The following is a 144,179-nucleotide window of genomic DNA, read 5'->3' as shown; positions in this document are numbered from 1 at the left end:
CTATGAGGGGCCCAGTGCCAGTACCGACACCCACGAGTGGGCCCCCCTTGCTTGGGCAGGGCCCCAGCATTTGCAATCTTTACCTCTCCCTGCTCCTCCGCTGTGTAGTCTGGGCCGTCAAATCCATACTGTGCCTGACACCGTCTGAGCCTGCCTCCTGAGACATATATTTTGAATGTGTACGCTATCCATACATGTTATCTGGGGAAACGGTACCCTTTCTAACCTTTGTGCAATCACGTGCAATCCATACTGGGCCTAACACCGTCTGAGCCTGCCTCCTGAGACATATATTTTGAATGTGTACGCTATCCATACATGTTATCTGGGGATACGGTACCCTTTCTCACCTTTGTGCAATCACTTGCAAGCCATACTGGGCCTAACACCGTCTGAGCCTGCCTCCTGAGACATATATTTTGAATGTGTACGCTATCCATACATGTTATCCGGGGAAACGGTACCCTTTCTAACCTTTGTGCAATCACGTGCAATCCATACTGGGCCTAACACCGTCTGAGCCTGCCTCCTGAGACATATATTTTGAATGTGTACGCTATCCATACATGTTATCCGGGGATACGGTACCCTTTCTAACCTTTGTGCAATCACGTGCAATCCATACTGGGCCTAACACCGTCTGAGCCTGCCTCCTGAGACATATATTTTGAATGTGTACGCTATCCATACATGTTATCCGGGGATACGTTACCCTTTCTAACCTTTGTGCAATCACGTGCAATCCATACTGGGCCTAACACCGTCTGAGCCTGCCTCCTGAGACATATATTTTGAATGTGTACGCTATCCATACATGTTATCCGGGGATACGGTACCCTTTCTAACCTTTGTGCAATCACGTGCAATCCATACTGGGCCTAACACCGTCTGAGCCTGCCTCCTGAGACATATATTTTGAATGTGTACGCTATCCATACATGTTATCCGGGGATACGGTACCCTTTCTAACCTTTGTGCAATCACGTGCAATCCATACTGGGCCTAACACCGTCTGAGCCTGCCTCCTGAGACATATATTTTGAATGTGTATGCTATCCATACATGTTATCTGGGGATACGGTACCCTTTCTCACCTTTGTGCAATCACTTGCAAGCCATACTGGGCCTAACACCGTCTGAGCCTGCCTCCTGAGACATATATTTTGAATGTGTACGCTATCCATACATGTTATCCGGGGAAACGGTACCCTTTCTAACCTTTGTGCAATCACGTGCAATCCATACTGGGCCTAACACCGTCTGAGCCTGCCTCCTGAGACATATATTTTGAATGTGTACGCTATCCATACATGTTATCCGGGGATACGGTACCCTTTCTAACCTTTGTGCAATCACGTGCAATCCATACTGGGCCTAACACCGTCTGAGCCTGCCTCCTGAGACATATATTTTGAATGTGTACGCTATCCATACATGTTATCTGGGGATACGGTACCCTTTCTCACCTTTGTGCAATCACGTGTAATCCATACTGGGCGTGAGAACGGCTGGCGAGCTGTTAAGCAAGCTACAGCACCTGTGGTTTGCACACGTAAGTTTTTCATTTTTTCAGGAATGACGGTTAGGCCTAATTCCGGAACTGCGGTTGACCTGCACTTACTGGGAAATCATTGTTCGCAGGTAATAATTGTAATCAGTGATCCCCATCACTAACGTTGTTCAGCGGGTTATCTGCACCTGTAAGCGACAAACGCTGGCCTTTTCAGTGTAGCGCACATGCAGCCACGGACATGTAAGGGCATGACACACCAGTTATTGGCCAATCTCATGTGCCAGAGCCTCACGTGTCCCTCTAGTAAGCCGGACTCGGACCGTGGGGCATGATGGAGTCTCGTTTGTTAACGGAATTAAGCTTGCAATGTGTGCATCTGTTCTGTAGCTGGCATGGTTGAGGTTTCCCAGGTGGAGTCGAATTTAACCGTAGGCTCCACTCCTGGTGGTGCCCTTCTGGACATTCCTTTAAGGTTCAGCTTTGCAACCATACTGCCCACGTAAAACAAACACTTTGCCTTCATGAACGCTGTTTGGAGGGTTATGACTCGTGGGAATAACGCCGCCCAATCAGTTAACCTGCTAGAGAGATCCTTCGTTGCTCCAAAGCATGACATCACACTCCCTAGGAAGAAGGTAATGCCACTGTGGCGACCGTACTCCTGGGGGCGACACAAGTGCACTGATGCCCAGCCACTGCTCGATGAATCTGCTGGTACATTGACCCAGACCACTACATTCCCCTCGCACGCTACACGACCTGAATCTGACCCTGATGAAACTCAGGTTACCCTTCCCATATACAGTTCCATCTTACACGGTGACAAAGAGGAAGCTGCAGATGAAAGTGCAGGTTCGGCCCACCCGCCATCAGACACACCACCGTACTATCAGGGGCCCTGTGCCAGTGCCGTCGCCAACGAGTGGGCCCCCCCTGCTTGCTCAGGATCACAGCACTTGCAAAGTTGAAACACTGTGCAGTGAGATGGAAGATGGGGACGACGAGGAATCCAGACAAGTACAGGGATTCCCTAGCGAGGAGACTTATTTGATTGTTTTCAATGTTGGGACAGCAATTTTTGGGGAGCACTATACTCTGGAGAATGATAGATGGGGCCCACCATACACTGGAACATTCCAAAGGTGGACATCAGACACTGGAGCAGCATTTACAGGGCCCATTATACACTAGAGCATTAGAAATGGGGCCCATTATGTTTGGAGCATTATTTGGGCCCATAAGACAGTGGAGCTTCATCCATGGGGACCAACATATACTGTAGCATTATGTGGAGCTCATCATATACTGTTTCAAACATTATATGGGACCAATGATTCTGTATGGAGAAATAGATGGGCCTCGTCATGAGATGTAAAAAGTGAGGTATTTTTCATTGTACTATACCGCTATTTCTCTGCCGTATCGGAGCATGATGAGTTGTGGTATGTGTTAAAGGGGCGCTCTTTCGCCCAGGGCACATGAAAACCTGCAGCCAGCCCTCCCCCCCCACAACTTTAGCCAAATAACCCCCATTTTTCTGTGCGTAACTTGTATTATGAAGTTAATTAAGGTTGACAAGCTTAAGTAAGAAGAATTGATGCTTTTGGCATTCAAATGGGCACTGTAGGTGTGTTTCCTGTCCTCCTCTCACTGCCGACTTTTATTCCCCATTACTTACATTGGGTTTCGTGTTTCGGGACGACCCCGACTTTTCCCTATAATCGGACGATCTTGCTCGACCCGACTTTTGGAAAAGTCGGGTTTCACGAAACGAAACGCGACCCTAAAAAACCAAAAGTCGCTCAACTCTAGTGAACAGGTGTGTACTAAGACTAGCCATATCCATATACAACCCACAAATGAAGTAGCACTCTGTAGCACTAAAGTCATGGTAAGGTGATTCTCGTTGCTGGGACCTGCCTAATGTGAATCCTCTCTTACACTAAAGTCTACATCTCTATGGGAAAGTAGGATCCAGCTGTAATTACTGTAAAAATACCTGAGGGTGAAGGGTGGAGTGCTCAGTCAGAGAGCCAATGTACACAAATATCAAAAGACTGTCTATCACTTCCAAAACAGAAATCAGATGTGAACAAGTGGTTACTAAGAGTAGCCATCTCCAAAAACAACCAACAAATGAAGTAGCACTCTGTAGTGCTATAGCACGCAAACATGAAATATAAAACTTAAATTGCATAATTAAGAATTAGGGCCCTGCTTGCAAGCTTATAATCTAAAAGGAAATAAGGGGTCACAATAGGTGAAAAGTACTTGTTATTTCATGTCCAGTCATTATAATAAATAGGGTTTTTCATATAAAGCTGCATGATCCAGTCATCGGCCAATATTTTTAAGTGCAGTTATCAAGTGCAGTTATCATGTGCATAGAGGGTGTGGAGACTGATGAATAGGAGGGATCAGATTCTGAAAGAAAATTAGAAGGAGGGAACAGGGGAGAGTTTGGTTAGTGAGATGAGGTGATAGACTTGTTTAAAGAGATGTGTTTTTAAAGCACGCTAAAAAATGATTAGGCAAAGTATCATTTGGATCGCCAGGGGTAGTGCATTCCAGAAAACAGGCACAGCAAGAGAGATGTCTTGGAGACAGAGGTGTGCGGTTAGGATTATGGAGGATGTTAGCCTTAGGTAAGAGGCAGAACAGAGGGCATGTGTAGGGTGACAGAGATGAAGGATGTCATATAGCATGGTACAGAACTGTGGAGTGCTTTGTGAGTGAAAGAGATAAGTTTGTATTGTATTCTGTAGTGAATGGGCAATCAATGTAATGACTGGAACAAGGTAGAGGCATTGGTGAAACAGCTGGACAGAAATATGACCCTGGCTGCGGAATTAAGGATGGATTGGAGAGGAGAAAGTTCGGCTAGAGGGAGACTGACCAATAGAGAGTTACAGTAGTCCAGACCAGAATGAATAAAAGCGACAGTAAGGCTACGTTCACACGCAGCGGAACTCTTGCGGAAATTACCGTGAGAATTCCGAATTCCATTCCGTGGGAAAATCGCATTTTCCATTCCCGCAATTTTCCCATGGAAAAACAAGCATTTTGCAAGCGTTATTAGCTTGCAGAATTGCTAGCGTTTTCCAAGCGATCTGTAGCATCGCTTGGAGAACTGATTGACAGGTTGGTCACACTCGTCAAACATAGTGCCTATGCGGCATCAATAGTAAAAGATAGGATGTAAAAAATAATAATAAAAAAATAAATATTGTTATTCTTACCTTCCGGCGTCCCGCACAGCCTTCCCGCCTCTCTCCACGCTCCCGGTCCCAGTAATCTTTTGCGATAATTACTGCGATGAAGTCCGTTCTCGCGGGATCGCGACGTCTCGCGGTCATTCGCAATGACGTCGCGTGAATGACCGCGAGACTTCTCGATCCCGCGAGAACGGACGACATCTCTCATAAAGGATTACTGAGACCGGGAGCGTGGAGAGAGGCGGGAAGGCTGCGCGGGACGTAGGAAGGTGAGAATAACATTATTTTTCATTTTAAATTCTATTTTTTACAGGGATATGGTACCCAAAGCCCTGAGGACAGTCTCCTCTCCTCCGGACCGTGGGTACCATCCACAAATGTTCTGCTTACTTTTTGCATGGTGTGTACAGCCACATTTGGAAAGTAAGCAGAACAATGCATTCCTTTGGGTGCGGGATCGCCGCGATTCCGCTAAATTAATGAGCATGCTCCGTTTTTTATCGCAAAGCGATTCCGCCACGGTAAAACCCGCAGCATTAGCACAGCATTGCAGAATCCCATAGGAATGCATGGGATGCTTATTTTTTGCATTTTCGCGGCAAAATCGCATGGTTAAAACCGCCGCGAAAATGCGAAAATACCGCCACGTGTGAACATAGCCTTAGAGTTTTAGCAGTTTCAAAGATGAGAAAAGGTTGGATTCTTGAAATGGTTTTAAGATGCTGGTGATATGAGCAGGTGAGTGATTGGCTATAGGGAATAAAGAAAAGTTCTGTGTCAAATATAACCCCAAGAGAGCAGACGTGTAGATGGGGGAAACACAAGAAGTTATGTTTTGGAGAGATTCAGTTTCAGATGGATGGAGGACATGATGCTAGAGACAGTGAACACACAATCCTTGGTGTTTTGTATTAGGGTGGGGGTGATGTCAGAGGAAGAAGTGTATACTTTGGTGTCATCAACATAGAGATGATACTGGAACCGAAATCTACTGATTGTCCAGTAGAGGCGGTGTATAGACAGAAGAGGAGAGGGACTATGACTTATCATAAGTAACCCGAATAGTAAGGAGATGAAGAGAGAAGTAAGAGTCTACAAAAGATACAGTGAAGGAGTGGTCAGAGAGGTAGGAGAAGTATAAGCAGAGTGCGATGTCCTTGAGCCCGATAGAGCAGAGCACAGTTAGGAGGAGCTAGAGATCCACAGCGTCAAATGCAGCAGATAGAGCCAGGAGAATCAGCAGGGAGCACTGACCAATCGATTTAGCTGTTACTAGATTTTTAGAGACTTTAGTAAGGGCAATTTCAGTAAAGTGTAATGAGCCAAAAATAGATTGTAGAGGGTCAAGAGAAGAGTGATCTGAGTGATAGCGGATTAGATGGGACTGCACCAAGTGTTCCACAAGTTTAAAAATGAAAGGATGATTAGAGATAGATCAGTAGTTAAAAGTGAAGTTCTGGTCGAGGGATGGTTTTTAAGTAACATCATAACCCCTTATGATGGCATGTTTAAATGACGAGGGAAAAATACCGGAGGAAAGAGAGAAGTTAAATATTGTAGATTGTAACCTGAGAAGAAGTGTATCAGGCTGAAAGATGGCAAGTGAGCTTGAAGTGCGAGATGGAAGGGGATCCAGAAACTGAGGAGATTGGGCAAAAATGTCCTAATGTATATGGTTGATTTTTTCTACAAAATAAGTGTCTAGATCCTCACTGCTGAAGTTGGTGAATCGGGCCTTTGCTTTTAGGGTTCAGGAAGGAGTGTAAGGTTTCAAAAAGTCATTTTGGATTGCTAGCTAGTGAAGTGTTGAAGGTGTTGAAGTATGATTCTTTGGTGAGATGAAGAGCAGAGATATAAGATTTGGGCATGAACTTATAGTGGATGAAATCCTTTGCTAAAAGTGATTTTCTCTACTGACTCTAAGCACACCTTGAGCAAAGCTGAAGAAAACGTGTTTGCCTCCTGTGCCATTGTTGCCGACATCTGTGTTGAGTCTTCCTGTGTGTAGCAGTTGCTGCTTCATCTAGGGCACTCTGCAATGTATTATTGTAGTGTGCAAATGCTGAGGAATCTGGACAGGAATAGAAGAAGATCGGAGCTAAAGATGAGTGTAGAATGTCCATAAGCTGCTGGGTATTAATAGTATGTGCATTCCTGTAAGTATGGTAAGTGGGGGTGTCCTGAGCTAGAAGACAGTTCTTGACAGAGAAAGAAATAAGGTTGTGGTCAGAGAGTGGTAGAGAGGAGTTAGTGAAGTCATGCACTGAGCAGAGCAGGGAGAAGTCCAGTGTATTTCCATCTTCACTCATAAGAAAGTTAATAAACTATGAGAGGCCAAATGAGGAGGTTACAGAAAGAAAGGCGATGAGAGGCAGATTGGGAGAGGGGATCATCAATAGGGATGTAAACTGACAAAGAAGCATGTTTGTTTGAAAATCTGGCATAGCTTACCTGTCTCCTGCCCTGCCCTACTGCCATGTATAACTGCAGTCACACTTTAAAAATATTGCACTTAAAATTATATTGCACACGTGTCGTTCCTAAGCCAGATCTGAATATACAGTAAGAATTTTCTAGGCACTAGGACCAATTGGTCTCACTGAATAATTAAGCAATTAGGACAAGACCAGAGCAAGAAAACCATAAAACATCTTTTAAAAACAAACACAGGAACAATTAGTGAATACTGAGCATGCAAATTTTACACCCTTCAAAGAGGATATTTTGGGGCATTGCCCCTTGTCAGTGCAAAGTATGAGATCTGATTTGCTGGATAAGAGGCTAAGACTGGGATCTAAGGGGGAAGTTTTATCCTAAGGAGAGTGACATGCCAGGTCTGGCATGCCAGTATGAGGAGACTTAAATTCCTTGTATGTTCCTCTGGGAAATTAAATATGCATTGTCTTTTCAGAGAGGAAGAGGACTTGAACTCTAGTGCCACCTATTGGAAGAAGCAATCCTACAAGTCAATATCAACCATTTAACGAGCTTTGCAATATGACTTAGGATAAAAGCCAAATCAGAATCTCAATTTGCAGACACGGTGTTTCGGGATAATGCCCCTCATCAGTAAATAGTGTGAGATCTGGTTTGGCTGGGAGGGAGACTAGGACTGGGATCAAAAGGGTAAGTTATCTTTTTATGGATAGTGACATGCCCGGTCTCGCATGCTAGCATGAGGAGACTTAAACGCTTAGCATGCTTTTCTGGGAAATTAAATAACCAAACTGTCTTTTGAACTCACTCTCCATAAGGAAAAAGGATGTTTAAGTCTCCTCATACTGGCGTGCCAGACTTGACATGTCACTCTCCATTGGGTGAATCCTTACCTCTTATATTACATAAATACCAAGCAAAAATCTTGCAATATAAAGCACAATATTCACACATGACAGATTAAACACACAAGCAGATTAATGGATAAATATCAAGCAAAAATCTTACAATATTACAACATCAAGGATAATGTTCACACTTCACAGATTAATACTCTTCCTTCTAGCCTTGTCCTCTGATACAGTTGACCACTCCCTCCTCTTAGAGATTATCTCTTCCCTCAACTTCAAAGATGTTGCACACTCCTGAATTATTATTATTATTTCATAGAATCGTAGAGTTGGAAGGGACCTCCTGGGCCATCTGGTCCAACCCCCTGCTCATTATTTATTATTATAGTGGCATGTATTCCATGGCGCTTTAGATGTGAAAAGGGTATAAATAATAAAAAAAAGTACAATAATCATGAACAATACTACTCATGGACTCATTCTAGTACTACTTTCTCATCACTGCCCTCTCTCTGTAAGTGTCATCAATAGAGTTGAGCGAAACGGGTTGGTCAAATTAAAAAAACGCCGACTTTAGCTAAAGTCAGGTTTCGCCGATCGAAACCCGACCATAGCGTGAGGTCGGCTATGAGGTCGCCGATCAGAGCGCCAAAGTTGCGTTTCAAATAATGCTTCCAGCACCTTTTCTCAGCCAATGAAGGTGGACGCACACTGAGGGCAACGCGATGACATAGGCAGCGGCAACCACCATCTTAGAGAAGGGCATTGATGTGATTGGCTGGCTTTGTGTGGCGTCACAGTGGGTATAAAAGGCTGTGACTGCCGACCGCCATCTTACTTCAGCCGATCTTAGAATAGGGATGATTCTGAATAAGGGAAAGCGTTAGGCAGGGAAGAAGAAAAAAACTGCTTCTTGATTTTTGCTTTTGTGCAGCAGCGCTGGTGGTGATTAGGCTGCCTTTTAAGGCTACTGCTAGCTGCATTGCTGTGTGCACACTGCTGTTCAAACTGCTTTTTTCAAAGCACTCCAACTTTTATTATTTTGCCCTGGTGAGTTACTGAGCGTTCATTTTTTCACACACCTTATAGTGGTGTACGCTCCTCACACACTACTGTGTACCGGCTGTTATAACAGACAAATAGAAGCTGTCTGGGTGTGACTCTGGAAGAAAAAGCCGAGAAGTTTTTCCATTTTTCCAGTCCTACACCTTAGAGTGCTGTCCGCTTTTCAAACAGTTTCGTATATCTGCTGTTTGATAATGGTCAAAACTAGACAGAGACAGCGTGTGTCAGTCCCTATAAAAATAGACGGAGATTGACAATTTTCCATACAGAAACCGTATAGCGGTGTACGCTCCTCACACACTACCATGTACCGGCTGGTATCACAGACAAATAGAAGCTATCTGGGTGTGACTCTGGAAGAAAAAGCCGAGGAGTTTTTCTGTTTTTCCAGACCTACACCTTAGAGTGCAGTCCACTTTTCAAACAGTTTTGTATATCTGCTGTTTGATCACGGTCAAAACTTGACAGACAGCGTGTGTCAGTTCCCATACAAATAGACAGAGATCGACAATTTTCCATACAGACACCATATAGCATTGTACGCTCCTCACACACTACCATGTACCGGCTGGTATCACGGACAAATAGAAGCTATCTGGGTGTGACTCTGGAAGGAAAAGCTGAGGAGTTTTTCCATTTTTCCAGACCTACACCTTAGAGTGCTGTCCGCTTTTCAAACAGTTTCGTATACCTGCTGTTTGATAACCGTCAAAACTAGACAGAGACAGCGTGTGTCAGTCCCTATACAAATAGACGGAGATTGACAATTTTCCATACAGACACCGTATAGCGGTGTACGCTCCTCACACACTACCATGTACCGGCTGGTATCACAGACAAATAGAAGCTATCTGGGAGTGACTCTGGAAGAAAAAGCCAAGGAGTTTTTCCAGACCTACACCTTTGAGTGCTGTCCGCTTTTCAAACAGTTTCGTATATCTGCTGTTTGATAACGGCCAAAACTAGACAGAGAGAGCGTGTGTCAGTCCCTATACAAATAGATGGAGATTGACAATTTTCCATACCGACACTGTATAGCGGTGTACGCCCCTCACACACTATCGTGTACCGCCTTGTATCACAGACAAATAGGAGCTATCTGTGTGTGACTCTGGAAAAAAAAGCCGAGGAGTTTTCTGTTTTTCCAGACCTACACCTTAGAGTGCTGTCGGCTTTTCAAATAGTTTTGTATATCTGCTGTTTGATGACGGTCAAAACTAGACAGAGACAGACTGTGTCAGTCCCTATACAAATAGACGGAGATTGACAATTTTCCATACAGACACCGTATAGCGATGTACGCTTCTCACACACTACCATGTACCGGCTGGTATCACAGACAAATTGAAGCTATCTGGGTGTGACTCTGGAAGAAAAAGTCAAGGAGTTTTTCTGTTTTTCCAGACCTACTCCTTAGAGTGCTGTCCTCTTTTCAAATAGTTTCATATATCTGCTGTTTGATAATGGTCAAAACTAGACAGAGACAGCGTGTGTCAGTCCCTATACAAATAGACGGAGATTGACAATTTTCCATACAGAAACCATATAGCGGTGTACGCTCCTCACACACTACCGTGTACCGGCTGGTAGCATGGACAAATAGAAGCTATCTGGGTGTGACACCGGAAGAAAAAGCAGAAGAGTTTTCCATTTTTCCAGACCTACACCTTAGAGTGCTGTCCGCTTTTCAAACAGTTTTGTATATCTGCTGTTTGATGACGGTCAAAACTAGACAGAGACAGCGTGTGTCAGTCCCTATACAAATAGATGGAGATTGACAATTTTCCATACAGACATCGTATAGCGGTGTACGCTCCTCACACACTACCGTGTACCGGCTGGTAGCATGGACAAATAGAAGCTATCTGGGTGTGACACCGGAAGAAAAAGCAGAAGAGTTTTCCATTTTTCCAGACCTACACCTTAGAGTGCTGTCCGCTTTTCAAACAGTTTCGTATATCTGCTGTTTGATGACGGTCAAAACTAGACAGAGACAGCGTGTGTCAGTCCCTATACAAATAGATGGAGATTGACAATTTTCCATACAGACATCGTATAGCGGTGTACGCTCCTCACACACTACCGTGTACCGGCTGGTAGCACGGACAAATAGAAGCTATCTGGGTGTGACACTGGAAGAAAAAGCAGAGGAGTTTTCCATTTTTCCAGACCTACACCTTAGAGTGCTGTCCGCTTTTCAAACAGTTTCGTATATCTGCTGTTTGATGACGGTCAAAACTAGACAGAGACAGACTGTGTCTGTCCCTATACAAATAGACGGAGAGTGACAATTTTCCATACAGACATCGTATAGCGGTGTGCGCTCCTCACACACAACCATGTACCGGCTGGTATCACAGACAAATTGAAGCTATATGGGTGTGACTCTGGAGGAAAAAGTCGAGGAGTTTTTCTGTTATTCCAGACCTACACCTTAGAACGCTGTCCGCTTTTCAAACAGTTTCGTACATTTGCTGTTTGATAATGGTCAAAACTAGACAGAGACAGCGTGTGTCAGTCCCTGTACAAATAGACGGAGATTGACAATTTTCCATACTGACACCGTATAGCGGTGTACGCTCCTCACACACTACCATGTACCAGCTGGTTTCACAGACAAATAGAGGCTATCTGGGTGTGACTCCGGAGGAAAAAAGTCGAGGAGTTTTTCCATTTTTCCAGACCTACACCTTAGAGTGCTGTCCGCTGTTCAAACAGTTTCATATATCTGCTGTTTAATAATGGTCAAAACTAGACAGAGACAGCTTGTGTCAGTCCCTGTACAAATAGACGGAGATTGACAATTTTCCATACAGACACCATATAGCGGTGTACGCTCCTCACACACTACCGTGTACCGGCTGGTATCACGGACAAGTAGAAGCTATCTGGAAGTGACTCTGGAAGAAGAAGCCGAGAAGTTTTTCCATTTTTCCAGACCTACACCTTAAAGTACTGTCCGCTTTTCAAACAGTTTCGTATATTTGCTGTCTGATAACGGTCAAAACTAGACAGAGACAGCGTGTGTCAGTCCCTATACAAATAGACGGAGATTAACAATTTTCCATACAGACACCGTATAAAGGTGTACGCTCCTCACACACTACCATGTACAGGCTGGTAGCACGGACAAATAGAAGCTATCTGGGTGTGACACCGGAAGAAAAAGCAGAGGAGTTTTCCATTTTTCCAGACCTACACCTTAGAGTGCTGTCCGCTTTTCAAACAGTTTTGTATATCTGCTGTTTGATGACAGTCAAAACTAGACAGAGACAGCGTGTGTCAGTCCCTATACAAATAGATGGAGTTTGACAATTTTCCATACAGACATCGTATAGCGGTGTACGCTCCTCACACACTACCGTGTACCGGCTGGTAGCATGGACAAATAGAAGCTATCTGGGTGTGACACCGGAAGAAAAAGCAGAAGAGTTTTCCATTTTTCCAGACCTACACCTTAGAGTGCTGTCCGCTTTTCAAACAGTTTCGTATATCTGCTGTTTGATGACGGTCAAAACTAGACAGAGACAGCGTGTGTCAGTCCCTATATAAATAGATGGAGATTGACAATTTTCCATACAGACATCGTATAGCGGTGTACGCTCCTCACACACTACCGTGTACCGGCTGGTAGCACGGACAAATAGAAGCTATCTGGGTGTGACACCGGAAGAAAAAGCAGAGGAGTTTTCCATTTTTCCAGACCTACACCTTAGAGTGCTGTCCGCTTTTCAAACAGTTTCGTATATCTGCTGTTTGATGACGGTCAAAACTAGACAGAGACAGACTGTGTCTGTCCCTATACAAATAGACGGAGAGTGACAATTTTCCATACAGACATCGTATAGCGGTGTGCGCTCCTCACACACAACCATGTACCGGCTGGTATCACAGACAAATTGAAGCTATATGGGTGTGACTCTGGAGGAAAAAGTCGAGGAGTTTTTCTGTTATTCCAGACCTACACCTTAGAACGCTGTCCGCTTTTCAAACAGTTTCATACATTTGCTGTTTGATAATGGTCAAAACTAGACAGAGACAGCGTGTGTCAGTCCCTGTACAAATAGACGGAGATTGACAATTTTCCATACTGACACCGTATAGCGGTGTACGCTCCTCACACACTACCATGTACCAGCTGGTTTCACAGACAAATAGAGGCTATCTGGGTGTGACTCCGGAGGAAAAAGTCGAGGAGTTTTTCCATTTTTCCAGACCTACACCTTAGAGTGCTGTCCGCTGTTCAAACAGTTTCATATATCTGCTGTTTAATAATGGTCAAAACTAGACAGAGACAGCTTGTGTCAGTCCCTGTACAAATAGACGGAGATTGACAATTTTCCATACAGACACCTTATAGCGGTGTACGCTCGTCACACACTACCGTGTACCGGCTGGTATCACGGACAAGTAGAAGCTATCTGGGAGTGACTCTGGAAGAAGAAGCCGAGAAGTTTTTCCATTTTTCCAGACCTACACCTTAAAGTACTGTCCGCTTTTCAAACAGTTTCGTATATTTGCTGTCTGATAACGGTCAAAACTAGACAGAGACAGCGTGTGTCAGTCCCTATACAAATAGATGGAGATTAACAATTTTCCATACAGACACCGTATAAAGGTGTACGCTCCTCACACACTACCGTGTACAGGCTGGTAGCACGGACAAATAGAAGCTATCTGGGTGTGACACCGGAAGAAAAAGCAGAGGAGTTTTCCATTTTTCCAGACCTACACCTTAGAGTGCTGTTCATTTTTCAAACAGTTTCGTATATCTGCTGTTTGATGACGGTCAAAACTAGACAGAGACAGACTGTGTCAGTCCCTATACAAATAGATGGAGAGTGACAATTTTCCATACATACACCGTATAGCGGTGTACGCTCCTCACACACTACCATGTACCTGCTGGTATCACAGACAAATTGAAGCTATCTGGGTGTGACTCTGGAATAAAAAGCCAAGGAGTTTTTCCATTTTTCCAGACCTACACCTTAGAGTGCTGTCCACTTTTCAAACAGTTTAGTACATCTGCTGTTTGATCACGGTCAAAACTGGACAGAGACAGCGTGTGTCAGTCCCTATACAAATAGACGGAGATTGACAATTTTCCATACAGACACCGTATAGCGGTGTACGCTCCTCACACACTACCGTGTACCGGCTGGTAGCACGGACAAATAGAAGCTATCTGGGTGTGACACCGGAAGAAAAAGCAGAGGAGTTTTCCATTTTTCCAGACCTACACCTTAGAGTGCTGTCCGCTGTTCAAACAGTTTCATATATCTGCTGTTTAATAATGGTCAAAACTAGACAGGGACAGCTTGTGTCAGTCCCTGTACAAATAGAGGAGATTGACAATTTTCCATACAGACACCGTATAGCGGTGTACGCTCCTCACACACTACCGTGTATCGGCTGGTATCACGGACAAGTAGAAGCTATCTGGGAGTGACTCTGGAAGAAAAAGCCGAGAAGTTTTTCCATTTTTCCAGACCTACACCTTAGAGTACTGTCCGCTTTTCAAACAGTTTCGTATATTTGCTGTCTGATAACGGTCAAAACTAGACAGAGACAGCGTGTGTCAGTCCCTATACAAATGGACGGAGATTGACAATTTTCCATACAGACACCGTATAGCGGTGTACGCTCCTCACACACTACCGTGTACCGGCTGGTAGCACGGACAAATGGAAGCTATCTGGGTGTGACACCGGAAGAAAAAGCAGAGGAGTTTTCCATTTTTCCAGACCTACACCTTAGAGTGCTGTCCGCTTTTCAAACAGTTTCGCATATCTGCTGTTTGATGAAGGTCAAAACTAGACAGAGACAGACTGTGTCAGTCCCTATACAAATAGATGGAGAGTGACAATTTTCCATACAGACACCGTATAGCGGTGTACGCTCCTCACGCACTACCATGTATCGGCTGGTATCACAGAGAAATTGAAGCTATCTGGGTGTGACTCTGGAATAAAAAGTCGAGTCTTTTTTCCGCTTTTCCAGACATACACCTTAGAGTGCGGTCCGCTTTTCAAACAGTTTCATATATCTGCTGTTTGATTGCGGTCAAAACTAGACAGAGACAGCGTGTGTCAGTCCCTGTACAAATAGACGGAGATTGACAATTTTCCATACAGACACCGTATAGCGGTGTACACTCCTCACACACTACCGCGTACCGGCTGGTATCACGGACAAATAGAAGCTATATGGGTGTGACTCTGGAGGAAAAAGTCGAGGAGTTTTTCTGTTATTCCAGACCTACACCTTAGAACGCTGTCCGCTTTTCAAACAGTTTCGTACATTTGCTGTTTGATAATGTTCAAAACTAGACAGAGACAGCGTGTGTCAGTCCCTGTACAAATAGACGGAGATTGACAATTTTCCATACTGACACCGTATAGCGGTGTACGCTCCTCACACACTACCATGTACCAGCTGGTTTCACAGACAAATAGAGGCTATCTGGGTGTGACTCCGGAGGAAAAAGTCGAGGAGTTTTTCCATTTTTCCAGACCTACACCTTAGAGTGCTGTCCGCTGTTCAAACAGTTTCATATATCTGCTGTTTAATAATGGTCAAAACTAGACAGAGACAGCTTGTGTCAGTCCCTGTACAAATAGACGGAGATTGACAATTTTCCATACAGACACCATATAGCGGTGTACGCTCCTCACACACTACCGTGTACCAGCTGGTATCACGGACAAGTAGAAGCTATCTGGGAGTGACTCTGGAAGAAGAAGCCGAGAAGTTTTTCCATTTTTCCAGACCTACACCTTAAAGTACTGTCCGCTTTTCAAACAGTTTCGTATATTTGCTGTCTGATAACGGTCAAAACTAGACAGAGACAGCGTGTGTCAGTCCCTATACAAATAGACGGAGATTAACAATTTTCCATACAGACACCGTATAAAGGTGTACGCTCCTCACACACTACCATGTACAGGCTGGTAGCACGGACAAATAGAAGCTATCTGGGTGTGACACCGGAAGAAAAAGCAGAGGAGTTTTCCATTTTTCCAGACCTACACCTTAGAGTGCTGTCCGCTTTTCAAACAGTTTCGTATATCTGCTGTTTGATGACGGTCAAAACTAGACAGAGACAGCGTGTGTCAGTCCCTATACAAATAGATGGAGTTTGACAATTTTCCATACAGACATCGTATAGCGGTGTACGCTCCTCACACACTACCGTGTACCGGCTGGTAGCATGGACAAATAGAAGCTATCTGGGTGTGACACCGGAAGAAAAAGCAGAAGAGTTTTCCATTTTTCCAGACCTACACCTTAGAGTGCTGTCCGCTTTTCAAACAGTTTCGTATATCTGCTGTTTGATGACGGTCAAAACTAGACAGAGACAGCGTGTGTCAGTCCCTATACAAATAGATGGAGATTGACAATTTTCCATACAGACATCGTATAGCGGTGTACGCTCCTCACACACTACCGTGTACCGGCTGGTAGCACGGACAAATAGAAGCTATCTGGGTGTGACACCGGAAGAAAAAGCAGAGGAGTTTTCCATTTTTCCAGACCTACACCTTAGAGTGCTGTCCGCTTTTCAAACAGTTTCGTATATCTGCTGTTTGATGACGGTCAAAACTAGACAGAGACAGACTGTGTCTGTCCCTATACAAATAGACGGAGAGTGACAATTTTCCATACAGACATCGTATAGCGGTGTGCGCTCCTCACACACAACCATGTACCGGCTGGTATCACAGACAAATTGAAGCTATATGGGTGTGACTCTGGAGGAAAAAGTCGAGGAGTTTTTCTGTTATTCCAGACCTACACCTTAGAACGCTGTCCGCTTTTCAAACAGTTTCGTACATTTGCTGTTTGATAATGGTCAAAACTAGACAGAGACAGCGTGTGTCAGTCCCTGTACAAATAGACGGAGATTGACAATTTTCCATACTGACACCGTATAGCGGTGTACGCTCCTCACACACTACCATGTACCAGCTGGTTTCACAGACAAATAGAGGCTATCTGGGTGTGACTCCGGAGGAAAAAGTCGAGGAGTTTTTCCATTTTTCCAGACCTACACCTTAGAGTGCTGTCCGCTGTTCAAACAGTTTCATATATCTGCTGTTTAATAATGGTCAAAACTAGACAGAGACAGCTTGTGTCAGTCCCTGTACAAATAGACGGAGATTGACAATTTCCATACAGACACCTTATAGCGGTGTACGCTCCTCACACACTACCGTGTACCGGCTGGTATCACGGACAAGTAGAAGCTATCTGGGAGTGACTCTGGAAGAAGAAGCCGAGAAGTTTTTCCATTTTTCCAGACCTACACCTTAAAGTACTGTCCGCTTTTCAAACAGTTTCGTATATTTGCTGTCTGATAACGGTCAAAACTAGACAGAGACAGCGTGTGTCAGTCCCTATACAAATAGACGGAGATTAACAATTTTCCATACAGACACCGTATAAAGGTGTACGCTCCTCACACACTACCGTGTACAGGCTGGTAGCACGGACAAATAGAAGCTATCTGGGTGTGACACCGGAAGAAAAAGCAGAGGAGTTTTCCATTTTTCCAGACCTACACCTTAGAGTGCTGTTCGTTTTTCAAACAGTTTCGTATATCTGCTGTTTGATGACGGTCAAAACTAGACAGAGACAGACTGTGTCAGTCCCTATACAAATAGATGGAGAGTGACAATTTTCCATACATACACCGTATAGCGGTGTACGCTCCTCACACACTACCATGTACCTGCTGGTATCACAGACAAATTGAAGCTATCTGGGTGTGACTCTGGAATAAAAAGCCAAGAAGTTTTTCCATTTTTCCAGACCTACACCTTAGAGTGCTGTCCACTTTTCAAACAGTTTAGTACATCTGCTGTTTGATCACGGTCAAAAGTGGACAGAGACAGCGTGTGTCAGTCCCTATACAAATAGACGGAGATTGACAATTTTCCATACAGACACCGTATAGCGGTGTACGCTCCTCACACACTACCGTGTACCGGCTGGTAGCACGGACAAATAGAAGCTATCTGGGTGTGACACCGGAAGAAAAAGCAGAGGAGTTTTCCATTTTTCCAGACCTACACCTTAGAGTGCTGTCCGCTTTTCAAACAGTTTCATATATCTGCTGTTTAATAATGGCCAAAACTAGACAGGGACAGCTTGTGTCAGTCCCTGTACAAATAGAGGAGATTGACAATTTTCCATTCAGACACCGTATATTGGTGTACGCTCCTCACACACTACCGTGTATCGGCTGGTATCACGGACAAGTAGAAGCTATCTGGGAGTGACTCTGGAAGAAAAAGCCGAGAAGTTTTTCCATTTTTCCAGACCTACACCTTAGAGTACTGTCCGCTTTTCAAACAGTTTCGTATATTTGCTGTCTGATAACGGTCAAAACTAGACAGAGACAGCGTGTGTCAGTCCCTATACAAATGGACGGAGATTGACAATTTTCCATACAGACACCGTATAGCGGTGTACGCTCCTCACACACTACCGTGTACCGGCTGGTAGCACGGACAAATGGAAGCTATCTGGGTGTGACACCGGAAGAAAAAGCAGAGGAGTTTTCCATTTTTCCAGACCTACACCTTAGAGTGCTGTCCGCTTTTCAAACAGTTTCGCATATCTGCTATTTGATGAAGGTCAAAACTAGACAGAGACAGACTGTGTTAGTCCCTATACAAATAGATGGAGAGTGACAATTTTCCATACAGACACCGTATAGCGGTGTACGCTCCTCACGCACTACCATGTATCGGCTGGTATCACAGAGAAATTGAAGCTATCTGGGTGTGACTCTGGAATAAAAAGTCGAGTCTTTTTTCCGCTTTTCCAGACCTACACCTTAGAGTGCTGTCCGCTTTTCAAACAGTTTCATATATCTGCTGTTTGATTGCGGTCAAAACTAGACAGAGACAGCGTGTGTCAGTCCCTGTACAAATAGACGGAGATTGACAATTTTCCATACAGACACCGTATAGCGGTGTACACTCCTCACACACTACCGCGTACCGGCTGGTATCACGGACAAATAGAAGCTATCTGTGTGTGACTCTGGAATAAAAGTCGAGGAGCTTTTCCATTTTTTCAGACCTACACCTTAGGGTGCTGTCCACTTTTCAAACAGTTTCGTATATTTGCTGTTTGATCATGGTCAAAATTAGACAGAGACAGCATGTGTTAGTCCCTGTACAAATAGACGGAGATTGAGAAGTTTCCATACACACATCATATAGAGCTGTCCGATTCTCAAACAGTATTGTATATCTGCCGTTCGCAAACTATACCCCTCAAAGGGTGTAATTAAAATTTTAACCCCCAAAGTGTCCTCAAGAAATAAACTTCCTCCAAAGTTGATCACATTAATAAGAAAAAGACAGTATTTGATGTCCATGATGGTGCTGTTCAGATTATAGACGGAAGTGCAAGAAAAAAAAAGTGTTCAGCTCACCTTTTGTACTTCCATGTTGCTTTCAAGCACAGGCCTCAGCTCTGTCAGGCAGTAGACAAAATATGGAAAAGACGGTCCAGCTCAAAAGGGTAAAATCCAAAACATTTTATTTAGATATCCATAAAATGGGTATGCAAAATACAAAAAAATGATATACCCGACCGAAAGGAAGGTTGAGGAGACACTGTAACAAAAACAAAGAAAAAGATAGGCCATAAAAGGGGGATCACCACAAACCAGGAGATAGCGTTTAGAAGCAAATTTTATTGGACATGAATGCACCAACACACACATTTAAAAAAATTTAAAAGTCATCCATGTGACATAGCTATAACAACCCTAGGCTCATAATACAGCCTGCAACCTATAGCAATACTCCAAAAAAGATTGTGCAAGTGTCAGCCAAATGATCATAAAAACAGCATACCAAATAGTGGTTAACAGTATAAAATGCCCTACCAAGGATACAAAAAACCATATATTATATCTGATCTGAACCTCTGAACCCTGCAAGGCAAAAGTCAGCAAGATGACAAATAATCACAAGAGCCATACACACTAGAAATATATATGAACAGTGACAAAATGGAACAATGAGTCACTGAGATCACAAAGATACATGCAGATGGAGTGCATATGGGTTCAGGAATGAGGTCATGATAGTTAGTTACCACTAGGATAGCTGTTCAGATATACAGGTGTTAGAACCACAGGCTAGAAAAAACACTCATGTTAGATTCCATGAGGGAAATAGTACTACATATAAAGACCCATATGGAGTAGAGCCAAGTGCAATGTATGCCCGACGCGTGTCACCACCCGCAGTGGTGGACGAAGCCTGCTCTGTCCGTCCGTCATGCCAATCATTGTCCGTCTGCCTGGTATTCTGACCCTGCTCTGTTACGATTTACGTCTCTGGTTTGCTGACTCTGTACCTGCTTTGCCTGTGCTGTGTATGACCCTTGGCTTTGTCTTACCTCCCTCCTGAATATCCCTCCTGTACCGCGCTTGCCCGTACTGTGTATGACCTTTGGCTTTGTCTGACCTCCCATCTGTATATCCCTCCTGTACCTCGCTTGCCCGTACTGTGTATGACCTCCGTTTTGCCTGACTCTGAGTTTTCTGTATAGTGTCCTGCCATCTCTGAAAGCAGGACGCTAAGCCCCGCCCCCTTGCAGTCACAGGACCGTAGGTCCTGTGACTGCTTGCTACACTTCAGCGTCCACAGGTCCTGTGCATCTGTACTTTCCGGCCGTACCTGCCCCCGGTCCCCCTACAGTGCGGGTGAGTCCTTGCTCAGCGGAGGCTGTACGCCAGCGCTGTCAGGATCCTGACATTATAAGCGACCTATAACAGTTCATTACCCCCACCCCTGAGAGTAAGGTGTGTGAGTGTGGGAATACAGCTTACATCATGGACCCCATGCAAACATTATCTGACCAGGTTAAAAAACTATCACAGATGTTTCAGAAGCTTAATGTGGAGCAGCGCTCTATGGCCCAAGCCCAGCAGCAGCTGGTTAATACTGTACAGGAGCTCTCGGTCCTGAGATCAGAGACGTGTCACTTACTTCCCCGGAACCTCCGGTTAAACTGCCAGACTCTTTTTCTGGGGACAAAAGGGAGTACAGGGCTTTTAGAGAGGGATGCAAATTGTTCTTTTCCCTGAGACCCCGTTCATCTGGGGGAGAGTTTCAGAGGGTGGGGGTGATTATTTCCCTACTTTGGGGTGCCCCCCAAGCCTGGGCGTTCTCTCTAGCCCCCACAGCCCCAGAACGTATGACTGTGGATGCATTTTTTGAGGCCTTGGGCCGCATTTATGATGAACCAGACAGGGTTCGCTTGGCAGAGGACATGGTGATGAGCACACGTCAGGGTCGGCACTCAGCAGAGTGTCTCTGCTCTGAGTTCGACGGTGGTCAGCAGAAGTCTCCTGGGATGATGCTGCTCTCCGTGGACTATTCCGTAGGGACCTGTCGGAACGCCTTCAGGACGCCCTGGCTCTGCATCCACCTCCTGACAGTTTGGAGGATTCCATGACCCAAGCCGTGCAGATGGATCGCCGGCTCAGAGCCAGAGGGGTTATGCACTCCGAGTTGTCCTTGTTTTCCAGTAGTAAAGAGGTGGAGGCCAGTCCTGTGCCTATGGAAATTGGTGCCACCTCGGTCAGAGAGAAAGAGAGGAAGCGCCGCCGTGAGAAACAACTTTGCTTCTACTGTGGGGAACCAGGACATTGGAGGAGAGATTGTCCAGTATGTCCAATGTCCTCCAAGCCGACGGGAAACTACTAGGTCTGGGTAGTGATCGAGGAGGCTGCCTCTCAGACCTCCAGGTACTTTTTTCCTCATGCCCTAAATTTCTACTTAATGTTGAACAGGTAGTAGACAACCGTCATTTTATTTCTACAGCCTTCGTGGACTGCGGTTCATCACTTAACCTGGTCAGTTCCAGTACCGTCTCCAAGGTCAAGATAGGGACAGTCAGGTTGGAGACCCCTCTGAAAATCGTGGCCATTGACTCTTCCCCTCTCACCCGTTCGGGGATTCATTATGTTACTAACAGTTTTGTTTTGCATGTTGGTTCCTCCCATGTGGTGGAGATTAAATGTTTTGTCATGGACAACCTGCCTGAAGGGCTGGTATTGGGCATGCCATGGCTTCAACGGCACAACCCAGTTATTGATTGGGAGAAAAGAGAAATTGTTAAGTGGGGTCCTAAATGTATTGACTGTACCTATAAACCTGTGTTCTGTGTTACACCTGCAAAACTTGCCTGTGAGTCTTCTGTTTGTCTGGAGGGTATTCCGGAGTGCCTCAAGGACTTCGAGGACATGTTCTCCGAAAGCGAGGCCGAGGCATTACCCCCACATAGGTCATTTGACTGCACTATAGACATAATCCCTGGGGTCAAATTGCCCAAAGCCCGTTTACTTAATTTGTCAGGGCCTGAGTGTCTGGCAATGAAGGAATACATAACGGAAAGTCTCCGAAAAGGGCATATAAGACCCTCAGTTTCTCCAGTAGCAGCAGGGTTTTTCTTTGTTAAAAAGAAAGATGGTGGCCTGCGCCCCTGCCTCGACTTCAGAGAACTCAACAAGATTACTGTCAGGTATACGTACCCCTTACCCCTGATTCCAGATTTGTGTTACCAACTTTCAGGGGCAAAATGGCTTTCCACATTGGATCTTAGAGGGGCTTATAATTTGATAAGAATTAAAGAAGGGGACGAATGGAAAACTGCCTTTCTCACGTCAGAGGGATTGTTTGAAAATTTAGTGATGCCGTTTGGCCTCACTAATGCTCCAGCGGTCTTTCAAAATTTCATTAATGTGGTGTTTGCGGACCTCATCGGCCACTTCGTTGTTATTTACTTGGATGACATTCTGATTTACTGGACTGACAAAGAGTCTCATTTGTTCCATGTCAAAACGGTACTTCAAAGACTCAGGGAAAACCAATTATTTGTTAAACCTGAAAAATGTACTTTTTTTTTGTCCAGGAGCTAACGTTCATAATCTCGCCACAGGGGTTTCGGATGGATCCCAAGAAAGTGCAAGCCATTGTGGAGTGGGTCCAACCTCAGGACTTGAAAGGACTCCAACGCTTCTTGGGATTCGCAAACTATTACCATAGATTTATCAAGGGCTTCTCACAGATTGTGAAACCTTTCACCGATCTCACATGCAAAGGGGCTGATATCAAAAATTGGTCCCCCTCGGCGAAACAGTCCTTTCTGGTTTTAAAAAATTGTTTTATATCTGCTCCAATACTTGTGCAACCAGATCCGTCCTTGCCATTTGTGGTGGAGGTGGATGCCTCTGAGGTAGGGGTAGGGGCTGGGCTGTGTTGTCTCAAGGGCCAGCTACCCTGACTAACCTTAGACCTTGTGCTTATTTTTCCAAAAAGTTTTCTCCGGCAGAAACTGCGATGTTGGGAATAGAAAGCTTCTGCCAATTAAGCTGGCATTTGAAGAATGGAGACATTTTTTGGAAGGGGCAGAACATCTGATTACGGTCATCACTGATCACAAAAATCTGGAATATATCAAAACTGCTAAGAGATTGACCCCCAGACAGGCCCGTTGGTCACTTTTTTTTCCCGATTTCAATTCTCGATTACGTTCCGTCCAGGATCTAAAAATGTGAAAGCAGACGCATTATCATGCAGTTTTGAACCATTGTCTGCCCCTGATCCTCCGTCATCCATTCTTCAACCTGGGGTAGTTTTAGCTGCACTGTCATTGGAACTGGAGTGGGAGATTATGGAGGCTCAATCTTTAGCTCCAAGGTCCAAACCCGCTAGAAAATTGTTTGTCCCGCACCACTTGAGTTCGGATCTCCTGCGAGAGTTCCATGACTCTAAACTGGGTGCTCATCCAGGTATTGCTGCCACAGGTGAGGCGATAAAAAGAGTCTTCTGTTGGCCATGAATGTCGGGGGAGATTAAGAAACATGTCACTGCATGCGGGGTTTGCGCACATTCAAAGAGCTCTCATTGCCGGCCGGGGAATTGGTGCCTTTACCAATTCCAAGAAGGCCTTGGACTCATTTGTCAATGGACTTCATCACTAACCTCCCTCCTTCTCGGGGTAATACGGTAATTTGGGTAATTGTGGGTAGATTCTCTAAGATGGCACATTTTGTACCCATGACTAAATTACTGTCTGCAGAAGTTCTATCTCGACATTTCCTTTCTCAAATTGTTTGCCTCTACTAACATTGTCTCAGACAGGGGGGGCACAATTTGTGGCTAAGTTTTGGCTGGCTTTCTGTAGGAAGTTGGGGATATCTCTATCTTTCTCCTCAGCTTACCACCCAGAGAGCAATGGACAGATGGAACGCACCAATCAGTCATTGGAACAGATCCTCCGGTGTTTAACTTCCTCGTTACAGGACGACTGGTGCGAGGCCTTACCATTGGCGGCGTTCACCTTTAACAGTCGAATAAACCAATCCACGGGTAGGTCACCATTTTTTATTAATTACTCACTTTGGTGAGTTCTCACGGCTGGATTCAAGCTGTCCAGGGGCGGAAGACTCTGTCAGCAGAATAAGTGATTATTGGGCTAAGGGTCGGACGAACATTTCCAGAGCACAAAAGAAATATAAACGTTTTGCTGACAATAAGAGGGATCAGAGTCTGACACTACAGTGTGGGGATAAGGTATGGCTTTCTACGTGAAACATAACCTTAAAATTACCTTCCGCCAAGCTGGGACCTAAATTCATTGGCCTTTATGTAATAACCGAAGTAATCAACCCAGTGGCATATCGTTTACTTCTCCCAGCATCCTTGAAACTTCATAATGTGTTCCATAGGTCTCTACTCAAACCAGTAGGCTCGGTGGGAGAGGAACCTGGTTCCATACCAACTCCAGTGTGGGTAGACGGTCATATGGAGTTCAAAGTGCAAAACATTGTACAGTCTCGGTGGGTACACGGTTCCTTGCAATATCTTGTACATTGGAAATATTGGAAGGGGTACAGTCCGGAGGACCGATCGTGGGTACCAGCCAGGTTAGTGCACGCTGATCGTCTGGTTAGAGCTTACCATGCTCAGTATCTTGTGAGACCTGGGGGTCCGGAGGCCCCCCGTTGAAGGAGGGGTACTGTCATGGTGTGTTTTGAGTTTTGAGTAGGTGGTGCAGGAGTTAACTCTGAGAGCCTCTCTGTGGATCTGGGGAGGGTTTTTATAGCTTCAGGGGAGAGCCGTCCTCTGTCGCTTATACTCCTATCTGAGTGTGCCTGACCCTGCTCTGTCCGTGCGTCATGCCAATCATTGTCCGTCTGCCTTGTATTCTGACCCTGCTCTGTTACAGTTTACGTCACTGGTTTGCTGACTCTGTACCTGCTTTGCCTGTGCTGTGTATGACCCTTGGCTTTGTCTGACCTCCCTCCGGAATATCCCTCCTGTACCGCGATTGCCCGTACTGTGTATGACCTTTGACTTTGTCTGACCTCCCATCTGTATATCCCTCCTGTACCCCACTTGCCCGTACTGTGTATGACCTCCGTTTTGCCTGACTCTGAGTTTTCTGTATAGTGTCCTGCCATCTCTGAAAGCAGGATGCTAAGCCCCGCCCCCTTGCAGTCACATGACCGTAGGTCCTGTGACTGCTTGCTACACTTCAGCGTCCACAGGTCCTGTGCATCTGTACTTTCCGGCCGTACCTGCCCCCAGGCCCCCTACAGTGCGGGTGAGTTCTTCCTGAGCAGAAGCTGTACGTCGGTGCTGTCAGGATCCTGACAGTTACTGCAATTACATTTTGCTCGAATAAGCTCACCAACAGGGATTGATTTAATAGTGTGAACAGGTTGGAAACTATCTGCATGCAGAATGGTGTCTCCTGCAGTTTTTTTTCAATAAGTAGAACTTGCAATAGTACAAGAAGGTATTCCTACCAAACACAGATCCAAAAAGAGACACATTCATGGAGGAAATAGAGAAAACCATCTACGGGACAAATAAACCTTATGGATTCTTCTTCTAGATGCATGTGTTCCCACTGGATTGAATTTAAGGAAAGAACTCATGTTGCATTATTGATTTTCTTTGTTTTATTTGGTGGTTTTAAATGTGCATCACATGTTAATTAGTGCCACCTGTGTGTACTAGTTATATTCTCACACCCCTTCCCTTGGAGCTATACTAAGTTTTAGAACTTTTCGTTCGAAACGCGTACAGTGTCTCCTCAACCTTCCCTCCGGTTTTCCGGTCGGGTATATGCATTTTTTGTATTTTGTATACTCATTTTATGGATATCTAAATAAAATGTTTTGGATTTTACCCTTTTGAGCTGGACTGTCCTTTCCATATTTTGTCTACTGCCTGTACATATTATGCATGAAAAGAATGAAGAATATGGGATCAAAGTGAGTCACCAAACTGTGGTGCGATGGTGAAGAGCAGTAAGGTTGAATGCACGCGTTCCAGTCAAGAAGCCTTTTATCTCTGCAAAGCACCAGAAGGTCTGACTTGAGTTTGGCAAAGAACACAGCCAGTGGAGATAGACAGATTTTTCTGTGTTGTGGTTGGATGAATCCAAGTTCAATCTGTTTGGCAGTGATGACAAGCAATATATATACTTCCCAGTTTGGAAAATGTAATGATGTAAGGTACCAAACACCTACAGTGAAATATAGTGGGGGCAATGTCATGTTTTGGAACTGCTTTTTTTACATGTGCCATTGGCCGTCTGCATAGAATTGGTGGAAATATGAATGCTCCCATGTACAAGGATATACTGGAGAATGTAATGCTGCCACATGGTGGAACCAAAGTAGGCAGGGGCTGGAAATTCAAGCAAAACAATGATAAAAAGCACACATCCAATTTAGTAAAATAACTGGTTATCAAAGAAAAATGTTCTCCTGTTGCAATAACCAAGCCTGATTTAAACCCTATAGAGCATCTTTGGGCTGAGTTAGGGCGATGAGGTGGGGCCTGTACCCATAGTAATGAAGATAAATTGTTTGCAGATTTCCAAATGGAATGGAGCAAGATCTCTCAGGATGTCTAGAATACTCTAGTGGCTTCAATGCTCTGTTGGTGTGCTGCAGTAATTAACGCAAGAGGTTATGCTACAAAATACTAAGGGCCCCGTCACACACAGCGACTCACCAGCGATCCCGACAACGATATCACCTTGTCAGGATCGCTGGTGAGTCGCTATGTGATCGCTGGTGAGCTGTCAAACAAGCAGCTTCACCAGCGATCAGGACCAGTGACACGCGGTTAACAAGCGACGCACGTCGCCTAGTTACCCGCAGCGTATCTTAGTTACCAGCGTGCTGATGCTGGGAACTGGTAACCAAGGTACACATCAGGTTTCTAAGGGGCGCGCAGCACTTAGAAACCCAATGTGTACCTTGGTTACCAGCCCCCTGCATCAGCGCGCTGGTAACTAAGGTACACATCAGGTTTCCACAGCGAGCAGCGATACCCGGCAGGGGGGCCGGTCGCTGGTAAGTGTCACACACAGCGATCTCGCTGGTGAGATCGCTGTTGCGTCACAAAACTTGTGACTCAGCAGCGATCTCGCTAGCGGGATCGCTGTGTGTGACGGGGGCTTAAGTTATGGCATTGTAAACAAAGAATTACTCGCTATGTTGTGAGCAATGAATAGTATAAGCAAAACTTTTGGCAATCAGTTTTCTTTAATTAAATGGCCATACATATATTCAAAAGCATTTTGGTTAAAATTAAGGACTTGCATGATGACAACTTCATGCAATTTCAGTTAATCACCAGGAAAATGGCATCACAGCAACCATTCAGAAGTAATCACACTTTAATAAAGAATGCAATACTTTTGCTCTCTATCGTAGATACTGATACGAGGAAATAAATTCCAGCGTCCGCGAAAAGGTAAAGATATTAAAACATGACTTTTAAAGGTATCTAATATCAAAAACATAAAAAATAAAATATACAGGTCTACGTGTTTCAGTCTCACAAAACCCGTGCGGCACCGCTCATTTTTTTTTATGTTAAATATTTTTAATGTCACTAATAAAAGTCATGTTTTAATATCTTAACCTTTTGCTGATGTTGGAATTTCTTTCCTCGTGCTGTTCCTGCCCAGAAGTTGGTCAGGAGTCTGTGCACCACTTCATTTATAGAGGTAACATCTTTTCCACACTTGGTTAGCTGATCTCCGTTCCCCCTCCCCCTCTCTCAAAAATAGATACTGATGCACCTTTATATGTTATACAACATTACCTAAGTGATCTATACAATCATACATGCTTTTATTCATGTGACCATTTGGACCAATACTATCATAATGAGCATGTATTTGCACATTTGCTTTTTATATATATAACTAGGAATAGGCCCGATGCTATTGCATCGGGAGTGCGGTGAAATGAACATCCGCCGACGGGCGGCTCAGTCAATGAGTGGTACCGCGTGGCTTTGGCGGGGATTTGAATCCCCCGCCCTGCCGGCTGAGCCAATGAGCAGTGCCGCATGGGATCTGAATGCATGCATGGCCCTCTCACCCCCTATCCTGGTAGGCATAGTCCTCTCACCCCCAATCCTGATATGCATGGTCCTCTCACCCCCCAATCCTGATATGCACGGTCCCCTCACCCCCTATCCTGGTGTGCATGCTACCTCTCACCCCCATATCCTGATATGTAGGGTCCTCTCACCCCTATTAAACTGCACACATACAAAAAAAACACATTTATACTCACCTTTCTTCCCTATACTCCAGCGCTGTACCGTTCTGCCGGAGGCAGGGGAGGAGCGCCGGAGTACGCGCATGCCAATACCGCGCTGTCTGGCACCATATTGCTGAAGGCACACTGCAAATGTGTGCTCAGTAAAATGGCGCAGTATAGCGCTATGCGCATGTGCGATTCCAACACCGCACTCCTGCCCTGGTCTCCGGTGATAAGAAAAGTGCAGCGGCAATGTCCCTCCAGGTCAGGTAAGTATGTAAGTAATCCCCTGCCCCGCCGGGCTGAGCCAATGAGCGGTGCCGCACGGGATTTGAATCCCCCATCAAGCCTCAGCCGGCAGGCGGCTCAGCTAATGAGCGGAGTCGCGTGGCTTTGGCTGTGGGATTTGAATCCCGTGTCGCTCATTGGCTGAGGCCAGGGGCACAGCTTGGTGGGGGATTCAAATGCCGCATGGCAATGCTCATTGGCTCAGCCAGCGGGGCGGGGGATATGAATCCCGGCCGCCATATCGGAACACCCATAACTTGGGTGCAGTGGTGTAACTACAAAGTTATGGGCCCCGCTGCGAACTTTCAAATGGGGCCCCCTTGCCAAAATACATGCACATCTCTGCTCTGTCCACTTTGTGCTCGCGTGGCTCCGCTCCATCAACCTCGTGCGCGTGTGGTTCTACTCCGTCCACCTCGTACGTGCATGTTTCCATTCCATTCACCTCGTATGCACGTTGCTCCGCTCCGTCCACCTCGTATGTATGTGTCTCCACTCAGTCCACCTCGCACCCACGCGGCTCCACTCCGTTCACCTTGTACCCACGCAGCTCCGCTCCGTCCACTTCGTACCTACGTGGCTCCGCTCTGTCCAACTCGTACACACGCGGCTCCTCTACGTCCACCTCGTACACATGCGGCTCCGCTCCGTACACTTCATACACATGTGGCTTCTCTCCGTCCACCTCGTACACACGCAGCTCCGCTCCGTACACATCGTACACACACGACTTCTCTCTATACACCACATACACACGCGGCTTTGCTTCATACACACATGGCTCCACTCACCTCGTACACACATGGCTGCGCTCCATACACTTTGTACACACACGACTCCACTCTGTACACCTCATACACACACGGCTCTGCTCCCTACACCTCGTACACACACTGCTCCGCTCCGTACACCTCGTACACATGCTGCTCCACTCCGTACACCTCGCACACACGGCTGCACTCTGCACACCCTGTACACACACGGCTCTGCTCCCTACACCTCGTACACACGCGGCTCCGCTCCGTATACCTCGTACACACACGGCTCCGCTCCGAACATCTTGTGCACACATAGCTCTGCTCCGTACACCTCATACACACGTGGCTGTGCTCCATACACTTCGTACACATGCGACTGTGCTCCGCACACCCCGTACACATGCGGCTCTGCTCCCTACACCTCGTACACATGCGGCTCTGCTCCTTACACCTTGTACACACACAGCTTTGCTAAATCCACCCTGTAAACCCATCCTGACTCCACAGAAAAACTTCCCCTCATCCAGCACCATGACAACCAGCACAGCAAAGTTCTGCACATACCGAGGCCCCGATCATGTGACCCCTGACTCTTCCCCTCCTATGACCTCATTACAGGTCCTGTGGACACAGAGCAGCCTTCGCATCAGGCCAATTGCAGCCTGGCAGCCACAGAGCTGCACAGCCAATTAGCGGCTGCAGTTCCATGATCGGGCCCCTACCACCGCTGCGACCACGGTAGATAGCCCCTGCTTGGGTGTTCCATTATGGCAGTCGGCTCTGTCACAGCTTCCAGACGTGGTGGATTGTGGAGAAGCGACACAGTCGCCGGAAGCTATGACAGAGCCGATTGGCAATTACATAGTAGATAGGATTCATATGACATTCTGCATCTATGCTATTATAACAGGCATTTGTGTGCACATTTGCACTTTACAATGAATGAGGAATATGGTCGTTCAGAGTCCGCCCTACCCAAGGTTCAAAGACACGATCACACACGAAGGTGAAGCATGAATTCGATTTATTGTCAACGCATTCCAAGGTTTCCAAACCTCTTCATCGGGGGAAAACCACAATGTGGTTTATTATTTTTTTATGGTTATATTCTGTATACTTCCTTTTTGCTATATTGCGGATTGATTGTGGGTACCTTGATTTAATTGTCCTTCAATAAAAATGTTTTTTTTGTATCCTGTGATCGTTATCTCGCTTTTCTCTCCTCTTCCGTTGGTTAATATATTCACCAGGGATTATGTTATACTATTAGTCCTTTTGCATACATATATATAGTACTTTATTATTGAGATAATATTACTAATATTACCTTTCGGATATATTTGCATACTATACATGTATTTATTTATTTAGCTTTGTACACATGGTATATTGCTGTCTCTCATTCTGCTTACTTCTTGCATTTTTTGGTTATTCTTTTCTCTTTACCCTGGTCACTGTGCTGATATATGCTATACTTTTAAGGACTCTCTATCTTGTCAATGTCTATCTCCTTTCTGATGCAGGTAATTGTATATATAGAATTGCAGTTACATAATTCCACATACTTTCAAACTATAATTTGATTGTCACACCCTAAACTGCTGCTACTTTTATAGTATGTTCATAAATCATTATTTGTAACTTTTCTAAATCAATTTATGACCTCCTTCTGAGAAAACTCTGCTTTTTAACATGTCTGTACATTTTTATGTAATTAAATAAAATACATTTTTTTTGGACCAACCTTTCCTTCCTATCTGGGATATTAGCTTATCACTTCCTTTTGCTGTCCGAAAAGTCTTCATAAATTGCTGACTATTAAAGTCATGAAGAATTGCATGTGTGCGTCATGTATCATGTAGTGGTGTCCTGTTAGGTGCGATAAAACTGTACGGAGAAGAAAAATTTGTGCAAGAGCAGTTGCTTTATATGAAATGCATATAAAAAAAATCATCTAAAAAATTAAATCTCAAAACAGTTTTTATTAGGTATATTGTGAATTTAATATTACAATATATCATTGAATCTCAGTTTTTCTTGCTACCATTCTCTCTATGCAAAAATAGATTTAAAGTAATGATTGCAACACGCCTTTGTGCCAAATTACAGATGAAATATATATGGAATTGGCATCCTTACATTCAATTTATAGCACAGATTTGGAAAATATTTAAGTACTGTTAGTCATACTGACATTTTTAGACTCCTTTTTTAGGCTGGTGAAGCGGTGTTGCATTATGGAAATATGCTCACGGCCTAGTACTTGATTTCTTTGAAGAAATCCCTAATGATGTAACTAAATCAGAGCCAATTAGGCCAAACGGGGACATGAACCCTTATAAAAAAAAAAACCTGCCAGTGCTTAGCACACAGTTTCAAAAAGCAGCTTTGCGAATGAATTAGAAATGGGGATTTGATGATGAACTTTACAGGCAGGATATTCAAATGCAGTCTGAAAAGTATGTGACTAGAAGTTCTAAATCTCTCTTTCGTAAGCAGTGTGTCTGCTTTTATTCAGCAGAGCTGTACATATTGAAAAGAAGAAAAGAGGGTGCCATGTTTTAATAAAAAGCTTGGCCCTGTGCATTGATGGTTTAAAAGTTAAAAACTGAGACATTCTCCCCTGTGGTCACCACACTGGATCCAGTACAGACTGCTGTCCTTCTTTTTCAGGCTTGTTGAGGACTGTGATTAGCTGCAGTGGTCAGGTGATGATATTACAGTCTAGTCACACAACCACAGGCCTGTGACATTATTGTTTCCAGTGCCAGCACAGACCACCAAGGCAGCCAGCATTAGATCCAAAGTGTGTTATTTTTAAGCTATCACTTCCAAGAGAAATGTTTTTTTACTGAGACCAAACAACCCTATGAACCATAGCTCCCAACCTCCCCAGATTCAGCAGGACTGTCCCGAATTGCGGGCTCAGTCCCACCATGTCGGTGATTTGTCCGAACTTCTAATCCACTCTCCGATGTTGTCATTGCTCTGTTGTTCCTCCTCAGGGAGCACGGCTGCATGTCTCTGCACTGTCATATACATTATAATATTCATTTCTTCTCTCGTGATCAGGCTTCCTTGGGACTTGAATTCACATTTCCATGTTCACAAGCAGGAGCCCTAGATAAGAGCCAAAACCCATAATAATGTAGATAGCAGATTTCAGTAATTTTCAGCTGTATTGCAGTGACCCCAGAAGGATATTATACAGTCACATAGAGATATATTGTATATAATAGTATATTTCTATATATTCTGTATACTTAAGGTGAAAAAAGGTCATTTTTTGCTGCTATAAAACTACTAAAAATAATAAAAAGCAATCACAAAAATGTATTTTTTTTCCTCTTGGTGAGTCTCCCTGATGTTTGAACCCCAAACCTTCAACACAGGCAGGAGCTAACACAATTGAGCCACAGGCTCTGGTGCTGTAACTGGGAGAATTTAGTTTACTTGATCTGCATTGCAGGCTCTGACTCCACAGGCAGAATATACTGCTACCTTATACTCAATGTATTTCTATACCTCTGCATGCTAGAGGGAGAATACAAGATTTTTTTCTTCCTATAAAATTACTAAAAAATAATGAAAAACAATTAAAATAATGTCAATTTAAATTTGCTTTTTAAAAATTAACCACCACAGATTAGCAAATATCATATGTTGTTCCTGTAATCTTGACGACCCACACAACACAGCGATCTGATTATTTATGGGGATCGATAAATGATGTGATTGACTTTTTATTTTCTATTAAACCCATAAAACATTTAACAAAAATGTAACTCTAAGCCCATGTTCACAAGTAGAATAAATACTACGTTTTTATGTACAGGTTTTCTGCAAGTGCCTTCTCCATAAAAACTCATGTAAAAAGCTGCAGTTATTTTATTAAAAGGGTTGTCCACTACTTTATCATTGATGACCTAATGATTTGAATAGGATGCAAATGTGCAGTGCTATCATAAGACAGTTAGAGCAGTTCCAGCCAGCGGCAGCCACCACCACAGCCAGCAGCTCATCTGCAGGGGTGCACCAAATAATCAGATATTGGTGACTTGTCCTAAAGAAATGTGGTGTATATAAGGCACTAAATATCCCATACAATAAAATAAATGCGAAAATGTATAAATATGCATTTTGTGTTATAGGAGATATTTATTGCCTTATATACACACACCACACTTCCTGCTGTTATAATTTTTTTAGTGTATAGTGTATGGCACACTATGGTTGCAGATTATTGTTGTGGTGTCAGTTACATTTTGTCTCCCAAAATTATCTTAAGAATAGATCATTAAAGATAAAGTAGTGGAAAACCTCTTTAAGTGCAGAATCAAAGCTTTTCTATACTGTAAAAAAACACATTAAAGACACGGCTTCACATCTCTACCAAAAACACATCAAATAAGTGGAAAAGGCCTAAAAAATGCAGCAAAGATGCTGTAATCAGAGAGGATTGTTATTTCGTAATTTGTCACCATAAAAGGAGAGGGGCCCAGACACATTTCTTGCACAGGGGCCCCAAGCTGTCAGTGTCTGCCCCTGTGTTGACTGTAGAGAGAAGACACAATATAGAGAGGAGGCAGTACAGAGAAAAGGCACACTAAAGATAGTGACAGACTGGAAGAGACAGCATGATGGGCAATGTAAAAATAGCAGCATGAGGGGCACAGAGGAAAGGAAAGAGCATGAAGTAGTGAAAATGCAATTGTTAGTTCATAAAGAGGGACAAAATAGAAGTTACGCCATGCCATTAACTTGCACACCCTCACAGGAATCTTAAACACCTCAATCTACACTCACTGTCTGAATCCCTCCTCCCTCTTGCAGACACAAGTTCCCTACACAATGCGGATGCTGCTGCCACTCTAGATAACATCACAATAGCTGCAGCTCTGGAATCGGTTGCCCCTCTCACACATACCAAAGCTTGCAAAATCAACAGACTACCTTGGCACACCAGCCTGACCAAAGAACTGAGATGGGCTTCCAGGGTTTCTGAGCAGAGATGGAAAAGTTCACACTCCAACGAGGACTTCATCTCATTCAAACTGTCCCTCACTACTTTCAAGCACACACTCGCTGCAGCAAAACAAACCTACTTCTTATCTCTCATATCCTCCATGTCTCACAACCCTAAACAGCTATTCAATACCTTCAATTCTCTCTTACATCCCCCAGCACCTTCTCCACTCATCTCAGCTGAAGTCTTTGCCTCATTTTCAAGCAAAAGATTGATAACATCAGAGAAAGTTTTGGTCGACAACCACAAGAACCCTTTCTCCAACTGCCCAGCCCTCCTCCTCAAAAACCAACTTTTCCACCATTACAGAAGGTCGACTCTCCTCTACTTTCAAGGTCACATTTCACCACCTGTGCACTTGACCCGATCCCATCCCACTTCTTCCCAAACCTCACCACAGTCTTCATCCCAACACTAACCTATCTCTTCAACCTATCACTAACAACTGGTGTTTTCCCCTCAAGCTTTAAACTTGCCTCAATCACATCTATCCTCAAAAAGCCTTCTCTTGACCCATCCTCTGTATCTAGCTATCGCCCTATATCACTTCTCCCTTATACCTCAAAACTACTGGACATCCATCCATCCATACATCCATCTTGAACTGTCTGCCCACCTCTCTTGCTCCCTCTTTGACCACTTACAGTTTGGCTTCCAGCTGCACCACTCCACTGAAACTGCCCTAACTAAGGTCACCAATAACCTATTAACTGCCAAGGCCAAGCGACACTACTCTGTCCTCCTCCTCCTGGACCTGTCCTCTGCCTTTGACACAGTGGACCATTCCCTATTAATACAGACCCTTTCATCTCTTGGCATCACAGATTTGGCCCTATCCTGGATATCGTCATACCTAACAGACCTGACATTCAGCATCTCCCACTCGCACACCATCTCCTCACCGCGCCCCCTATCTGTCGGAGTCCCCCAAGGTTCAGTCTTAGGGCCCCTGCTCTTTTCCATTTACACCTTCGGCCTGGGACAGCTCGTAGAATCTCACGGCTTTCAGTATCACCTCTATGCTGATGACACACAGATCTACTTCTCTGGACCAGATATCACCTCCCTACTAATCAAAATCCCAACAATGTCTGTCTGCTATTTCATCCTTCTTCGCCGCTAGATTTATAAAACTTAATATGGACAAAACAGAATTCATCATCTTTTCCTCATCTCACTCGACCCCCCCAATGGACCTATCCATTAAAGTAAATGCCTGCCCACTCTCCCCAGTCCCAAAAGCTCACTGACTCAGGGTAATCCTTGACACTGATCTCTCCTTCAAACCACATATCCAAGCCCTTTCCACGTCCTACCAACTTCAACTCAAAAACATTTCAGGGATCCATACATTCCTCAACCAAGTATCTGCAAAAACCCTAGTCCATGGCCTCCTCATCTTCTGCCTTGACTATTGCAACCTCCTGCTCTGTGGCCTACCCTCTAACACTCTTGCATCCCTCCAATCTATTCTAAACTCTGCTGCCCAACTAACCCACCTGTCCCCCGCTATTCCCCGGCCTCTCCCCTCTGTCAATCCCTGCACTGACTCCCCATTACCCAAAGACTCCATTTCAAAACCATAACCATGGCATACAATGCCATCCAGAACCTTTGCATCCATACATCTGTGACCTTGTTGCCCGGTACTTACCTGCACGCAACCTCCGATCCTCACAAGATCTCCTTCTCTACTCCCCTCTTATCTCCTCTTCCCACAATCGCATACAAGATTTCTCACGCGCATCACCCCTACTCTGGAACTCTCTACCACAACATCGGAATCTCTCCCATTATCTCTTGCCTTGACTACTTCAACACTCTCCTCTGTGACCTCCCTGCTAACTCTCTTGCACCACTCCAGTCTGTCATCAACTCTGCTGCCCGACTAATCCACCTCTCTCCCCTCTGCAAATCCCTCCACTGGCTCCCAATTCACCAACGCATCCAGTTCAAACTACTAACACTGACCTACAAAGCCATCCACAACCTATCCCCTCCTTATACCTCTGAACTAATCTCCCAATATCTTCCCTCACATAATCTTTGATCCTCCCAAGACCTCCTACTCTCCTCCACACTTATTCGTTCCTCACACAACCGCCACCAAGAGTTCTCCCGAATATCCCCTATCCTCTGGATTCCATGCCTCAACACGCCGATTATCCACCACCCTTGGATCCTTCAAGTGGAACCTGAAAACGCATCTTTTCAGGAAAGCTTACAGCCTGCAATAACCATTCTGCCGCCTCACCACCACCCGAGCCGCCGCCTCAAAACCACCAGAGCTGCTGCACCCCCGACCTTCTGTCTCTTCCCCACTAACCCATAGAATGTAAGTCCGCAAGGTCAGGGTCCTCTCCCCTCTGTACAAGTCTGTCATTGTAAATTTGTTTACTGTTAACGATATCTATAACTTTGTATGTAACCCCACTTCTCATGTACAGCACCATGGAATTAATGGCGCTATATAAATAATAATAATAATAATATTATGGAAACCTTCAAATAGAACCTGATTTCCTACCTCTTCCGACAAGCCTACAACCTGCAGTAACCACAGATCGACCAAGCCACTGCACTTCCAGCTCTACCTTTGCCTACTGTATCCTCACCCATTCCTTGTAGATAGACATTCCCCCAGGGCAAATACGTTGTTCTTTCAACCTCAACTTGGTGAGTGCATCAGCTTTATATTTTTATTTGGGACATTTTTAATATTGCACTTAGATCCTGCGCGGTGCTGTCCCTTTTATATTCCCTATCCTCAGGGTACTATATGAAAAGTGTTTGACTGTACAGGGATATATTATCCTCGAACAGGCATAAAGGGGACATTCCTTTTTAATGAAGGCCAGCTGCAGATTTTCACATGGAATATTTTAATAACCGAGCAGATAGAAGGTGGGAATTCCTATTTACAATCAGTACCACAGGAACCAATCAAGGTGAAATTCCCCCTCCTACTGATATTGACTTGGACATTAAGAGGAAAATAGTAAGACTGTTTAACAATTTTGAAAAAAAATATGAAAATGGAGATTCGTCATCAATAGAGTTGAGCGATACCGTCCGATACTTCAAAGTATCGGATCAGAATGGATCGGCCGATCTTTAAAAAAAGTATCGGTATCGCCGATTCCGATACCGGAAGTCCCATTCAAGTCTATGGGACTTCCGGTATCGGAATAAGAAAAACCCTGTTTTTGCCTTGTACAGCCTCTCTGGGGTCTGTACGGGCCTTTCGGGGGGCTGTGCCGGCCTGCCAGGGGGTCTGTGCAGGCTCCGGCGGTCTGTGCCGGCCTGCCGGGGGGCTGTGCCGGCCTGCCGGTGGTCTGTGCAGGCTCCGGTGGGCTGTGCCGGCCTGCCGGGGGGCTGTGCCGGCCTGCCGGTGGTCTGTGCAGGCTCCGGGGGGCTGTGCCGGCCTGCCGGGGGGCTGTGCCGGCCTGCCGGTGGTCTGTGCAGGCTTCGGGGGTCTGTGCAGGCATCGTCCGATGGGACTACAAGTCCCATCGGGCGATGCCTGCTACCATGACAGTGATTGACACATTAGCCAATGATGGGACAGTAGTAGTCCCATCATCCGGCTAATGTGTTAAATGTTAAAAAAAAGAAAAAAAAAAAAAATACTACATGCATACTACATACATACTACATGCATGCTACATACATACTACATGCTACATACATACTACATGCATGCTACATACATACTACATGCTACATACATACTACATATATACTACATGCATGCTACATACATACTACATGCTACATACATACTACATATATACTACATACATACTACATACATGCTACATACATACTGCATGCTACATACATACTACATACATACTACATGCATGCTACATGCATGCTACATACATACTACATACATACTACATACATACTACATACATACTACATGCATGCTACATGCATGCTACATACATACTACATGCTACATACATACTACATACATACTACATGCTACATACATACTACATATATACTACATGCATGCTACATACATACTACATGCTATATACATACCACATACATACTACATACATGCTACATGCTACATACATACTACATATATACTACATGCATGCTACATACATACTACATATATACTACATGCATGCTACATACATACTGCATGCTACATGCATGCTACATACATACTACATACATACTACATGCTACATACATACTACATATATACTACATGCATGCTACATACATACTACATATATACTACATGCATGCTACATACATACTGCATGCTACATGCATGCTACATACATACCACATACATACTACATACATGCTACATGCTACATACATACTACATATATACTACATGCATGCTACATACATACTACATATATACTACATGCATGCTACATACATACTACATGCTACATGCATGCTACATACATACTACATACATACTACATGCTACATACATACCACATATATACTACATACATACAATACATTCATACAATACATACATAGACATACAGTACATATAACATAGAGTAACATACTTACCAATACTTGTCACATTGTTCCCCGAAGCCATTGTCTTTTCCGGAATAAATATTAACATAACAAACCACAAAAATACTCACCCACGATCCGAAGCAGTCCACAAGTGTGTCCCACGACGATCTTGGGTAGAGAACTGCAGCATCAGATGATGCTGCCGTTCTCTACGGGCTGCAGGAATCCAATGACGGAAGGTAGGTATCCTTCCGCACTGTATTCCTCCGCCACTTAAAAAAAAAAAAGTCCCTAGTCTCACTTTATGCCATTGCTGTGTGGGAATTTCCCACGCAGCAATGGCATAAAGTGAGACTAGGGACTTTTTTTTTTTAAAGTGGCGGAGGAATACAGTGCGGAAGGATACCTACCTTCCGTCATTGGATTCCTGCAGCCCGTAGAGAACGGCAGCATCATCTGATGCTGCAGTTCTCTACCCAAGATCGTCGTGGGACACACTCATGGACTGCTTCGGATCGTGGGTGAGTATTTTTGTGGTTTGTTATGTTAATATTTATTCCGGAAAAGACAATGGCTTCGGGGAACAATGTGACAAGTATTGGTAAGTATGTTACTCTATGTTATATGTACTGTATGTCTATGTATGTATTGTATGAATGTATTGTATGTAGTATGTATGTAGTATGTATGTAGCATGCATGTAGCATGCAGTATGTATGTAGCATGCATGTAGTATATATGTAGTATGTATGTAGCATGCATGTAGTATATATGTAGTATGTATGTAGCATGTATGTAGTATGTATGTGGTATGTATGTAGCATGTAGTATGTATGTAGCATGCATGTAGTATATATGTAGTATGTATGTAGCATGTAGTATGTATGTAGTATGTATGTAGTATGTATGTGGTATGTATGTAGCATGTAGTATGTATGTAGCATGCATGTAGTATACATGTAGTATGTATGTAGCATGTAGTATGTATGTAGTATGTATGTAGTATGTATGTGGTATGTATGTAGCATGTAGTATGCATGTAGCATGCATGTAGTATGTATGTAGCATGCATGTAGTATGTATGTATGTAGTATGTATGTAGCATGCATGTAGTATGTATGTAGTATGTATGTAGTATGTATGTAGCATGCAGTATGTATGTAGCATGTATGTAGCATGTATGTAGTATATATGTAGTATGTATGTAGCATGTAGTATGTATGTAGCATGTAGTATGTATGTAGCATGCATGTAGTATGTATGTAGCATGTAGTATGTATGTAGTATGTATGTAGTATGTATGTGGTATGTATGTAGCATGTAGTATGCATGTAGCATGCATGTAGTATGTATGTAGCATGTATGTAGCATGCATGTAGTATGTATGTAGTATGTATGTAGTATGTATGTAGCATGCAGTATGTATGTAGCATGTATGTAGCATGTATGTAGTATATATGTAGTATGTATGTAGCATGTAGTATGTATGTAGCATGTAGTATGTATGTAGCATGCATGTAGTATATATGTAGTATGTATGTAGCATGTAGTATGTATGTAGCATGCATGTAGTATATATGTAGTATGTATGTAGCATGTAGTATGTATGTAGCATGCATGTAGTATGTATGTAGCATGTAGTATGTATGTAGTATGTATGTAGTATGTATGTGGTATGTATGTAGCATGTAGTATGCATGTAGCATGCATGTAGTATGTATGTAGCATGTATGTAGCATGCATGTAGTATGTATGTAGTATGTATGTAGTATGTATGTAGCATGCAGTATGTATGTAGCATGTATGTAGCATGTATGTAGTATATATGTAGTATGTATGTAGCATGTAGTATGTATGTAGCATGTAGTATGTATGTAGCATGCATGTAGTATATATGTAGTATGTATGTAGCATGTAGTATGTATGTAGCATGCATGTAGTATATATGTAGTATGTATGTAGCATGTAGTATGTATGTAGCATGCATGTGGTATGTATGTAGCATGCATGTAGTATGTATGTAGTATGTATGTAGTATTTTTTTTTTTTTTTTTTTTAACATTTAACACATTAGCCGGATGATGGGACTACTACTGTCCCATCATTGGCTAATGTGTCAATCACTGTCATGGTAGCAGGCATCGCCAGATGGGACTTGTAGTCCCATCGGACGATGCTTGCACAGACCCCCGGACATCAGCACAGCCCCCCGGCAGGCCGGCACAGCCCCCCGGCAGGCCGGTACAGACCCCCACAGGGTGCACAGACCACCGGCAGGCCGGCACAGCCCCCCGGCAGGCCGGTACAGACCCCCACAGGGTGCACAGACCACCGGCAGGCCGGCACAGCCCCCCGGCAGGCCGGTACAGACCCCGGGCAGTCCACACAGCCCCCCGGCAGGCCGGCAGAGTCCCCCGGAAGGCCCGAAATGACGGCGCATCATGATGCGCACACACCGCGCATCATGATGACGTCAGGCTGTCAATCAACTTTGAACTTCCGATTCCGATGACGAATTCCGATATTGAAAAAATATCGGAAGTCGGTATCGGAATTCCGATACAGCAAGTATCGGCCGATACCCGATACTTGCGGTATCGGAATGCTCAACACTAGTCATCAACTAGATGCTGACTTTTTAGAAATATATATAGAGCAAGAAATTGTCCCGAAGGGGCTGCTGATCCACTTTAATAGCACGTTTCTGGATGACGCAGGGTTTTCAGATGAATGTAATAGAATTTTGAAACAGTGTTCCTATAATTTAATGCAGCTACTCATTAAAATCGCACAACGCTAGCACATACAGCAGCAGCATTGTGCGAAACCGATCTATCGGAATAAGAAAAATTTAAAACAAATCTGTTCTATCAAGGGTTAAATAGGGATACCACAAGAAAGTTGCAGTCTTTTGAGAATGATTTGATGGAAAATAAAACAAAGAAATTTAGACGAGACGCGGTTACATTAAAACCTACAAAGGCAAAATCAGGGGTTAAAATTAAGCCTAACAACAGATTGGTTATTACTAACAGAGGTGCAGTTACAGAAAACCTTGGTTCCAAGGATTCACAAATTCACAAAACCAGTAGGGAACACAAAGGGAGAGTTAATTCCCTTGGAAATATTCCAAAAAATGTCCGTACCTTTTATAATTCGAAGTCTCATATTACTTAAAATAATGAAATACATGAAAAACTTGAGGCAAAACCCAAAAATATGGCACTGAGACAATATAGTAACCTTAGTACTTCTACCCCAGAAAATCCTAATAAAATAGCGAAGAACTCCAATATTAATATATAATAATAATAATACATTTCATTTCTATAGCGCCGACATATTCCACAGCACTTTACATTTCAGAGGGGACTTGTACAGACAATAGACATTACAGCATAACAATAATCACAGATCATAACAGATACCAAAAGGAATGAGGGCCCTGCTCGCAAGCTTACAATCTATACAATCTTACAATCTATACAATACAATCTGTATATAGTACATGTATCAAAGTACTTCTGGCAGTTATAACATGGCAGTTAGACAAGGCAGGAGACAGGTAAGACATTTATATACATCTACTCTCTGTACATTTGGAGTACAACAAATATATACCATATGCATTTGTGTAATTTATATCCTGGCCGCTGCATTCACACACATCCACTGCCCTGGCATTAACTCTCCACACTCCATCCATATTGGCCCCTCGCTCCTTTCCTCTCCTATGTATAGCACTCATGCTCTTTTCACATTGTTACATTGCACAGATCCAGCCAGTCCCACCATTCAACACCAGAGACGCTCTCACAAATCACTTAACCATCTGCTCACTCTTTCTATCCTCCTTCTCCTAGTTGCAGGAGACATTGCTCCCAACCCTGGTCCCCCATGTTATAGAAAGTCAAACCCCCCCACTGCTACACTCAGAAACCCCTCTAATCTTATTAATATTCCCTGCATGCCATCTGTCTCTCTTAATTGTGCACTTTGGAATTCTCGCTCAGTGTGTAACAAACTCTCCTTCATTCATGACTTCTTCCTTTCTAATTCTCTTAACCTTCTGGCTCTTACTGAAACCTGGATCCAGCAGTCAGATACTACCGCTGCTGCTGCTCTTTCATACGGGGGGCTACACTTCTCTCATACCCCAAGATCAGACAATAGAGCTGGTGGAGGCGTTGGTCTGCTCCTATCACCAAAATGTACCTTTCAGGTTATCCCTCAACTACCCTCACTTGTCTTCCCTTCTTTTGAGGTCCATGCCGTCAGACTCTACACCCCCTTCTCCATGCGAGTGGCGGTGGTATATCGTCCTCCCGGCCCCTCCCATCAGTTCCTGGATCATTTTGCCACTTGGCTTCCACATTTTCTCTCCTGTGACATCCCTACCCTCCTCATGGGAGATTTCAACATCCCCATTGCTCTTCCCCTCTCCCCATCTGCTACTCACCTTTTATCTCTAACCTCCTCATTTGGCCTTTCGCAGCTTACTAATTCTCCTACGCATGAAGACGGAAACTCCCTCGACTTGGTCTTCTCTCGGCTTTGTGCAGTGGATGATTTTGCAAACTCCCCTCTCCCGCTCTCTGACCACAATCTTCTTTCATTCTCTATAAAGAACTGCCAGGCTGCTCAGGTCACCCCCACTGTCCAGACTTATAGAAACACACAGGCCATTAACACCCAGAAACTTCTGAAGAACTTGCAGTCTTCATTGGCCCCTATCTCCTCCCACTCATGTCCTGATTCTGCATTGAAGCATTACAATGAAACACTTCAAACTGCCCTGGATGAATTTGCACCCCCTATAAATAGAACACCACAACGCAGACGGCGACAACCCTGGCACACGGTGCAAACACGTTTCCTGCAGCGGTGCTCCAGGTGCGCCGAACGTCTGTGGAGAAAATCCAATCTACACGAAGATTTCATCCATTTTAAGTTTATGCTTAGAACATACAACACTGCCCTTCACCTCTCCAAACAAACCTATTTCAACACCCTCATCATCTCACTGTCTAATAACCCGAAACGTCTCTTTGACACTTTTCATTCTCTACTCAATCCAAGAGTACAGGCCCCAACCACTGAGCTCCGAGCTGACGATCTGGCCAATTACTTCAAAGAAAAAATTGACCAGATCCGACAGGAAATTATCTCCAAATCCCCTCATACCATGCACTGTCCTCCCTCCCCCACTGCATCTAACTCACTCTCTGATTTTGAACCAGTCACAGAAGAAGAAGTAAGCAGGCTCCTTGCATCTTCTCGCCCAACTACTTGCACCAGTGACCCATTTCCGTCACATCTCCTCCAGTCCCTTTCCCCTGCTGTCACCCCTCACCTAACTAAAATATTTAACCTCTCTCTCTCTTCTGGTATTTTTCCCTCCTCATTTAAGCATGCCATCATACATCCACTACTTAAAAAACCATCCCTCGACCAAAATTGTGCCGCTAACTATAGACCTGTCTCTAATCTTCCCTTCATCTCTAAACTCCTGGAACGCCTGGTCCACTCCCATCTTATCCGCTATCTCTCAGAAAACTCTGTTCTCGACCCTCTCCAATCCGGTTTCCGCTCTTTACACTCCACTGAAACTGCCCTCACTAAAGTCTCTAATGATCTGCTAACAGCTAAATCAAATGGTCATTACTCCATGCTAATTCTCTTGGATCTCTCTGCAGCATTCGACATTGTGGATCATCAGCTCCTCCTCACTATGCTCCGTTCCATTGGCCTCAAGGACACCGTTCTCTCCTGGTTCTCCTCCTATCTCTCCGACCGCTCCTTTACTGTTTCTTTTGCCGGTTCCTCCTCCTCTCACCTTCCCCTTACTGTTGGGGTCCCTCAAGGATCGGTTCTAGGCCCCCTCCTCTTCTCCTTGTACACTGCCCCTATTGGTCAAACAATCAGTAGATTTGGTTTCCAGTACCATCTCTATGCTGATGACACCCAATTATACGCTTCTTCTCCTGACATCACGCCAGCCTTTCTAGAAAACACTGGCGATTGTCTAAACGCTGTGTCTAATATCATGTCCTCACTATATCTGAAACTGAACCTATCAAAGACTGAACTCCTTGTGTTTCCTCCCGCTACTAATGTACCTACACCCGACATTGCCATTTCCGTCTGTGGTTCCACTATTACTCCCCAGCAACATGCCCGCTGTCTTGGGTCATACTTGATTCCGAGCTTTCCTTTGCCCCCCACATTCGATCACTGGCTCGCTCTTGTCATCTGCACCTCAAAAACATTTCTAGAATTCGACCTTTTCTTACTTTTGACTCTGCAAAAACTCTTACTGTTTCTCTTATTCATTCTCGTCTCGACTATTGTAACTCTCTTCTAATCGGTCTCCCTCTTACAAAACTCTCCCCTCTCCAATCTGTCTTGAATGCTGCAGCCAGGATCATATTCCTCACCAATCGTTACACCGATGCCTCTACCTTGTGCCAGTCATTACACTGGCTACCCATCCACTCCAGAATTCAGTATAAACTTATTACCCTCACCCACAAAGCCCTCCATGGCTCAGCACCACCCTACATCTCCTCCCTTGTTTCAGTATACCACCCTACCCGCGCCCTCCGTTCTGCTGATGACCTGAGGTTAGTATCCTCAATAGTCAGAACCTCCCACTCCCGTCTCCAAGACTTTACACGTGCCGCGCCAATTCTTTGGAATGCACTTCCCAGGTCAATACGATTAGTCCCCAGTCCCCACAATTTTAAGCGTGTCCTGAAAACGCATTTATTCAGACTGGCCTATCGCCTCAACACATTAACCTAACCTATCCCTGTGTGGCAGAGCCAAAAATTTTACCATAACCAGGTTCCCAGCATCATGTTCCCACATGCTTTATGCATCCATTAGCCCTCTGTGTCTGTACTGTTACACACTTAACATTATGGCTGGTCCATACAATCAGGGCAACTGTTACCACCCACCTTTCGTGTCTACCTCTTTCCTCATAGACTGTAAGCTTGCGAGCAGGGCCCTCACTCCTCTTGGTATTTGTTATAATCTACTGTATGTGATTATTGTTATGCTGTAATGTCTATTGTCTGTACAAATCCCCTCTGAAATGTAAAGTGCTGCGGAATATGTCGGCGCTATAAAAATAAAATTTATTATTATTATTATTAATCTATGAGGAAAAAAAGGGAGAAAGGTGGGTGGTAACAGTTGCCCTGATTGTATGGACCAGCCATAATGTTAAGTGTGTAATAGTACAGGCACAGAGGGCTAATGGATGTATAAAGCATGTGGGAACATGATGCGGGGAACCTGGTTATGGTAAAAACTTTTGGCTGTGCCACACAGGGATAGATTAGGTTAATGTGTTGAGGTGGTAGGCCAGTCTGAATAAATTAGTTTTCAGAGCACACTTAAAATTGTGGGGATTGGGGACTAATCGTATTGACCTGGGAAGTGCATTCCAAAGATTTGGCGCAGCACGTGTATAGTCTTGGAGACGGGAGTGGGAGGTTCTGATTATTGTGGATGCTAACCTCAGGTTATCAGCAGAACGGAGGGCGCGGGTAGGATGGTATACTGAAACAAGGGAGGAGATGTAGGGTGGTGCTGAGCCATGGAGAGCTTTGTGGGTGATGGTAATAAGTTTGTACTGGATTCTGGAGTGGATGGGTAGCCAGTGTAATGACTGGCACAAGGTAGAGGCATCGGTGTAACGATTGGCGAGGAATATGATCCTGGCAGCATTCAAGACAGATTGGAGGGGGGAGAGTTTGGTTAGAGGGAGACTGATTAGAAGAGAGTTACAATAGTCGAGACGAGAATGAATAAGAGAAACAGTAAGAGTTTTTGCAGAGTCAAAAGTAAGAAAAGGTTGAATTCTACAAATATTTTTGAGGTGCAGATAACAAGAGTGAGCCAGTGATCGTATGTGGGGGACAAAGGAAAGCTCAGATTCAAGTATGACCCCAAGACAACCGGCATGTTGCTGGGGAGTAATAGTGGAACCACACACGGAAATGGCAATGTCGGGTATAGGTACATTAGTAGCGGGAGGAAACACAAGGAGTTCAGTCTTTGACAGGTTCAGGTTCAGATATAGTGAGGACATGATGTTAAACACAGCGTTTAAACAATCGCTGGTGTTTTCTAGAAAGGCAGGCGTGATGTCAGGAGAAGAAGCGTATAATTGGGTGTCATCAGCATAGAGATGGCACTAGAAACCAAATCTACTGATTGTTTGACCAATAGGGGCAGTGTATAAAGAGAAGAGGAGGGAGCCTAGGACTGATCCTTGAGGAAAACCCAACAGTAAGGGGAAGATGAGAGGAGGAGGAGCCAGCAAAAGATACAGTAAAGGAGTGGTCAGAGAGATAGGAGGAGAACCAGGAGAGAACGGTGTCCTTGAGGCCAATGGAATGGAGCATAGTGAGGAGGAGCTGATGATCCACAGTGTCGAATGCTGCAGAGAGATCCAAGAGAATTAGCATGGAGTAATAACCATTTGATTTAGCTGTTAGTAGATCATTAGAGACTTTAGTGAGGGCAGTTTCAGTAGAGTGTAAAGAGCGGAAACCAGATTGGAGAGGGTCAAGAAGAGAGTTATCAAAGAGATAGCGGATAAGACGGGAGTGGACCAGGCGTTCCAGGAGTTTACAGATGAAGGGAAGATTAGAGACAGGTCTATAGTTAGCGGCACAGTTTTGGTCGAGGTATGGTTTTTTAAGTAGTGGATGTATGATGGCATGCTTAAATGAGGAGGGAAAGATACCAGAAGAGAGAGAGAGTGGTTAAATATTTTAGTTAGGTGAGGGGTGACAGCAGGGGAAAGGGACTGGAGGAGATATAACGGAAATGGGTCAAAGGTGTAAGTGGTTGGGCGAAAAGATGCAAGGAGCCTGCTTACTTCTTCTTCTGTGACTGGTTCAAAATCAGAGAGTGAGCTAGATGCAATGGGGGAGGGAGGACAGTGCATGGTATGAGGTGATTGGGAGATAATTTCCTGTCGGATCTAGTCAATTTTTTCTTTGAAGTAATTGGCCAGATAGTCAGCTCGAAGCTCCGTGGTTGGGGCCTGTACTCTTGGGTTGAGTAGAGAATGAAAAGTGTCAAAGAGACGTTTAGGGTTATTGGACAGTGAGGTGATGAGGGTGTTGAAATAGGTATTGACGATCTGATTGATTTAAATTTAGATTCCATCACTTCTTCCATCAATAGAGGTTATTTGCTCTTAGTAGAGGGGAAACTGGAGACAGAAAAGAGGATTCTGTTGTTACCAACACCTACGCCCAGTTTACCACCCCTATCTAAAACAAATTATGATGCAGATAATATCGTCAAGTGTCATCGTCAAGCAGACATCATATGCATCAACAATGTTAACAACAATAAAGGAGAGTCTCCAGATTGTTCAACAAATATTAGCTCACTTACCGTATATGATACGACTGAACTGGACTCAATTTTTACCACAGTAATACAAGCCTCTTCTCCTTCCCCATCACCTACAAGGACACCTTCCAGGGAAACCCCTATAATATCTTTACAAACAGAACCACAAATCTCGCGCCCAGAACCTCCCCCACATGCAATTCCACCACGCTCCCGTCACAAAGTGCCATCACCAATTTTTTCTCACGGTTACAGGTGGGCTCTACTCGAAAACGCAAAGGGGGTCCTGAGGAACAAGAGGAAGGGGTAGAAAATTGGGCAATAAAAAAATTTAAAAACACATTAACTAAACACTCTGTTTCTTTACCATTTATTAAAGATGCACCTCCTCAGTCAACATCTACCGTCGTCCATGGTGGATCATCTAATGTGTCCAGTATAAAAAAATTTAATCTATCTAAGTTTGTATTGTCCTCCACTGAAATTGAGGTCCTTTCTAAGGGCCTTAGTGTTAGAGTTGCAGATTGCACTAAATATAAAATATAAGGAAATCTGATCACAACCCGGGGTCCACCATGCAGAGATGGAAAACTGCTGCTTAGTAATGGCGGAGTAGTGAGTGAACACCGGCGAGTTACCCACTGACCCGGTGTGCACTGGGGCGAACTCTTTTACTCCACAGAGCCGCTTAAAGAAATGCCAGAACATGTTAACACCACAGGACTTGGCAGAAGGAGTGCCAAGCGTAAGGTCACAGGACTCGGCCTTTAGACAGCAGGACCGGAGTACATCTAGACCGCTAGCGCTCAGCGGCGCGACTGCGGTGCCAGCTAGAGTTACTATAGTAGCTAACACGTGCAAGTGTGCACAGTGCCGCTGTCACTTGCCGTGGTTCGATAGTGCCCAGCAGTTGGCGACACCATCGGATTCTATTGTGCGAGTGCCAGGAGCACGGTGGCGGAAGCATAGCCACCTGTTGGTGCTTACTCAAATACTCTAACTCATGCGTATCAAAGGAGGAGGTAATTTAATGAGTCATTCACCAGATTCATGCATCCATCATCACACATATCAACAGCTTTATGAGTCTATACTAGCGCATGGCAAATCGACCATGCAAACCTTTTATAGCGGCGTCCTTCTGGGATCTTCCTAGTGGTCCAATTGGAGCAGCAATAGGACCTGAGCACGTGACCTCAGAGCTCCAATGAGAGGATCTCCTACGGGCATGCTCAGTGGGCTGAAATAAGGACTTAGTCCCAAGAGCTGCTTGCTGCTGGCTATTAGTTTAATATAACCGATGCAATGGGTAATAGAAAAATTCCATATTCCCCTAAGGGGATGGGCAACTCCAAACATAATCGAAATTTACACATTTAAAGAGCATCCAGCCCTACATGAACCATAACATAAAAGATAATTTTAAAAAATATTCCTTTTATTCATCATCACATAAAAACGCAATAGTTATAGTAATAATAGATGCAGTGGTTGGTGTTGGTAAACAAACAAAAATTCCCCGGAACTACTCAAAGCATAGACATAATAATATGCACCATTTAAATACAGAAAAACCTCCAAGAGAGAAAAGATAAAGCAAGCCACAAAACCTAAGTATATTGTTGTTCAGAATCAGAACCTCCCCCTGCAAATATGTTCAGGTAATGTATCAAGTAAGATCCAATATAAGTCACAGGTAAAGGTCTAATACAGGGTAAGGAAGCTATAGAGAAGTAATAGATGTGGCTAGCATAAAGTAAACATCCCAGAGGCAGATCTATATATCAGAGCAGTATCCCTTAATATATAAAGTGACAGTGCAGATTAAAGTGCCATTCAGTGCTCACCCATATGGGTATACCGGTTCCAGGAACGTGCCCCCGTTAGCTGAACCCTGTTTAGCAGCAGTAACCAAGCCAAAAGAAGTAGCCTGAGCAAGATGCTGTGACCGACGTCTCTGCTGAGCAGGCTCCTCTGCGGCTGGAGAGGAATGGGAGACCACAGAAAGCAAGGCCCGGGATTCCTGCTGTGCAGAGGCAGGAACCTGACGCCTAACACTTAGTTTCTGTCTGACATAAAACGTCAATCCATTTCAACTGTTTCTTGACCTCGACTCATTCACCAGAAAGTTAACCCTTGCACAACACTTTGTCCTACAGGAATGCACCCATGGATCAAATGTCCATTTAACCCCTTCAGCACCACCAATTAAACATCTGTTTGTTCATAAAGATATAGCTCCAACTTCTATGTTTAATCCCATTCATCACCGAGGGAATCATTGTAGTTGCAGAAGAATTCAGGAACATTCATTGTAAAAATAAATGTCAAGCTGATAAGAAGACATATTGGTCGAACATCACATATGCAGAAAAAAGGACTTTGGAATCACTGAAGAAAACTTTAAATTTGGTAACTAGAGAAGCAGACAAGGGGGGTGGGGTTGTGATCCAGAATGGGGAGGATTATTTAAACGAAGCACTCTGTATCTTGTCTGAGAAACTAAACATCGATCCTTCTACTCAATTCTCATTAGAATACCACACCCTGATAGATGATGCCTATAAAAAAAACAGATATTAAATAAAAAAGAACACAGATTTCTTACCAACAAAAAAAACAAATGTAGCATTTCATTACCACCTCCCTAAAGTCCATAAGGACATAAAAAATCCCCCAGGACGTCCGATAATTTCGGGGATTGGCTCCTTGACATCATATTTATCACACTTTATTGACCTATTTTAACAAGACATTGTTTTGCGTTTACCCTGTTATCTTCGGGGCTCTGCAAAGTTCATCCAAGAATGTAATGATATAGTATGGCAAGAGGGTTATCTTTTTACTACACTTGATGTAGTAGGTCTATATTCCAATATTGAACACACACTGGGGCTGGCAGCTGTGGATTTTTATATCCAAGAAAACAAACAAATACCATCCTCACAGAGGGAGTTTTTACTAAAAGGTTTGGAATTTATTTTAAAACAAATTTTTTTGTCTTTTCAGTATGTACTCTATTTACAGAGGCTCGGGACCACGATGGGGACGCGGGTAGCCCCAAGCTTCGCTAATCTTTTTATGAGGCGATTCGAGTCCCTATATGCGCTATCCGAGCCTTTTTTAACCTCTTCACGACCGCCCACAGTAGATAAACGTTGGCGCTTGCTGGGCTTTGTGCAGCGCCGACATTTATCTACTGTCGGCGGTTTTGTGCCCCCCGGGACCCCCACATACCTTCCAACGTGGGGATCCCGGTGCGCAATGCATGCTGGGACCCCCGACGTCATCGAGACCTGATTGGTTCAGGTCCCGATGACGTCAGCGTCACAGCAGCCAATGGGAGCGATCGCTGGGAAAGCTGCTTGTTTCCCGGCGATCTCCCTCATTGTAACGCGGCTTCTCCCTCTGATGTGACACTGACAGCTGATCAGAGGTGAAGCAGCGTTATTGTGTGACTAGATCGCTGCCTGGCACAGCTGATCGCTGCCTGGCACAGCTGTGCCAGGCAGCGATCTTGTCACACAGTAACGCTGCTTCACCTCTGATCATCTGTCATTGTGAGATCAGAGGAGAAGTCGCGTTATTATGTGCCAGGCAGCGATCTTGTCACATAGTAACGCTGCTTCTCCTCTGATCTCACACTGACAAATGATCAGAGGTGAAGTGATGTTACTATGAGTCAGATCGCAGTGCAGCGATCTTGTGACAAAAATAAAAAAAAAGTAAAAAAAAAAGTAAAAAAAAAAAAATGCAGGGGCTAGGGTTAGGGCTAGGGCTAGGGCTAGGGCTAGGGTTAAGGTTAGGGCTAGGGCTAGGGCTAGGGTTAGGGAGGGTTAGGGCTAGGGCTAGGGCTAGGGTTAGGGCTAGGGCTAGGGTTAGGGCTAGGGTTAGGGCTAGGGCTAGGGCTGGGATTAAAGTTATGGGTGTGTTGGTGTTAGGTTTGTGGTTAGGGTTATGGTTAGGGCTGAGATTAGGGTTAGGGGTGTGTTGGGGTTAGGGTTGGAATTAGAATTGGGGGTTTCCACTGTTTAGGTACATCAGGGGCTCTGTAAATGCAATATGACGCCCGCAGACCATTCCATCAAAGTCTGCATTTCAGAACGTCACTACTTCCCTTCCGAGCCCCACCGTGTGCCCAAACAGTAGTTTTCTCCCACATATGGGGTACCAGCGTACTCAGGACTCAGGACAAATTGGACAACAACTCTTAGGGTCCAATTTCTCCCGTTACCCTTGTGAAAATAAAAATTGGGGGCTAAAAGATCATTTTTGTGGAAAAAAAATGAATTTTTTATTTTCACGCCTCTACATTATAAACTTTACTGAAACACTTGGGGGTTCAAAGTGCTCACCACACATCTATATAAGTTCCTTGGGGGGTCTAGTTTCCAAAATGGGGTCACTTGTGGGGGGTTTCCACTGTTTAGGTACATCAGGGGCTCTGCAAACGCGACATGACACCCACAGACCATTCCATCAAAGTCTGCATTTCAGAACGTCACTACTTCCCTTCCGAGCCCCACCGTGTGCCCAAACAGTAGTTTTCTCCAACATATGGCATACCAGCGTACTCAGGACAAATTGGACAACAACTCTTAGGGTCCAATTTCTCCCGTTACCCTTGTGAAAATAAAAATTGGGGGCTAAAAGATCATTTTTGTGGAAAAAAATTTATTTTTTTATTTTCACGCCTCTACATTATAAACTTTACTGAAACACTTGGGGGTTCAAAGTGCTCACCACACATCTATATAAGTCCCTTGGGGGGGTCTAGTTTCCAAAATGGGGTCACTTGTGGGGGGTTTCCACTGTTTAGGTACATCAGGGGCTCTGCAAACGCAACATGACACCCACAGACCATTCCATCAAAGTCTGCATTTCAGAACGTCACTACTTCCCTTCGGAGCCCCACCATGTGCCCAAACAGTAGTTTTCTCCAACATATGGCATACCAGCGTACTCAGGACAAATTGGACAACAACTCTTAGGGTCCAATTTCTCCCGTTACCCTTGTGAAAATAAAAATTGGGGGCTAAAAGATCATTTTTGTGGAAAAAAAATTATTTTTTTATTTTCACGCCTCTACATTATAAACTTTACTGAAACACTTGGGGGTTCAAAGTGCTCACCACACATCTATATAAGTTCCTTGGGGGGGTCTAGTTTCCAAAATGGGGTCACTTGTGGGGGGTTTCCACTGTTTAGGTACATCAGGGGCTCTGCAAACGCGACATGACACCCACAGACCATTCCATCAAAGTCTGCATTTCAGAACGTCACTACTTCCCTTCCGAGCCCCACCGTGTGCCCAAACAGTAGTTTTCTCCAACATATGGCATACCAGCGTACTCAGGACAAATTGGACAACAACTCTTAGGGTCCAATTTCTCCTGTTACCCTTGTGAAAATAAAAATTGGGGGCTAAAAGATCATCTTTGTGGAAAAAAAAATGATTTTTTTATTTTCACGCCTCTACATTATAAACTTTACTGAAACACTTGGGGGTTCAAAGTGCTCACCACACATCTAGATAAGCTCCTTGGGGGGTCTAGTTTCCAAAATGGGGTCACTTGTGTGGGGTTTCCACTGTTTAGGTACATCAGGGGCTCTGCAAACGCGACATGACACCCACAGACCATTCCATCAAAGTCTGCATTTCAGAACGTCACTACTTCCCTTCCGAGCCCCACCGTGTGCCCAAACAGTAGTTTTCTCCAACATATGGCATACCAGCATACTCAGGACAAATTGGACAACAACTCTTAGGGTCCAATTTCTCCTGTTACCCTTGTGAAAATAAAAATTGGGGGCTAAAAGATCATTTTTGTGGAAAAAAAATGATTTTTTTTTTATTTTCACGGCTCTACATTATAAACTTTAGTGAAACATTTGGGGGTTCAAAGTGCTCACCACACATCTAGATAAGTCCCTGGGGGGGTCTAATTTCCAAAATGGGGTCACTTGTGGGGGGTTTCCACTGTTTAGGTACATCAGGGGCTCTCCAAATGCGACATGGCATCCGATCTCAATTCCAGCCAATTCTGCATTGAAAAAGTCAAACGGCACTCCTTCCGTTCTGAGCTCTGCCGTGTGCTCAAACAGTGGTTTAGCCCCACATACGGGGTATTGGCGTATTCGGGAGAAATTGCACAAAAAATTTAGTGGTTCATTTTCTCTTTTTACACTTGTGAAAATAAAAAAAAATGGTTTTGAAGTAAAATGTTTGTGAAAAAAAGTTAAATGTTTGTTTTTTCCTTCCATATTCCATTCATTCATGTGAAGCACCTGAAGGGTTAATAAACTTCTTGAATGTGGTTTTGAGTACATTGAGAGGTGCAGTTTTTAGAATGGTGTCAATTTTGGGTATTTTCTGTCATATTGACCCCCAAACTCACTTCAAATGTGAGGTGGTCCCTAAAAAAAATGGTGTTGCAAATTTTGTTGTAAAAATGAGAAATCGCTGGTCAACTTTTAACCCTTATAACTTCCTAAAAAAAAAAATTATGTTTCCAAAATTGTGCAGATGTAAAGTAGACATGTGGGAAATGTTATTTATTAACTATTTTGTGCGATATCACTCTCTGATTTAAGGGCATAAAAATTAAAAGTTTGAAAATTGCAAAATGTTCTAAATTTTTGCCAAATTTTGATTTTTTTAACAAATAAGTGCAGATCATATCTAAAAATTTTTACCACCATCATGAAGTACAATATGTCATGAGAAAACAATGTCAGAATCAGTAGGATCCGTTGAAGCGTTCTAGAGTTATGACCTCATAAAGTGACACTGGTCAGAATTGAAAAAATTGGCCCGGTCACGAAGGCAAAAACAGGCTCGGGTGCGAAGGGGTTAAAGAAAAAATTTTGCTTTATAAACGCTATATAGATGATCTGGCGATTCTATGGTAGGGGTCCATAGAACAAGCATGGGAACTAATTAATAAGCTACACACGAATGAATGGGGGATTACTTTTTCTGCCAGTTAAGATAAAGATAAAATCACTTTTCTAGATCTTGAAGTAAGCCACAAAGACAGCCGCATAGTGACAAAAACCTTTTTCAAAAAAGTAGACAGCAATGGTTTTTTGGATTTTCGTTGTACACACTATTACAAATGGAAGAAAAATATTCCACATAGCCAATTTCTGCGCATTCGAAAGAATTGCAGTAGTGAGGCTGACTATGTGGAACAATCAAAGATTCTCAAGTCTAGATTTCTTGAGAAAAAAATACCCCAAAAAATTAGTGCAAGGTGCACATGCAAAGAATCTGATAAAAACTCAGGCTGATTGTCTACCACAGATTAACCAGAAAAAAGTTTTTTCCATAGAAAATGGGATTAGGAGTAATTTGAACAATGGAAAGGCTGTATCTTGTGGTCATTCAAGAAAGAACCAATCTAATCCCTGGCATTTTAATTTCTTGACTCAGTTCAATAATGAATACCACAAAGCGGCTATCAATAGTAATGCTCATCCATTGGAGCTATATTCAGACCAAAGAAAAAATGGAATCAAGAGCAGTAAATAAAATATAAGATTTTTATTATACTCAATAGGGTAAAATACAATATGTAGAAAAAAGTGGTGTGGATAAATGGAAAATAAGGGAATCAGCGACATCCAGTTACCACATATAAGTAAAGGTCATGGTACAATTAATTTTATTTAGGCAAAGGCAAGATAGCAATAACATAACCAACGCCCTCTCAGTTATCCCTTAAATGAAATAGCATGCAATTTCTCCCATAAAGTGCATAGTGCATAGGGAACGGTCATAGAAAATTATACAATGCAGAGTATATTATAAAAAATATAGGAGATATTGCATGCTATTACATTTAAGGGATAACTGAGAGGGAGTTGATTATGTTATTGCTATCTTGCCTTTGCCTAAATAAAATTAATTGTACCATGACCTTTACTTATATGTGGTAACTGGATGTCGCTGATTCCCTTATTTTGTATTTATCCACACCTCTTTTTTCTACATATTGTATTTTACCCTATTGAGTATAATAAAAATCTTATATTTTATTTACTGCTCTTGATTCCATTTTTTCTTTGGTCTGAATCAGTTCAATAATGGCAATCATAAAATAAGAGACATCCTTGAAAAATGTTGGTACCTTTTAAACAAAGACCCCATCTTAAAGAATTTGTTACTGAAAAAAAACTGGTATTACCTTTAGGAGGGGCAGCACCATAAGAAATTTAAAAGCACCCAGCAACTTAAAAAAAACCCACAGATCTCACTTGAGGGTTTTTAAAAGCTGTCTCTAGAAATTCAACTCTAGGCGTCTACAAATGTGGACTGAGGAATTGCTATACATGCCACATCTTACAACATGGGGCTTGCTCAATCACTTCATACAGCACGGGTGAGGTTTTTGAGATTAAGCAGCATCTATCCTGTGGCAGTAACTATGTTATTTACGTAATTACGTGTTGTTGCGGCCTCCAATATGTTGGCGGCACAACACAAACTGTCAGAGCAAGAATGAATGGACACCGTCATAATACTAAAATAGCTTTTTTTCAGCATAGTTTATCGCGTCATATGTTATTAAAGCACAGCAAAAAATTCCAAATAACAGTTACACCAGTAGAAATGATACCTTCCGGAGTGCTTAATCGCAATGAAACATTAAACAAAAAGGAATCTTTTTGGATTTTTCGGTTACAAACCTTGTACCCGAATGGTCTGAATGATGTGATTGAGAAAGTTTAGAGATGCTATACCTATTGATATAGTGATTAGGTTTTTTTTTTATTTATTCATTTATTTTTATATTTTTTCCACTAGAGTTTAACCTCTTAAGGAATGTGAATTATATCTTTTACTTACCCCTGCTAAAGAGTTAAACCAATTAAGAGGAGTATGCAACTTAAATGAAGGATTGGTGCTAGTAACAAACACCCCTCCCTTTCCAGTTGTTAAAAGGGTTTATAAAGACATGGTCATTGTTTTGGTATGGATGTATATTTTCACCTGATGAAGGCTTTTTTTTTTTTTTTAAACCAAAATGTGTTGTTTGTTTTTACTGCTATACTTCAGAATAAAAATCTTTTAAAAAATTTTTTTAAGCAAACCGATCTCTCACATTTCACTTTTTTTGGGAGCGTCGGCATCAGACTGGATATTTTTTTTCTTTTATCTTGTACCTGCGGATGACTGAGGATCGCCCTGTTGACCAGCAAACCGATTAATTAGGACCTTGATTTGGGACATTCCCCCGGGCCAATACATTGTTCCTTCAACCTCAACTTGGTGAGTGCATCAGCTTTGTATTTTTATTTGGGACATTTTTAATATTGCACTTAGATCCTGTGCAGTGCTGTCCCTTTTATATTTCCTATCCTCAGGGTACTCTATGAAAAATTCCTTGTAGATTGTGAGCCCTCGTGGGCAGGGTCCCCTCTCCTCCTGTACCAGTATTGTACAGACTTGTATTGTTTAAGATTAATTAACTTGTTTTGTTTTATATACCCCTCCTCACATGTAAAGCGCCATGGTATAAATGGAATAATAATAATAATAATAATAATAATAATAATAATAATAAATGGTGTGTTATAGTCCCTAAGGGCGGATGGTGTGTTATGATGGTGGGCCAATGCAATGCTGGTGGATGTGGGCCCACTGTGCCATGGGTCAGGCTTACCCTGGAGGGGTATGACTAAGCACTATCTGGTGTTCACTAGTGCCCTTAGCCCCTTGGCCACTGGAAGTCATCAAGTACCTCTCCAGGGCAGACTCAGTCTGCAGCAGCTGACCAGAGGGTCAGAGGTAGAGATAAGCAAATATTTCAATGTTCGATTGGGCTCACAATCACCAAATTTGCAATATTTGCCCATTTAATCGTCGATTAAATTGTCGAATATAGCCGAACATACATAGCACAAAAGCCGATGTTTACAACGCTTTGTGACAGCGTTGTAAACACCGGCTTAGCCCTTCTGATTGGCGGTGAAATCATCCCTGCCGGTCAGAGAGCTTTGGTTCCCATGCTGTCAGAAGACAGCGTGAGTGCTCAGCTGTGATCGGAGGTATTTTTTTAAATTATTTACTTTACTCATTTATATATAGTGCCATTAATTCCACAGCGTTTTACAGACATTATTGGCATTGTCCCCAATGGGGTTCACAATCTAAATTCCCTATCAGTATGTCTTTGAAGTGTGGGAGGAAACCGGAGAACCCAAAGGAAACCCACACAAACACAGGGAGAACATACAGACTCCTTGCCGATGTTGCCCTTGGTGGGATTTGAACCTAGAACCCAAGTGCTGCAAGGCTGGGGTAAATTTTACCTCCGATCACTGGTGTCATCTGATGGGACTACAGTTTAAATGTTCATATTTTTAGTGTTCATTAAAGGTTTTTTTCAGGTAGGCTGCAAAGCAAAGCTGACTGAAAAAAATGTCATATGCACATACATAAGAGACCAGCTCGAATAATATGCTAGAGTCCCAGTGGCTGCATGTCTCATGGTTGTCAAACAGCTACACATGCGGTGATTGCCTGTTTGTTAGGCAATATAGCTATATTTGCTGTGTTGAAAGCTGTTTACAGACCATGGCTTTTGGTGTAAAATGCATGTATGGAAATATAAGGAAAACCCTACTAGAAAGGCTAAACTTTATATAGAGTTAATCAGAATCATATTAAATGATGATAGTTGTGTACTGACTACTATTTAACATGAGTTTAAATGCGATTGGCTATTTCTGAACAAACCACATCCCCAATTGTAAGTGGGTGTTCATACCTATGGAATCATCACATTATTTTAGCATTATAAGTGTCACGCCGTTCTGTCTGTATCTGCTTGTCGGCATGACAATGCATGTGTTTGCTTTAACCCCTTACTCCTTTCCCCCTAATTGAGCTGGGATACTGCTGGCTTTTTTCTGTATGGAGCCTGCTCAGTTCCCTGCTCTGCTGCGTAGCTGCACATGTGTTAGGTCTTTGCTCTGCTGCTTGACCATCTGCTGTGGAAGCTGTCCGCGGGTTGTGAGGTCATTTGCAGCTGGTGCATGACTTTCCACGTGTGTCTAGGCTTGCAGACGATGCCAGGTGCTCTAAGCTGCAGTTCCTGCACTGATTGTGCTGCAAAGGTTTCTGTGTGTGCTTAGGGCGTGCGCAGCCACACCTCCCCTGCTTTTATCAGGGTTAGTGTGTGTACTTGAAATGCTGTCCCCAGCCAGCAGCTCCTTTATAAACTTACCCTGCCCTATGGGCGGGGCCAGAGCTACTCACAAAGCTCCTGGACTTTGCTATGTGTGTCTCGTGTCTGTTGACCTCGTATGTCTCGGTTATGGTACCAAATTCCCTGTCTTGATTCGTGTTTTGTCGTGTTCCCTCGCCCTGCACCAGAGGCAGTATATCCGGGCCTGAATCCTTGCTCCTGTACCTGTCCTGTACCTGACCCTGTCTAAATTCACCCTGGCCTAGAGGCGGTGTATCCAGGCTTGAATCCTTGATCCTGTACCTATCCTGTTCCCTCGCCCTGCCCCGGAGGTGGTATATTTGATCCTGAATCCTTGATCCTGTACCTGTCCTGTACCTGACCCTGTCTAAATTCACCCTGTCCTGGTGGCGGTGTATCCAGGCCTGAATCCATGCTCCTGTACCTGTCCTGTACCTGATCATGTCTGAACTGTCTGCTATTTTGTGTTCCTGGAATCCCTCTGTGTTTGGAGCCCTGCACCTAGTGACTCTGAGACTCTTGTAACCGGTGTTCCTGCTGAGCATCTACTGTGCTGTGCTCTGATTACCATGCGGTGCTAGCTCCATGCAGGCCCAGGCAATCCTGCGGTGTTAGCACCATCACGCTTGAGTTCCTTCCAAGGTCCGATGCCCGGAGCCTGACGACCGCAGTCTGGAACCTGATGACCGCTGCCTGGAGCTGGATGACTGCAGTGGTGCCTGTAGGTCGTGTTGGATGTCCGGAACCAAACGACTCCCGTCTGATGTCTGCCGGTGACTCTGATATCCTGTGGGTGACCCTGATGTCCTGATGACCTCGTGTACCCTGATGTCCTGCCTGTGTCCTGATGACCTCGTGTATCCTGATGTCCTGATGACCTCGTGTATCCTGATGTCCTGATGACCTCGTGTATCCTGATGTCCTGATGACCTCGTGTGTCCTGATGACCTCGTGTGTCCTGGTGACCTCGTGTGTCCTGGTTTTGTCTATGTACTGTGACTTTACGTTAAGTAAACTTTACTTTATTTATACATGAAGTTGTGGGGTGTCATCAAGTCCTACGTGTCCTTGTCCACATGCTCAGCTGCCACAATATCCCGTTCGCTGCCCTTCCCTAGTTCGGGTAGGCCCGGGTCTCCCTCTGTGGTATAGAGGGTCCATATTGCGTCCCTGGGGGATGCCCGCCCCTCGCCATTGGCGTGGAGGCGCCTGCTGGGCCGCATCTGCTGCTGCAGTCGTGACAATAATTTTATTTTTCACTTCAAAATGTTTATTTAATGGATTTGTTCAGGTCATGGCTGACATTAATGGGGTAAAAAAACTTCTTAAATGATTCCTCTTAGTATCATTTATTTACGTGACACAAATCTGACATTTTAAGACTTTATATCCACTGTTCTTGCATATGGAAGCAACAGGACAGTGTTATTAAAAACATGTAAATGCAAAAAGATGGTGACAACCTATAAGTTAGCACCCTCCACATGGAGCCAAAAAGAGAACAAGAAGGAACACAAAAACCTGTATGGTGACAGTTCAAGAGTATTATAGGGTAGATAAATAAAGACATCCTTTTTTCATACCACAAAGTTTCTCACATATCATTGAATTATTGATATTATGTGCAGATTTCCACTACAAATTTTTGCCATTGTCTTTTACGGTCTTTTATTCATGTAACAACCGTTTGCTGATTTCTTCTAATAGCAAGTACCCACTGCTCATTTATCTTAACCACTCCTTTGTCCATCTTTTATTTTAATAGTTAACAAGTTTTTTGAAATGCTAACTTTTTCAATAAATAAGTTTTACTTCATCATTTGTGCGTGCCAGGCTACTTCTGGACAGCACACCTATCTTCATATTTTCTTATGTTCACTTTTAGGTTGTATATAAAGAAAAAATGTAATTTATTTTTGCTTAGTACATCTTTATCTTTTCTATAGGACAGTCAGGACAAATGTGGGAGGAGGAAAACAGCATTTCTGTGTCAGAGAAAAGAGGCAATCATACGCATGGAAACACCATTTGTCTCTTGAAACTTTGACTTGTCTTTAGTAGTGCTAAGGATCCTATAGATATAGGATCTTTGGAATAATACATGGCAGATCCAGTGGCTTGCCTTTCATTGATCAAATATTGCATCTTTGAGATACCTTAGTCTTTGTAGTTTGTTTGATAACCATTTAAAGAGGACCTTTCACCAGTTTGAGCATGTTAAATTTTCCACATCATGGAGCAGAGGCTGCTAAGCTGAGAAAAACATATTTTTTTTATGGCTCATCCATGTTGTGGAGAAATTAGTTTGCAAAATTTAGGTTCTAATTTATGATGTAGTTCAACCGTGGGTTCCCAGTAATACTCTTTCTGGGGTGATTCTGCTGGTTGACATGCATCATTTCAAACACTTTGTTGGAAATAAAAAATATTCATCTTACTGCTCTCCTCTCTGGCCTCTCTACTCCTTAACATCTCCTGTCCAGTCCTAGTCGCATATTTTTATTGTCACAAGGGCTAAAATCTCAGGACTTTTCATGCCAGGTTGGGACTTCTGGCTCTTATGAGTGATGTGGCCTGGGACCTTTCTGCACATGCACCCAGAAGGTCCCCATGCCATGCTCCTTGCACACCATGCCCTTACACACGCTTGTGCAGAACCATCTCGGAATTTCAGTATTTATGTAGAACTCTGCAAAGGAATACATGGATTTCGTCCGCGCTGCCCAAATGATGAAATTCCAGAAGGTTAATAAAGTTTGACGGTGGTTTATTCTACGCGATTCAGGATTTTTTACAACCTCTTCTTCAGGAAATAATACCAGGTGGTATTTCCTGAAGAAGAGGTTGCAAAAAACCTTGAAACACATAAAATAAACCACTGTCAAACTTTATTAATCTTCTGGAATTTCATCATTTGGGCAGCGCGGACAAAATCCACGTATTCCTTTGCAGAGTTCTGTTTCATAGAGTCGGCGACCGACTTGTGGATCTGCGACAGCCCTTATCTATACATGCTTTGAATACCTACCTCCAGGTGAGCAGTTTTTTCTCAAACCGCGTACTGTATTTGTGTCTCCCTCTTTCCTCACAATACTAGTATTTATGTAGGTGATAAGAATATGTGACAAGATTTTCTCAGATCGGTTCATCTCTACTAGTGATTCCGTGGATGTTTGGGTTCAGTGGATTTGACCAAACATCTAAAAAAAAATTTGGTTTGGGTACCAGAACTGTACCCGAACCCTATCCCCATTCAAATGAATGGGAGAGCCAAACATCTGTTTGCATTGTATCATCTGCTTAACGGAAAACATGATCTCTGATTGGTGGTAAGATCACTACAGCCTGTCAGAGAGCTGCGGTTCCCATGTTATGACACCATGAACAAGTAGATATGACCGGTGATTAAAATGTTACCTCTGGTCACAGGGGTCAGATGATGAGAGAGTACTACTCTCATTAGCGTACACCTGCTATTGCTGATAATAGGATGGGTTCAATGGATAAGGCATAAAGGTACGTATATGGGTCGCCCTCCCAGGGCTGTGGGGTACTCGTTACCGGGCCCGATGAGCTTCAATAGGAGATGTCACGGCAGCTGTGACCTGGCCCGTGGCTCTGGGCACCCATTATAAAAGGGGTTGTTTCAGTGTGTTTGTGTTGATGAAAGTTTATAAGTGATTCGTGACGCCACCTGTGGTGTTCGGCAATGAAGATATAAGCCGACGCTGCAGACAGATCCTCTGGGACAGATGGTGTAGTGCAGCAATGATGTTATAGCCCTCCACAGCCAGGGCTGTAGTCCCAGGGCAGAGTAAATGGAGTGACACATAGTTGGTGTAGTGTCAGGTGCAAGGGATGTAGTAGTGCTGGGCAGGTTGGCGCAGGAATAAGTGGAGGACACCAGGGCATGTAGTTCCAAAGCTTTACTCACAGTTTGTTGTACAAACAGGTGCCTGCCTCGGTGCCGTGTCCTCCAGGTCAGGGACTCAGTCAACCTCCAGGCCAGAAGGAATACTCATTTCCAACACTCCGCCAACATGTACTTTTCTGAACGTCTCCTCTTATAGCGCCTTTAGGTGAAGTACTCCTAGTACTGAGTTACACTGGAGTTCCTCCTGTCCGATGTTCTTACGAACTCTACTTGTACAGCAGACAGCTGTAGCCTGCTTCGGGGACTCCTTGCTACTAATTCCCTGCTCACTATTATGTTGCTGCTGTGCCCCCAAGTCTTGTGTGGGTATAAAGTGGTCACTACTTCTATTCCTCCGGTGTCTGCTGCAGGACCATTAGTATCCGTACAACCTCGGGGACCGGGCCCCTGCCTTGCGCTTAGAACTTCTAGGAAGGGTTCTCTTCTAACCCATGTCCTCTGTTCTATTTTAATCCTCATGTTCCGCACTGATCTTCCTCTCTATGGAGAGTCAGGCTTCCAGTCTACGTTGCTCTCTCTCTCTCCCTTTCCCTTGCCAGCAGACCCAGGTCACTGGGATCTGCTGCAGCACTTCCATCCATCTATCCCTCTCTCTGAGGATCTTCTTCTCTCCAACTCTCTAACCAACTGACTAACTATTGTCCTCCTTGTAATGTAAACTAACTCCACCCACCTCCCAGCACGTTCCGTGTTCCAAGCAGGGAGCCACCAATGGGTGCTTTGCTATACTCCAAGCAGGGAGCCGCCGAAGGTGCTTTGCTACACTACTTTGTGGTGTGGGGTGCAGGTGTTGGAGCATGGTCAGGAGTCTCCACCTTACCTGGATGGTGGGATACCACACCTCAGGAGGAGGTGCAGTACCTCTGTGGCGACTGAGCCTCAGGGGTGCCACATATATCTATGCTTTTTATTTTTATTTCAAATAAAGGACTATTTTTGCTGTGTCATTTCTACAATCTAACTATGGGGTTAGTAATAGGGGTATCTCTATCACCTCACTTGCCACCGCACAAGGGCATTTTTAGGTTGGGTGGGGCCAATATCCATGGCCCTTTACCAGTTGGAGAATACCAGCTTTCAGCTGTCTGCTTTAGCTTGGATGGTTGTCAAAATGTGGGGGATCCTGCGCCATTTTTTAAAATGATTTATTTTAAAAATAACAGAATGGGGATGCCTCTAATCTTCATTACCAGCCACGATAAATCTGAAAGCTGAGGTTGCAGTCCGTAGCGATCATAGAATCGTAGAGTTGGAAGGGACCTCCTGGGCCATCTGGTCCAACCCCCTGCTCAAAGCAGGATTCGCTAGTTTTGTCTGCGCTGGTTATCAAAAATAGAAGAGACCCCACGTCAATTTTTTTACATTTATTTTATTTATAGCACAGGCACAGGCCAATGAATACTCCTTTCAGCGGTGCCTGCTCTCGCTGTTATCAGCAACATCCAGGATATGCTAATGAGAGTAGTAATCTCTCATCAGTCAATGCCTATGATTTGCAGTAACCTTTTTTAACATCGGTCTCAGATGCTGGCTCAGTCTGTCATCCAACAGTGTGGGAACCACAGCTCTCTGTCTGGCGGTAATTAACTTACTAACGATCAGAACCATATGTGCTTCTCGCGCTGTCACACAGATGAAAGCATGGGAAATATACAATATTCGGAGTGCCAAACCTGAACAGTAGCACAGACTTCCTGGAAAAGTCTGTGCTCGGTGTCCATGCATGGACACTAGGTGTTTAACACAGACAATAAACTTTACAGTTCAGAGTAACACATTTCTAATCTCTACTAGTTAAAAAATAACATATATTTACAACATATGTTGTGTCCCTGACTTTGATGCAGGCTCACATGGTGAGCCAGCATCTTTCCCCTGCACAGATGATGACTAATTTATTCAGTCATCATGTGCATATCAACCCCTTTACGACTTTGAATGTATAGGTAAGCCCAAAGTTGTGTTCAAGTCTTTGATGCAAGCTCTGACGCTGAGCTCACATCTTTCCTTGCTCATGACAGCTGATATAATCCACTGTCATCTGCCTCTAACAACTGATGGATCCAAGATCCACCCATGTCTGTTAACCAGTTAAATTTTGCTGTCAATCGCAGCAGCATTTAACACACGTTGGCCAGAAGTGCGTCACAAGTCCTTTCCATTGGTGCCCCTGTCACATGATCGCAGGGTACAGATGGGTTGTCATGACAGCCGTGGATCTGCAGAACACCCCCATGCCTTATTGTGAATCTCATATTAATCTTCTAGTCAGAAATAGATATAAGTGAATAAACTCAAGAGGAATGGATTTACTTAAAATATTCCAAAAATTAGAATGCGCATCCACTACTCACTGCCACTCGTCAGATCCTCACTGCATCTTCAGATCCCATGTCACTTATGATAGAAACTTTGCATCTCCTGCACTGTGCCGGGACTTCTAGGTATCATGGCACCTGGAAGGATTCTGCACACATGCAGGAGGTCATGACACATAATAAGGGACATTAAATTTCCAGACAGTAACTTATTTGCTGACTAGTCTCGAAAGCTTGCAATTTGTTGCCATCATTTCAGTTAGCCATTAAAAGCTATCAACCACTGATGACTAAAAATCTAAAAAAAATTTCTATGTACATGGTAAGTATTTTTGACTTGCAGATTTGGTGCAGAAAATAATCTGCAGCATGTCAATTCTCTGTGTGTTTTTACCCTGCGTTTTTCATCACTGACTTCACTCAAATCAACCAAAAATGCAGGCAAAAATGCACCAAAAATATGGCAAAAATGTACAAAAACACACGTTTTTGCAGCTGTGTTTTTCCTGCCAAGAGATGGAGACATGATATTGATATTGGCAATGGTTATGATATTTTACTCAACGTGTGCACATTCCCTTATTAGTATTATATTTCTTACCCATAGACTATTTTGTGGTCTTGAGCACATTTCTTTGGTATATAACTCTCAAAAGTGCATAGCCTTTATAAGTCTAGAAGTACCAATACATGACTATTTGAACAGAATGTATATGAGGCCCTCCTTTATGTCTAATACAGGGTATATCTGAGTCCCTCATTTTGGGCAGTTCTTGCTTCCTTCATAAAATTAGAAAAATTCCTATTTTTAAATAAAAAAATCAAGTATAGTTAATTTAAATTATATATTTTTTAACCCCTTAACGTCCAATGACAGACACAGTCCATCATGGCCGGGTGTCATTTCCCACACCAGGACAGACTGTGTCCGTCATGCATTTAAACTATCACTTAGTGCAAACATGCAGTGACAGGTCAGTGGCACGGGAAGAGGAGCGGGGACCCATGCTGTTGGTCCCCCCACACCCAGATCGCTGTAATCAGTCAATCTGATGCTGTACCTTCTGCCCAATCAATGCAGCAGCTCAGCTCTGCCACTGGCCGAGCGTCTGCACTAACAGCCAGGAGCGGTGTCAGCACCGCCACTGGCTGTTAACCCCATAAATGCTGCAATCGCAGTATTCAGGAGGGAGGCAGAGTGATAGGAGCTCCCTCTGCCTTCAGATCAGCGTCACCGCGACGTCATCATGGGGCCTGATCGTTGCCATGGTAGCCCGGGGTCATCATGACGACCCCCAGATCACCAAGCTACGGAAAGCTTCTAAGACCCTGCTCACAGCATGTCTCAGAATCTTTAAGTTTAGGTATAATGCACTGCAATGCTAATGCACTGCAATGAATTATGCCTTCAATAAAAGTGAAAAAAGTCAAAGTCCCATAACGAGATTAGGGAAAAAAAAGAAGAAAAATATATAAAACAATTAAAAATAATAATAATAATAATAATAATAATAATAATCGACTAATAAATACACATTTTTCTGTAAAAAAATTAAATAAACAGAAAAAGTACACGTTTGGTATCGCCGCGTATGGAACAATCCAATCTATAAATGCATCACACTAGTTAACCCCTTCAGTGAACACCATAACAAAACACAAAAAAGTATCAACCTATGCTTTATCATCATACTCCTTGGAAAAAGTGGAATAAAATGCAATGAAATAGACGAATGTAAATAAAAATAGTATCACTGAAAACGCCATCTTATCCCACAAAAAAACAAGCTGTGATATAGCTCCATCAGAGAAAAAAGTTATAGCGCTCAGAATAAAGCAATGCAAAAATAATTATTTTTTTCTATAAAAGTTTTGTTCATTCTGCCTCCACAAAAATAATAGAAAGCAATCAAAAAGTGTCATGTGCCTGAAAATGGTTCCAATAAAAAAGTCAGCTTGTCCTGAAAAAGCAAGCCCTCACATGACTCTGTGAACTGAAATATGGAAAAATTATAGCTCTCAAAATATGGCAGTGCAAAAACTTCTTCTTGCAAAAATAAACATCTTTTAGTGTGTGATAGAAGCCAAGCATAAAAAATGGATATAAATCTGGCATCCCTGCAATCGCACCATCTTGAAGAATAAAGTCGTCTAATTACTTATATTGCCCTTAAACGGCATAAAAAATAAATAAAACCAAACTTAGGAAGTTGACAATCCATTGAGGTATGTGGCCAGGAGACCTTATTGTCCCAATGTGGATGATCCAAATGTCTCCATGGGCTCAGTGATGGACAGTGGATCAAATCTGTATTCCTCTGGTTGGCGACATAGTGCCTGTCTGCTGTTCTGTAAAGTCTCTCTGCATAAAGATAGAGGTCCCTTTTTATACCCACAGCTGTCCTCCAGGCCATATCAACAGGTCAGGGGGATGGTGGGATGAGGTCAGCTCTCATTGTTCAAGTATTCATTCAATATGCCTAAATCGTCCTTCACTGTTTGCAGATCAATAAGCTGCATGGACTAATGCAATGGGTAATAAACATATTAGCAAACATCTATTGTTCAATTACCTTGTGTCCCTTTCTTCTAGGGATAGTAGCACAATAATTTGCAACAAACATCAATTCAAGAATCAAAGTTCAGGCTCATATGAACAATGGCTTAGGTCTCTTGACCTACTGTAAAATACATCTGGCATAATTAAGAATAAATGCTGTGTCATCACTGTGTGTTACCAATGCAATAGGTAGCACTGGATGAAGGCATCTGTGTAGTCAATGGACAGAAATATGAAGTAGGCTGTGGTATTCTGGAAAGATTGGAGAGGAGAAATTTTATTGAGAAATCTACCTAGAAAAAAGCTACAGTAGTCAAGGTGAGAATGAATCAGAGTGACAGTAAAAGCTTTTGCAGTTTTGATGGTAGAAAATGACAGATTCAAGAAATGTTTTTGACATGAAGGTGACATGTGCGTGCGAGTGATTACAAATATCTTAGTCAAATACAATCTGAGGACAGCAGCAAAGCTGCCAGAAAGTTCTGGTAATACCAAACATTGAAATGAAGATGTCAATATTACTGTAGGTAGCATAGTAGAGTGTGGGAAAAAAAAAGGATTTCAGATTTAGAAATATCCATTTTCAGATACAGGGAAAACATAATGTTAAAGAGAATTGGCAGACTATCATTTGCTTTTTGCATTATTGGGTGGTTCAATGTCTGGAGAAAATGTGTATAATTGGGTGCATAAACCATTAATCAGCATTTGAATGGTGCTGAAACCAAATCTGCCAATAGATCATCCACCAGGGGCTATGTACAGAGACCAGAGGAAGAAACCTAGGTCTGAACCCAAATGAACCCCTACAGTATGAGGAAAAGGAGAGAGGAAAAGACCTGCTAAATAATACACTGAAAAAAGATCACGGAAGTAGGAATAGAAGCAAGAGTATCTTTAAGGCCCATTGAGCAGATCATATATAGGAGTAATTGAGGGTTTATAGTGTCTCAATGTGGCAGAGAGAACCAGAAGACTCAGACATTACCATTATCTATAGCTGTTAGTAGATTTTTAGAGAATTTGAATAAGGACAAATTCTTTAGTGTAGATCATCTTTCTAACCCAACGACAACAAGCTGATACAATTTGTGCCATGTAAAAGACACAATGGAGCTATGGCCTGCATCAAGCACTTTTTCTAAAATCTATCTCACATTAATCTTTTTTTTCCTCCTCCCTCCCTTCTTTCTATATTCCAGTATGGAACACATGTTTACAAAGCAGAGATGGATAAAGGCAGCCTGCTTGCCAGGGCCTGCGTTCCCACCAGGCAGACCAGGCAGATGCCTGGGGCCCCCACCTACAAAGGGGGCCCCCTGCATCTGCTGCCCATTTATGAAGTGCCCAGAGGATGTACAACAGTGAATAATGTTGTGCATTGCTCTGAAGTCTTGGAGCGTCTCTCGCAAATCCCCTTGAGCCCCCCCTGTCTCTTTCTCCCTGCAGTCAGGTTAAAAGTTGAGAGTGAGGGGGAGGGGTCGATTACAGCACAATGACAGCCAGGAGATGCCTGCAGCTCTGTATGTCTCCTCCATAGTCCTGATCATGGCTGCTCCTAGCACTGTCCTGAGAATGGATATGCCAAAGTGAAGCCGCAGAACCTGGTAAGAGCAGCAATAACACATTAGAGTGCAGTGATTTTCTCACTGTGGTCTGTAGCTCTGTGCTGATCGCTGTAGGATCAGGATTCACAGCCACATACAGCAGCGATCAGCATCAGCTCTGACCACAGTCACTAATCACTGCTTGTAATGTGACAGGGCGACCTCCTGTCACTGCTGTCCGAATGACACAAGACAAGGATATTGTCTGCTGAATCAGGGGATTTATAATATAGAAATAAATGAATTCCCATGTGAAATAAGGGTAAACCATACGTATATACAGTATAGTACAGGTGTGCATAGGAATCAGCGTTTTTGGTGCATTTTTTTTGCAGCCAAAGCCGGCTCTCTTTGCAGTAAAAACACTGCTTTCAAAATGCCCATTTTTTAGGGTATTTGCAGACGATCTGGAAATGGCAGCACTTTGGACGCAGCGGACATGTGCTCCATCTGTTGAACGCAGGTGATTCCACGAGTGGTCACTGAACCGTGCAGAATCACTGCACCCAATACATCGTAGGGGTGAGATTTCTCTTGCAGAGACTCGCATCTATGTTAGATAAATTGACATGCTGCGGTCTGGAGAGTCGTGCTGCATGTCCGTCTCTGCGGGTGAGGTGCGGGAGTATGTGCACGCATAGTGGACATGGAATTTCTAGAAATCCCCCCCACTATGCTGTAACATCTGGATGCTGCGCGTTGGATGCTGCAGATGTACGCAGCATCCAGAGTTTACTGATTGTGGACACAGACCCTAAGAGCTTTGCTGTTTTTTATTTTACAATGTTCATTTTGTCTACAGTACATGTTTAATAAAGTTTGTTTTATTCATCAAAAACGCAGCGAAAACAACGTTGCGACATTTGCAGCTTTTCTTAAACTTTTTCATTGCTTTCTACGGGTGAAAAAAATTGCTGAAAGAAGAGACACGCTGCGGATTTAAAAACGCTGCAGTTGTGAAATTCAGTCAGGAGAAAATAAAAGGGTGTGAGGAGATCTCGGAAAATCTCAGTCTTTGCTTGTGCTATAAAATGCCGTAAACTTCTTATTTGCAGAAGAAAAAGCTGCAGAAATTCTGCATATCAACACGGTCAAAAGCTGCTTTATAAAGTGCCAGCGAAACATATGAGATTTCCGAATTCTCCTGCATGCGCTTAAATCTGCAGCTTGTCACTTCATTCAGTGTGTTTTCACCCGTAGAAAGCAATGAAAGAATAAAAAAAAAAAACTGCAGATATTTCAACGGCATTTTTCTCTGCAATTTTTTAAGTGTTTTTGGTGAATTAAACTATTAAGTCTCATTTACACGTTCAGTATTTGGTCAGGATTTCACATCAGGATTTGTAATGCAGAAACAGCAGTGGAGCAATCAGAGGAAAAGTATAACAGAAACAGGTCACCACTTCTGGATTTCTCACCCGCCTGGTTTTGACTTGCATATACTGAACGTGTGAACGTGGCCATTAACATACTGTAGACAAAGCAAACATTCACACTTTAAAAAAAGCTGAAAAAAGTGTAAAGAACATCAGAAACAAGCTGAAAAACAGGTGTTTTGAATGCAACATTTTTACTGCCAATAGAACATGTTTTGGCTACTGAAAAAAATGCATGTGAACCTAGCCATAGCGTTTCAGAGTAAGATTATCTGTGGTGTTACATAGGACTACAGGTGACATCTACTATATTATCTGTTCTCCGAGAGTTATCTCTGCTATCTCTGGTGTTACATAGGATGAGGTCACAGTCATATGACTGGTCACGTGAGCCAGGGAGGGCTTCTGTTCTGGAGTGTGTTGTGCATAGAGGGAATTATATGGCTATCGGTACACAGCCCCTTCTGAAACGACAGGTGGGCATGGTGGCTGATTCGTAGCGCGGGAAAACTGCAATCCCGGCCGGGATAGCGGGTGGGAGTGTCAAAATTGGACTGTCCCGCTGGATCCAGGACAGTTGGGAGCCCTGCTGTGTTATCTGCAGTGTTAAAAAACAAATTAAAGGGAATCTGTCACCTACTTTTGGAGGGCTATTTAAATGAGGTCGGTCCGGTCCGATGGGTGGTGTTTCCGATCTTGCCGCCTCCCCATCCTTGGCAGCCGTCCGCAGTTTTTTCATGAATAGGAGTAGGTGTCCACCATTTTTCGTGCATGTGCTAAGCATTCTTGGCTCACGCATGCACAGTATGCTTTGCCCAACTGCGGGCAAAGCCGAAAAGCCTGACTGCGCATGTGCCGCTTAATTGGGCCCAGGAACACAGCAAAATACTTCTGGGGCTTAGTTAACTGGCGCATGCGCAGTCAGGCTTTTCATTTTTGCCCGCAGTTGGGCAAAGCTTACTGCGCGTGCACGAGCCAAGAATGCTTAGCGCACACGCAAAATATGGCGGACACCTAATCCTATTCATGAAAAAACTGCGGCCGGCGGCAAAGGATGGGGAGGCAGCAAAGATCGGAAACACCGCCCATTGGACCGGACCAATCACTGGACCGGACCGACCTCATTTAAATAGCCCGCCAAAAGTAGGTGGCAGATTCCCTTTAAGAGGGGGTTGGGGGACAACGCTTTGTCTTGGGGTTGGGCCCCCCAATCTTTTCTGACCCTAGCAATGCTCCTGTGTAATGCTATTAGTGGAAGACCCATTGGCTGATATAAAGCCCCTGAATATGGGGACCACAGTGCCAGCACTGGCTCCAGGCCCCTCTGCCACCTGTATCCGCATCCTGCTCATGTATTGTAACCTAAATGTGTGTTTTTACAATGTTACCATTTGGGGCCCCACTTTAAACTTTTGCCTAGGGCCCCACTTTGTCTAAAACCGGCCCTGCTGCTTGCATAAGTGCCAATACTGTTGTGATTTCAGGGCAGAAAGCAGCAGGGAGGAAGTAAATAGTTGCAGTAGTTGACACTCACTTTGCCCAATTTTGAAATGAATTAATTATGATGAAGCCTGCAAGTGAATTAAGTTAATAAATAATGTAGAACAGTAATTTGTTTTAAATTGAATGTTCACACTAAGGTACATATTTTAGGAGGTTTTAATGGACCAGTGGAGATGCATTTGATCTTTACCTTGACAAACAAATATAATAGATGTTTTCCTTACTCTTATTTACTCTGCTTATCACTGGATTGTTGTAAGGGCCCCCTCACACATAGCGATCTCGCTAGCGAGATCGCTGCTGAGTCACAAGTTTTGTGACACAACAGCGATCTCACCAGCGAGATCGCTGTGTGTGACAACGATCAGCGACCGGCACCCCTGCCGGTATCGCTGATCGCTCTTGGAAAGCTCTGGACATTTCTTTGATCGCTGGTCTCCCGCTGGCCATCACGCATCGCTGCGTGTGACAGGCGGGAGACCAGCGATCAGCTGATAACTAACTTACACATCGGGTATCTAAGGGACGTGCGTCCCTTAGAAACCCGATATGTACCTTAGTTACCAGCGCACTGATGCAGGGAGCTGGTAACTAAGGTACACATCAGGTTTCTAAGGGACGCACGTCCCTTAGATACCCGATGTGTACCTTAGTTACCAGCTCCCTGCATCAGCGCACTGGTAACTAAGATACACAGCGACGCCGCGCGCTCGGCGTTGCTGGTGCTGATCGCTGGTGAAGCTGTCTGACAGCTCACCAGTGATCATGTAGCAACTCATCAGCGATCCTGACATGTTGACATCGTTGTCGGGATCGCTGGTGAGTCGCTATGTGTGACGGGGCCTTAAGTGCCTCCCCTCTATGCTATTTCGCTAAATCCTGAAACCAAATGACTTTTCTCTGTATGCCCATTTGTTTCTTTTTCTATACCCCTTTTCTATAATTCCAAAGTCTATCTCTGTTTCGTAGCTTAAAATCTAGTTCAGCATATTTCATTTAAGAAAGCAAGCTGTCATCTTTTCATTCCATCTCCTCTTTCTTTGTCCTTCTGACTCATTCTCTCTCTTAAAGGGGCCCACAAAAAATCATCTATCTATCTGTACTGGCTTCAAAACCCACCTTTTCCTTTAATTTTTCAATTTGATCTCCCCTTCAACCCATTGCAGTCATCTTTTATTGTTTATGTTTCGGACTTCTGACCAGCGCTCCTTCCACGCCGCCCAAGAGGTCTGAGGGCTACTGGATAAATCTTGCTTCATTCAAATTGGGCTGTCCATGATTGACAGACAATGGTCGGTTCAAAGCACTGTTAAGAAACCACTGTACGCTGTCCTCTGAATGGAACATAGCAGGAAGTAAGAAGATTTAAGTCACTTGACCACATGAGACAGCTCAGAAACAGTTGAAAATTAAGACAGCAAGTTATTTTTTTTTACTATTTTGAATAGCCTATTTATGGAGTACATTACAAATTATATTATGGTATCGTGTTAGCCAGAAAAACAGTTGTAAATACTTTTATGCCCAACGTTGACAAAAGTATTCTCGGAGTGATACCTTTATTGGCTAACCAATAAAGGTATCACACCGAGAATACTTTTGTCATCATTGTGCACAAAAGTTTTGCATAAAAAAATCAATTTAGTCCCTCTCACATTTCCCTCTATAGCAGCAAACAATAGGCTAGCAAGGTGTTTTCTTTCAGCTCACCATTTATTCTTCTACAGTGGTAATTGCTTATGTTGTATATTGCTACCTTCATTTACTTACTTTACTCTATGTTTCACTGTGTATTTTTAGCACATATCCTATGTATAAGTGATAAATGATATTTGGGGAATAACCCCTAATCCCTGGTTAGTGACTGAACATGTGCTGTAGTTTAATCGTGATGAATAATAATATTATATGAAAGAACAGTTTGTCATACCCTATAAATTATTTTGTTCCACCTGATGATAAAACAATGGCATCATGTAATATTCTACTTTCTGTATTTTTCTATGTATTATCTACTTTAGCTAAATGTTATTTGGGGGATAACCCATAACCCCTGGTTAGTGATTCTACATGTGCAGTAGTTTAATCATGATGAATTAGCATTGGCTAAGATTAAGAGGGATCCTAGCGATTGTCCCTCCACAATTAGTTGTTGACATGCCTTTAACCTACATAACATTCTTTATTTTACTCTTTCTTATTCTGCGCATGTATTGTTTTGCTTTGATAATTCGCATCAAAGGTATGAAAATATGCCAAGAAAATGATGACATTGAGCAAACTATATCACAGAATGGTAAACAACAGTGCAGAAATGGTTTAATTAAATATCGATTTTTGTTCAGATTAGAACTCAGTGGACATCATGTCTTCTTTCATCCAAACTAGCTATATGATTGATTTTGGCCAATATTAGCTTCATATGGATTAGAAATCAAGCAGCCAGCCCTCCAGTGAGTTATAAATTCTCCTACATTGAAAATAAAATCTTTTATAATAAAATGGCATATTTGGATTGCACTTGGCTAAAATTCTTAAGGTGAAATAATAACATTATATGAAAGAACGATTAGTCATACCCTATCAGTTACTTTGCTCCACCTGATGATAAAACAATGGCAGTATGTAAATTCTACTTTCAGTATTTTTCTATGTATTATCTACTTTATCTTCTTTAGCCCCTTAACGACTGCCGATACACCTTTTAACGGCGGTAGGTAAGGGTACTTAAACCACAGCACAGTAAATTAACAGAGCTTTGGAAAAAGTGTATAACGCCCCCCAGAGTCGGATTTTCTCTGGGGTCTTGGCTGCCAGGGGTAGCCGAGACCCCAGAGAACATGATTCGGGTCGGTTTTTAGTGACCCCGGTTTTGTGATTGACGATATTAACCATATAACGGCGTCTGCAAAAAAGTCTGATGTGCCATTTAATTTCTCTTTCCTCTGATGTGATTGCACATCAGAGGAGAGAGAAATAGGGTCCCCGATCGCCCCATAACTCCCGGTGCTCCTAGGCCCTCATGCTTCCCCCCATGGGCGCTGCCATCTTCTTCCAGGAAGAAAATGGCAGGCACATGCACAGTGTGCCCACCGAGATCTGCCAGCCGGCACCGGACAACAGTAGGAAGATTTTCCTATTCATTCATTTTGGTTACTATGATAGACCCTATCACAGTGATCAAAATAAAAAAAAGTAAATACCCCCCCTTTATCACCTCCTTAGTTAGGGAAAAATAATGAAACAAATAAAATATATTTATTTTCATTTTCCCATTAGGGTTAGAATTAGGCGAAAGTGAGTTGGGCTAAAGTTAGGGTTAAGGTTAGGGTTGGAATTAGCATTAGGGTTGTGGTTAGGGTTGTGGTTAGGGTTAGGGTTGGTATTAGGGATAGGCCTGTGTTGGGGTTAGGTTTGTGGTTAGGGTTATGGTTAGGGTTGCGGTTAGGGTTAGGGTTATGGTTAGGATTAGGATTAAGGATAGGGATGTGTCGGGGTTAGGGTTGTAGTTAGGGTTATGGTTAGGGTTGGGATTAGGGGTGTGTTTGGGTTAGGTTTGTGGTTAGAGTTATGGTTAGGGATGGGATTAGGGTTAGGGGTGTGTTGAGGTTAGGGTTGGAGTTAGAATTGAGTGGTTTCCACTGTTTAGGCACATCAGGGGGTCTCCAAAAGCGACATGGTGCCACCATTGATTCTGTCAGGTACTTGCTCACTGAGCCAGTGCGCGTGTCCTGAGAGTCTGGATCCTGTCAGCGCCGGCATGCAGCCTCTGCTGAGCAGGGACTCACCCGCACTGTAGGGGTACCGGGGTCAGGTACAGCCAGAAAGTACCGATGCACAGGACCTGTGCTGTGGATGCTAAAGTTTAGCAAGCAGACACGGGACCTACGGTCATGTGACTGCAAGGGGGCGGGGCTTAGCATTCTGCTTAGTGAGATGGAAAGACACTATACAGAATTACTCAGAGTCAGGCAAAACGGGGTTCATACACAGAGTTAGCCGTAACGTACCAAGGATGAGACAGAGCGGATAGTCAGGGCCAAGCAGCAGTCAAAACCAAACAGACATAGAAGGTACCAAGCAGAATTCAAAGCAATATCCAGAGAACAGACTGAGTCATACACAGATTATCAAGCAACCAGAACACAGCAAAAACACACTCAGGGGTCACCACACTATGCCAAGGGCAAGAGTATAACTGACAGGGATGGGAGCGTCCTGAGGCTATAAGAAGCCTCTTCCAGAACCAGGGAGAGGCCACAATCATAGCCCCAGGTGTGCAGGTAAGCCTGCACCGGGATCACAACCTTTAACCCCAGAAATGCCAGTCATCAGCACTGGTTCCAGACATTAACCCCACGTGTGCGAATCAAACCCACACTGAGATCATTACAGAAACCCCATCTCAACGGGGGGCCTCTGGACCCCCAGGCTTGCCCGGGTAGTTAGCATGGAAAGCCCGCACCAGGCGATCAGCATGCATCAACCGGGCCGGTACCCAGGACCTGTTTTCCGGTCCATACCCCTTCCAATGAACCTGGTACTGTACCGACCGCCGTACCAACCTGGAATCTACGATATGACCAACCTCGTACTCCACCTGCCCCTCGACCAAAACAGGAGAAGCAGCAGACTCGGAGTCTCCCCGGACTGCTTCAAAAGGTTTCAGTAGAGATTTGTGGAAGACGTTAGGGATCATGAAAGAGGGTGGAAGGCTCAGCCTATATGCCACTGGATTGATTTTTTCCACAATCTTGTATGGGCCAATGAATTTGGGCCCCAACTTGGCTGAAGGAACCTTCAACTTAATGTTTCGAGTGGAGAGCCAAACCTTGTCTCCATCCTGAAACGTGGGCCCTAGTGTTCGTTTCCTGTCCGCGAAAAACTTATACCTGCCCTGAGACTTAGATATACTCCGCTGAACTTCTGCCCACGTATTCTGTAATTGCTGAACAGAGCCCTCAGCCCCGGGACACCCCGAGTCCAGATGAGAAAACTCACCAAAATGAGGACTGAACCCATAATTGATCAAAAAAGGAGTCATACCCGTGGATTGACTCGCCCAACTATTGAAGGCAAATTCAGCCAATGGCAGTGCATCGCACCAGTCATTCTGTCTAGCAGAGGTTAGACACCTGAGGATCTGTTTCAGGGACTGGTTAGAGCGCTCCGTCTGACCATTGCTCTCAGGATGGTATGCAGACGAAAAGGACAGAGACATCCCTAATTTTTTGCAGAAAGCACGCCAAAACTTAGCCACAAACTACACACCACGATCAGATACCACATTCAGGGGTACCCCATGCAAGAGGATCACATGCTGCACAAACAACCTGGACAACGTCTCAGCTGACGGTAGTGCGGACAGGGGTACAAAATGAGCCTGCTTAGAAAACCTGTCCACCACTACCCATACCACTGTATTACCCTTAGATGGAGGGAGATTGGTAACAAAATCCATGGATAAGTGAGTCCATGGTCTTTCGGGCACTGCCAAGGGCATCAGCTCCCCTGCCGGCCGGCTATGAGAGCTTTTAGAACGAGTGCAGACCCCACAACCAGCAATGAATTTTTTTATGTCCGAACCAAGGGTAGGCCACCAAAAGATCCTAGCCACCGCCAGATGTGTGGCTGAAATACCAGGGTGAGCATTCAGCTTGGATTCATGGAACTCCTGCAAGAGTTTCAGGCGAAGTTGCTCTGGGACAAACAACTTTCCCTCCGGCTTGGCCGCCGGGGCCCGTGACTGGGCCCCCTGAATCTCCCATTCCAATTCAGATGAGACCTCTGCTATCACAACCCCAGGGTGAAGAATGGAGGATGGTGGCTCAGGGGGCAACACCAGCTGAAAACTGCGCGATAAGGCGTCAGCCTTGACATTCTTAGACCCTGGACGAAATGTAATCATAAACTGAAAACGGGAAAAAAAAGTGACCAACGGGCCTGTCTGGGCATTAGTCTTTTAGCAGACTCAATGTATGACAAATTTTTGTGATCCGTGATCACCGTAACCGGGTGACTGGCCCCCTTCAAAAAGTGCCTCCATTCTTCAAACGCCAATTTGACCACAAGAAGCTCTCTATTGCCTACGTCGTAATTTCTTTCTGCAGCAGAGAACTTCTTGGAAAAGAAAGCACAAGGCCTGAGGTTGGTTAGAGTGGCAGGCCCTTGTGACAACACCGCCCCCACCCCCACCTCAGAGGCGTCCACTTCCATGACGAATGGTTTGGACGGATCTGGCTGTACTAACACAGGAGCAGACATAAAGCTTCTTTTCAGGGTCGCAAAGGCCTCTTTTGCGAGCGAGGACCAGTTTCTCACATCCGCACCTTTACAAGTAAGATCTGTGAGTGGATTGACCACTTGTGAAAACCCCCGAATAAATTTGCAGTAATAATTGGTGAACCCCAAGAAGCACTGAAGACCCTTAAGGTCTCGGGGTTGCACCCAATCCGCAATGGTCTGCACCTTCTTGGGGTCCATGCAAAAACTCTCACAGGACACAATTAATCCCAAAAAAGACATTTCTTGAATAAAAAACACACATTTCTCCAATTTGGCATACAGATGATTTTCCCTCTGTCTTTGGAGAACGGTTCGTAAATGATTCAGATGAGATTGACTGTCGTGTGAGTATATCAGAATATCGTCTAAGTAAATGACAACAAAACGACCAATGAAATCCGAGAATACCACGTTGATGAAATTCTGAAATATGGCTGGGGCATTGGTAAGACCAAATGGCATGACTAAATTTTCAAACAGTCCCTCGGTCGTGAGGACCGTGGTTTTCCATTCATCCCCCTCCCGGACCCTTATCAAATTATATGCCCCCCGAAAGATCCAGTTTGGAGAACCATTTTTCCCCTGAAAGTTGGTTACACAAATCGGGAATCAGCGGAAGGGGGTACGTATTTCGTGCAGTAATCTTGTTCAGCTCACGAAAATCGAGGCAGGGACGTAAACCACCATCTTTTTTCTTAACAAAAAAAAAACCCTGCCGCCACAGGTAAGACTGAGGGACGTATGTGTCCTTTGCGAAGACTCTCAGCAATGTAATCTTTTATGGCTAAGCGCTCAGGGCCAGATAAATTAAACAGACAGGCTTTAGGCAATTTAGCCGCCGGGACTAACTCGATAGCGCAGTCAAAGGGTCTATGTGGCGGAAACATCTCGGCCTCACTTTCATGGAACTCATCTTCGAATTCTTTCAGGTACTCCGGAATACCTTCCAGCTTGACAGATGACACAGATACAGATTTAACAGGTTCAACCAATAGTGCAGACTTATCACATAACATCGAATCATTAAACCCCCACTGAACAATCTCCCCCGTTTTCCAGTTAATGACTGGGTTATGGCATTGTAACCAGGGCATGCCCAACACCAATCCTGCTGGTAGATTGTACAGAACCAAACAACTTAATTTTTCCACATGGGTAGCGCCCACTTTGAGTGAAAACAAGTCAGACATAAAGAGAATTTCCTCTTTAGTGAGGGGGGAGGAGTCAATGCCCACCACTTTGATCGGAACCTTAAGTCTAACTGTTCCTATCTTACAGCATGTGACCAATTGGGAGTCAGTGAGATTGATGGATGATCCGCAGTCCATGAAAGCTGTAGAGGGAAAACAACAATCGTCCACTAACAGTTCCACATGAAGCAACACCTTAGAAAACGAGGAAAAGGGTACCTGAGGGTCTGAGTAGTCTCCCCGCTGACTACCCAGACCTAGTCATTTCCCGTCGACCGGGTTGAGGATGGACAATCGGGGCACTCCCTTTTCCAATGTCCCGTTTTACCACAGTAGAAGCATAACTGCTTTTCTCTCCGGCGTTGTCTCTCCTTTTCCTTCAGGGGGAGAGCCCCTATGTCCATGGGTACAGAAACAGTCTCTTTTCCACTAGGGAACAATGGAGTCTCCACCTGCATCACCCCACTGGACAGCAGCCTGCGGTCCATCCTGACGGCCTGGGTCATGGCGTCCTCGAGAGAGTTAGGTGGGGGATGTAATGCCAAGGCATCCTGTAACCGCTCGGACAAGCCTCTGCGAAAGAGTCCTCGGAGTGCGTCGTCGTCCCAAGATACCTCTGTGGCCCAGCGGCGGAATTCTGTGCAAAACCACTCAGCCGAGTGTTTCGCCTGACAGACACTCATCACCATGTCCTCTGCCAACCGCACTCGGTCCGGCTCATCATATATGTGCCCGAGGGCCTCAAAAAACGCATTCACAGACACTCTCTCAGGGGCAGTGGGATGAAGGGAGAAAGCCCAAGCTTGTGGGGACCCTCTTAACAGAGACCTAATGACCCCTACCTTCTGACTTTCGTCCCCAGAGGAACGTGGCCTCAAACTAAAGAAGAGTTTGCACCCTTCCATAAAGACACTGAACTCCTTTTTGTTCCCAGAAAAAAAATCAGGCAGTTTAACAGGTGGTTCTGGGGACACCAAAACAACAACACTCGCCCCAGCCCCCAGAGACCCAGCAGCTAAAGCCCCCCGCACTGTCTCAGAAACCTGCTGCTGAGAACGAGCCAGAGCTTGCTGCTCCAGAGATAAACCCTGAAACATCTGACTCAGATTTTTCATTTGCTCAGCAAGAGATTGTATGGGATCCATATTTCTCAGCAGAGAAAAAAAAAAAAACTTAATGGTCAGTTATAATGTCAGGAACACCGCACTGTACTTGCTCACTGAGCCAGTGCACGTGTCCTGAGTGTCAGGATCCTGTCAGCGCCGGCGTGCAGCCTCCGCTGAGCAGGGACTCACCCGCACTGTAGGGGTACCGGGGTCAGGTACAGCCAGAAAGTACCGATGCACAGTTCCTGTGGATGCTGAAGTTTAGCAAGCAGACACGGGACCTACGGTCATGTGACTGCAATGGGGCGGGGCTTAGCGTCCTGCTTAGTGAGATGGAAAGACACTATACAGAATTACTCAGAGTCAGGCAAAACGGGGTTCATACACAGAGATAGCCGTAACGTACCAAGGATGAGACAGAGCGGATAGTCAGGGCCAAGCAGCAGTCAAAACCAAACAGACATAGAAGGTACCAAGCAGAATTCAAAGCAATATCCAGAGAACAGACCGAGTCATACACAGATTATCAAGCAACCAGAACACAGCAAAAACACACTCAGGGCTCACCACACTATGCCAAGGGCAAGAGTATAACTGACAGGGATGGGAGTGTCCTGAGGCTATAAGAAGCCTCTCCCAGAACCAGGGAGAGGCCACAATCATAGCCCCAGGTGTGCAGGTAAGTCTGCACCGGGATCACAACCTTTAACCCCAGAAATACCAGTCATCAGCACTGGTTCCAGACATTAACCCCACGTGTGCTAGTGAAACCCGCACTGAGATCATGACAGATTCCAGCCAATTTTGCGTTCAAAAAGTCAAACGGTGCCCCCTCCTTTCTGAGCTCCAACGTGTGCCCAAACATTGGTTTACCCCAACATGTGGGGCATCAGCATACTCAGAACAAAGTTGACACCAACTTTGGGGTTCTAGTTACGCTTGTGAAAATAAAATATTGGTGGATAAAAAATCATTTTTGTGGGAAAAAGATTTTTTTATTTTCACGGCTCTGCATTATAAACTTCTGTGAAGCACTTAGGGGTTCAAAGTGCTCACGACACATCTAGATAAGCTCATTGGGGGTCTAGTTTCCAAAATGGGGTCACATGTGGGGAGTTTCTACTGTTTAGGCACATCAAAGGCTCTGCAAATGCAACATGAAGCCTGCAGACCATTCCATCAAAGTCTGCATTCCAAAAAGTTACTACTTCCCTTTCGAGCCCTGACGTGTGCCTAAACAGTGGTTCCCCCCACATTTGGGGTTCCAGGGTACTCAGGACAAATTGGACAACAACTTTTGGGTCTAATTTCTCCTGTTACCCTACTGAAAATATAAAATTGAGGGCTAAAAATCATTTTTGTGAAAAAAACATGATTTTATATTTTCATGGCACTGCGTTATAAACTTTAGAGAAACACTTGGGGGTTCAAAGTTCTCACAACACATCTAGATAAGTTCCTTGGGGGTCTAGTTTCCAAAATGGGGTCACTTGTGGGAGTTTCTACTGTTTAGGCACATCAGGGGCTCTGCAAACGCGACATGATGCCCGCAGACCATTCCATCAAAGTCTGCATTCCAAAATGGCACTGCTTCCCTTCCAAGCTCTGCCATGCACCCAAACAGTGGTTCCCCCCACATATGGGGTATCAACATACTCAGGACAATTTGCACAATAACTTTTTTGGTACAATTTCTTCTGTTATCCTAGCGAAAATAAAAAATAGCAGGCTAAAATATCATTTTTGAGAAAAAAAATGATATTCTATTTTCACGACTCATTATAAACCTCTGTGAAGCACTTGGGGGTTGAAAGTGCTCACCACACATCTAGATAAGTTCCCTAAGGGGTCTCGTTTCCAAAATGGTGTCACTTGTGGGGTTTTTTCACTGTTTAGGCACATCAGGGGCTCTCCAAAAGCGACATGATGTCCGATCTCAATTCCAGCCAATTCTGCATTGAAAAAGTGAAACGGCGCTCCTTCCGTTCCAAGCCCTGCCGTGTGCCCAAACAGTGGTTTACCTCCACATATGGGGTATCGGCATATTCAGGAGAAATTGCACAACAAATTTAGTGGTTCATTTTCTCTTTTTATACTTGTGAAAATAAAAAAATTGGTTATGAAATAAATTGTTTGCAAAAAAAAATTAAATGTTAATTTTTTCCTTCCACATTGCTTCAGTTCCTGTGAAGCATGTAAAGGGTTAATAAACTTCTTGACTGTGGTTTTGAGCACCTTGAGGGGTCCAGTTTTTAGAATGGGGTCAATTTTGGGTATTTACTGTCATGTACACCCCTCAAAATGACTTTAAATATGATGTGGTCCCTAAAAAAATGGTTTAGTAAATTTTGTTGTAAAAATGAGAAATCGCTGGTCAACTTTTAACCCTCATAACGTCCTAACAATAAAAAATTTTGCTTCCAAAATTGTGCTGATGTAAAGTAGACATGTGTGAAATTTTTATTTATTAAGTATTGTGTGTGACATATCTCTCTGATTTAAGGGCATAAAAATTAAATAAATTTAAAATTTTTTGCCATATTTGTGTTGTCACTCTGATTAATGCCCTCTCTGCCCAAGCTCAGAGTTTTGGTGGGCGGCCCTCTCTTGATAGGTTTGCTGTGGTACCATGTTCTTTCCATTTGATAATAATGGATTTGATGGTGCTCCAGGGGATCATCAGATGTGCTGAATTTTATAATACATTTTCCTAACATAAAGACAGATATAGTAGATCTTAACTTGTCAGACTACATAATACTTTATCAACATAACCATGTACCAAGTTATGTAACACGTTTTGCATTGTTCCATGTGTGCAGGATCAGATAAAACTAACAGTACAGAAATACAACACCAGAAACCCAAACAGCACAGAAATCCCAACCACCTTCAGTAGTGCAATACATCACTCAAAGCACAATCAGCACAGGAAAATATCCCCAGAATCACTGCCAGAGCATTAATACATCACCAAGCTTAGTACAACGATCAATTGCAGAGTCAGGTCAAATCCATATACATTTGTATCTCATGAACCTGTAACTCCGAGTATGTCATTAACAACGGTAAGGGGATATTGGGAGTTGTCCTTGACAGCCATCATCAGACTGTGGACCATCCGGCAACCACTGTACAGATAAGATGAAGACAGTATCACAAATAAACATTTATACCCAGGTACGTTATACATTACATCATCTCTGATTGGAATCATTCTCTTACTATTCTTCTCCGTTTGGTCCAGATGCCAAGATGACTTTTTACAGCTACAGCTCTTCTCAACACACTTCCATCTTTTCCAGGGTTCTGCCTCACATTCTGACACGATGTCCTTAAAAATAACAGTGTCATTGTAATGCTATTGAATAAAAGTATCTACCCTACACTATGTCCTTGAATTAATTATTGCACCTCACTTTGCTCTCTGCACAAAATATAACCCTGACTCTTTCCATATTATGGTACATGCTTTCCACACTGCCCTATCCTATAGAATATTACCTCCACAATATACGCCTTTATGAACTGTAACTGGCACTGTCTAGCCTTATCAGTTATTATCACCACTTTAATCCTGTCTTAAGTGTACCCTATCTCCCTGCCTCCTTTTCATACTAGTTTCCCTCTTCACACTGTCCCTTTACACTGTGTTATACCTATAGGTCCCAGTCTCTATACTGTGCCCCCTTTACAAACATACCCCCTTTGCATGCTTTTGCCTCCATGCTGTGCCCTCACACTGACTACCTATACTTCCCCCTCTTTATGCTGTCCCCACACAACACAGCCTCTATACTGTGAACCACCCTGCTTTCCCTTATGTTGTCCCCTCAAACTTACATCCACACTGCCCCCTTACACTCGCACCATACTATCCTCTCACACTCCACCTCCTGCTGTTCCCTCACACTTCCCCAATATTGTTCCCTCACACATTTTTACCTCTACATTTAAATCTCACACTTTTACCCCATACTGTCCCCTCACACTTTTCTCTCCACATACTGCTCCTTCACACTATTCCCTCATAATGTCCCCTTATACATTTCTCACACCAAACTGTTCCCTCATACTTTTTTTCTTACATACTGCAACCTTACACTTTTCTTCATTATACTGTAACCTCACACCCCACCTTACTGTTCCATCTCAGTTCCCTATACTGTCCCCTCTCACTTTTTGCCTCATACTGTCCACTCAAAGTTGCCCCCCCATGCTTTTCAATACAATTTACCACTCATACTGTCCCCTTAAAATTACCTTACTCCAAACTGTTCATTCACAGTTTTCTACCACCATGCTGTCTCTTCATAAATTTCTCCCTCATGCTATCTTCTCACATGACCCTCCACACTTCCACGCAACACTTTCCCGCTGACATATCCCTGACTGGGAAGTGCTGACAGTTGGTTCAAGTGTACTAACATGAAAAAGACATGAGTACAATTGAGCAGGGAGACGTCATTTCTCATATTTATAAAGCAGGCAAAATCCATTTTGTTGCAGAATGCAGCCTGGCAGTCACCTAGAGCTACCTGGCTGCTTCATGGAAGAATGCCCTGCCTGCCCCCCTAGATATGCCCCTGATCATGCTCAAGGTATGGTGTTTTTCTGGCTTTTTTCCCTATTGGCTTCTCTATAAGACTTTAAAAACAGTAGCAAAAAGCATGAAAACTTAAACAAAGCATGTTGTAAAAAAAGGTAAGGAAAAACTCTTGAAATTTACTTATAGAGTTGTATAATTCTTGAATTTCAGTTCAATGTAACTGATGGAATGGGTGTTATATCTTTAACATAGGCTATTATATTCAAAACAGACCCATCTGAATGAGGCCATATGCTGAGTGCTCTATATTGTAGAACCTTTATTTGTAGAAGTAGACTTGGATGACTTGATTGTCAAATCAGGGTTGCGTTGACAGCAACTGGTCATTGGATTGAGCTATTATAAGATATCCCTATTGTTTTACATCATATTTTGGAGATGTAACAAAAGCTTTTTCATCGTAATATTTATTACAGTTTACACAATTTCATTGTATTTGAAGTTTATGGAATAAATATTTTTTTAGTTTTTTTTAATTTTGAAGTAAAAACATCCAGGTACTGACATTAGGTGTAGATATTTTCTGAAAATTACTATGAAGTTCAAATGTTTACATCTAGACCTGATACTGCTAGTGATCTCATAATTTGATAAGCCTTTATATTATAGATATAAGGATTGTCAAAGCGTGCAGTGCACATAAGACGTAGAATGTAATCATAGCTTGCCAACAAGCTGGCAATCTTTGAAATTACATTGTTTTGTGACATCTCACCTTGGTATGGTTTCAAATACCAAAAGTCATTGCCGTTCAAATAATCAAGTGTAATAACATAAAGTAAAGAATCTTAACGATCAATACTGTAATAGTGTAACTCGTCATATTGGTAAGCTTTATTGATTCCTTTCTTTACATCTTAGCCATAATGAAGGACCTCATCTTTTTTCCACAATCACAAGGTAAAAAGAAAATGCTGTTTATGATTCTTTAGGGAATAAGAGAACATGTCATTTAAAAAGACAACTACTGTGTTCTTTGAAAAAAAAAGTAATACTGAGGCAGAAGCATTAAAAACAAACTACTTTGCTCAATAGAAAACATAGCAAAATGGGATTATCTGCTACTTTTAAATTGTTGCCTATAGATGAGGGAGTCTTTTGAAATTGTAATTTGCGAGCCTTATCAAATTTTCTCAAAAAAATTGATTTGCAGCTTATCGATTCGCAACAAAGGGCAAATGCTTCAAACCCTCCAACTACATGAAAAATGTGTATAACAATCTTTTAGGTGTTTTGTTTTTTAAAATATACACATTTTTGAAAAATATTATCCCTTTATGTGGCAGATGACTGCTGATCCAGTGTTTAAGCACAGGCAGGTGGGGTGCACAGGAAAAAACATGGCTTTTTAATAAAGAGTGGCCCAACAATTATCCCTGTTTGGGTATTGGCAAATGGTTAGATTTAAGTTAAGTGAAGAAACTATAGCTGTTTAAAAAGGCTTCCAAAAAGTTTCAATTTTTTGGAAGGAGCATAAGGTATGTTGTTTGGAAAATGAAGAAATACTGGATTTTTAACAGGACATGCAAAAAGTATCCCTTCTTTGGGAGCAGCAAAATGTTAGCTATATGGAAAGTGAAGAAGCAAAGGCTTCAAAGGCTAGCTGCAAATTAGTGTATTTCATGGTCCTCAAATGGACCACAATGCCAAGTCTGATGTCTGGTAATATGTCTATGAAGCTGAAAGCTAGGGCCGAGAGAACCATGCTCTGTTTGGACATTGTAGTCCATATAATGCCAGTGAAATATGCTCAAGTGAACATGGCCTTAAAAAGCCATTCATAAATTATCACTTTTTGTGATCAGATTCAGGAGCATTTACCTTGTACAGGGTAAATGTAATGTCCGTCTGTTGCAAGTCTGAGCTGCAAGTAAGACAGCACCCCGAGAAACCCCAAGACCCTTTACACCCATACAGGGATCTGGAATTACAGAGGAGCCCAAGGGGTAGCTGCCTATGAGAGCAGCGGACCGGAGCAGAACGGTCACCAGGAAGGGACGAATAAATGGGACCAAAAGCGTAGTCAGGAGTCAAAGTCAAAACCAGGCGAGCAGCAGAGGTACAAAAAATCTGCAGGCTGTAGAAGGGTCAAAAATCCAGGCTAAGATCAGAGTCAAAATAGTAATTAAACACTAGATCACTGGGGAAACCAAGACTATATCTGGTGGTCTGCAGGACAGACTCCAAAGTATTTGAAGGACAAGGCTACCTCTCACAGTCTCACAGCCTGATGACCTCATCTGGACCGCCCCCAGGACCAGGCCAGATGACGATGCACAACTGGCACCAACCACTTCACCTCTGACAAAAGAGCGAAGCCTGCGTCCACCAGACGCCTGCGCAGGGACCCCTTCTCTGTCACCACCATCACCCACAGGAGAAACACGGCAATGCCCAACAACAGAGGCATGCGTCAAAGGAGCGGGACCATATGAGGATATAGCCCTCCAATCACCGGCACCACCAGCCGAAAGAGTCTGGCGCCTCCCAGCGGGCGAGGCAGGAGCACCAGTCACCGAGTTCAATGGAGATGTGGCAGTAAGGTTCCCAGAAGCATTGCAGTACAGCAATAGATCATGATGGAGAAGCAGGAGATGTGTGGTAGTCTGTTGGCAGAGGCAGCAGTAGTATAGAGTATGATGAGACAGCCAAGGAGATCTGTAGCTATGGAACTAGTACAGGCAATATGGGAGCAGCAATACAGTATAGATAAAGAACACAATGGACATTTAGTAGATGTGTGGCTGTCTTTCAACAGTGGCAATAACAGAGGCAGTAGCTGAACTGAATGCAATATGGTGGGACAGGCAAGATGTCCAGCAGTATTACAGTATAGCTTTAAAACACTATTTACAGGCAGGAGATCAGTGCCTGACTATGCTCATTCTTCACTGCTGCAGTTCTACAACACACATTGTGTGCAGTATTTGTCCAACATTTTAAGGCTTTCTCTCCCTATCAATATAGCTGGGCAATGTGTACTGATGTCCTCCCACTATCCAGAATTGCCCTAAAATGGCTAATGTATTTCCTACCTCAGCTAAATAATGTAATTTAAGGCCACTTTACTGCTGTCTGCCCCTAATTTTTGGAAATGTTAGGACTCCAAGTTGGGTCTCTTTCATTTGTCTTGCCTGAATTTGGCAGGACTCTCAGACCACCAGGCCTACACCTGTCACTCATTGACCTGTAACTGCTCAATGTTTAAGCTAGAATTGCTGCTTCAAGCCCTGTCCCAGGCCTGGTCCCATGCTAAAGTTTTCATATATTGAATTGTAGACTGCTTTCTGGAGCACACGATTAGTAACAAACAATTTATTTTTAGAAATGTGAACCCTAGGCTGGAGAAAAACTAGTAGCGCTAAAAATGTATATACTGAAATGCGGACTTGTTTCAGGACCATGGTATTAGCACAAAGAATTTGTGTTTTCAAATGTGAACTCCTGCCTAGGCCAAAGTATTACCAGCACCAAATATTTTTCTGCCAAAATGTGGCACGCCTTTTGGAGCATCCTAGTAGAACAAACAATTTCAATTCTAAAAAAGTAAAATCATGGACAGAGCAAAAATATCAGACCAAAATTATTAGATACTGAAATATCTGCTGCTTTCTGGAGCACGGTATAAGACCTAAAAATTTAGATTTTGAATTATTGACTCTTGGACGTAGCAAAAATATGAGCTCAAAATTATTAGATACTGAATTGTCCTCTGCTTTCTGTAGCATGGTATTACAACAAACAAACTAGATTCTCAAATGTGGACTCCTGGTTCAAGCACAATATTAGCAGCACAAAATAGTTATAAGCTGAAATATGCCCTGGAGTCACACACAATGAGCAAAAACAAATGATCTGCTGCAAGGTCAATTTCACAGACACACAGGGCTCTATGTATCTGAACTATCTGACTGACTACCAACCGCCTAGATAACTTTCTGACTATACAGTAGCAGAAGCAGCCTCTCTGCACTGCCACACTGACATAATTGTGCCAAAACGACATGTCTACTCCATATATGGAGAGGGACATGTGACTTTGGCAGCCAATGATACAAGCCCTTGAGTCTGGACGCTGTGGATGGCTTTTGTGCCATGATTGGCTGCCAGAATCTCCACACAAAGTGAAGGGAAAAAAAAACAGTCAGCAACTCCCCTAACCTCTCCAAACTCCTCCCCTCACCAAACACGTCCCCCCTGCTTTATATATAGTCCACTATATAAGCCAAAGTCATAAAAAAAATTGATTTACCGAACTGTGACCAAATTTTGCCGACTTTGAGTAAAAGTGCTCGGGAAACCGAATACGAATCTGAATGTGCTACATTCATGCTGAATTTGAGATAGGCTAATTTCTTCGGAAACATTCGCCAATCTCTAGTAGCCACTGCCGAGTGCTGTAGATAAGTTCCTATTCTCTGTGGTATTCTGCTCCAAACATTGTTATCATCTAGCCAGAGGACATAACAGTATGAGTAAGAGTGCCAGGTGATTGAACCCCACCAATCTTATGTTGACGATCTAAACACCAATGTAAAAGTAGAAAACAATTCCCTTATAGCAGCACACCACTACTATGACTCCTGGCTTCCTGATTTCTTGGAACTGTGTTCTCCTGAAGATTGACAATTCAGACTATCAGCAAACTATGAACTCTCACAGGCTGCTAGCAGAGGCAGCATGGCATATGGAGCATGGGAGAAGCTGACTTGCATTTCCTGCTTCAAAGCAGCATGTCAAGCTCTAAATTAGAAATGAAAGAGCATTAAAATGCTTGTATGCTTGTTACTCGAACTGAAAAATCCCTAATGCTTGAATGCACACTTTGAGTAATGGGTATAATGTGAGTCAAAGGTAAATCCAAGCATTTTTCTGCTTACCCTTTAAAGAGGTCTGGTGTGCAGTGAAAATGTTGAAACGAATGGATGGAGAACAGGATGGTAAAGACCCTTGGAAGCATCTCTGACTCTCAGATTGTTGCTGAAAACAATGGTGTCACAGTTTTCAAAATCAACAGGAAATTGAAGTTTATAAAAAATAAATTTTCAGAAACATTTTATGACTTTTAAATAAGGCAACATTTAAACATGCATTTTTTTAAATTTTTTTTAAAAAAATAATAATTTAAGCAAACCAAAATTGAAATTGGAAATTTCAGTGTAATTTATGAACGATGGAAAAACTGCCAAAAATATGATGTAAGAAGTACTCATATACACTCTGTATTAGACATAAGGGAGGGCGTCATACACATTCTGTTCAAATTGTCATGTAGTAGTACTCCTAGACTCATAAAGAAGGCTATGCAAAGCCTTCCTAAAATTACCAGCAGGGTAATCCATACACTCTTGAAGGCATCAACTGTAGTACCTCATTCAAATATTGTGAGGAAAGCTTAGTTAGTTGTGGTACTACTACACTCATGAAAGTTCTGTACAGTGCAAATCCTGTCAAAAATTTCAAGCTAGTTCATACATACATCCTTGAAGGCACCAAATTTAGTTTCTCATTCAAATATTGTGAGAAAGGTATAGTTCTGGTACTCCTACACTCATAAAAGTTCTACGCAGTGCAAAGCCTGCCAAAAATTTGAATTTGAAGTAGGGTCATCCATACAACCTTGAAGGCACCAACTTTTGTGCCTTATTAAAATATTATGAGAAAAGGTATAGTTCTGGTACTTCTGCATTCCTAAAAGTTATGCAGAGTGCAAAGCCTGACAAAATTTATGAGCAGGGTCAGCTATACAAATTGAAAGGCAACAATTGGTGATTAAAGTGTACACCTGTAGCAGGCCAATTTTGTTTATTTCAAACCATTGAAATTTGACACAAAGCAGGGTCTACAGTATACATGACAATAGTCAATTTTTTTACCAAAAATATTTTGTGAATTGCACCAGGTGAAGCGGTTTTTATAAATTTTAACCCACCGTAGTTTTACACAAAGCACGTTGAACTGTATGCATGAATCATTGGAACCATAAACATTTTTGGAAGCATGTTTTACAGATTGAATTTTCAGAAAAATGTTTTTAAGGATTTTTTTAATTATATAACACCGAAATGTAGCAGAAGGCATGCAAAACTGTATGCATGAGTAATTGAATTCAGATAAATGTCTCACTGCTTTTTTGTAGTGTTATATATATATACCATTAAAATGTACCCAAGAATACATAATCTTGTAAGGATGACAAATATATTATAAAAATACTGACAACTTGTTTTGAGAGTTGTATACCAACAAAATGTACCCAAGCACATGTGATACTCCATGGATGAGCAATATAATATCGATCAATGTTTGAACAATTTTTTGGAAGGATACCACCAAAATTAATTTATGAAGAAGTAATACTCTGTGGATGAGTGGATGATTTTTTCTCTTGGTGCTAGCGGTGTTCTAACTGAGGTCAGCGCAATTCATCGACCCAGCTCACAGTGAAATGAGCTGGGAACACAGCCTAAGTGTCTTGTGCTAACATCAATAACATCAATGCTAGTCACTGACGCAGCTCATTCTCCCACGGTTTTCAGCCTGGAAGATTGCATCTTGGCACCATCCTGGTTGAAAACCAATTACCGCAGACATTGATTACGGCACATCGAACTGGTGAGAGATATTGTTCTTTTTTATTTTTGTGTTCTTATAGGTAACAGGGCTTTAATGGAATGGACGCAGGGTGAGTATTTTTGTTGCTTATTATTTTCTTTTTTTTTTACTGGGGACCAGGACTTCAATGGAATAGGCATAAGGTGAGAATAACTGCTTGCTATTTGTAAATAAATTTGTAAAACTGTATGTATTTTTAATAACAGTAACAGCAGGCATGGCTGATGGGAGTATTAATCAGCTGGTGCATGCACTATAAATAATTACATTTAAAAAAATGACATGGAGTCTTTTTATTTTTGATAACAGCATTGCAAAACTGACAGCTGCAGTCTGCAACCCTTAGCTCCCAGCTTTACCATGGGTGGTTATCAAGAATAGAGGAAACTCCATGCCATTTTTTAAAATTATTTGAATAAATAATTTAAAAAAGACTTCATGGGGTTCCCCATTTTTGACAACCAACAAAGCTAAAGCGAACAGCTGGAGGATGTTATCGTATTCTCAGGCTAGTAAAGGGACATAGAAATGGCCCCTGCAGCCTAAAAATAGCAGCCTGCAGCCACCTCAGAAAAGGCTCATCTATTAGGTGGATAGTGGGGTTCATATTTGTGTGGTTGATGTTATTTTAGTTTTTTCAGGTGACACCAAGCCCAGCAGTTAGTAATGGAGAGCTGTCTATAAGACGTCTATCCATTGCTAACCCCATAGTCATATTGTCAATAAAAACCACAAAGAATAAAGTCCTTTATTTGATGTAAACTTCTTACCTCCAGTCACAGCTGCTGGGTCACACTGTCATCTGAACGTTGATAATGATCTTACTGCTGATAAGAGGCAGTATTTGCCGCAATATCATGCAGATGACAGCATGGTAAACAAAGGATGTTTGGGACCCCAATTATGTGACTGAAGTCCAGGTGTTCTGGTACCCGAACTAAACTGTTTTTTAGCTGTTTGGCCAAATCAGAAACATCCAGGGGTTCACCTATCACTAGTTTGCAACTCTAGGGATACTATTGAAGAGAAATAGCACAATAGTGCATTACCCAGTGTAGGTATATCAATTTAAAAATAATACACTCACCAGATGGAGCTTGTAATAAGCATGGAGGATTTGCTGCTGCAGAAACCATAGATCCACGAGGGACCGACGTCGAAGATGCAGGATAGGAATAAAAGTGGTCAGACAATCCGCGCTGCGAATCACTATGAACGATTATTATTACAGTGGTCTTTATTCGACGTGTTTCGAAGTTTCACAGAACTCCTTCCTCAGGAAAAAAAACACCTTTGACGCGTTTCGAAGTTTCACAGAACTCCTTCCTCAGGAAAAAAACAACACTGAAATTAGTACAAAAAATGAAGATTTTCTCTAAGAAAATTATTGCAATTACAGATGTTTTGTTAATCACATGTTTATTTCCTTTATGTGTATTGGAACAGCACAAAAAACAGAGGAAAATAGGCATGTTAGACACAATTTCATACTAAACCCCCAAAAATGGGCATTACAAAATTTTTGACACCCTCAACTTAATATTTGGTTGCATATAGAGATGAACGAACCCATGGATGTACGAATTTCTTGGGTTTGACGAACATACAGTAAAAAGTTTGGTTCGGGTCCGATCTTGACCTCAAACTTGACACTGGACTTGAATAGAATCCAATGGGGCCCTGAACTTTGGTACTTTAAAATGGCTGTAAAATGGTCAGAATCAGAGCAAGGGGGCTACAAAAGAAAGATAATTGGGGGTAAGAACAGGATAATTTTACTTCTAACAAATGTGACTAGGGAAATGACTTAAAGGGGTTCTATCACCATAGCAATTATGGTAAAATAGGAAATAAAAGAACAGCATAAAAATGTTAACAGTGCCCTCACAGAGACTGAGGCTAGCTACTTCCAGTCCAGTTAAAAATATCACCTACACAGCATGGGGCACAGTACCCTTACATTAGCAGCTTACAAATTTCACCCTTAGAGCCAAACTTTTATCTTTAATAGCATACAGTAGAGTAGCCACAGAGAAAAAGCTCGTAATTTAATTTTGCATACAAATAGCAGTCCGCTGCGAGGCTTTCTACTGCCAGTTCCAGCCACTTTACCTTCGTATGCCTCCCTAATGCTGTTTCCTTAGGGTCCCGGGGGCCCCAAGTATTTGTGACACCCCAGAGTCTGGTTGTCACAGTGACATTGCCTCCCTCTAAGGGGTAAGGTCATGCCTGGAGGCAGAAGGGGGGGCCCCCATGCCAGGTAACATAGATTACATGACAATTCCTGCTGCGGGTCAGAAAGGGGAGCTGCATTATAAATTCTGGCCAGCAGATGGGGTTAGTGAGTCAGCAAGGAGTCAGCTAAGAGAAAACAGGGGAGTTGTCATGGAAACGAGAGCAGCTGAGCTCATGAAAAGACAGTTTAGCCTGAGGTAAAGGACCTTTCTGGAAGATCCAGTCAGTTGGAGACGGGGAGTTGATCTGTGAAGAGGGAAAGGATAGGAGCGGAGACAAGAGGCTCTGGGGAAGCTGAAATTGCATATAGCTGACCCCAGAGCGAAGCGCTGATATAAAAAAGGACGCCAGAGTCCTAGGCTGAACAGGAGCTGTATGCTCTGATCGATGAATCTGGAACTACAGGGGACTGCAAGTTCCTTAGCGACATTGAACACCTGAAAGCTCGGCAGCATATCAAGTGTCCGGGGCTGATAGTGAAAAGGACAGTACCCGTGATACAGGCTCACGCTGTCAGCCATACAGGTTGGAAACCATCACGCAAGAGAGGGTCGCAGCTTAGTTACAAACAGCAGGGACCCTAAAACAAAGCGCAGAAGGAAAGGTCCCAAACCCCACCTGGCAGGGTGGATCCCCTGAATTCCTCCAGGTGAGCCGGACTCAATCCATCACCTGTATGTGGTCCCCCGGATTGCAACGACTTGCAAGTAAAAAGGTAAAGAAAACCTGCACCTTTCTGTGTCCTTCTCTTATTTCTCTACACCCCAACGTTCACCGCCATCTGAACCATTAATCAAATATCTTTGCACTGGGGCCCCCGCTCTACCTGTGGGAACCAACTTTTGCTGCGTCACCATCAGCCCCAGAGGGCCAAAACCGCAGCGTCAGCCACTCATTGCCGAACACCACGGGTGGCGTCACACTTAAACATCACACAACTTTCCTCAATTTTATTACTGGACACCCAGGGCCGCGGACCGGGTCACTGTCACCGTGACATCCCCCATTGAAGTCAATGGGCCCGGTACCAAGTAACCTAAGGCCCTGCAGGGCACTCCATATTTCTCTTGAAAAATTATTGTTCAAAGCAGGCAATCACGCATGAACACTTCAGCAAAGGATAATGGAATTTTACTCCATTTCTATTTTTTTGTTTGTTTGAACATAATTAAGAGGGCACCCGAAGAAACACAGAGCAAAGGAACTGTAGACACTCACAGCCATCCAATTCCAAATGACCCACAGGTGAGGTTGCAGAGTATACACATGTAATGGAGCATCAGGTTTCTATTCCAGGGCGTCAACCTGATAACTGTGTAACACATCCAAGGAAGGCAGCAGTCAGCAAATTAACCACTTCTCAAATGAGTCAGCAGCTGATATTGTGAGACAACAGCAATCCATGACAATTTAAAGGCTCTGTAATTGGAATGAGCAGTTAAATATTTTAATAAGTTTTAGGCCTGATGACAAATGATAGAGTAAAATTATTTTTAGGCACAGTACAGACAGAGTACACAGTATACCCACAGAAGCTAATAACAAATTTCACCCACAGAGCATGTTTCCACATATATACCACAGAAGCTGATAAATTTCACTCCCAGAGCATGGGGCACTGTACCCCCACAGCTCCAAATTGTCTGCTCCAGTAGCTTTCTAAATGCTGCTAATAAAAAGCTTGTAGAATGATTTTGGATCGAACAGCAAGGCTTGCTACTGGCAGTCCAGTTAAAAATTTCACTCACAAAGCATGTTTCCACATTTCCCTCACAGAATCTGATAACAAATCTCACACCCAGACAAAGGCACACAGTACCCCCACAGGCAGGGTTGCAGAGTACACACAACACACATAGTGACTTAAAAGCACATTACTTCCTCATGAGTTAAAGAATACACACAGTGGCTTTTGGCAAAGTACTCCACAGATATGGGTTAAAGAATACAAACAGTGGCCTTTGGCAAAGTACTCCCATAGATATGGGTTAAAGAATACACTTAGTACAGTACTATCACATACATGGTTGCATAAGAGTAGAAAAATGTTACACACACATCACTCCCACTGACTAGGTTGGAGATTATAAAAACTTTTGGATAGGCTCGGAACTATCATAGACACAAGTGCAGAGTACACATAGAGTGTTTTCTTAGATCTGTTCACATGCAAAACCTACTACTGTCCCTCACTACAGCTGCATCCTGTCCCTATGCAAAGCAGAGTAGAAATAAAAAATAAGAATCTTGAATCAGAAGGAACATTTCCAAGTGGAAGAAAAAGTGGACATGGCGGTATAGGCGGAAGAGGAGGAGGAGGTAGCTAACTCAGTTTTTTGGGTTTTTATTTGGGGAGGAGGCCACAAAATTAAACGAATGGCAAATAGAGTTGAAGACTGGCTGGGTGCAGTTGCTATATCTGTTAAATGGGGCAGACCTATCTGTTAGTAGATGGAGACTTGTGGACACATACTCTTCCACCATGTTGTTCTAACAATGCCTCCTGCTAATAAGGGCCATATCAGATGGTGGCGATGGATGAATTTGTGGTATGCTCATAAAGTTCCCTAGCTGCATTGGAAATTTCCTTCTCTTCCTCTGCCTTGTTGCTCCCCTTATGTCAGGTGGGAAATCCATTACTAGTTTTTCTACTACTTATAACTAGTGTTGAGCATTCCGATACCGCAAGTATCGGGTATCGGCCGATATTAGCGGTATCGGAATTCCGATACTTAATTCCGATACTTTTTTCATATCGGATTCCGGGATCGGAATCGGAATAGGAAGTTCCCATCATGCTATGAGCCTGCTTGCTTTGATTAAGCCAATGGGAATCCTCCGAAGTGTGGGCACATCCTGTTAGGCATGTAGGCATGTTAACTATTGGCATGGCTGTGATTGGCTGCCGAAATGATGTCATGATGCACTATAAAAGCCACCGCAGCCGCCATTTCTGGTCACTCTGCTGTGAATTCAGTTAGGGACAGGCTGCTGTAGAAGACTGTGAGGGACAGTTAGAAATAGCGATTCCACCAAACATCTAGTGCTTTACCCAGGCTACATAAACCACCACTGTAGCCTTCTTTGCCCTAGCAGCAGTGTTCACAGCTGTCTGCAAGGGCTGTGTGAGTGCAGCTCACGCTGTGGAGTGGGTCCTGCAGCCACGTCAGGCTGTAGGCCACCCAGTGTGATCACTGCTGCCTCATACATCTTTTATTTTTTGAGCTGCATTTTTTAAATAATTTCAATCTAGTGTGCTTCCATCCGTATCCATATACGTTGGTTGCAAACACTAGTAGTAGACAGCGGAGCCTTTCTGCAGCCTTTCAGTGCTAGTGTCCACTTTGCTGCACTGTTCACGGCTGTCTGAGAGGTCTCTGACTGTGTGTGAGTGCAGCTCACGCTGAGTAGTGTGTCCTGCAGCTACGTCTGGCTGTAGGACGCTCAGCGTGCGTCACTGCCTCACACATATTTTTATTTGAGTGCAGCTCATTTTTTCTTCTATTAGTGTGCATCCATCCGTCTCCATCTACGGTGGTTGCAAACACTATATAGGAGTACACAGCGGAGCCTTTCTGCAGCCTGTCAGTGCCAGTGCCCACTTAGCTGCACTGTTGACGGCTGTCTGAGAGGTCTCTGACTGTGTGTGAGTGCAGCTCACGCTGAGTAGAGTGTCCTGCAGCTACGTCTGGTTGTAGGACGCTCAACGTGCGTCACTGCCTCACACATATTTGTCTCTGAGTGCAGCTCATTTTTTCTTCTCCTATTAGTGTGCATCCATCCGTATCCATCAACATTGGTTGGTTGCAAACACTATATAGGAGTAGATAGAGGAGCCTTTTTTTCTGGCTTGTGCCCTGCCGGCGCAGCCAGATTAGTATTACCAAATTTTTTTGGAGCCTCATCTTTTGCATTGTAGGTTACCTGCCTGCATTGTAATAGCTCCAAAAAGTTGGTGATACTATCAGTTTCAATTCTTTGTTCTCATACTTTGAGTTTGTTTCAAACAAAGAAACCACATAAAAAGTTCACCAAACACTACATTTTGAACTTGTGTAGGCCACATCAGCTCCTATTAAAGTCTAGTCCACACACACACACTTCATAAAATTAGTGTTTCTTGTACCTGTAACCAGCTGTTCAGGAATAAGCACACTAAGGCCCCCCTTTGTACTTTTTTGCCTATCTTAAGCAGTCTTGCAAGATGAAGAAGGCAGGGAGTAAGGCGCGGGGGCGTGGGCGTGGGCGTGGAGTTTCAGCAGGGAGAGGACGTGGGGATGCTGCAGGGAGAGGACGTGGGGATTCTACAGGTAGAGGACGTGGGGATTCTGGGCCTGCTGCGGGCACCAGTGGATCAGCATCCTCCAGTTTTAGCAGGCAACAGTCCTTTATGCGCAGCTTTGTAGGACCTCAACGTACCCCACTGCTGCGGGAGGAACAAATTGAAGCCGTTGTCGGATGGATGGCAGCTAACGCATCGACTTCAATTACTTCCGCATCCTCTCAGGGTCAGAGCACCGAAGAGCAACCATCTGTCTCTTCACCACCTGCCAAAGTGCCCAGGCAGTCAGAGAGACATGGACAGGAGCCATCACAGTCTCTACTTCTGTTCTCGGAATCTGTTGGCTTGGAAAGAGGGGGCCAACCAAGCAGCATTCCTGAATGTGAAGAAGAGGGAGTATGCAGTGATGCGCAACTTCTTTGTCCCTCTGAATCTGAAGAGGCGAGTGGGCCAGTGCCTATGGTCAGCACACCTCAGTACGCATCAGATGATGACGAGACTCAGTTGCCACTTTCTGGTGCGTACGGTGCTGGCGAGACAACCCAGGAGAAGCAGCTGTTTGAAGAGGGGAGGGAAGATGATGAGGTCCTTGACCCATCATGGCGTGAGCAACAGGAAGGTGGTGGGAGCAGCTCGGAGGAAGAGATTCCCCTACCGGCCAAAACAGGAGGCAGAGGGAGGGGGAAGACTTGGTTGCCTGTACCCTCCACTTCGGCACCCGTTAGGAGCATTCCTCCTTCCAAAGGCAAACCGGGCGCTCACAAGAGTTGCAGTGCGTGGTCCTTTTTTGACACAGTTGCAGATGACATTTGCTTTGTCAAATGCAAGCTGTGTCATCAGAGAGTCAAAAGAGGGAGAAATGTCAGCAACCTCAATACCACAAATATGTGGAAACATGTGCGCACCAAGCACGAGTTGGAGTTGCAGAGACACCCTGAAGACGTAGGCCAACGTACAGCACCACCTACCACCTCTTCAGTTCGTGTTGGGCCCTCTTCCTCCAGCTCACACACTGCTGGTTCGGCTTCCTCACAGGATCGCCAAGGAAGAACCTCTGCCATTGTTGTCCGGAGACCCTGTCAGATTCCACCCATAACAGCACGTTCCCATCCATCACAGCCATCGGTAGCACAGGCATGGGATAAAAGGCGCCCTTACTCGGCAAACCATCCCCGAGCACAGTCTCTGAATGCTGGCATTGCCAAACTTCTGGCAGTTGAAATGCTGTCATTCAGGCTGGTGGACACTGACACCTTCCGGGACTTAATGGCATTGGCAGTCCCCCAATACAACGTGCCCAGCCGCTTTTATTTCAGCAGGCGAGCCGTCCCTGCCCTGCAGAAACATGTTGAGGGCAAAATAAAACATGCGCTACTAAACGCCGTTAGTAGCAAGGTCCACCTGACCACCGATGCGTGGACCAGTAACCATGGACAGGGACGATACCTTTCCCTCACTGCCCACTGGGTCAATGTTGTGGAGCCGGGTACGGATCTGGAGAGTGGCGCTGTACGTGTTCTTCCAACGCCACGGATTGCAGGACTCCAGTCTGTACACATAGACTCCTCCTCCTACTCAAGTTCCTCAGAAACAGCAGAGCAGGAGCCTGTTACGACCGATATGAGCACAGCCATGGCCAAACGTCAACAGGCTGTACTCAAATTAATTTCTTTGGGGAATCGAAGCCACACAGCGCAGGAGCTCTGGAATGCTATCAAGCTGGAGAGCGATGTGTGGTTTGGGCCAGCGAATCTCCAGCCGGGCTTGGTAGTGTGTGACAATGGCCGAAATCTGGTGGCAGCTCTTGGCCTAGGCAACCTCACACACATCCCATGTCTGGCACATGTTCTTAACTTGGTCGTGCAGAGCTTTCTGAGGGACTATCCGGATCTTGCTGCACTGTTGCACAAGGTCCGCATAGAGTGCGCTCACTTGCGACGTTCCAGCACGGCAAGATCGCGCCTCGCTGCTCTGCAGCGACGATTTGGCCTTCCGGAACATCGCATCATATGTGACCTACCCACCCGGTGGAATTCAACGTTACATATGTTGGAGCGGTTGTGTGAGCAGCAGGCAGCAGTCATGGAGTACCAGCTGCATCAGGCGCAAACAAGTCGCACTGTGCGCCGTTCACACTTCAGCACCATTGAGTGGGCCTCTATGAAGGACATCTGCCTCGTTTTGCGTGCCTTCGATGAATCCACGCGGATGGCGAGTGCAGACGATGCACTAGTCAGCATGACTGTCCCCCTTATCTGCCTGCTTCAACAAACACTGCAAGCACTAAGGGATGAGGTTTCAGAAGAGGTGGAGGATGAGGAGTCCCAAATGCCATCTGCTTCTGGACAGTCTGCGCTACGTGTTTCCTCACAAAGGCCTAGGCAGGGGACACTTTGTGAGGAGGATGAGGAGGAGTCGATGGAGGAGGAAGACATCTCTCCAGAGGAGGGAGGTACACAAACCTCTACTCAGTATGTACAGCGAGGGTGGGGTGATGCAGAGCAGGTCGAGGTCACGCCTCAAACAGGGGACAGCGGTTCTTTGGCAGTTGGGAGTCTGCAGCACATGGTTGATTTCATGCTGCAGTGCCTGAGAAACGACCGCCGCATCGCCCACATTCTCGTCTCGGCTGATTATTGGGTGTACACCCTCCTAGATCCTCGCTACCGGGACAGCGTACAAAGGCTCATACCAACGTTGAACCGGGAGCGTAAAATGCGGGAGTACGAAGAGTCACTGGTGCAGTCCATAATGTTTTCCATTCCACCCGACAGCATTGTTGCTAGTGCTTTACAAAGCAGCTCTGTGCGTCGAGGCAGTGGAGGAAACTCTGCACAAAGAGGGAGCAGAGGCAGTGCCGCAGCACAAGGCAAGACCACTATGGCCCAAATGTGGCAAAGTTTTGTGTGTCCACCACAATTGTCTACACCATCAGCGACGCCTCGAGTCAGCAGGAGGCAACGCTTCCGTCAGATGGTGTCAGACTACATGTCTTGCCCTGTCGCTGTACTCCCAGATGGCTCTTCCCCCTTCAAGTTTTGGGTCTTTAAGCTGGATACATGGCCAGAGCTTAGCCAGTATGCATTGGAGGTGCTGGCTTGCCCTGCTGCCAGTGTATTATCGGAACGTGTCTTTAGTGCCGCAGGTGGTGTACTAACAGACCGTCGCACGCGACTATCTTCCGATAATGTTGACCGGCTGACTTTTCTGAAAATGAACAAGGCCTGGATCTCCAAAGACTTTGCCATTCCTCTTACAGACTAAATTAGTGGTTGGCAACTGTATCCAGGTCTGCTGGTGTGTTCATTTTTCTACCACCTGAACTATAATCCCTGTGCTTCAACACAGCCAGTTGTCGCTCAGATGTGTCGTCTGCACAGAGAAACACACTAGCTCCTGTGTTACTGGGGTTCAGTAATGCCAGCTGATCCCCTGCTGTGTGGACGGCAGAGTCACCAGCTCCATCAACATTCAAACCACTACTGATTTTTAACCGTGCCCAACTTAGGTCTCTGGCTCCACTGTCTCTACTATTTCCCCTGACCTCCAACCCCGCCATCTACATCTCTGAAGTGGCGTCAGCACAATCTACACTTGTTCCTGTGTTCCTGTGGCTCAGTCCCATCAGTTTATCCCCTGATGTGTGTCCGGCAAGGTCTCCTGCTCTGTCCACATTCCCATAACCAGTAGTGGGAATGAGGACAGAGCTGGCGAACTTGCCGGACAAACATCAGGGGATCAACTGATGGGACTGAGCACCAGTAACACAGGAACAAGTGTAGATTGTGCTGACGCCACTTCAGAGATGTAGCTGGCGGGGTTGGAGGCCAGGGTAAATAGTAGAGACAGTGGAGCCAGAGACCTAAGTGGAGCATGGTTAGAATCAGTAGTAGTCCACAACCTCCATAAAAACCGATGCCCATTGGCCTCTGCATGCGGCATGCGTAATCCTGGGCTCCAACAGCGTCAGTTGGTGTTCAGAAGTGTCGTCTCCACAGAGCCAAACACATTCGTTCAAGTGTTAGTGGGGTTCAGCACTGCCAGCTGTTCCCCTGCTGTGGAGATGGCAAGTCTCCTGCTGCATTCACCTGCCAAAATCCAGTAGGCCCCAGCCTGCTCCTCGCCTAATCCTGGGCTCCAACAGCGTCAGTTGGTGTTCAGAAGTGTCATCTCCACAGAGCCAAACACATTCGTTCAAGTGTTAGTGGGGTTCAGCACTGCCAGCTGTTCCCCTGCTGTGGAGATGGCAAGTCTCCTGCTGCCTTCACCTGCCAAAATCCAGTAGGCCCCAGCCTGCTCCTCGCCTAATCCTGGGCTCCAACAACGTCAGTTGGTGTTCAGAAGTGTCGTCTCCACAGAGCCAAACACATTCGTTCAAGTGTTAGTGGGGTTCAGCACTGCCAGCTGTTCCCCTGCTGTGGAGATGGCAGTCTCTCCTGCTGTCTCCGCATTACAAAGACAGTAGGCCTCTGCCTACACCCTCCTATTTCCTGGGCTTCAGCACAGCCAGTTGTAGTTCGGAAGTGCCGTCCACACGGAAAGAGATACTTGCTCCCGTGTCTCAGTGGGGTTCAGTAACGTCAGCTGATCCCCTGCTGTGTGGATGGCAGTCTCTCCTGCTGTAAACTCATTCAAAATACAGTAGGCCTCTGCCTACACCCTCCTATTTCCTGGGCTTCAACACAGCCAGTTGTAGTTCGGAAGTGCCGTCCACACGGAAAGAGACACTTGCTCCCGTGTCTCAGTGGGGTTCAGTAACGTCAGCTGATCCCCTGCTGTGTGGATGGCAGTCTCTCCTGCTGTAAACTCATTCAAAATACAGTAGGCCTCTGCCTACACCCTCCTATTTCCTGGGCTTCAACACAGCCAGTTGTAGTTCGGAAGTGCCGTCCACACGGAAAGAGACACTTGCTCCCGTGTCTCAGTGGGGTTCAGTAACGTCAGCTGATCCCCTGCTGTGTGGATGGCAGTCTCTCCTGCTGTAAACTCATTCAAAATACAGTAGGCCTCTGCCTACACCCTCCTATTTCCTGGGCTTCAACACAGCCAGTTGTAGTTCGGAAGTGCCGTCCACATGGAAAGAGATACTTGCTCCCGTGTCTCAGTGGGGTTCAGTAACGTCAGCTGATCCCCTGCTGTGTGGATGGCAGTCTCTCCTGCTGTCACCTCATTCAAAATTCAGTAGGCCTCTGCCTACACCCTCCTATTTCCTGGGCTTCAACACAGCCAGTTGTAGTTCGGAAGTGCCGTCCACACGGAAAGAGATACTTGCTCCCGTGTCTCAGTGGGGTTCAGTAACGTCAGCTGATCCCCTGCTGTGTGGATGGCAGTCTCTCCTGCTGTCACCTCATTCAAAATTCAGTAGGCCTCTGCCTACACCCTCCTATTTCCTGGGCTTCAACACAGCCAGGTGTAGTTCGGAAGTGCCGTCCACACGGAAAGAGACACTTGCTCCCGTGTCTCAGTGGGGTTCAGTAACGTCAGCTGATCCCCTGCTGTGTGGATGGCAGTCTCTCCTGCTGTAAACTCATTCAAAATTCAGTAGGCCTCTGCCTACACCCTCCTATTTCCTGGGCTTCAACACAGCCAGTTGTAGTTCGGAAGTGCCGTCCACACGGAAAGAGATACTTGCTCCCGTGTCTCAGTGGGGTTCAGTAATGTCAGCTGATCCCCTGCTGTGTGGATGGCAGTCTCTCCTGCTGTCACCTCATTCAAAATACAGTAGGCCTCTGCCTACACCCTCCTATTTCCTGGGCTTCAACACAGCCAGTTGTAGTTCGGAAGTGCCGTCCACACGGAAAGAGACACTTGCTCCCGTGTCTCAGTGGGGTTCAGTAACGTCAGCTGATCCCCTGCTGTGTGGATGGCAGTCTCTCCTGCTGTAAACTCATTCAAAATACAGTAGGCCTCTGCCTACACCCTCCTATTTCCTGGGCTTCAACACAGCCAGTTGTAGTTCGGAAGTGCCGTCCACACGGAAAGAGACACTTGCTCCCGTGTCTCAGTGGGGTTCAGTAATGTCAGCTGATCCCCTGCTGTGTGGATGGCAAAGTCTCCTGCTGCCTACACAGTCGTACCACTACTGATTTTTAACCGTGCTCCAATTAGGCCTGTGGCTACACTGTCTCTCGTATTTCCCCTGTCCTCCAACCCCGCCAGTTACAGCTCCGAAGTGGCGTCTGCACAATCCACACTTGTTCCTGTGTTACAGGTGTTCAGTCCGGTCAGTTAATCCCCTGATGTGTGTCCGGCAATGTCGCCTGCTCTGTCCACATTCCCATTATCGGAATGTGGACAGAGCAGGCGACATTGCCGGACACACATCAGGGGATTAACTGACCGGACTGAACACCTGTAACACAGGAACAAGTGTGGATTGTGCAGACGCCACTTCGGAGCTGTAACTGGCGGGGTTGGAGGACAGGGGAAATACGAAAATCAGTGAAGCCACAGGCCTAAGTGGAGCTTGGTTCAAATTAGTAGTCTACAACCGATCTTAAAATTTCTTCAATGCAGCCTAAGCCTGCTCCGTGCTTGTCCCTGGGCTTCAACACAGCCAGTTGTTGCTCGGAAGTGCCGTCTTCACAGAGTAAAACACTAGCTCCTGTGTTTGTGGGGTTCAGTAACGTCAGCTGTTCCCCTGCTGTTTTGATGGCAATCTGTCCTGCTGCCTCCCAATTGACAGCACATCAGGCCTCAGCCTGCTAAGTGCTTGTCCTGGGCTCCAACATCGCCAGTTGCTGCTCATAACTGACTTTGGCACGGGTACTCCCTCCTGCCCAGCTTGGTTCCAGCCCTGCCTGCTGTTTCCGGGAAGTGTCAATGTCAGTTTGCCACCCCAAGTTGCCATGTCGTGTTGCGGTTGGGTTAGCCGAGGCTAGGGTGCCAGCAGTTTAGGTGCTTCCTATGTGGACTGCGGGTTCTGGTAAGAAAGGTTTGTTCCATAGTGCCAGTAGGACAAGCACCCCCTGTAGGACTGTGTGATTCGGTAACTGCGGCCAGCTTGCGGCATGCCAACTTTGCTTTTCAGGGGTAACTTCTGATACCCCTCCGGGTTCCAGCACCGTCAGCTGGTTCTCATCAGAGCCTTTGGCCTAGGTGCCTCCATCTCGGTATCCGAGTTCCGGCAACGTCTGCTGGTCCTTGGTAGTGCTTTGTAGCACAGGTACCTCCTGCTTAGTAACCGGGTTCCAGCACCGTCAGCTGGTCCTCGGTTGTGCCATTGGCTCTTATTCCTTCTGCTGCCCCTCCGGGTGCCAGCACTGTCAGCTGGTCCTCGCTATTTCCATTTGCTCTTGCAGCTTATGCTACCCCTCCGGGTTCCAGCACCGTCAGCTGGTTCTCGTCAGAGCCTTTGGCCTAGGTGCCTCCATCTCGGTATCCGAGTTCCGGCAACGTCTGCTGGTCCTTGGTAGTGCTTTGTAGCACAGGTACCTCCTGCTTAGTAACCGGGTTCCAGCACCGTCAGCTGGTCCTCGGTAGTGCCATTGGCTCTTGTTCCTTCTGCTGCCCCTCCGGGTGCCAGTACCGTCAGCTGGTTCAAGAGGACAAAGAACAGGAAGACAACCACCAAGATGCAGAACAACAAGAGAGAGAAGACAAAGAAGCATAAAAAAAACAAAGCAGAAGAACATTAAGCATAAGACTAATACTCTGAGCAAATGATATTATCTTATTTATAAGCAGAAGAAGACTAAGCAGTGTATGGGGGTGAGTCCGTTCCTCCTCGTGGTGCCCCTGGAAAAGGCCTGCTTCTGCAGGCCAAACTGAACGCAGACAAATCCTGTTGTAAATCTTTTGTGACAGGCAGAACGGAAGGTGTAAACTTCTAACTTTTCTAGATAACAACTACAGGGAAGAAGAAGAAGAAGAAGAAGAAGAAGAAGAAGAAGAAGAAGAAGAAGAAGAAGAAGAAGAAGAAGAAGAAGAAGAAGAAGAAGAAGAAGAAGAAGAAGAAGAAGAAGAAGAAGAAGAAGAAGAAGAAGAAGAAGAAGAAGAAGAAGAAGAAGAAGAAGAAGAAGAAGAAGAAGAAGAAGAAGAAGAAGAAGAAGAAGAAGAAGAAGAAGAAGAAGAAGAAGAAGAAGAAGAAGAAGAAGAAGAAGAAGAAGAAGAAGAAGAAGAAGAAGAAGAAGAAGAAGAAGAAGAAGAAGAAGAAGAAGAAGAAGAAGAAGAAGAAGAAGAAGAAGAAGAAGAAGAAGAAGAAGAAGAAGAAGAAGAAGAAGAAGAAGAAGAAGAAGAAGAAGAAGAAGAAGAAGAAGAAGAAGAAAGGAAGTAGTAGAAGAAGACATACATGTCTGGCAAAATATAAATGAGGCTAACATAGTCAATATCTTTGTAACTCCTAACATCTTTAAAAAAAAAGTTTAATTCCTGCTATTCCATTTGATTGGGCTAAACCTCTATGGCTTTAATGTCTCCTCCACCTCCCACAATACATTCTACATTATTCTTAGTTGTTTTGTAGTTCCTTGTAGAATTAACCTACAAGGAAAGAAAGGGTTTTTTTTAATTCCGATATTTTGGCCCCATTGACTTGCATTGGTTCCCGGTATCGGAATCGGCGATACCGATACTTTTTTTAAAGATCGGCCGATCCATTCCGATCCGATATTTTCAAGTATCGGCTGGTATCGCTCAACTCTACTTATAACACAAACATACTGTACTTATCAGACTCTGCTAGTTTCACAGCTTGTTCCCCATCTCTGCATCCTTTATATAACAGGCAGAAGTCCACTAACATGGTAGCCTCCTGCCCGATTTAAAAAATTTAAGGTCTTAAATCCAAAACTATTCAACCGCCCTGGAGTTTCCTCTCCTGCTGGGTTTTTTACTCTCTAATCTCCTATCACCATGGTCACTAAGAATATACATGTGACTAACCCTGATGTACCCATCCTAGATCTGACAGTCTTATCTGGGAGGGGGATGAATGGGAGACTACACCAGTTTGAGACAAGTTTTCCCTTGTGGAAAACACCCCTTTGTTCCTGGACTTTGACAAGCGGGTCAGATCTTACTCTGTCCCTACCTATCTGACCAGTTTACTGTGTGAGAGATGGATCCAGGAGGCGCACTCAGCAATCTTGACTGTAGTAAGAGTAGTCAACAGGACTTGGTAAGGATCTTCCCACTTAGGATGTTGTCAGTGTTTCTTCTTTATCATCTTCAAGTCTACAAGTTACACAAAAAATTTTTTTTTAATAGTAAAGCCATACGTCGTAAATACCTTAGATATGGTCTCTACCATCCCTCCTGTTGAGACATGGCTTATGTCATGGCTCAAGATTGTGGCATATCTTAGGGGGTTACGGGGAAGTATAAATTTATTTTCTTTAGATACATATAGACCATCTTTTAAGATGGCCCCTTTTGTTACCCATTAAGTTTTTTCAGATTTTTAATGTATTTCTTTTCTCCCACAAGAACAATAGCAAGGCTTTGGTATTTATTTTACAAATCCTATCATTTTCTAATTCCAATAGCATGTAACCCACATATAAAGAGTATCTGGCTACCATCTGGTGGCTCACATTGAGCTAGGTTAGTCGACATTACCTGGGAAACAATAGTAGGTAATTCACAGTACCTTTGTGGGATTCTGGTGAATGTATACCTCTACCCTTTATATGTGAATGCAAACCAAACCAGGATACTGAAGACGACGTTACTAATATCTATTACTGTAAAGACCTTATTTTCCAGTCTCAGGTCATTTAGCAGAGCATGGGGGTCTGACACTGTGGGAGCTCTTGGAATCAAATCCTTGTTTACAGCCTGAAGGTCCTGCACCAAGCATCATCCAACAGATGGGGGCACCTTCCTGATTGGAATTAAGGGTGTGTTACAAGGTGAGCTGGGACAAGGTATTATCACCCCTGTCTGGAGGCAGCTCTGTATAATGGGTTTTATACCTTGCTTAGATTCTGGCTTAAGGGATACTGTCTTTGGTGGGGCCTAAAAGTGTATTTTGGTGTTATCAAGACAGGTTCTACCTCTTTTATCAATCCCACATCTGCAAGTCCTGTGGACCACAAAGATTCGGGATATGTGGTCAACTCTTCCTCTTGTTCTTGAGAGAGGATCAACATTTATTAACTTGTTCCCCTGTCTTGCTGCAGGAGGACACTGGGTTTAGAAATGGTGATCCAATTTAGTACTTGTGAATATGCCTGCAGTCTGGCATTGTAAAATGAGCTGTCACCCAAATCTCCACACATCTAGATCAGTTTCCAGAGGGGTCTAATTTCCAAAATAGTGTCACTTGTGGGGGATTTTCACTGTTTAGGCACATTAGGGGCTCTTCAAACTAGACATCATGTCCCCTAATTGTTCCAACAAATTTTGGATTCAAAAAGTCAATTGGCACTCCTTCACTTCTGACCTCTGCCTTGCGCCCACGTACAGGATATCGGCATTCTCCAGATAAATTGCATAAAATATTATGGGGTTCATTTTTTCCTGTTCATTTTTTTCTACATTCCAAAAATTACTGTGAAGTATCTGAAGGGTTAAGAAATTTCTTGAATGTGGTTTTGACCACTTTGAGGGGTGCAATTTTTAGAATAGTGTCACTTTTGGGGATTTTCTATCATATAGACCACTCAAAGTCACTTCAAATGTGATGTGGTCCCTGAAAAAAATGGTTTGAGATGTGTCACACAAAATAGTTAATAATTAACATTTCCCACATGTCTATTTTACATAATCACAATTTTTTAAAAAGGAGATTCTTAGGAAATTAAAGGGTTAAAAGTTGACCAACGATTTCTCATTTTTCCAACAAAATTTACAACACCATTTTGTTTAGCGACCACATCACATTTGAAGAAACTTTGAGCGGTCTACATTACATAAAATACAAAAAAGTGACATGATTCTAAAAACTGCACTCCTCAAGGTGCTCAAATCCATATTAACGTTTATTAACCCTACAGGTGTTTCACAGGAACTGAAGTAATGTGGAAATAAAAAAATAAACATTTAACTTTTTTTCACAAAAATTTTAAGTAGGACCCTTTTTTATGTTTTCACAACGGTATTAGTAGAAAATGTGCCACAAAATTTGTTGTGCAATTTCTCCTGAGTACTCCGATACGCCATATGTAGCAGGAAAACCACTGCTTGGGCCCACAGCAGGGCTTCGAAGGGAAGGAGCATTATTTGACTTTTTGAACACAAAATTCTCTGGAATTGAGAGCAGACTCCATGTCACTTTTGAAGAGCCCCTTATATGCCTAAGCAGTGGAAACTTCCCACAAGTGAGCCCATTTTGGAAATCAGACCTATGAAGGAACGTATCTATGTGTACTGAGCACCTTGAATTCCCAGTAGTCCCACGTAGAAAATAAAAAGAAAAACAATTCCAAAGCTTCTCCTGTACCTTACAATGTTATACATGTACAGCACACGGATGACACACAGATGCCATCTGTGTGCTGTTCTTGTGTTACACGGATGCATAGACTTGTATTGGCCCTTGTCATCCATGCTGCTGGTAAAATATGGACATGTGTCTATGTGGTTTTCATGGACATATGTGTGCAACACCATACATTACAATGGGTCCGTGTGGTAACCTTGAAAAAAAGGACCTGAAATATGGAAATGTGAAGTGGGCTTTACTGACAGTGCTCTACCTATGTACATATTGGGAGAAACGTGTCAGTCCAGCAGAGCTTGATGAAAGAAGTCATCTGGGTCACACCACTGTGTGACTGGTCTTCTTCAGCTTCATCTTCCTGGTTCGGACAGAAAGAATCTCCTGACAGGTTCCTTTTACATTTATTTCAACAGTGCACTAATAACCCTGGTTGAAAACCGCTGACTAAGAAATTATCTTGTGAATGTTTTTTAAGTTTTTATAAGAAAATCTTTTTTAACCTTAACACACAAGTGCAGTCTGCAGCAGTAAATTGCAAGTTCTTAACCTGAATTCAAAGCACATCTGCCTGAAAATCCTGTGGAAAGCATTGTGAATATTCTGTGTAGTACTGCTAAACGTAACTGTAAGAGCTCTTCATGCCCGAGGGAGTAGTGATTTGTAGTTGATGGTGATTTAGTTTGACTCCTGTGCAGCTTCACACATGAAAGAAATCAGACTCTGCTGAGTCATCTTAAGCTGCACAGACAACATCCAATAGGCTGAATAATTCTAAACTCATGAAATAAAAACACATTTGTGTTCTGATTCCAGAGCATTTTTCTCAAAATCGGCAAAATTCGGCCAAAGTTGGTAAATGATTGAGTTTCCACTAATGCTTTTGTTAAGACTTTAACTAGGATAGTGGTGCTGTATGAGGATCAAGGGGGGACATGTCTGATGAGGGGAGGGGGTGGGGAGAGATCAGAGGAGCGCCAGACTGTTATTTTTTTTCATTCAATTAACTTATTGAGTGGAGATTCCGGCAGCTAATCATGGTACAGAATCCATCCACATCATCCAGACACAAGGGCTTGTGTCATTGGCTGCTGAAGTCACATTTCCCTCTCCATATAAAAAGTGGACATGTGTCTTCATCGCTATTTTGCAAGTGTAACAGCGTAGTGAGGCTGATAGCTAGGCGGTTTATTCTCAGCTAATTCAGATAGATAGAGTCCTATCTCAAATTGACCTTCCGGCATATAAATCTGTAGTGCTAATTCTGTGGTGCAGTCACAAGTCGCCACTTAAGTATATAAATCCATAGTGCTGCTGATTCTGTGCTACAGCGACCAGTCACAACTTCAGCATATAGATCGTTTGTGGTAATTGTGTGGTCCAGCCCCTAGTCCACATTTCAGACTCAAAGTTGTGGTGGATTGCCTGTAGTGAAAGGGGTCACAGAGCACCAGGCCTAAACCTGTCACTCATCAACCTCTTATTGATCAATTTGTTTGCTAGAAATGCTGGGCCAGGCCATGTCCCATCCATCCATGCTGCACCATTATAACATTTCTACTGTGGGTCATTTTATGCGACTTTTATGGTGTCTGACCATAATATTTGGAAATGTTTTGACTCCAAGTTTGGTCTCCATCATGTGTGTTGCCTGAATTTGGCAGGGCTCCCAGCACAGCAGGCCTACACCTGTCCCTCACCTACCTCTTAATTTCAACTTAATTTCAAAGCTGTAAATGCTGGACCAGACCTTGTCTCATGCATGGCCCATGCCTGACTGTGGCAACGTTATAACATTTCTACTGTGGGTCAATTGATGCCACTTTTCCTATTATGTGGTCCTAATTTCTGGATATGTTTGGAATCCAAGTTGGGTCTCCTTCATGTGTGCTGCCTGAATTTGGCAGGGCTCTCAGAGCATCAGGCCTACACGTGTCACTCATTAACCAGTTACTGATCAATGTTTAAGCTAGAAATGTTGGTCTAAGCCCTGTCTTAAGCCCTGTCCCTTGCATCCATGCTGCTCAATTATACTATTTGTACTCTGGGTCAATTCATGCCACTTTTCCTGGTGTCTGCCCCTAATTTCAGCTGTTTTGGCAGTTTTTGGGCCTCTCTGAAGGTGATGTCTATTGAATTCAATGGGATTCTGATAAGATTGGCGAACTGTTCAGCAAACGGGAAGTTCGCAGAACAAAGCCGAACCAAACCTTAAAAGGTTCGCTCATATCTAATGCAATATGAGTCTCCAGGACAGTATGATTATGCAGACACTAAAAATAAAGTGTTTTGTTACTTAAATGGTGAAAAAAAATCCAAAATTGAGTAGATATGACCTTTTGATCACCTCTTATAACATTTTATTGCAATGTTGTGGTGACCAAAAAACATAGTTCTGACGTTTTGTTTTTTTTCTCATTACACTGTTTAACGATCGGTATACTTTGATAGGTTGACTTACGAATGCATGTGTTTTTTTTGTGTTTTTTTGCATACCAAATATACATTTTTTAATTGTTTTACTTTAACTGGAGCAAATGGGGGTAGATTTGAATTTTTCTTATTTTTTTACGTTTTTTTCATATTTATAAAAACATTTTATTCACTTTTTACTGTATTTAATAGTCGTTTTAGGGGACTTGAAGCTGCGATCACCTGATTGTTTGTGCCAAACTTTTACAGGGGCACGTAAAAGTTTGGAAACCACTGGTCAGTTAATGTTATTGTGAACAGTTAAGCAAGTTGAAGATGAAATGATCTCTAAAAGACCTAAAGTTAAAGATGACATATTTCCATTGTATTTTTGGGGAAAAAAATTGTCATTTTTTACATTTTAAAAATTACAAAAAGGAAAATTGGCCAATGAAAAAAGCTTCAGCACCTTTGGAGATTTATGTGTTCAGATAACTTTGATCAAGGTTTCAGACTTTAATTAGCCTGATAGGGTTATGGCTATCATCGTTTGGTGATGAAAATTTCCCAGCTTTATAAAAACCCAGCCTCCTCTAACCTTGTGCCAAAAATCACAATCTCCAATGATTACCAGCTACAGGCAGGCTTTCACAAGAGTATCAAAATGACAGAACAAGTGGTTTTCAGCAGACCCTCGGCTGTCATGACAACCCAACAGCGCCCTGTGAACACGTCAGAGATTGAAAGCGGCATTTTTCAAGTTAACAGCTCTACTCCACTCGTGGCTGTTAAAGGCAAATGATGGCAGATTAAATCAGCCATCATCTGCTGGGAAAGATGCAAGTCCGTATCAAAAGCAGGGACACAACTTATGACATGAAGGGGTTAATGATGCAGAACTTTATCCATGGTATATTATACATTCAGCAGTAGAAATGCAATAATAATGCAAGTGATCTGCACATGACATCATCAATAAAGATCAAAACTAGGAAGCAAACAGGAAGTTTCCAAAACAATGTGGCTGTATTTAAAATATGACATACCAAAACCTGACAAAAGAGAGAGAGAGACAGAAAGAGAGAGAAAGAGAGATTTTTTTTTCTTTACTTATCAGGATACATTATTTTCAATAAGGTTTGGGTTTTGGTTGAAGTTTGGGTACTGTTCTGGTACCCGAACTTTCTAAAATGTTTGGCTCACGTAACAGAACCCGAAGTTCCACCGGTCCACTTATTCCTATACATGACTGCTGCAGGTAATTACTGGCTTCCCCAGTTTTTAATCTCCTAAGAAAAATTTGACATTTAGAATAAACCTTTCCTGCCAGTTTCTGAGTTCTCTTTGACTCCAGTAGATACAGAGAAAGTCTACCTGCTTCATCCTGAGAACTTATAACTTTACATTTGCATCAATTTCCAACCACTTCTCATGTGCATATCTTTATTCTAGGCTGGATTGCTACACCAACACATTCCTTTATTGGGAAGTATCAAAGAAAAGAAAATCAACTTGATGTATGACCAAGTACAAAGCAGGGGCATGCTAAGATGCTCTGCATTTTCCTTCCTCTATTAGACCAAGCCCTCGCAATTAGTTTTTGGTGAGATTTTGATGCTGCTTATGTTTGCCTCTGCACAAAAAAAAATTAGCATTCTACAGTTCAAGCAAAGTGGATGAGATTTAAAGAAATCTCATGCCCAGTATGTTTTTTTAAACACTGCATAAACTGACCTGAGGTGCGTTTTTAATATTCACAATATGTGAATTTCTTTTGCAATCTAAATTAATTCTAATTATGGATTTTCACCATAGACTTAATTAAGATTAGGAAAATTGGCAGGCAAAATTTTTTGTTTTAGGTGTGTTTTTCTGCAGTGGAAATATGCAAAAAATGGCAGCATGGTGGCTCAGTTGTTAACAATGTTGTTTTGCAGCGCTGGAATACTGGGTTCAAATCCAACCAAGGTAAACAACTGCAACTAGTTTGTATGTAAAAGAAATAGAAATGCATGTTTTTCTGCACATGACATTAACCCCTTTCTGACATCAGATGTACTATCCCATCCATGGGCCCCGGGCCCCTATGCCCTTGGACGGGATAGTACGTCTAGCGCGATCAGCGGCGCCCGCGTGGTGAGCGCCGCTGATCGCGGCCGGGTGTCAGCTGATTATCACAGCTGACACCCGGCACAATGTGTCAGGGGTGGTCACGGACCGCCCCGACACGTTACCCCCTTGCACACCGCGATCAAACATGATCGCAGTATACTGGGGGTTAAAGGGAAGCATCGGCAGGGAGGGGGCTCCCTCCGTACTTCCCTGAGCCCCCCACAGCAGCGCAATGTGCAGCGCTGCTGTGGGGGGCTCTTTCCCTGCAGGCCCCCGAATCCAAGATGGCGACGGGGGCCTTCGGGGGGCTGCAGGGAGCTGACTTCCTCAGTGCCTGCAAAGCGCAGGCATGAGAAAGCCTTCTGCACTGCCTGCGACAGATCGCTGATCTGTCACAGTGATCTGTGATGTGACAGATCAGCGATCTGTCACAGGACTGTGATATCCCACCTGGGACTATGTAATAAAGTTTAAAAAAAAAAAAAAAGTGTTAAAATAATTTTAAAAAAATCGGCAAATAAATTATAAAAAAAAAAATATTCCCCCAATAAATCCATTTTTTGGAAATAAAAAAAATACAATAAAAGTACACATATTAGATATCACCGCGTCCGTAACGATCCGCCCTATAAACTTGTCCCATTAGTTAACCCCTTTAGCGAACCCCTTAAAAAATAAAAATAAAAAACGAAGCAAAAAATAATGATTTATTATCATACCGCCAAACAAAAAGTGCAATAACGCGCGATCAAAAAGACGCATATAAATATCCATGGTACCGCTGAAAATATCATCTTGTCCCGCAAAAAACAAGCCACCATACAGGATCATCAGCGAAAAAATAAAAAAGTTATAGCTTGCAGAATAAAGCGATGCAAAAATAATTATTTTTTTATATAAAATTGTTTTTATTGCATAAAACCACCAAAACATAAAAAAAACCTAAATGAGGTATCGCTGTAACCGTACTGACCCGAGGAATAAAACCACTTAATCAATTTTAAAGCACGTGTAATGGTGTAAACGCACCCCCCCAAAAGAAATTCATGAAAGGCTGGTTTTTGTTCATTCTGCGTACCAAAAATCAGAATAAAAAGCGATCAAAAAATGTCACATGCCCGAAAATGGTACCAATAAAACATCAACTCGTTCCGCAAAAAATAAGACCTCACATGACTTGGTGGGTCAAAATATGGAAAAATTAGAGCTCTCAATATGTGGTGATGTAAAAACTATTTTTACAATAAAAAGCGTCTTTTAGCGTGCGACAGCTGCCAAAAATAAAAACCGCCATAAATAGTAAATCAAACCCCCCGTTATCACCCCCTTAGTTAGGGAAAAATAATAAAATTAAAAGAAAATGTATTTATTTCCATTTTCCCATTAGGGTTAGGGCTAGGGTTAGGGCTGAGATTAGGGTTAGGGGTGTGTTGGGTTTCAGGTTGGAGTTAGAATTGTGGGTTTCCACTGTTTGGGCACATCAGGGGCTCTCCAAATGCAACATGGCGTCTGATCTCAATTCCAGCCAATTCTGAGTTGAAAAAGTCAAATGGTGCTCCTTCCCTTCCAAGCTCTGCCATGCACACAAACAGTGTTTTACCCCCACATGTAGGGTATCAGCCTACTCAGGACAAATTGCAAAACAACTTTCGTGGTCCAATTTCTCCTGTTACCCTTAGGAAAATAAAAAATTGGGGGCAAAAATATCATTTTTGTGGAAAAAAATGATTTTTTTATTTTCATGTCCGAGCGTTATAAACTTCTGTGAAGCACTTGGGGGTTCAAAGTGCTCACCACACATCTAGATAAGTTCCGTGGGGGGTCTAGTGTCCAAAATGGGGTCACTTGTGGGGAGTTTCAATAGTTTAGGTACATCAGGGGCTCTCCAAAACATCACTACTTCCCTTCCGAGCCCCTACGTTTGTCCATACAGTAGTTTTCTCCCACATATGGGGTGTCAGCGTACTCAGGACAAATTGGACAACAACTTTTGGGGTCCAATTTCTCCTGGTACCCTTGGGAAAATAAAAAAAATGGTGACTAAAAGGTCATGTTTGTGGAAAAAATACAAATTTTTTTATTTTCACGCCCGGGCGTTATAAACTTCTGTGAAGCACCTGGGGGGTTCAAAGTGCTCACCACACATCTAGATAAGTTCCTTGGGGGGTCTAGTTTCCAAAATGGTGTCATTTGTGGGGGGTTTCCACTGTTTTGGTACATCAGGGGTTTTCCAATCGCAATGTGGTGTCTGATCTCAATTCCAGCCAAAAATGTCAAATGGCGCTGCTTCCCTTCCGAGCTCTGCCATGCGCCAAAATAGTGGATTACCCCCACATGTGGGTATCAGCGTACTCAGGATAAATTGCACAATAACTTTTAGGGTCCTGTTACCCTTGGAAAAATAAGAATTGAGGGTGAAAGATCATTTTTGTAGAAAAAATATGATTTTTTAATTGTATGGCTGTATGTTATAAACTTCTGTGAAGCCCTTGGGGGTTCAAAGTTCTCACCACACATCTAGATAAGTTCCTTAGGGGGTCTAGTTTCCTAAATGGTGTCATTTGTGGGGGGTTTCCACTGTTTTGGTACATCAGGGGTTTTCCAATCACGACATGGTGTCCGATCACAATTCCAGCCCAAAACGTCAAATGGCGCTGCTTCCCTTCCGAGCTCTGCCATGCGCCCAAATAGTGCTTTACCCCCACATGTGGGGTATCAGCGTACTCAGGACAAATTGCACAATAAATTTTAAGGTCCTGTTACCCTTGGGAAAATAAAAATTAGGGGTGAAAAGATCATTTTTGTGGAAAAAAATATGATTTTTTAATTGTACCGCTGTACGTTATAAACTTCTGTGAAGCCCTTGTGGGTTCAAAGTTCTCACCACATATCTAGATAAGTTCCTTGGGGGGTATAGTTTCCAAAATGGGGTCACTTGTGGGAGGTTTCCACTGTTTAGGTACATCAGGGGCTCTCCAAACATGGCATGGCGTCCGATCTGAATTCCAGCCAATTTTGCATTGAAAAAGTCAAACGGCGCTCCTTCCATTCTGAGCTCTGCCATGCGCCAAAGCGTTCCCCCCACATATCAGGTATCAGCGTACTCAGGACAAATTGCACAATAACTTTTGCAGTCCAATTTCTCCTGTTACCCTTGGTAAAATAAAAAAAATTGAACCTGAAGTATTTTTTTTGTGAAAAAAAGTTAGATGTTCATTTTTTTAAATATTCAAAAAAATTCCTGTGACGCACCTAAAGGGTTAATAAACTTCTTGAATGTGGTTTTGAGCACCTTAAGGGGTGCAGTTTTTAGAATGATGTCACTTTTGGGTATTTTCTATCATATAGACCCCTCAAAGTGGCTTCCAATGTGATGTGGTCCGTAAAAATAAAATGGTGTTGCAAAAATGAGAAATCGCTGGTCAATTTTTAACCTTTATAACTTTCTAACAAAAAAAAATTTTGGTTCCAAAATTGTGCTGATGTAAAGTAAACATGTGGAAAATGTTAGTTATCAAGTTGTTTGTGTGCCATATCTCTGTGATTTAAGGGCATAAAAATTCAAAGTTGGAAAATTGCAAAATTTTCAAAATTTTCGCCAAATTTCCGTTTTTTTCACAAATAAACGCAAGTTAGTTGAATGAAATTTTACCACTATCATGAAGTACAATATGTCACGAGAAAACAATGTCATAATCACCGGGATCCATGGAAGCGTTCCAGAGTTATGACCTCATAAGGGGACAGTGGTCAGAATTGTAAAAATTGGCCCGGTCATGAACGTGCAAACCACCCTTGGGAGTGAAGGGGTTAAGAAAGATAAATAATAGAAAATATCCAAAATAAAATAATTTTATTAAAAACATGACATAAAGAAACAAACTGCCGCTGAAGAAAGCAATAGAGCCTAAAGTGAAAATGCACTCATAAACTAAATAAAAAAACACAAGTAATCTAATTTATGTAATTGGGGTAGAGATACTGCGGAACATATGTGCATCCTAAATGCCCCAAATATTTATTATGGGATCTTAAGGGCCTTTTACATTTAGTGATGCACCAGCGATCCGACCAGCGATATGACCCGGTCAGGATCGCTGGTGCATCGCTAAATGATCGCTAGTGTACTTCCACACAGGAAGATTTCACAGTGATGCAGCAGCGACGCAGCGCACGATACTCACCTTTCACACACAGCGATCCTGACGTCCTCCAGCCTGCATCCACGCGTCGCTCGTCGTCACAGCAGGAAGCCCCAGCAGGAAGCTGACGACGCGAAATGGAGCCGCTCGATCTCGCGCGATCAGCGATGGACAGCGGGGGAGCCGGTCGGAGGTAAGTATCACACATAGCGATATCGCTATAACGTCACAAAATCAGTGACGTTTCAGCAATATTGCTAGCGATATCGCTATGTGTAAACCCTTAGACTGAAAGATTCAACTATTGGAACTTTTGGAAGACTTGACGATACTGAACAACTGTAAACAGATTTTTCTCTTTCTTAACACCATATTTTGCATTTCTCTAAAGTAAATCACACCCTTCTATTATTATAAAATTATATTTTTTACATTTTCTGCATAGAATACTGTACATTAAGTCTATGTTCCCACGATGAGTATCTGGAGCGTTTTTAAAGTAATAGATTTTCTGCACAATTTCTGCACCTACTATGTAAACTCGGTTACTTGGGTTTTTTCATTGAGTTTTTTACATGCATTTTTAACTTGTTTTTAATTCGACATTTTTTGTCTCTTTTAAGTGTGTCATGTCTTAACAAAGCAAATTTGTTTTTGACATGTCCTGGTATTTGGTTTTGACAACTTTACAGAAATACAGTAATCATGTGCGAATCACATGCGTTTTTGATGTGTAACCGCTGTGTTTTTGCGCATTTGCATCTTTTGCCTTTGGATTTTCCACATCGAATATAATTTTATGGGGAAAATCTGTACATTAAGTTCAGCATAGCTGTAAGAGAAATTTACATGTTGTGGATTTGAACCACATGCACTGCAGGTCAGTTTACACTAACTAAAAGGACGCACAGTGGGCATGAGATTTCTATAAATCCCCACCACTTTACTGAACTGTATCATGCTGCGTTTTTGATGTAGCAAAAATACTCAATGTCAAAAAACTAATTGGGTGCAGACAGCCTAAAGTAGAAATTTTGAAGATTGAAAATGTTAACCTTTTGCTATAATTCACATTTTAGAATGTTATTTGGCCAATGAAATTAGTCACTTCTGCAAACAAATTCCTCACAGATATGTTATTAGCATCTGTTATTCGTTTCAAAAATAAAAAATAGAAAAACCTATTGTATACCTAGGTATGTGCAAAATAAATGACTAAAAAAAGTCATAAAAAAACTGCAGCCATTTTTTGGAAGTGTTTTTGATTAGTGTTGAGCGATACCACCCGATACTGAAAAATATCGTATCGGAATGGATCGGCCGATCTAAAAAAAAGTATCGGGTATCGCCGATTCCGATCCCGGAAGTCCCATTCAAGTCAATGGAACAGAAATATCGGAATTAAAAAAAACCCTTTCTTTCCCTGTTGGTTAATTCTACATGGAGAAAAACAACTAATAATAATGTAGAATGTATTGTGGGAGGTGTAGGAGACATTAAAGCCATAGAGCTTTAGCCCAATCAAATGGAGTCACAGTATTTTTTTTTTTTTAAAGACGTTCGTAGTTACAAAGATATTGACTATGTTAAAGTCTTAAATTTTTTGTCAGATATGTATGTTTCACTTCCATGCTCTTCACCTTCTTTTTTACTTCTCCCACACTTTCTCCTTCATCATCTTCAGCAGCAGCAGTATCTTCTTCTTCTTCTTCTTCTTCTTCTTCTTCTTCTTTTCTTCTTCTTTTCTTCTTCTTCTTTTATTCTTCTTCATATTCTACTTCTTCATCTTCTTCCTATTCTTCTTCATCATATTCTTATTTGTGTCAGGCATTCCTGTAGTTGTGATCTATAAAAGTTTGAAGATTACACCTTCCATTCAGCCTGTCACAAAAGATTTACAACAGGATTTGTCCGCGTTCAGTTTGGCCTGCAGCAGCAGCCCTCTTCCAGGGGCACCACGAGGAGGAACGGACTCACCCCCATACACTGCTTAGTCTTCTTCTGCTTATAAATTAGATATCATTTGCTCTGATTGTTAGTCTTATGCTTCATGTTCTTCTGCTTTTAGTTTTTATGCTTCTTGGTCTTCTGTCTCTTGTTGTTCTGCATCTTGGTGGTTGTCTTCCTGTTCTTTGTCCTCTTGGTCATCTTCTTCAGCGTCATCTTTTAGGCATTCTTCTGTGTGGTCTTCAGGGTCGTCGTCTTCAGAGTCATTGTCAGGGAGATCCAGAGTGAGAATCAAAAACCATTTCCACAAGCTTGAACTTGGAAAAGTAGCAGAAGGTACAAGAAGGCTGAGGAACTGCCGAGAACCAGCTGATGGTACTGGAACCCGGAGGGGCAGCAGAATGAACAAGAGCCAATGGCACAACCATGGACCAGCTGACGCTGCTGGAACACGGTTACTAAGCAGGAGGTACCTGTGCTCCAAAGCATTACCAAGGACCAGCAGACATTGCTGGAACTCGGATACCAAGAAGACGGCACCTAGGCCAAAAGCACTGCCGAGAACTAGCTGACGGTGCTGGAACCCGGATGGGTAGCAGAAGCTGCAAGAGAAAATGACACTAGCGAGGACCAGCTGACGGTGCTGGAACCCGGTGGGGCAGCAGAAGGAACAAGAGCCAATCGGAGAACCGTGGACCAGCTGACGGTGCTATAACACGGTTTCTAAGCAGGAGGTACCTGTGCTCCAAAGCACTACCAAGGACCAGCAGACGTTGCTGGAACTCGGATACCGAGAAGAAGGCACCTAGGCCAAAGGCTCTGCTGAGAGCCAGCTGACGGTGCTGGAACCCGGATGGGTAGCAGAAGCTGCAAGAGAAAATGACACTAGCGAGGACCAGCTGACGGTGCTGGAACCCGGAGGGGCAGCAGAAGGAACAAGAGCCAATGGGACAACCGTGGACCAGCTGACGGTGCTAGAACACGGTTTCTAAGCAGGAGGTACCTGTGCTAAAAAGCACTACCAAGGACCAGCAGACGTTGCTGGAACTCGGATACCATGAAGGAGGCACCTAGGCCAAAGGCTCTGCCGAGAACCAGCTGACGGTGCTGGAACCCGGATGGGTAGCAGAAGGTACCCAGGAAAAAAACAATGTTGCAAGGCCGTGAGCCGGCCACAGTTACCGAAACCCACAGTCCTACAGGGGGTGCTTGTCCTATTGGCACTACGGAACCAGTCTTTATTACCAGAACCCACAGCCCACATAGGAAGCACCGAAACTGCAGGCACCATAGACTCGGCTAACCCGACCGCAACACGACAGGACAACGTATCGGTGGCAAAGTGACGTTGACACTACCCGGAAACAGCAGGCGTGCTGGAACCAGGCTGGGCAGGAGGGAGTGCCCGTGCCAAAGATACTTCCGAGAACCAGCTGACGGTGCTGGAACCCGGATGGGTAGCATTAGCTACAAGAGTCAATGGAACTACCGAGAACCAGCTGACGATGCTGGAACCCGGAGGGGCAGCAGAAGGAACAACAGCCAATGGCACAACCGTGGACCAGCTGACGGTGCTGGAACACGGTTACTAAGCAGGAGGTACCTGTGCTCCAAAGCACTACCAATGACCAGCAGACGTTGCTGGAACTCGGATACCGAGAAGGAGGCACCTAGGCCAAAGGCTCTGCTGAGAACCAGCTGACGGTGCTGGAACCCGGATGGGTAGCAGAAGCTGCAAGAGAAAATGACACTAGCGAGGACCAGCTGACGGTGCTGGAACCTGGAGGGGCAGCAGAAGGAACAAGAGCCAATGGGACAACCGTGGACCAGCTGACGGTGCTAGAACACGGTTTCTAAGCAGGAGGTACCTGTGCTCCAAAGCACTACCAAGGACCAGTAGACGTTGCTGGAACTCGGATACCGAGAAGGAGGCACCTAGGCCAAAGGCTCTGCTGAGAGCCAGCTGATGGTGCTGGAACCCGGATGGGTAGCAGAAGCTGCAAGAGTCAATGGAACTACCGAGAACCAGCTGACGGTGCTGGAACCCGGATGGGTAGCAGAAGGTACCCATGAAAAACAAAGTTGCAAGGCCGCGAGCCGGCCGCAGTTACCGAAACCCACAGTTCTACAGGGAGTATTTGTCCTATTGGCACTATGGAACCAGCCTTTGTTACCAGAACCCGCAGCCCACATAGGAAGCACTGAAACTGCAGGCACCATAGACTCGGCTAACCCGACCGCAACACGACAGGACAACGTATCAGTGGCAAAGTGACGTCGACACTACCCGGAAACAGCAGGCGTGCTGTAACCAGGCTGGGCAGGAGGGAGTAACCGTGCCAAAGACACTGCCGAGAACCAGCTGACGTGCTGGAACCCGGAGGGGCAGCAAAAGGAACAAGAGCCAATGGGACAACCGTGGACCAGCTGACGGTGCTGGAAAAGGGTTTCTAAGCAGGAGGTACCTGTGCTAAAAAGCACTACCAAGGACCAGCAGACGTTGCTGGAACTCGGATACCATGAAGGAGGCACCTAGGCCAAAGGCTCTGCCGAGAAACAGCTGACGTTGCTGGAACCCGGCTGGGCAGGAGGGAGTACCCGTGGCAAACACACTTCTGAGCAGCAACATGCGATGTTGAAGCCCAGGGGTCAATCAGGCAGCAGGCTGAGGCCAACTTGGAGCGAGTTTTATATTGGTTGTACACAACTACTGATTGTAACCGTGATCCACTTTGGCCTCTGGCTCTACTGTCTCTGGTATTTCCCCTGGCCTCCAACCACAGCAGTTGCTGCTCTGCAGCGTTGTCTGCACAATCCACACTTGTTCCTGAGTTACTGGGGCTCAGTCACGTCAGTTGATCCCCTGATGTGTGTCCGGCAAGGTGTCCTGCTCTGTCCACATTCCCACAACTATTAATGGGAATGGGGACAGAGCAGGAGACATTGCCGGACACACCACAGGGGATCAACTGACGTGACTGAGCCCCAGTAACACAGGAACAAGTGTGGATTGTGCAGACGGCACATCAGAGCAGCAACTGGCGGGGTTGGAGGCCAGGGGAATTACTAGAGACAGTACAGCCAGAGGCCTAAGTGGACCATGGTTAAAAGTCAGTAGTAGTGTGATGTTGGAGGCAGCAGGAGACTTTGCCATCCGCACAGCAGGGGAACAGCTGGCGTTACTGAACCCCACAGACACAGGAGCGAGTGTTTCTATCTGTGCGGACGGCACTTCCAAGCTACAACTGGCTGTGTTGAAGCCCAGGATCAATGCTCCGAGCAGGCTGAGGCCTACTTGGAGCAAGTGGAAAATAACATGTAGTGTGATGTTGGAGGCAGCAGGAGACTTTGCCATCCGCACAGCAGGGGAACAGCTGGCGTTACTGAACCCCACAGACACAGGAGCGAGTGTTTCTTTCTGTGCGGATGGCACTTCCAAGCTACAACTGGCTGTGTTGAAGCCCAGGATCAATGCTCCGAGCAGGCAGAGGCCTACTTGGAGCAAGTGGAAAATAACATGTAGTGTGATGTTGGAGGCAGCAGGAGACTTTGCCATCCGCACAGCAGGGGAACAGCTGGCATTACTGAACCACACTAACACAGGAGCTAGTGTGTGTTTCTCTGTTAAGACAGCACTTCTGAACACCAACTGGCATTGTTGGAGCCCAGGATGAGGCATGGAGTTGGCTGAGGCCAACTTCCAGCACGTTTTATAGAGGTTGTAGACTACTACTTATTGTAACCATGCTCCACTTAGGCCTCTGGCTCCACTGTCTCTAGTATTTCCCCTGGCCTCTAACCCCGCCAGTGACAGCTCTGAAGTGGCGTCAGCACAATCCACACTTGTTCCTGTGTTACTTGGCCTCAGTCCCGTCAGTTGATCCCCCGATGTGTGTCCGGCAAGGTCTCCTGCTCTGTCCTCATTCACACTACTAGTAATGGGAATGTGGACAGAGCAGGAGACCTTTACGGACACACATCAGGGGATCAACTGACGTGACTGAGGACAAGTAACACAGGAACAAGTGTGGATTGTGCTGACGCCACTTCAGAGCTGTCGCTGGCGGGGTTGGAGGTCAGGGGAAATACTAGAGACAGTGGAGCCAGAGGCCTCAGTGGAGCAGGGTTAAAAATCAGTTGTAGTTTGAATGTGGATGGAGCAGGAGACTTTGCCGTCCACACAGCAGGGGAGCAGCTGGCATTACTGAACCCCACAGACACAGGAGCGAGTGTTTCTTTCTGTGCGGATGGCACTTCCAAGCTACAACTGGCTGTGTTGAAGCCCAGGATCAATGCTCCAAGCAGGCAGAGGCCTACTTGGAGCAAGTGGAAAATAACATGTAGTGTGATGTTGGAGGCAGCAGGAGACTTTGCCATCCGCACAGCAGGGGAACAGCTGGCATTACTGAACCACACTAACACAGGAGCGAGTGTTTCTATCTGTGCGGACGGCACTTCCAGGCTACAACTGGCTGTGTTGTAGCCCAGGATCAATGCTCCGAGCAGGCTGAGGCCTACTTGGAGCAAGGAGAAAAAGCATTGTAGTGTGAGTTTGGAGGCAGCTGGAGACTTTGCCATCCACACAGCAGGGGAACAGCTGGCGTTACTGAACCCCACTAACATAGGAGTGAGTGTTTCTATCTGTGCGGACGGCACTTCCAGGCTACAATTGGCTGTGTTGTAGCCCAGGATGAAGCATGCAGCAGGCGGAGGACAACTTGCAGCTGGTTTTATAGAGGTTGTAGACTACTACTGATTGTCACCGTGCTCCACTATGGCCTCTGGCTCCACTGTCTCTAGTATTTCCCCTGGCCAACAACCCCACCAGTTACAGCTGTGAAGTGGTGTCTGCACAATCCACACTTGTTCTTGTGCAACTGTGGCTCATTCCCGTCTGTTGATCCCCTGATGTGTGTCTGGCAAGCTCTCCTGCTCAGTCCTCACTCACACTACTAGTAATGTGAATGTGGACAGAGCAGGAGACCTTGCCGGACACACATCAGGGGATCAACTGACGGGAATGAGCCACAGTAACTCAGGAACAAGTGTGGATTGTGCAGACGCCACTTCACAGCTGTAACTGGTGTGGTTGTTGGCCAGGGGAAATACTAGAGACAGTGGAGCCATAGTCCTAAGTTAACCAAAGTTACAAATCTGTAGTAGTTTGCATGTGGATGGAGCTGGAGACATTGCTGTCTACACAGCAGGGGAACAGCTGGCATTACTGAACCCACTGACACAGGAGCTAGAGTGTTTTTCTCTGCGGAGACGGCACTTCTGAACACCAACTGGCGTTGTTGGAGCCCAGGATGAGGCATGGAGCAGGCTGAGGCCTGATGGTGTTGGCATGTGGAGGCAGCAGGAGACTTTGCCGTCTACACAGCAGGGGAACAGCTGGCATTACTGAACCACACTAACACAGGAGCTAGTGTGTTTTTCTCTGTGAAGACGGCAGTTCTGAACACCAACTGACATTGTTGGAGCCCAGGATGAGGCATGGAGCTGGCTGAGGCCAACTTGCAGCACGTTTTATAGAGGTAGTAGACTGCAACTGATTGTAACCGTGCTCCATTATGGCCTCCGGCTCCACTGTCTCTAGTATTTCCCCTGGCCTCCAACCCCGCCAGTGACAGCTCTGAAGTGGCGTCAGCACAATCCACACTTGTTCCTGTGTTACTTGGGCTCAGTCCCTTCAGTTGATCCCCTGATGTGTGTCCGGCAAGGTCTCCTGCTCTGTCCTCATTCACACTACTAGTAATGGGAATGTGGACAGAGCAGGAGACCTTGCCGGACACACATCAGGGGATCAACTGACGTGACTGAGGCCAAGTAACACTGGAACAAGTGTGGATTATGCAGACGCCACTTAAGAGCTGTCACTGACGGGGTTGGAGGCCAGGGGAAATACTAGAGACAGTGGAGCCAGAGGCCTAAGTGGAGCAGGGTTAAAAATCAGTTGTAGTTTGAATGTGGATGGAGCAGGAGACTTTGCCGTCCACACAGCAGGGGAGCAGCTGGCGTTACTGAACCCCACTAACACAGGAGCTAGTGTTTTTCTCTGTGCAGACGGCACATCTGAGCAACAACTGGCTGTGTTGAAGCCCAGGGATTATAGCTCAGGTGGTAGAAACATGAACACAAAAGGAGACTCGGATACAGTTGCCAACCAATTATTTAGTCGGGAAGAGGACTGGCAAATTCTGGGGAGATCCAGGCCTTGTTCATTTTCAGAAAAGTAAGCCGGTCGACGTTATCGGAAGAAAGTCGCATGCGACGGTCTGTTATTACACCACCTGCGGCACTAAAAACGCGTTCCGATAATACACTGGCAGCAGGGCAAGCCAGCACCTCAAATGCATGCTGGCTAAGCTCTGGCCATGTATCCAGCTTAGAGACCCAAAACTTGAAGGGGGAAGAGCCATCTGGGAGTACACTCACAGGGCAAGACATGTAGTCTGTCACCATCTGACGGAAACGTTGCCTCCTGCTGACTGGAGCCGTCAGTGAGGGTGTAGACAATTGTGGCGAACACACAAAACTTTGCCTCATTTGGGCCATAGTGGTCTTGCCTTGTGCTGAGGCGCTGCCTCTGCTCCCTCTTTGTGCCGAGTTTCCTCCACTGGCTGGATGCACAGAGGTGCTTTGTTAAGCACTAGCACCACTGCTGTCGAGTGGAATGGAAAACATGATGGCCTGCACCAGTGTGTCTTGGTACTCCCGCAGTTTATGCTCCCGGTTCAATGCTGGTATGAGGGTTTGCAAGTTGTCCCAGTAGCGAGGATCTAGGAGGGTGTACACCCAATAATCAGCTGTGTAGAGAATGTGGGTGATGCGGCAGTCGTTTCTCAGGCACTGCAGCATGAAGTCAACCATGTGCTGCCGACTCCCAACTGCCAATGAACCGCTGTCCCCTGCTTGAGGCGTGATCTCTGCCGGCTCTGCATCACCCCACCCTCGCTGTACATACTGACTAGAGCTTTGTGTACCTCCCTCCTGTGGAGAGATGTCTTCCTCCTCCATCGACTCCTCCTCAGGCCTCCTAGGCCTTTGTGAGGAAGCACGTAGCGCAGACTGTCCAGAAGCAGATGGCATTTGGGACTCCTCATCCTCCATCTCTTCCAAAACCTCATCCCTTAGTGCTTGCAGTGTTTTTTGAAGCATGCAGATAAGGGGGACAGTGATACTGACTAGTGCATCATCTGCACTCGCCATCCGCGTGGAATCATCGAAGGCACGCAAAACGAGGCAGATGTCCTTCATAGAGGCCCACTCAGTGGTGCTGAAGTGTGACCGGCGCACATTGCGACTTGTTTGCGCCTGATGCAGCTGGTACTCCATGACTGCTGCCTGCTGCTCACACAACCGCTCCAACATATGTAACGTTGAATTCCACCTGGTGGGTAGGTCACATATGATGCGATGTTCTGGAAGGCGTAATCGCCGCTGCAGAGCAGCAAGGCGCGATCTTGCCGTGCTGTAACGCTGCAAGTGAGCGCACTCTATGCGGACCTTGTGCAGCAGTGCATCAAGATCCGGATAGTCCCTCAGAAAGCTCTGCACGACCAAGTTGAGCACATGTGCCAAACATGGGATGTGAGTGAGGTTGCCAAGGCCAAGAGCTGCCACCAGATTTCGGCCATTGTCACACACTACCAAGCCCGGCTGGAGATTTGCTGGCAGAAACCACACGTCGCTCTCCTGCTTGATGGCATTCCAGAGCTCCTGCGCTGTGTGGCTTCGATTCCCCAATGAAATTAATTTCAGTACGGCCTGTTGACGTTTGGCCACGGCTGTGCTCCTATCGGTCATAACAGGCTCCTGCTGCGCTTTCAGAGGAACTGGAGGAGGAGGAGGAGTCAATGTGTACAGACTGGATTCCTGCAATCCGTGGAGTTGGCAGAACACGTAGACCGCCACTCTCCAGATCTGTACCCGGCTCCACAACATTGACCCAATGGGCAGTGAGGGAAAGGTATCATCCCTGTCCATGGTTACTGGTCTACGCATCGGTGGTCAGGTGGACCTTGCTACTGACGGCATTTAGTAGCGCATGTTTTATGTTTGCCTCCACATGTTTCTGCAGGGCAGGGACGGCTCGCCTGCTGAAATAAAAGCGGCTGGGCACAGTGTATTGTGGGACTGCCAATGCCATGAAGTCCTGGAAGGTGTCAGTCTCCACCAGCCTGAATGAGAGCATTTCAAGGGCCAGTAGTTTGGCAATGCCAGCATTCAGAGCCTGTGCTCGGGGATGGTTTGCCGAGTATGGCCGCCTTTTCTCCCATGCCTATGCTACCGATGGCTGCCGAGTGGCCTGGGAGTGTGAGGATGACTTGGAACATGGTGCTGTGGGTGGAATGTCACAGGGTCTCCGGACAACAGTGCCAGAGGTTCTTCCTTGGCGATCCTGTGAGGAAGCTGAACCAGCTGTGTGTGAGCTCGAGGAAGAGGCCCCAACACGAGCTGAAGAGGTGGTAGGTGATGCTGTACGTTGGCCTACATCTTCAGTGTGTCTGTGTAACTCCAGCTCGTGCTTGGTCCGCACGTTTCCACATATTAGTGGTATTGAGGTTGCTGACATTTTTCCCTCTTTTGACTCTCTGATGACACAGCTTGCATTTGACAAAGCAAATGTCATCTGCAACTGGGTCAAAAAAGGACCACGCACTGCAAGTCTTGGGAGCGCCCTTTTTGCCTTTTGAAAGTGGAATGCTCCTAACGGGTGCCGAAGTGGAGGCTACAGGCAACCAAGTCCGCCCCCTCCCTCTCCCTCCGGTTTTGGCCGTTCGGGGAATCTCTTCCTCAGAGCTGCTCCCACCACCTTCCTGTTCCTCACGCCATGATGGGTCAAGGATCTCATCATCTACACTCCCCTCTTCAAACACCTGCTTCTCCTGGGTTGTCTCGCCAGCACCGTACGCACCAGAAAGTGGTAACTGAGTCTCGTCATCATCTGATGCGTACTGAGGTGTGCTGACCATAGGCACTGGACCACCCGCCTCTTCAGATTCAGAGGGACAAAGAAGTTGCGCATCTCTGCATACTCCCTCTTCTTCACATTCTGGAATGCTGCTTGGCTGGCCCCCTCTTTCCAAACCAACAGATTCCGAAAACAGAAGTAGAGACTGTGATGGCTCCTATCCAGGGGTCTCTGACTGCCTGGGCACTTTGGCAGGTGGTGAAGAGACAGATTGTTGCTCTTCGGTGTTCTGGCCCTGAGAGGATGTGGAAGTAATTGAAGTCGATGCGTTAGCTGCCATCCATCCGACAACGGCTTCAATTTGTTCCTCCCTTAGCAGTGGGGTATGGTGAGGTCCTACAAACTGCGCATAAAGGCCTGTTGCCTGCTAAAACTGGGGGATGCTGACTCACTGGTGCCAACAGCAGGCACAGAATCCCCACGTCCTCTCCCTGCAGAATCCCCACGTCCTCTCCCTGCAGAATCCCCACGTCCTCTCCCTGCTGAAACTCCACGCCCACGGCCATGTGCCTTACTCCCTGCCTTCTTCGTCTTGCTAGACTGAGAAAGATAGGCAGAAAAGTACAAAGGGGGGCCTTAGTGTGTTTATTCCTGAACAGCTGGTTACAGGTATAAGAAACACTAATTTTATGAAGTGTGTGTGTCGACTACACTTAAATGTGAAGATGGCTATAAGGTGCAATGATACACTGCGCTGCTGTAGGTATAATTCAAGGAAATTTATTGGTGCCTACGCGTTTCCTGAGCTGTCCCAGCTCACATCACCAGGGCATGATCATGTCCTGATGAAGTGAGCTGGGACAGCTCAGGAAACGCGTAGGCACCAATAAATTTCCTTGAATTATACCTACAGCAGCGTAGTGTATCATTGCACCTTATAGCCATCTTCACTTACAAGTCCTTGGACCCTGTGCAGACTGCAGCAGCTGTTTCATGCGTTTGTAGGTGTTGTGACCGAAGTTTCACAACCCAGTCAGGTGAGTCTCTCCTTGCCTCACCATTACAATTGTGTTTTAAAGGTTTCACACAGTGGATGCGCCCTGTTTTGTTTCTTTTATTGACTACACTTTAATAGGAGATAATGTGGCCTTCACAACTTTCAAATGTAGTGTTTGGTGAACTTTGTTGTTTTTTTTTGGGGGAAAAAAACTAAAAGGATGTGACCAAAGATTTGAAAGTCAGAGTATCACCAACTTTCTGGAGCTATTACAATGCAGGCAGGTAACCTACAATGCAAAAGATGAGGCTCCAAAAAAATTGGGTAATACTAATCTGGCTGCAGCTGAAGGGCACAAGCCAGAAAAAAGGCTCCTCTATCTACTCCTATATAGTGTTTGCAACCAACCAATGTAGATGGATATGGATGGATGCACACTAATAGGAGAAAAAATGAGCTGCAATAAAAGAAAAATGTGTGAGGCAGTGACACGCTGAGCGGCCTACAACCAGACGTAGCTGCAGGACACACTACTCAGCGTGAGCTGCACTCACACACAGTCAGAGACCTCTTAGACAGCCGTGAACAGTGCAGCTAAGTGGACACTAGCACTGAAAGGCTGCAGAAAGGCTCCGCTGTCTACTACTAGTGTTTGCAACCAACGTATATGGATACGGATGGAAGCACACTAGATAGAATTTTTTTAAAATAAGCAGCTCAAAAAGAAAAATATGTATGAGGCAGCAGTGAGGCACGCTGGGCGGCCTACAACCAGACGTGGCTGCAGGACCCACTCCACAGCGTGAGCTGCACTCACACAGCCCTTGCAGACAGCTGTGAACACTGCTGCTAGGGAAAAAAAGCTACAGTGGTGGTTTATGTAGCCTGGGTAAAGCACAATATTGTTTTGAGAATCGCTATTTCTAACTGTCCCTCACAGTCTTCAACAGCAGCCTGTCCCTAACTGAATTCACAGCAGAGTGACCAGAAATGGCGGTGGCAGTGGCTTTTATAGTGCATCATGACATCATTTCAGCAGCCAATCACAGCCATGCCAATAGTTAACATGCCTACATGCCTAACAGGATGTGCCCACACTTCTGAGGAATCCCATTGGCTGAATCAAAGCGAGCGGGCTGATAGCATTATGGGAACTTCCGATTCCGGTATCCGATATGAAAAAAGTATCGGAAGTCAGTATCGGAATTCCGATACAGCTAATATCGGCAGATACCCGATACTTGCGGTATTGGAAAGCTCAACACTATTTTTGATACAACTATAATGCTAAAAATCATATTTAAGAAGATGATTGAAGAATACAAATTTTACCATAAAATAATTTCAGTGTATTTGCAGTCCAACAGTTAATTTATCCTGCAAAAATACATACTAAATTAAAATTTTGCATTTTGAAAATAAAGGTAGATTAATATTCAAGAGATCAAATATTTTATACTATAGTATACAATTTACTCTAATAGTTACATATTTTTGAATAAACATCTGTAAGGCTGGTTTCACATTTGCGTTTTTTAGCGCTGGAAAAAAACGCATACCTGCGCATGCGTTTTTTTCCCCTATATTTAACATGGGTGCGCATACCTGCGCGCTGGTAAGCGCATGTATGCGATTTTCATGCGCTGCGTTTTTTTGGGGTGTGCGTTGGTATTTTCCAGACGCAGCATGTTGCATTTTTTGGCCCTGCAAAAAAGCGCATGCGCACATATGTGCACGTTTTGCGCTAAAAATGGCCATTATAGCCTATGGATGCGCATATGTGCGCACTGGCATGCTCATGTATGCGTTTTTTTGCATATGCGTTTTTTTTTTTTAACCATGGAATTTAGGGGTTTGGGTTAGAGTTAGGGTTAGTTAAGGGGGTTTAGGGTTAGGGTTAGGGTCAGGGTCAGGGTTAGGGTTGGGGTTTGGGTCAGGGTTAGGGTTAAGTATGGTTTGGTTAAGGGTTAGGGTCAGGGTTAGGGTCAGGATTAGGGTTAAGTATGGTTTTGTTAAGGGTTAGGGTTAGGGTTAGGGTTAGGGTCAGGGTTAGGGTTAGGGTCAGGGTTAGGGTTAAGTATGGTTTTGTTAAGGGTTAGGGTCAGGGTTAGGGTCAGGATTAGGGTTAAGTATGGTTTTGTTAAGGGTTAGGGTCAGGGTTAGGGTTAGGGTTAGGGTCAGGGTTAGGGTCAGGATTAGGGTTAAGTATGGTTTGGTTAAGGGTTAGGGTCAGGGTTAGGGTTAGGGTTAGGGTCAGGGTTAGGGTTAGGGTTAGGGTCAGGGTTAGGGTTAGTAAAGTCATGGTTTGGGTAGCGTGAGGGGCCACCTAAAAATGTTGGAAAAAAACGCAAACGCGGTAAAAACGCACTAAAAACGCATACAAACGCATAAAAACGCTGCGTTTTTTTCATGCATGCTCATAAAAATGCTTGAAAAAAACGCAGCAGTTGTATGCTTATGTATGCGTTTTTTCAATGCGTTTTTTTGCGGGAAAAACGCGCTGCAAAAAAAAGCAAGTGTGAAACTAGCCTAAGTCATTGATATATCTGTTGTGAAGAAAACCACAATATTCCTATAAGAAAAAAATATTTTCCTCTCTCTTTTTTTTCTAATGGCTCTTAGACTGTTCACCTGTGTCTACGATCATAACCAGATTTAAAAGCGAAATGTAATTGAAAATATTGAGCTTCAAAGATATCACCCCTAATAATTACTTCAACAGAAAGAATGCCAGAGAATATTTGTGTCATCCTCAAGGGAGTGGAACTGTATATCTCCAGTTGGAGGTCATGCAGAATTGAATATTTTGACATTCACTTAAAGGACAGATTGCACCTCCAGATATTCTTCTCACCTCTCAGAGCAAATTCTGAACATTTGACCTGCTGTAGCTGTAATTATATTCAACTCTGGCAATATTACAATTGAGATCATTTACAATGTATTTATACAATTTTTTGTATCCTTTTTTACATTTATGATACTATTTTTTGTCTTTTCTGTTTTTCATTATGTTGTAAATCTGATCTCATATAAAACTACTTAATAAAATTATTCCAGTTTGCATCAGTTTTTCGGTTTCATTTTTTTGCCTTGTCCAATTTTTAGAGTCAACGTTTTTTCTATTATTTTAAAAGAAAACATTTATTTACTGCACTAAAATTAAAAAGGTCTTTTTCACTCCTCCATATTTTCATCAATATTTTGAATCAGCCATTGCAAGTAGAGATGAGCGGATTCATACCAGACAGTTAGTGAGGAAGGAGAATTTTCCAGCTCCAAAGTTCGGATCCCCATACATTTTAGTCAGGTTCGGGTTCAGGTTTAAGTTCAGACACAATTCTGAAATCCAAACAATCTTTAGGCTAAAGTTAGGGTTGGATACCGGAACCTAATCCTTCACGGGTCTGCTTATACCTAATTGCAAGTCGAAACCAGCAGTGGAAAAGAGGTGGCAATAGGGCAAATTATATTTATTACATGCTTTGATGCATATATTGTCTTTGATGCAAGAAACTGATCAAAAAAGATAAGTGTGAATGAAACCTAATGCAAATAAATATATTCTTGCATTTCATTTCAGCTCTAGATATCGATGAGATACATCAAAGGGGACATTTCCTTAAACAAAAATCTTTGTCAAACCAAATGTCAAAGACATTATATGAATTTGTATAACCAAAACAAGATTCCACATGGTCAAAATGGAAAAGAGCCTCTAGACCACAAACATAAAGAACCGAAAAGAGAAGGAAGGGTTTATTGACCATGAAGGTCAAAGGAGAATCAAGGGTAGCCGTAAATATGGTGAGGAAGGATATGGATATCTAGGAAAATTATCAATAATACTTCAAAAATAAATAAATAAATATCCCTCATCCATTAATAACCATGAATATAGATGTATAGTAACGTTACTCCTTGATACAATAGAGGCTTCATATACAATAAGTAATTGACATAAAAAATTAATAAATATATAAATTTTTATTAGACAAAAAATATAAATAGTGACAACATGGAAGCAAACAAAATACGGGACAGTGAAGATAAAATAATCATAATTAACCAAAACAAGGAGAAAAACATAAGTCCTGTATGTACAGCCGTGTGCCAATACCCAACAGATAAATGCACCAATTATTCGCAATAAAGTACAGACTTAAATAACTGATTGTGCATATAAAGGTAAGCAATGTAAAAAGGACAAATGTCTCCCGGTACAAAGTGAATAGGAAGGGAAGGGAAACTGTCGCACACTGCCTGGGATGGTAGCCGCAGCCACTCTCAATAGTACAAAAAGCTCCCCTTTTACCATATCTAACACAGCCACAATAAAAGACCTAGATAAAGTAATGGCTATGTAGTAGGCAATATCGCATAGATGGCATAAATGGGAGCAAATGAATAAATATATTATTATGTTAAATACCTTCAGTCATGATGTGACCGAGAGTGGGTGCAGCGGACACGTGTGGGACACCGGGAGCCTCAATATATTCTTGCATTTCATTTCAGCTCTAGATATCGATGAGATACATCAAAGGGGACATTTCCTTAAACAAAAATCTTTGTCAAACCAAATGTCAAAGACATTATATGAATTTGGCCTAGATTTTTACAGCACAAACAAAGATTTTGGGGACAGGAAAAGAAAAAAAGACGTGACTAAGACAACTGCTACTTTATTCTCTCAGTAGGGAGACATTCCTTCCTGAACTTATGAAAAGCAATATAGGATTAATAACACCATTGAAAATGTGCTTTTAATCATGATAGATGGAAATGTCATTTCAATCCATTCTACTTTTAAATCTTGTTAATGAACTTTGCATATGTACCTCCTGGGTAAATGTAAACCACAGCTTAAAGTCCATGTCAATGAATGTTGATCATGAAAGGTCAGTTTTTTGCCTTGAAATGCAAAGTAATGGTTCTTTATTAACCCCTTCACCTCCTTGGATTTTTCAGTTTTTGAGTGTCCGCTTTTTGCTGCCCTTCTTCCAAGAGCAACAACTTTTTTACTTTTCCATCAATATGGCCATTTGAGGCCTTCTGTTTTGTTGTACTGTTGAACAACACCATTGATTTTACCATGTAGTGTACTAGAAATTAGGAAAAAAATCAAAGTGTGGTGAAATTGCAAAAAAATTGTAATTCTACAATTTGTTTTTTAATTTATTTTTTTTTTGCCATGTTCACTAAATGCAAAAACTGACCGCCTTTATGATTCTCCAGGTCATTATGACTTTGTAGATACCAAACATGTCTAGGTTCTTTTTTATTTAAGAGGTGAAAAAAAAATCCAGTTTGTAAAAAAAGAAAAATGTTGCCATTTTCCAAGATTCGTAGTGTCTCCATTTTTCATGATCTGGGGATGGATAAGGGCTTATTTTTTGCGTGCTGAGTTGATGTTTTATTGATAACATTCTGGTGCAGATACAATCTTTTGATTGCCTGTTATTGCATTTTGATGCCATGTTGCGGCGACCAAAAAAACCCATAATTCTGGAGTTTTGATTTTTCTCTCATTGCACCGCTTACCTTTCGGATTAATTCTTTTTATATATTGCTAGATCGGGCAATTCTGAAAACAGCTATACTAATTATGTGTATTTTTTTAAATTGCTTGATATTGAATAGCGTGAATGGGGGGGTGATTTAAACTTTTATAATTTTTTTTATTTTTTTTTTTTTAAAAGCTTTTTCCATTTTTTTTACTTGCTTCATTAGTCTCCATGGGTGCTGGCCACTGGGCTATCAAGCAATAACAACCACATCTGTCTCCTGCAGACCCCGGGTTGTCACGCCAGCCCATCAGAGAGCCATGGTCATGTGACACGGGCGCCGATGTGTGGGGTTTGTGACGCACTTCCAGGGCAATCATGGTAAATGCTGCTGTCCGCATTTGTTCTCTGTAAGAACTACTGTGCTGTCCTGCTTCTGCTTTTTGCTGCATTAGTAATGAAGAAAAAAAGTGGTGTAATTGTAATCCATCACAACACTGATCAATCAACATGTTCTGGGTACATGGTAAACAAGGTATGACCCTGAGGGGTGGGGGCTACATGAGCCACATAGAGATACATTTGTTGTAAATGGTATAAAATATTGCCTTGCGTTTCATTACGTCAGATAAAGTGATTTGACCAAGGCCCGTGTGAGCAGTCTCTGTCTCCAAGCGCTTATAAATTAAGGGCGTAAAACTCCTAATTTGGACTCACTGGCAGACATGACTTTGGTCAGAATGAAAACAGCTATGACAGTTTGGCGCCCAACGTGGGGCCATGGAAACCAGCCTATTCGGAATCCGTATGTGGGAGCTTCCTGGGAGGTTGGACATGCAAAATCTGGCTGCAGCAGGTGAGAACATTTATTCTTACATTATTTTGCATTTGCAACCTCTCTAAGGATCTCTAAATATCTCTGGGTAAGGCTGTACAACACGGTTCAAAAGAACCTACATCAACAGTGAGCAGTGAGTATGTCCGTATGAGAGTTGAATAATAGAGTAATAAGATAATAATTGTCATCTGTATTATCTGTCAATCTGTTCTTGCAATATACTAATATACTAACTGGTTGTGTACTGGTATACTGTGTAGCACAGAGCCTGGGATAGACTCCGTGCAGGGTTGATTTTGGATTGGCAGTAAATCATATGAGGCTGAAACTGGTATAGGGCTGTGGTTTTTGGTTGTTTTGGTTGTTGTTGATTCTTGTTGTTTAAGAAGTTGGCTTTGGTGTTCTCAGAGTGTCAGTGGACACTGCTGTAGTTTAAGGTGTCAAATCCAAAGTGCAAGATAGGCAGGCTGTGTGAATCCTTGTATGTATGTCTATGAGAACCTCTGAATGAGATGAGAGATGAGTAATTGAGTATAAGGGATATACATATATCCCTGATTGATGAGGGGTTCCGTTAGGTGTGGTCCTCTGTATGTGACAGAGGACATTATTCAACTCACTTTGAGCTGAATTAGGTGAAGTGATTGAAATAAGGGATTTTTATCTTCTCTTTGTAAAATCAACTGACCACTGAAAGGTGAAAGGAAAACAAATCCTTGAATGAGCACGCATGAATGAATCATCACCATTCTGTGAAGATTGCAGAGGAGTTCTAGGGGTACTGAGTCATGGGGCAGAGCCCTACAGAATTTTTTTTGGACTCCTAATATTGTTACCTTTCCAGTTCTTGTGCAAGGTCCAGGACGGGTACTTTACAGATATTTCAATCTACATCTGAGATTGAATGAATTCAGTAATGATATAGCTCATGTTATATGTGGTATGACATTGGAGAGTTTTCTGGAAGGATTTGGCCAGAAAAGGGCAAGGCGAGGTTACTCACATTATACAGTTATTTGCCCCTACAGTGAAGTCCAGTGGTCACCAAAGATTGATGAGGGTTTTGCAGAGATTGATTTTGATTAAGTCTAAAGAACTGCTGCATTCAGTTATGGTGTGATGGACGCATTTCTAAAATTCTGATGGGAGGGGGAAATGAAAGGGCTGTGCAATTGCTTGTGTGTGATTCTCCTTTCCGCTCCGTTCTTATCTCCGCTGAGTGTCTAATGGGAGGTGGCATGGAGCTTCGCTCAAAATTCTGAGAGATCTGTGGTTTGTTTAAAGCAACAGTGCTGTACAAAAGGGGAGAAAAGGAACTGTGCCTATTTTAAGAAAATTTGTGAAAGATTGTTTGATCTTCAGTGTGATTGAAAGATGGGTAAAAGATTCACCTGCTTCAAGTTGAGTGATTGATATGTAGCTGACTGTGGATCACCAAAGGAGGTAGCCGACTGTATGGCTGATAAAGTAGGTTAGAGGCCTATCACACCTGGGCCTTCTTACTTTAGTCAGCAGGTTTTTTTGTTGTTTGTGAGAGGTGAGGGCAAGGAGCCTTCTGGATGCACCTTGGCAGGCTCACTCTGACTTGCTATGTGTGGCCAGTAAGACAAAGGTCCAGGCACACAGAATGGCATTTCAGAACAGAGGTGAGTTGTCTTATTTGAAGCAGCCTTCCCACGTTCCATGGAGCTGGGCTGGAAGGAAAAAGGCCTATTCCTATTCTAGCCAGCTGATTTAACGAGTGAGAGGCAGAGAGCCTATTCGTTACATCCTGTAGGTCTACCAGGTGAGAGGCATGGAGCCTTCCTGCTACACCTTGACAGGCTCTCTCTGACTTCCTACGTGTGGCCTGTAAGACAAAGATCCAGACACACAAAAGGGCATTTCAGAAGAAAGGTGAGCTGTCGGGAAGAAAAGTTGAAGCCATGGGCAACTTTTTCTGTGTACAGTCGGTGCCCCAATGGGATCCAAGACAGCTATGCAGATTGTAAAAGACAGAGAAGGAAAGGAAGCAGTGAAAGATGTGGGACCAATATTGAAAAAGGCAAAAATGCCAGTCTGGATGTTTGGATGTACAGAAATGGCACAGTTTCAGAGAGGAGAATAGGGGTTGGATAAAAGACAAAAGGAAAGAGCAACATGTGAATAAATGGTGTCGTGTGGCAGAGGAAATACAACAGTATGGAAGTAAAGAGACTGCAGTGGGACATAAGGTGCATTATGATTGTTTTGATGCACAAAAATCTATGACTGCTAGCGCCCCACCTCTGCATAAATCAGAGACCGAGACAAGACAGTTGGACTTGTAAACACTGTGGTCAGCCAAACTTAGACTGGAGAAACACTTGTATGACCTGTGCTGCAACCCGACCTAAGCAAATTGCACTAAATCCTGTCCGGACAAGATCGCATGTAGTGACAGAGGAAGCTGACTCACTAGTGGGAGCATTGACTTTTGGGGAAGAAGCTAGCAGTGGTCCTGAGGAAGAGGAACAGCATATCACCCCCATCAATCATCCAATCACCTCCACAACCAGACAAATCACCAGAGAAACATCCACATTAAGACCGAGACGGGTGACTAGAATAAGACAGACACAGGAGTATTATCCCTGGAGCCCACCTTACCAGCTGACTATGCTAAAGCAGTTGCCTAACCCTGAAAACCAACCATTCCCATTTTATAGACAAATAAAGGAAATACAGTGGGCATATAAGTGTACCTGGCAGTCCTAGAGGAGCTTGGTGAGTTCAAAGGCAGGTGACGTACTAGGACACATAATTGAGACACATACAGATGTGGCAAAGGATCAAGCTTGGGGCATGGATGATAAATCTGCATGGTCTGGGGAGACATACTGTGAATCACTAAAACAATGGGCTATAGTGAAACAATCAGAGCAGTCTGTACTCCTGACTGACGTGACACAGCAAAAAGGAGAGAGTGTAGAGATGTACTTTGGACGGTTGCAGCTGAAATGGGCAGACATGGGGTACAGTCCCATAAGCCCACTCGATGTTATAATACTGGTAAATGCATTAATTGACGGTATGATCAAAGGCTTACGAGACGCAGTATAGACAGCCAGACCTGAATGAAGAAATGTAGATCCAACAGATCTCCTGACGGTGGCTAAAGGAGTTGAACAAACAAGGACAATAAGACGACCTATCATGTATGCCGGAACACAAAGAAAAAAGTGGAGACGTAGCAAGAGACCTAGGGACATAGAAACAGTGAGGTGCTGGAATTGATGTGAGAATGGGCACTACGCCAACCATTGCAAAAACCCTGTAAAGGAGAGTAAGCAGACCAATCTTCCACTTCCTCCACATACAGACTAGGAAACTGGCAACCCAGTGACAAATGTGTGCCCTTTTCTTGTCCCCTCCGGACCTGGTCCTGCCTTGATGACCACCATAACAATACCTGGAGGGAAAGAGGCAGAATTTTTGATTGACACTGGTGCAGCCGGGACTGTGGTACACAAAGATTTGATAATGCCAGACATTACTAATGAGATTGGGAATGTGTGTGGGGGGGGTAGAGGGGCAAGTGACAGAAGCCCCTATGACTAAACAAATAAGACTAAAATTACAAGATAGCCAAGAGGTGCTTACAAAACTTACTATTAGTGACAATATCCCTATGAATTTACTTGGAGCAGATGTGCTGAGTGTGATCCAGGCCACCATACAGTACTCTCCTGAGGGTATTACAGTCACAAGTCCCCTCTCAGATAAACATTTGTGTAAGATTGCAGCAGTGGTGCATATGACAAAAGCAGTGAAACTAACACCTGACACCAAAATGCCTGAGGATGAGGAAATGGGACAGGTGCCAGACACTGTTTGGGCAAATGGAAAAACTGATGTGGGTCAGCTGCCCATTCCCCCTGCCATGATTAAATTGAAAAAAGGAACCACTCCTCCTTTTTTAAAGCAATACCCCTTGAGCCTAGCCAAATCAATGGCCCTGAGCAGAGATATTGAAGATTATGTTAAGGCAGGGGTTCTGGTGCAAAGATCTTCCCCCAGCAACACCCGTTTGTATGCCATTAAGAAAAAAGGACCGAAAGGTTCCCCTGACACTTATAGAATGGTTCATGACTTAAGGGCTATTAATAATGTTGCAGAGAGTATGACCTCAGTTGTCCCTAACCCACACACAATACTGTCACAGATCCCAGCAACAGCAACATGTTTTAGAGTCATTGATTTGGCAAATGCATTTTTCTCTGTACCCCTGCACCCTGACTGTCAGTATCTTTTTTCCTTTACTCATGACGGTAAACAATATTGTAGGACAGTCCTCCCACAAGGAGGAAAGCAGGCAATTCAAAATCTCCCTCTACCCAGCACATCAGCATCTACACACCTTCCTTGGCTTGGTGACCTACTGCAGGCCTTGGATAAGGTCTGCTTCACAAATGATGCAACCACTTTATGACTGCTTGTCATCAGACCCCTATGATCTCACCCAAGAAGCAATTGATTCCTTCCATTCTCTCAAACTGCTCATTGTGTCAGCCCCAGCCTTAGGCATTCCCAACTATAAGCAGCCAATTTTCTTGTTTTGCACAGAGCAGGGAGGACATGCTACTACAGTACTGACACAACAACATGGAGGGAAACAAAGACCAATAGCTTACTACTCAGCACAATTAGACCCAGTGATCAGAGGGTCACCTACGTGTGTCCGTGCGGTAGGAGCAGCTGCACTACTACTAGGAAAGGCATGTGAGATCACACTGACGTCTCCTTTGACAATCTATTCCCCACATGACATCCATTCCATACTCGTACAAGTTCAACCAAAACATCTGTCTATGGCCAGACAGCTCCGACTTGGATGCACTCTACTAATTCCTGAGTATGTCACCCTCAAAAGGTGTAACGTTCTGAATCCAGCCACCCTCCTGCCTGTGGATTCAGAAAAGGGGGAATTGGTGACCGTAATAGCAAGTGAGGAAGAATACTTTGACATGACGCATGAACATGGCTGCATAGAACTGATGAGTCAGGAGACAGTAGGTTTTGCACACGTTCATGAAAAACCTGTTCCTAATGCAGATTTTGAGTTTTTTGTAGATGGCTCCAGATACCACCAGGATGGACGATTCTACACTGGATTTGCAGTAGTATCCTTCCATGAGGTATTCCGAGCTGAACCACTCCCTCCTCGCATGTCGGCACAGGAGGCAGAGTTGAAGGCACTCACTGAGGCGTGTAGAGCCGCTGCAGGTAAAGTCGCTAATATTTACACAGATTCGAATAATGCATGTGGAATAGCCTATGTTTATGGCTATTATATGGAGAAGCAGAGCGTTCCTTACATCAGCCGGTAAGCCCATTAAAAATGCAGAGCTGGTGAAACAATTAGTGGAGGCATTGATGTTACCAGTCCAGGTTGGCATTGTCAAGGTAAAAGCACAAACAAAAGGTGACTCCGTGGAGGTAGAGGGCAACAGAACGGCGGACGAGGCTGCTAAAGTAGCAGCAAGGCGGCCCAGGGAGCAGTGGATGGTGGCGGGGAGTCAGCGTATTCCAGCCACACTGAGCCTAGATGTCCTGAAATCTCTCCAGCAACAGGCTGCCTAAACAGAGAAGGAACACTGGGGGAGACTGGGAGCTGAGCTGAACTCAAGTGGAGTATGGGAGAATAAGGATAAATTGTGCCTACCGAAGTCCCTGTTACCAATCATGATGCAAGCAGCACATGGCCCCACTCATGCCTCAAAAAGTCACATGTGTGCCATGGTAGATGCCTTCTGGATCGCTCCTGGTTTCAGTTACGCAGCCGCGAAACTTGTACAATCATGCCTCATCTGTGCACAGCACAACCTAGGTAAGACAGTAAAAATCCCTAAGAAAGCGACACCTAGGCCTCTCTACCCATTTCAGAGACGGCAGATTGACTACATATAGCTACCCAAGGTAGGAGTGTATGCAAATGTCATAGTATGATCTCTTCTCTGGTTGGCCGGAAGCCTATCCGGTAAAATATGCAACTGCTAAAATGACTGCAGACAAACTAATGAAAGAACTGATCTGCAGGTACAGTAGGGTGTCACAGAAACCACAGAAAGCGATAGGGGTACACACTTCATGGGAGAAGTAATGAGGGAAGTCATGCAGGCCCTGGGTGTACAGCAAGCATTTCATACACCATATAGGCCACAAAGTAGTGGGAAAGTGGAAAGACTAAATGGGACACTTAAACTGAAAATTCAAAAGGCCATGGCAGACACAGGAAAGAGCTGGGTAGAGTGCTTACCTCTTGCCCTCTTTTCAGTCAGACACACTCCAAATAGAAAGACAGGCTTGTCTCCCTTTGAAGACCTGTTTAGTAATGCACCAAAGACTGGTCTGTACTTTCCACAGGTGCTACAAATGCAACACGGTTCTATGAAAGCCTATGTCCAGGCCTT

General features: G+C 44.1%; 1 long non-coding RNA gene across 1 annotated transcript; it reads left to right on the top strand.

Annotated features, from left to right (window-relative positions):
- The first annotated feature begins 57,702 nt into the window (after positions 1-57,702).
- Positions 57,703-134,472, top strand: LOC141100040 (uncharacterized). The gene is made up of 3 exons (XR_012234580.1): positions 57,703-57,934; positions 114,741-114,891; positions 134,026-134,472. It is a non-coding gene; the product is annotated as an uncharacterized lncRNA (long non-coding RNA).
- Positions 134,473-144,179: the final 9,707 nt, after the last annotated feature.

The sequence above is a fragment of the Dendrobates tinctorius genome, unplaced genomic scaffold (assembly GCF_039654945.1).
Source record: "Dendrobates tinctorius isolate UK_male_01 unplaced genomic scaffold, ASM3965494v1 ptg000011l, whole genome shotgun sequence".
Lineage (NCBI taxonomy): Eukaryota > Metazoa > Chordata > Amphibia > Anura > Dendrobatidae > Dendrobates > Dendrobates tinctorius.
The sequence above is the reverse complement of the archived record's forward strand: the minus strand, read 5'-3'. Positions and strand labels throughout refer to the sequence as shown.